The sequence below is a fragment of the Humulus lupulus genome, chromosome 6, assembly GCF_963169125.1.
Source record: "Humulus lupulus chromosome 6, drHumLupu1.1, whole genome shotgun sequence".
NCBI lineage: Eukaryota > Viridiplantae > Streptophyta > Magnoliopsida > Rosales > Cannabaceae > Humulus > Humulus lupulus.
The window spans coordinates 218,059,867-218,204,045 of NC_084798.1; the positions used below are offsets into that span (position 1 = coordinate 218,059,867).

Below are 144,179 nucleotides of genomic sequence, written 5' to 3' on the forward strand. Positions count from 1 at the left end.
ATATTGACAGTTGATAAGATAAGTAAACATACCGTTATTATCTATTCTAGTCATATCATATAGTTGACCATAGGTCAATTCAATCTCAATTCTGAGTGGTTAGTATTCTAACTGATTGTATTATTTGAGTTCTTTGACTTGTTCGTTACCAGCTTACCCTACGGACTAGCCCATACTTACATCTTGGGAACTCGGTAGTATAATTAAGTGGGAGTGTTAATCATAGATATGAACATCTATAGCTTCTGATGAAGAAGTGAAACGATGGTTTCCTTTTAGTTTGGTTCAAGGTGTTCAATGATAGAGATCTCATTTCAGTAATTAAATTAGTTTACTGAAATATCATTTACAAGGAACTAAGTGTTTTAAGGATAAAATACAATGAGGGGTAAAACGGTATTTTAGTCCTATCTCATTGTAGACCGTCTATAGAGGATTGAGTGACAATTATGGTTGTAACAATGGATAATTAATAGCGTATCTATATTTGTTATAGAGTGTTCTATGAATTCAAGAGTGCAATTCCAAGTCTATAGTGGAGTCACGAGGAATTAATAAGTTAGTAAATTTATTTGTTAGATTTATGATAACTTATTGGAGCTTGCTTTCATAGGCCCATGGTCCCCATTGTACCTTGGATAAAATCATCTAGATAGTCTCAATTAATTGATTTAATCATCAATTAGAATTATCAAAGTTGACCAGGTCAATTTTGGATAGTTTCACAGAGTTGTGTAATTTTGAGAAGAAAAGAGAAATTATGGCAGATTTATTAATTAAGATAAATTGGTATCTAAATTAATAAATAAATTTAAATCAAGGTTCAAATTATAAATAATTAATTTGATAAAGGATTTAAATAATTATTTAATTAATTAAATCAATAGAAAATAATACAGGCCTTGATTTTAAGTCCAATGGGCTTATAATCAAATGGGAAATTTCACGGGCCTATAGCCCATGATAATTTCGACCTAGGGCTTCAAAATGGCTGTTATTTTATTGATTTTTTAATTAAATTAAATGGCCTAATTGAGTCTATAAAAGGAGTGCTTATAGAGAAGTAAAATAAAAAAGGATTTTTGATAAGTCAGATTTTCTGATAGTTTTATATTCTCTCTAAACACAAGTCCTTTTCTAAGCCTCTTTGTATTTTCTCTTCTTCTCTCTATATCTATCTCATGTGTTGAGAATTGCCCACACTAGTCTAGGTGGTTCTAAGGATACTGTAATGACCCACTAATCTAGACTAATTGGACCATTATCGAAACTATACATAAAAACTTACATTTTACGAAAATACCATAATTTATTGAGTAACTTGAAAATAAGAGTTATTTACAAAAAAACGAATACTAAGAAGGATTTTGGGATCCCATTGTCTTTAAAACAATATAAGATTTAAAATAAAAGACATTACATAATAATGCGGAAAATACATGTAAAACCATAAAAAAAACATAAAAGGAGACTACATCCTCGAATCGATAACGCTCGGCCCCTTGACTCCATTCATCATCGATACACATTCTCCAAGCGTCACGAATCTTTCCGCCTCTAAACTTATTTTCCTGCACATAAACAGAAAGGAGTGAGCCTAATGCCCAGTAAGGAAAATCTAACACAAAGTCACATACATAATTTCATAAGGAAACATAAAGACTTAACATAATACATATAACATACACTTATTATAATGGCCATTATTACTTGGGGTCCCATAGACTAAACAAGCATATGCCCATGGGGTTAATGGGGTCCTACTAGCTAAGTAGGTCATATGCCCATAACCCATTTGGGGTCTTGTTAGTCATATGGGTCATATGCCCAAGCCTACATACACATATACATATCATAACACTTTTAATAACATAAACATATAGATAACATAAGCACATAACATATTAATTCTAGCCTATTTTCCTTACCAAAGTTACCGGGATAAAATGGACTGAGTTAGGACTTTTGGAACACTCCTAAAACCACAATGAACAAGGGTGAGTCTAAAGAAAGGAGATGAAATGAAAGAGAATAGGAAGACTAAACCATTAAACGAAAATATGCTTACCACCACTTAAGTGCTTAAGAACTTGGATTCCCTAACCAAAAATAAGAATAAGGTTAGGGGACTGAGTAGAAGGTTTTGAGAAAAGAAATAACATAGAATACAGAAAGGACTAGAGTTTTGGGTTTACCTCAAAGATTGCAAGATCAATCTAACATCTACCGAAATACTATAGCACTCACTTACTTCCCAAGTGTTTGATAAGCTTATGATGTTTAAGCTTATAGTTTTTCCCCAAACCAAGTGTTTACACTCTCTCACTCACTTAACACTAGCAGCCTCTGAACTTAGAGCAAATGGTGAATAATGGCTGGGTACTAGGTCCTATTTATAGAGTTTGGGAATGAAAATATCTTGATTTTACTTGAATAAAAATAATGGCTTTTTAGGTGAAAATCATTTGAATAATCGTTCAGCAGAGGCTGAAGACTCGTTCAGAAGATGCTGGACTGTTGAAGGAGTTTGAATGGCTGAAGGGAAAAGAATTCAAATGAATTTGAAAACATGCTGGTGGAGGCGATATATCGCCCCCTATAGGCGATATATCGCCTGGACCTTTGTTCCCGAGGCGACCGTGCATCGATTCGTGTTTTCCGTATCTACGTGCTGCGACATATCGCCCCCTATAGCTGCGATATATCGGCATACGCAGAATATTTAAACACGAGTTTACACATTTTTAGCTAAGTTTGAATGGACTAAACAGCCTTGACTAAGCCCTCAACGTGCTCAAAGCTGCTGACTGACCCTATACATTCAAACTTTTACCCTTATTTAATTTAATCCTCAAAAATACTTAATCCTTAATTACCATTCAAAACATGTGCTTAAAATCCTATTGGTTGATGTCTAAACCTTATAATATAATAATATATTCCTTAATATCAGACACATTAATCAAACCTTAGGTTATACTTAATATTCTTAAACTATAGGTTAAACTTAGAAAATCTATAAGTACTACTATGAGTGTCCAAATAACTCCCGGTCTGAACCAAAAATCCAAAGTAACAATGATAACACTAAACATACTATAATACTACTAAACAATTAGCTAAGTAAAGTTCTTGGACTCTACAATTCTCCCCTACTAAAAAGAATTTCGTCCTCGAAATTTACTTACCAAATAACTCCGGATACCGGCTCTGCATGTCCTCTTCCAACTCCCACGTTGCCTCGCGTTCAGAACTATTGCTCCATAGGACTTTAACTATAGGAAAGCTCTTGGACCGTAACTGCTTCATCCCCCTATCTAGGATGCTAACCGGTCGTTCCTCGTAACTTAAGTCCTTCTGGAGTGCTATGGTGTCGTACTTGAGGACGTGAGATGGGTCTGACACATACTTGCGTAACATCGAGATGTGGAAGACGTTGTGACTATCGGCTAGTGCTGGCGGTAGGGCTAGTCTATACGCAACTGGTCCCACTTTGTCCAATATCTCAAAAGGACCTAAGAATCGGGGACTGAGCTTGCCTTTCTTCCCGAACCGCCTGACACCCTTCATAGGAGATATCTTCAGGAAGACTTGATCTCCAACTTGGAACTCCACATCGCGTCTCTTGGTATCTGCATAGCTTTTCTGTCGGCTTTGAGCAGCAAGCATACGCTGTCTAATAAGCGTTACTGCTTCTTGAGCTTGTCTAACAGCTTCGGGCCCTAGAAGCTGCCTTTCTCCTACCTCGTCCCAGTGCAACGGTGATCGGCACCTTCTTCCATATAGCAACTCATAAGGTGCCATTCCGATCGTCGACTGGTAGCTGTTGTTGTACGAGAACTCGATCAGCGGTAAGTACTTGTTCCACGATCCTCCAAAGTCAAGTACACATGCGCGTAGCATATCCTCTAAAATCTGAATCGTACGCTCAGACTGCCCATCTGTCTGAGGATGGAAAGCTGTACTAAGACTTAGCTTAGTACCCATGGCTTGCTGTAAGCTTCTCCAAAATCTTGACGTAAACACTGATCCTCTATCTGATACTATCGTCTTGGGGATTCCATGCAATCGTACAATCTCTTGAATGTAGATGTCTGCATATTGGTCTGCCGTATAAGAAGTCTTAACAGGCAGAAAATGAGCCGACTTGGTTAGTCTATCTATGACTATCCAAGCAGAATCATGCTGCTTATTTGTCTTTGGCAGACCCGTCACGAAGTCCATGGCTATATCGTCCCACTTCCACTCCGGTATGCTAAGCGGTTGCAATAATCCTGCAGGCCGCTGATGCTCCGCCTTCACTTGCTGGCATACCAGACACTTAGATACATACTCCGCTATGTCCTTCTTCATCCCTGGCCACCAATAGACTGCCTTGATGTCATGAGTCATCTTGGTAGACCCTGGATGAACCGAGTATGGGGTGTTGTGCGCTTCTTCTAGGATCGTCTTCTTAATACTTTGATCGTCTGGCACGCATACCCGATCCTTATATCTCAATAAACCTTGACTGGATATTGAGAAATCTGTAGTCTTGCCTTCTCTGACTGCATCCATGTGCATTGCTAGTGAATCATCATGTCTCTGACCATTCCGTATGTCTTCTAGCATATTCGATTGGATAGACAAGTTAGCCAACTTGCCTACAACCACTTCTATTCCGGCACTGATAAGCTCCTGCTGTAGTGGCTTTTCTATTCCGGATAAGGCTGCTAAGTTCCCATAACTTTTTCGGCTAAGTGCATCGGCAACTACGTTTGCCTTCCCCGGGTGGTATAGGATTTCGCAGTCGTAATCCTTTACTAATTCCAACCACCGGCGCTGCCTCATGTTAAGCTCCTTCTGAGTAAAGAAGTATTTTAAACTTTTGTGGTCCGTATAAATCTCGCACCGTTCTCCGTAAAGATAATGGCGCCAGATTTTTAACGCAAAGACCACCGCTGCCAACTCCATATCGTGAGTTGGATAGCGTTGTTCATACTCCTTTAACTGACGTGACGCGTAGGCTATCACCTTGTCATTTTGCATCAGTACGCATCCCAATCCTAACTTTGATGCATCACAGTAGACAACGAACTTGTCGTTGGGTGTTGGGACACTAAGTACTGGTGTTGAGCAAAGCTTATCCTTAAGCAACTGGAAGCTTTCCTCACACTTATCATTCCAGTTAAACTTTTGTTGCTTCCGGGTCAGGTTGGTGAGTGGAGTGGCTATTTTAGAAAAGCCCTCTACAAACTTTCTATAGTAACCTGCTAGCCCTAAGAAGCTTCTTACTTCCGACGCGTTCTTTGGTCTAGGCCAATCTTTCACGGCCTCTACCTTCGATGGATCTACTGCAACTCCGTCTTTCGATATGATGTGCCCGAGGAACGCCACTTGTGAGAGCCAAAACTCGCATTTCTTGAACTTCGCGTAGAGTTGGTGCTCCTTCAATCGCGTCAAAATTATCCTCAAGTGTTCCTCGTGCTCCACTTCATCCTTGGAGTAAATTAAAATGTCGTCGATGAACACAACGACGAATTTATCCAAGTAGTCCTTGAAGACCCTATTCATTAAGTCCATAAACGCGGCTGGCGCGTTAGTAAGACCAAAAGACATAACCAAGAACTCGTAATGTCCATAACGAGTCCTAAAGGCTGTCTTAGGAATATCTTCCCCCTTTACCTTGAGCTGATGATACCCGGACCGTAAATCGATCTTAGAGAATACAGTCGCGCCTCGGAGTTGATCAAACAAATCATCAATCCGAGGTAGCGGGTATTTGTTCTTAATCGTTACTTTATTCAGCTCACGGTAGTCTATGCACATGCGCATACTTCCGTCCTTCTTTTTCACGAATAGTACCGGAGCTCCCCATGGTGAATGGCTTGGCCTAATGAAACCCAAGTCTAGGAGTTCTTGTAGCTGCGTCTTTAACTCCTTGAGTTCCGTAGGTGCCATCCGGTATGGTGCCTTAGAGATAGGCTCGGTGCCCGGTACTAATTCTATCGTGAAGTCTATTTCTCTAGTTGGCGGCAATCCTGGCAAGTCATCGGGGAAAACTTCTGGAAATTCTTGTATGACTCGAACATCTCCAACTTTGAGTGATGTCTCCTTCTCCACATTCGTGATGTTGGCTAAGAATGCTTGACATCCTTTCTCCATCATTCTCTGAGCTTTGAGAGATGATACTAACGGTGTGCGTAGTCCTGAAGCTTGTCCCATGAAGCACAGTTTCTGGCCGTCAGGAGTATCGAATGTCACCTTCTTGCGTCTGCAGTCGATCGTTGCGCCATGCCGTGCTAGCCAATCCATGCCTAGTATGACGTCGAAGTCTTTGATCACCAGCTCTATCAGGTCTCCTTCTAGTTCCTTGTCCTCAATCTTGATTGGTACGCCTCGTACAATTCGTGATGATAGAACTACTTTGCCCGAAGGCAACTCGGTTGCAAACCTAGTTCTAAATCTTTCACTAGGTTTGTCTAGTTTATCTATCATTCCTAACGAAATATACGAATGGGTGGCTCCCGAATCAAATAATACATGACATAATTTATTGAGGATGGAAACCTGACCTGTGACCACCTTGTTGCTAGCATCCGCCTCTCCTTGGGTTAAAGCAAAAACCCGAGCAGGAACCATCTTTTCGTCCTTCTTTCCTTCCGGCTTTTGCTGAGGACAGTCTCTTTTACGATGCCCTTCTTGACCACAGTTGAAACACTCCTTGGTGTTGGCACGGCATTCTCCGGGGTGCTTCTTCTGACATTTGGCACATGGCGGGTATTCCACGTAGCCCGACCTATTTCCCCCATTACTTGGTCGTGCCCTTTTATTGTTGTCGGCTTGCTTGTTGTCAGGATGCCTTCTCTTCTGTCCGTTACCGTTGTTGTTGGACTGACTGTTGCTGGACTGATTGTTGTTCCGACTGGCCTGAGGTTGGCTCTGCTGCCTAGGTTCCGGCTTGCTGGCATCTTCTTTGCTCACGTTGGCTTGCAACCTTTCTACTTCAATTGCCGTCTCAAGAACGTCGGCATATGAAGTGTTTCCCGGGTTTGCTAGTTTAACCCCCATCTCAATCTTCGGGCGAAGTCCTCTAACAAACTTGTTCACCCTTAGATAGTCGGTTGGAACCAACTCTGCTGCGAACTTTGCTAAGCGATCGAACTGACGAGCATATTCCGCCACTGTTAAATTCCCTTGCTTCAGATTGGTGAACTCCTCAACTCTCGTAGCAAGCACTGCTGAATTGTAGTACTTCTTGTGGAAGAGCTCCACAAATCGGGTCCACGTCATGGTGGCAGCATCGTGGGATTGCTGGACCAAGTCCCACCATATCCTGGCATCTTTCTTGAGCAAAGATGAGACGCAGGATATGCGGTCTGCATTACTAAGGTTCATGTGGGCTAGGATCGGCTCCACATTCCTTAGCCATTCTTCTGCTTCAAAGGGGTCCGTAGTCCCTTCGAAGTTCGGAGCGTGCTGCTTGCGGAACCTCTCGTACACTGGCTCCATGTGCTGAACAGGATAAGGAGCGTAGTTCGTCATAGGCCATCCCCCATACGGACCAACTTGTTGGGGTGCTGGGGCCATTGGCTGTGGCTGCGGCTGCGGCTGTGGCGGAGGCTGAGGCTGAGATTGAGCCTGTTGGCGTTGTTGCTGCAGAAGTTCCTCAACTTGCTGTCGTAGTCTGGCAATCTCTGCAGTGTTGTCAGCTGGCTGTGCCGGTGCGTTGCGGCGAGCAGTAACACGTACTCTCCTTCGGCGAACGGTAGGGACCGCATTGGTCGCTGGAACATCGTTGGAAGCGTTCCCGTTGGTGCGAGCAGATCTTCGGAGAGACATCGTAGCAGAGTTCTAACAGTTAAAAGAAACATGTTAGAACTTTTTCCTAATAGGCTCTAAGGCAAAAACTTATTCTAAAACAAACATATCTCGGACCTATTTATTATGACTTTTTATGAAAAATTATATAGGTCTTTATTTATTATTAGAGTGGGTTTCTATACTTAGAAAAACAAGTCATATTTATTTTCTAAGTGTGTTTCTAATCATCCTATATGACTTAATTCTCAGGCTCGAAACTTATCTTTGTTCCAAAGTTAACCATATTGAGGGAGGGCTGGGATCAGTAAAATCGTTCCCACTACTAAGGCCCCCTAACTCTCAACAAGGAAACCAGGTTCATTGATTCGTATCCACCCTCACCGAACTCAGTCATTATTCATTTTATTTAGTATTTATTATGATTGTGAAAAAAATTTCAAACTCACACATGATATTCAAATAGCATGTTTATTCATTTGGAAAACAATTTCACTTATTACAATCATAGCATAAAAGTAAATAAAACAAATAAAAACTACTAATCTAAAAATCGGGATCTTCTACATCCGATCCGTCATCTAACATATCATCATCTATAGCCTCATAGTCATCATTATCATGAGCATCAAAATGCCCTCTAGGAAGGTTTGTGAGAATCCTATTCTTTTGTTCCTTGGTGAATTGAAATTCAAATTTTGCGGTGAACCTAACTAAGAGGAAGTAGTATCTCATTGCTAATGGTGATTCATCCTCATCATTCATTTCTTCCCATATTTCTTCTAAGGCTGCTATTACAGGATGGAAATCTTTAAACAACCTAATCACTAATACATATTGTTCTGTTGATCTTAGCATTATTTGTTTAGCCTCTTGAAGGCCACCTATTGCTTGGTGAAACAAAAGCAACCTTCGTGTAATCCTTTCTAAGGCTCCTACGGTGTTTCTTGGCTCCCTTATTCTTTTTAAGGCCTTAATGGCTCGGATATCTTGGTAGGTTAAAGCTCCATTCATTTTTAACTGAAACATAAACACTAAAGTTGTTAGCTATACACATAGACAAAGTAACTTGTAACTTGTAACTTAAACACTTACTTGGCGGTCCGATTCGGAGCTTTGAGCATGTGTATCGAGGAGAACTTCATGCGAAGGAACCGTTTGCTCTGATACCAACTGTAATGACCCACTAATCTAGACTAATTGGACCATTATCGAAACTATACATAAAAACTTACATTTTACGAAAATACCATAATTTATTGAGTAACTTGAAAATAAGAGTTATTTACAAAAAAACGAATACTAAGAAGGATTTTGGGATCCCATTGTCTTTAAAACAATATAAGATTTAAAATAAAAGACATTACATAATAATGCGGAAAATACATGTAAAACCATAAAAAAAACATAAAAGGAGACTACATCCTCGAATCGATAACGCTCGGCCCCTTGACTCCATTCATCATCGATACACATTCTCCAAGCGTCACGAATCTTTCCGCCTCTAAACTTATTTTCCTGCACATAAACAGAAAGGAGTGAGCCTAATGCCCAGTAAGGAAAATCTAACACAAAGTCACATACATAATTTCATAAGGAAACATAAAGACTTAACATAATACATATAACATACACTTATTATAATGGCCATTATTACTTGGGGTCCCATAGACTAAACAAGCATATGCCCATGGGGTTAATGGGGTCCTACTAGCTAAGTAGGTCATATGCCCATAACCCATTTGGGGTCTTGTTAGTCATATGGGTCATATGCCCAAGCCTACATACACATATACATATCATAACACTTTTAATAACATAAACATATAGATAACATAAGCACATAACATATTAATTCTAGCCTATTTTCCTTACCAAAGTTACCGGGATAAAATGGACTGAGTTAGGACTTTTGGAACACTCCTAAAACCACAATGAACAAGGGTGAGTCTAAAGAAAGGAGATGAAATGAAAGAGAATAGGAAGACTAAACCATTAAACGAAAATATGCTTACCACCACTTAAGTGCTTAAGAACTTGGATTCCCTAACCAAAAATAAGAATAAGGTTAGGGGACTGAGTAGAAGGTTTTGAGAAAAGAAATAACATAGAATACAGAAAGGACTAGAGTTTTGGGTTTACCTCAAAGATTGCAAGATCAATCTAACATCTACCGAAATACTATAGCACTCACTTACTTCCCAAGTGTTTGATAAGCTTATGATGTTTAAGCTTATAGTTTTTCCCCAAACCAAGTGTTTACACTCTCTCACTCACTTAACACTAGCAGCCTCTGAACTTAGAGCAAATGGTGAATAATGGCTGGGTACTAGGTCCTATTTATAGAGTTTGGGAATGAAAATATCTTGATTTTACTTGAATAAAAATAATGGCTTTTTAGGTGAAAATCATTTGAATAATCGTTCAGCAGAGGCTGAAGACTCGTTCAGAAGATGCTGGACTGTTGAAGGAGTTTGAATGGCTGAAGGGAAAAGAATTCAAATGAATTTGAAAACATGCTGGTGGAGGCGATATATCGCCCCCTATAGGCGATATATCGCCTGGACCTTTGTTCCCGAGGCGACCGTGCATCGATTCGTGTTTTCCGTATCTACGTGCTGCGACATATCGCCCCCTATAGCTGCGATATATCGGCATACGCAGAATATTTAAACACGAGTTTACACATTTTTAGCTAAGTTTGAATGGACTAAACAGCCTTGACTAAGCCCTCAACGTGCTCAAAGCTGCTGACTGACCCTATACATTCAAACTTTTACCCTTATTTAATTTAATCCTCAAAAATACTTAATCCTTAATTACCATTCAAAACATGTGCTTAAAATCCTATTGGTTGATGTCTAAACCTTATAATATAATAATATATTCCTTAATATCAGACACATTAATCAAACCTTAGGTTATACTTAATATTCTTAAACTATAGGTTAAACTTAGAAAATCTATAAGTACTACTATGAGTGTCCAAATAACTCCCGGTCTGAACCAAAAATCCAAAGTAACAATGATAACACTAAACATACTATAATACTACTAAACAATTAGCTAAGTAAAGTTCTTGGACTCTACAGATACATTGGAAGATCGTGAAGAAAATAGAAGATCGGTTCAGTTTCTTGATAATACTCTGCGACAGAAAGGATACAAGAGTTAGAGAAACTGAAGGAATGACTCTTAATTCCGCTGCGTATACTGTAAGTATTCTATTTTTGTTTCTCTTTGAATTCAATTTTAGAAACATGTTTTAGGCTATCTCGTATTAATTTGTTTAATATTAGATATACATCAAAATAAATAAAGATCCTGTATAAGTTTTTTCCAACACTTGCTACTTGTTACAAACAAACAGAGCAATATTCTGGAAGATTTGGAGACACTGCGACTGCTCTCAAAGCTTGTATCTTTTTTTTTTAACGGTTTATGATTTTTATCACATTGTCCACACAAAAGCCATTTTTTTACATGTTTCTATGTTGGGTTTATTATGAAATGTTTTAGCATGTGTATTCTTCTCTGTCCTTTTTCTCTCTCTATTAAAAAAATATTATATCACATGAATAACTTGGCAACTTTCCCCCTTTACCATAGATATTTTTTGTTCTGCCTTTTGTCAATTATTCTTAGCATGTATGTTCTAATTTCTATGAAAAGGGCATGAGAGATGTATTATTAGGCAAGAGCACAAAGGCTGTTTCCACTTCTTTTGCTCTACTCCACTTTTGGTAAGTGTGAACTTAAATTAATGTGCACCATTAGCTCACTTTGCAAAATAAGAAATCATTTTTCTGTATTGGCACGTTGAAGCCTTTACGAAAATGTCAACAACTTCATTTGCCTCACAAATCTCTTAGTTAGGAAAAGTATGACATTGGGGTCTTGGTGAACCCTAAAAATTTCCAGCTGAGCCTTCTGCCATGTATACCTCACTGTGGTGTTTCTTTTGGTCTTATTTATTCAATTTTTTCCCCTATTTTTTTTTCAGTCTTTTGTACAGTATATCCATTTTACAATTTGAATGGGTTTTATTTCCATCAAATTGCTATCTAAATAAGTAGGTGGAAATATCTGTATAAGTTTATTCCTTAACTAGCTTTAGGTGCCGGAGTATTCTATGTCTCTAGATGAAGAGGGTGTTTGCAGGACTGCTTTTGAGCTGATTTTTGCTTTTGACGAGGTCATCTCTCTTGGACACAAGGAAAATGTAACTGTAGCTCAGGTTAAACAGTACTGTGAAATGGAGAGTCACGAAGAGAAGCTGCACAAACTTGTAATGCAGAGCAAGATTAATTGTAGAGTCCAAGAACTTTACTTAGCTAATTGTTTAGTAGTGTTATAGTATGTTTAGTGTTATCTTTGTTACTATGGATTTTTTTGGTGCAGACCGGGAATTATTTGGACACTCATAGTAGTACTTATAGATTTTCTAAGTTTAATCTATAGTTTAAGGATATTAAGTTTAACCTAAGGTTTGATTAATGTGACTGATATTAAGGATTATATTTATTATACTATAAGGTTTAGATATCAACCAATAGGATTTTAAGCACATGTTATGAATGGTAATTAAGGATTAAGTATTTTTTAGGATTAAATTTAATAAGGAGTAAAGTTTGAATGTTATAGGGTCAGTCAGCAGCTTTGAATACGTTGAGGGCTTAGTCAAGGCTGTTTACTCCATTCAAACTTGGCTAAAAATGTGTAATTCCGTGTTTAAATATTCAGCGAGTGCCGATATATCGCAGCTATAGGGGGCGATATGTCGCAGCATGTAGATACGGAAAACACGAAACGATGCACGGTCGCCTCGGGCATACTGGCCCAGGCAATATATCGCCTACAGGGGGCGATATATCGCCTCCTTCAGCATATGTTCAATTGTTTTTGAATTCTTTTCCTTTCAGCCATTCAAACTTCTTCATATCTTTTGAACGAGTCTTCAGCCTCTGCTGAACGATTATTCAAATGATTTTCACTTAAAAAGCCATTATTTTTATTCAAGTAAAATCAAGATACTTTCATCCCCAAACTCTATAAATAGGACCTAGTACCCAACCATTATTCACCTTTTGCTCTAAGTTCAGAAGTTGCTAGTGTTAAGTGAGTGTGAGAGTGTAAACACCTGGTTTGGGAAAACTATAAGCTTAAACATCATAAGCTTATCAAACACTTTGGGAAGTGAGTTCTATAGTATTTCGGTGGAGGTGTAGATTGGTCTTTCAAGTCTTTGAGGTAACCAAAACTCTAGTTCCTTTCTGTATTATGTTATTTTCTTTCTCATAGTCTTCTACTCAATCTCTAACCCTAATCTTCATTTTGGTTAGGGAATCTAAGTTCTTGAGCACATAAGTTCGGTAAGCATGTTTCTCAAATGGTTTAGTCTTTCCATCTCTTTCATTTCATCTCCTTTCTTTAGACTCACTCTTTCTTATGGTTTTAGGAGTGTTCCAAAAAGTCCCAACTCAGTCCATTATATCCCGGTAACTTTGGTAAGGAAAATAGGCTAGAATTAATATGTTATGTGCTTATGTTATCTATATGTCTTATGTTATTAAATGTGTTATGATATGTATGTATGTTTGTAGGCTTGGGCATATGACCCATATGACTAACAAGACCCCAAATGGATTATGGGCATATGACCTACTTAGCTAGTAGGACCCCATTAATTCCATGGGCATATGCTTGTTTAGTCTATGGGACCCCAAGTAATAATGGCCATTATAATAAGTGTATGTTATATGTATTATGTTAAGTCTTTATGTTTCGTATGAAATTATGTATATGATTAAGTGTTAGATTTTTCCTTGCTGGGCATTAGGCTCATTCCTTTCTGTTTATGTGCAGGAAATAAGCTTTAGAGGTGCAAAGATTCGTGACGCTTAGAGGATGTGTATCGATGGTGAATGGAGTCAAGGGGCCGAGCGTTATTCGATTCGAGGATGTAGTCTTGTTTATGTTTTTTCATGGTTTTAAATGTATTTTCCGCATTTTCTATGTAACTCTTTTTAGTTTTTAAGTTATTTTTGTTTTAAAGACAATGGGTACCCATATCCTACTTATTTTATGAAAGTAAACTTTGTTTTTATAAGTTACTTATTAAAATTATGGTATTTTCGCAAATGTAAGTTCTTTTAAGGATTTTATGTATAGTTTCGTTAATGGTCCAAATAGTCTAGAGTAGTGGGTCATTACAGTTGGTATCAGAGAAACGGTTCCTTTGCATGAAGTTCTCCTCGATACACACGCTCAAAGCTCCGAATCGGACCGCCAAGTAAGTGTTTAAGTTACTAGTTATGTTACTTATGTGTATAGCTAACACCTTTGGTGTTTATGTTTTCAGTTAAGAATGAACGGAGCTTTAAGAAATGAGGATATCCGAGCCATTAAGGCTTTAAAAAGAATAAGGGAGCCAAGGAACACCGTAGGAGCACTAGAAAAGATCACTCAAAGATTGATCTTGTTCCACAAAGAGATAGGTCACCTTCAAGAGTCTAAGCAAATCATGATGAGAGCTGCAGAACAATATGCCCTAGTAATTAGGCTTTTAAAAGATTTTCCTTCAGCAATTTTAACTTTAGAAGAAATATGGGAGAATATAAATAATGATGATGACTTACAAGCAGCCCTAAGATATTATTCTCTCATACTTAAGTTCACCTATGACTTAGAGTTTCAATTCACTAATGAGCAACAACATAGGATCTTCTTGAATCTTCCCCGAGGAAATTTTGAGGCTCAAGACAACGATGATTATAAGGAGATAGATGATGATATGCTAGATGAAGGATCGGATGTAGAAGATCCCGATTTTTAGAATAGCTAGTTTTTCATTGTTTGTTTTGTTTATTTCTTTATTTATGATTGTAATAAGTGAAAATTATTTTTTCCAAATTAATTTCATGTTATTTTATCATCATGTATGAGTTTGATTCTATTTTCGCAATCATAATAAGTAATAAATAAAATAAATAATGACTAAGTTCAGTGAGGGTGGATACAAATCAATGAACCAAGTTTCTTTATTGAGAGTTAGGGGGCCTTAGTAGTGGGAACGATTTTACTGATCCCAGCCCTCCCTCAATATGGTTAACTTTGGAACAAAGATAAGTTTCGAGCCTGAGAATTAAGTCATATAGGATGATTAGAAACACACCTAGAAAATAAAGATGACTTGTTTTTCTAAGTATAGAAACCCACTCTAATAATAAATAAAGACCTATATAATTTTTCATAAGAAGTCATAATAAATAGATCCGAGATATGTTTGTTTTAGAATAAGTTTTTGCCTTAGAGCCTATTAGGGTAAGTTCTAACAAGTTCTCGACTGTTAGAAATTTTGGTGAAGATGTCGCTCCGAAGATCTGCACGCACCAGCGGAAACGCCTCCAACGTTGTTCCAACGACCAATGATGCCCTCCAGTACACAGAAGAGGAGTGTGTGCTACTACTAGCCGCAACACGCCGACACCGCCAGCTGACAACACCGCGGAAATCGCTAGACGGCAACAACAAGTCGAGGAACTCTTGCCGCAACAACGTCAACAGGCGCAGACTCAGCCTCAGCCTCCGCCGCAACTGCAGCCGTAGCTACAACAAATGGCCCTAGCACCCCAACAAGTTGGTCCATATGGGGGATGGCCAGTGACGAACCACGCGCCACATCCAGTACCGAATATGGAGTCAGTGTATGAAAGGTTCCGCAAGCAGCACGCTCCAAACTTCGAAGGGACTATAGACCCCTTTGAGGCAGAAGAGTGGCTATGGAATGTGAAGCCAATTCTTATGCACATGAATCTCAGTAATGCAGACCGCATATCCTGCGTCTCGTCATTACTCAAGAAGGATTCCAGAATATGGTGGGACTTAGTTCAGCAGACTAACGATGTCACCACCATGATGTGGACAAGATTTAAGGAGCTGTTCCACAAGAAGTATTACACCTCGGCAGTCATCGCTAATGATAGAAGAATATGCTCGTCAGTTCAACAGATTAGTCAAGTTTGCACCAGAGTTGGTCCCAACCGACTTTACGAGGTTGACCAAGTTCGTCAGAGGACTTAGACCAAAGATGGAATTAAGGGTTAAGTTAGCAAACCTGGGAACCGCTACCTATGCCAATATTCTAGAGACGGCAATAGAAGTAGAAAGGATTCAGAGGAATGTTAGTGAGGAGAAGAGGGATTAAACGATGGTTCCAGACCAAAGTCTTTGCCTTGACCCAAGGAGGAACCCATGCTAGTAACAAGCATTTACAGGTCAGATCCTATCCTCGATAGTATATGTTCTAGTATCGCTTGATTGGTAGCAGTATACTCGTATATCTCGTTAGGAATGATAGAAAAACTAGACAAACCTAGTGAAAGATTTAGAACTAGGTTTGTAACTGAGTTGCCTTCGGGCAAAGTAGTTCTATCATCACGAATAGTATGAGGCGTACCGATCAAGATTGAGGACATAGAACTAGAAGGAGACCTGATAAAGCTAGTGATCAAGGACTTCGACGTAATACTAGGCATGGATCGGCTAGCACGGCATGGCACAACAATCGACTGCAAACGCAAGAAGGTGATGTTCGAAACTCCTGACGGCCAGAGACGATGCTTCATGGGACAAGCTTCAGGATTACGCACCCCGTTAGTGTCATCTCTCAAATCTCAACAAAGGATAGAGAAAGGATGTCAAGCGTTCTTAGCCAGCATCACGAACGTGGAAAGGGAGACGCCACTTAAGGATGGAGATGTTCGAGTTATACAAGAATTTCCAGAGGTATTTCCCGATGACTTGCCAGGATTGCCGCCAACTCGAGAGATAGACTTCACGATAGAATTAGTACCAGGCACCGAGCCTATCTCTAAGGCACCATACCGGATGGCACCTACGGAACTCAAGGAGTTATAGACGCAGCTACAAGAACTCCTAGACTTAGGCCAAGCCATTCACCATGGGGAGCTCCGGTACTATTCGTGAAGAAGAAGGACGGAAGTATGCGGATGTGCATAGACTATCATAAGCTGAACAAAGTAACGATTAAGAACAAGTACCCGCTACCTCGGATTGATGATTTGTTTGATCAACTCCGAGGCGCGACTGTATTTTCTAAGATCGATTTACGGTCCGAGTATCATCAGCTCAAGGTAAAGGGAGAAGATATTCCTAAGACAGCCTTTAGGACTCGTTATGGACATTACGAGTTCTTGGTTATGTCTTTTGGTCTTACTAACGCACCAGCCGCGTTTATGGACTTAATGAATAGGGTCTTCAAGGATTACTTAGATAAATTCGTCGTTGTATTCATCGACGATATCTTAGTATACTCCAAGGATGAAGTAGAGCACGAGGAACATTTGAGGATGATTTTGACGCGATTGAAGGAGCATCAACTCTACGCCAAGTTCAAGAAATGCGAATTTTGGCTTTCGCAAGTGGCGTTCCTCGGGCACATCATATCGAAAGATGGAGCTACAGTAGATCCACCAAAAGTAGAGGCCGTGAAGGATTGGCCTAGACCAAAGAACGCGTTAGAAATAAGAAGCTTCTTAGGGCTAGTGATAAACGAGTTTTAGGCTCGTTTATGGTCCTAGTTTTTAGGCTATTTTTCATTAGTTAGGACTATGTTATTTCGGAATTATGCTCGTTTGTTCTTGTTTCAGGGTGATTAACGTTAAGTGGTACAAATAATGAAAAGGAGCAAAAGTGGAATAAATTTGGGACAGAATTGCGAATTTTGATGGTTCTGTAAGTAGCGCTACAGCGCTACTAAGGGAGCGCCATAGCGCTAGGAAGCAAATTTGAAGAAGCTCGTTTCTGACTTCAGCGCTTGGACGCAGTTTTCAGGAGGTGGTTTCTGACTTTAGCGCTACAGCGCTACCATAAGAGCGCTACAGCGCTGGTGCCCAGTTTTTCCCCATTTCAGTTTCTGACTATAGCGCTATAGCGCTACAATGACAGCGCTACAGCGCTGGGTTGCGATTTTTCACCAAGTTAATCACTTCTAGATGGGCAATTGGGTCTTTTCCACTCGAGAATAAAGGGGGGTTTTAAAAGAAGCATAGTGGCGACTGAGAGGGGATTGACCTAAGGAGACGGCTGAAGGCACAGGCTAGAGGATTGCGAGCGGACTTGAAGAATTGATCACAGTTTTTCTTCTTTTCTACTTTAAATTTCTGTATTTTGGATGCTTTTAATTTCTCCTATGGTTATTATGGATTTAATCATGAACTAAACTATTAGTCTAGGGTTTTAATGGATTCTCCTGAACCTTTATTTTAAATTAATGCAAGTTTTATGATTTCAATTTTATCTTGTGATTTATTCAATTTGTTTCTAATGTTTGTGAATGATTGATCACCATTAACATGAAATATATGATTTTGATTCGAAATCTGAAAAGTGAGAATTGAATATGCTGTAATTGAATAAACATAGATTTCATATTAGGACGAGAGTACCTGTGTGGTCTGTGTAGTTTTAGGGTTGTTAATCTTAATGCCTATCTTATGTTTATTTATCACAGAGATGTAGGAAATTTGCATAAGATTGCAACTTATATATCCTAATACGAATATAAGTTATTAATGTTGACCTGCTATCACAAGAGAATAATTGAATAGTAAGATTTGTGTTAAGGAGAATTAAAGAGGATGGTTGATGAAATTAATTGCCCTAGTTTTTAATCCATTGAATTTTCGTAACGTTATTTGTTTTTCAGTTATTGAAGTTAATTTTAGACTTTTGTTTTACAATTTTAGTTAATTCTTGTGACTCAATTATTGTCAGCCAAATAGAAATAGGAATTAAGTTTGGGTACTTAGTATACAGTCCTCGTGGGAACGATCTCACTTACTCTTTATTACTTGTTACGATTACGTGCACTTGCGTATCGATTTTACACAACAGCTAGCAGGTTATTATAGAAAGTTGTAGAGGGCTTTTTCTAAGATAGCCACTCCACTCACCAACCTGACCCGGAAGCAACAAAAGTTTAACTGGAACGATAAGTGTGAAGAAAGCTTCTAGTTGCTTAAAGATAATCCTTGCTCAACACCAGTACTTAGTGTACCGACACCCGACGATAAGTTCGTTGTCTAATGCGATGCATCAAAGCTAGGATTGGGATGCGTGTTGATGCAAAAACGACGAGGCGATAGCCTACGCCTCACGTCAGTTGAAGGAGTATAAGCAACGCTATCCAACTCACGATATGGAGTTGGCAGCGGTGGTCTTTGCGTTAAAAATTTGGCGCCATTATCCTTACGGAGAACGGTGTGAGATTTATACGGACCACAGGAGTTTAAAGTACTTCTTTACTCAAAGGGAGCTTAACTTGAGGCAGCGCCGGTGGTTGGAGTTAGTAAGGGATTACGATTTCGAAATCCTATACCACCCGGAGAAGGCGAACGTAGTTTCCGATGCACTTAGTAGGAAAAGTTATGGAAATTTAGCAGCTTTAGCCGGAATAGAGAAGCCGCTACAGCAGGAGCTGATTAGTGCCAGAATAGAAGTGATTGTAGGCAAGCTGGCTAACTTGTCTATCCAATCGAATCTGTTAGAGGACATACGGATTGGTCAGAGGCATGATGACACACTAACAGCGCACATGGATGCAGTCAGAGAAGGCAAGACTACAGATTTCTCAATATCCAGTCAAGGTTTATTGAGATATAAGGATCGGGTATGCGTGTCAGACAATTAGAGTATTAAGAAGACGATCCTAGAAGAAGCGCACAATACTCCGTACTCAGTTCATCCAGGGTCTACCAAGATGACTCATGACATCAAGGCAGTCTATTGGTGGCCAGGGATGAAGAAGGACATAGCGGAGTATGTATCTAAGTGTCTGGTATGCCAGCAAGTGAAAGCGGAGCATCAGCGGCCTGCAGGATTATTGCAACCGCTTAGCATACCAGAATGGAAGTGGGACGATATAGCCATGGACTTCGTAACGGGTTTGCCAAAGACGAATAAGCAGCATGATTCCGCTTGGATAGTCATAGATAGACTAACCAAGTCGGCTCATTTTCTTCCTGTTAAGACTTCATATACGGTAGACCAACATGCATGCATCTACATCCAGGAGATTGTACGATTGCATGGAATCCCCAAGACGATAGTGTCAGATAGAGGATCAGTATTTACGTCAAGATTTTGGAGAAGCTTACAGCAAGCTATGGGTACTAAATTAAGCCTTAGTACAGCTTTCCATCCTCAGACAGATGGGAAGTCCGAGCGTACGATTCATATTTTAGAGGATATGCTACGCGCATGTGTACTTGATTTCGGAGGATCGTGGAACAAGTACTTACCACTGATCGAGTTCTCATACAACAACAGCTACCAGTCGACGATCGGAATGGCACCTTATGAGTTGCTATATGAAAGAAGGTGCCGATCACCGTTGCACTGGGACGAGGTAGGAGAAAGGCAGCTTCTAAGGCCCGAAGCTGTTAGACAAGCTCAAGAAGCAGTAACGCTTAGTAGACAGCGTGTACTGGCTGCTCAAAGCCGTCAGAAAAGATATGCGGATACCAAGCGACGCGATGTGGAATTCCAAGTTGGAGATCAAGATATCTCCTATGAAAAGTGTCAAGCGGTTCGGAAAGAAAGGCAAGCTTAGTCCCCGATTCTTAGGTCCTTTTAGATATTGGACAAAATGGGAACAGTTGCGTATAGACTAGCCCTACCGCCAGCATTAGCCGATAGTCACAACGTCTTCCACATCTCGATGTTACGCAAATATGTGTCAAACCCATCTCACGTCCTCAAGTACGATACGATAGCGCTCCAGAAAGACTTAAGTTACGAGGAACGACCGGTTAGCATCCTAGATAGAGGGATGAAGTAGTTACGGTCTAAGAGCCTTCCTTTAGTCAAAGTCCTATGGAGCAATAGTTCTGAACGCGAGGCAACGTGGGAGTTAGAGGAGGACATGCAAGGCTGGTATCCGGAGTTATGTGATAAGTAAATTTCGAGGACGAAATTATTTTTAGTAGGGGAGAATTGTAGAGTCCAAGAACTTTACTTAGCTAATTGTTTAGTAGTGTTATAGTATGTTTAGTGTTATCTTTGTTACTATGGATTTTTTTGGTGCAGACCGGGAATTATTTGGACACTCATAGTAGTACTTATAGATTTTCTAAGTTTAATCTATAGTTTAAGGATATTAAGTTTAACCTAAGGTTTGATTAATGTGACTGATATTAAGGATTATATTTATTATACTATAAGGTTTAGATATCAACCAATAGGATTTTAAGCACATGTTATGAATGGTAATTAAGGATTAAGTATTTTTTAGGATTAAATTTAATAAGGAGTAAAGTTTGAATGTTATAGGGTCAGTCAGCAGCTTTGAATACGTTGAGGGCTTAGTCAAGGCTGTTTACTCCATTCAAACTTGGCTAAAAATGTGTAATTCCGTGTTTAAATATTCAGCGAGTGCCGATATATCGCAGCTATAGGGGGCGATATGTCGCAGCACGTAGATACGGAAAACACGAAACGATGCACGGTCGCCTCGGGCATACTGGCCCAGGCAATATATCGCCTACAGGGGGCGATATATCGCCTCCTTCAGCATATGTTCAATTGTTTTTGAATTCTTTTCCTTTCAGCCATTCAAACTTCTTCATATCTTTTGAACGAGTCTTCAGCCTCTGCTGAACGATTATTCAAATGATTTTCACTTAAAAAGCCATTATTTTTATTCAAGTAAAATCAAGATACTTTCATCCCCAAACTCTATAAATAGGACCTAGTACCCAACCATTATTCACCTTTTGCTCTAAGTTCAGAAGTTGCTAGTGTTAAGTGAGTGTGAGAGTGTAAACACCTGGTTTGGGAAAACTATAAGCTTAAACATCATAAGCTTATCAAACACTTTGGGAAGTGAGTTCTATAGTATTTCGGTGGAGGTGTAGATTGGTCTTTCAAGTCTTTGAGGTAACCAAAACTCTAGTTCCTTTCTGTATTATGTTATTTTCTTTCTCATAGTCTTCTACTCAATCTCTAACCCTAATCTTCATTTTGGTTAGGGAATCTAAGTTCTTGAGCACATAAGTTCGGTAAGCATGTTTCTCAAATGGTTTAGTCTTTCCATCTCTTTCATTTCATCTCCTTTCTTTAGACTCACTCTTTCTTATGGTTTTAGGAGTGTTCCAAAAAGTCCCAACTCAGTCCATTATATCCCGGTAACTTTGGTAAGGAAAATAGGCTAGAATTAATATGTTATGTGCTTATGTTATCTATATGTCTTATGTTATTAAATGTGTTATGATATGTATGTATGTTTGTAGGCTTGGGCATATGACCCATATGACTAACAAGACCCCAAATGGATTATGGGCATATGACCTACTTAGCTAGTAGGACCCCATTAATTCCATGGGCATATGCTTGTTTAGTCTATGGGACCCCAAGTAATAATGGCCATTATAATAAGTGTATGTTATATGTATTATGTTAAGTCTTTATGTTTCGTATGAAATTATGTATATGATTAAGTGTTAGATTTTTCCTTTCTGGGCATTAGGCTCATTCCTTTCTGTTTATGTGCAGGAAATAAGCTTTAGAGGTGCAAAGATTCGTGACGCTTAGAGGATGTGTATCGATGGTGAATGGAGTCAAGGGGCCGAGCGTTATTCGATTCGAGGATGTAGTCTTGTTCATGTTTTTTTATGGTTTTAAATGTATTTTCCGCATTTTCTATGTAACTCTTTTTAGTTTTTAAGTTATTTTTGTTTTAAAGACAATGGATACCCATATCCTACTTATTTTATGAAAGTAAACTTTGTTTTTATAAGTTACTTATTAAAATTATGGTATTTTCGCAAATGTAAGTTCTTGTAAGGATTTTATGTATAGTTTCGTTAATGGTCCAAATAGTCTAGAGTAGTGGGTCATTACATTAATGAGACGAAAGATGTCATGAAACGTAAAGCTAGTGATATTGACAAAAGCAAGGTACTGTACGAGGCTTCTGAAATGGCCTATTCAGTAGTTTTATTCATTGTATAATTTCCTTAATTTGTATGTTATATCAACATTGCGCATCATCATATCGTTTGCAGATTGAAAAGAATAGGGTTGATAAGGGAGGGTTTATGTCAATGGGCTCAGGAAGAATAGAGAGCAACTTTAGTGAGATGAGCATTTCAAATACTAGTAGCGGTTTTGGGAGTGGTTCTGGTTTTGGATTGAACACTGAGATCGATCCATTTTCTATCAAGTCTAAAGGTTTGTTCATGCTCTTTAATATTGAATTTGATGTGTAATGCTGGTACTTGTTTCAACTTTACTTTCAGTTCTTTCAAAATAATTCAGCAGTACTTAATTATACTCTGTGAACTGAGTAGATCACTTAATTGATGAAGGGTGCTCCGATTCGCACAAGGAAGATAGCTAGGGACATGCTGCTTTTCTGGAAGAGAGTGGATAATGAGATGGTAACTTTCAATTTTTTTAATGGGAGTACATTGATTACAGTTAAAATATATTCTTGATTTGCCTTCAATTGTTCTAAAAAGTCATTGAAGAATTTTTCCAATGTCAAATATAAGCTGGACTTGAATTTTTTTTTTTTTTTTTTTTTTTTTGCAGGCAGAATTGAGGAAAAAGGAGGAAAGAGAAGTTGCTGAAGCCCTAAGGCGTGAGCAGGAGCTTCGAGAAGCAAAGAGGCAACAACAAAGGCTGAATTTTCTTATTCAACAAACTGAGCTTTACAGCCACTTCATGTAGAACAAGTCGAGCACTCAGCCATCTGAAACTACACTTATGGGGGATGAGGAAACCAATGAACAAGAAGAGCATATTATCTCTATTGATGCTGGGAAGGTTGAGGAAGATGATCCTGAAGAGGCTGAACTAAAGAAAGAGGCCTTGAAAGCTGCGCAAGATGAAGTTTCTAAGCAGAAAAAACTGACAAGTGCATTTGATAATGAATGTATGAAGCTGCGGCAAACTAGTGAACCTGAGGCTCCACAGGAGGTTGCAGGAGCTAGTAACATAGATCTACTCCATCCGTAAGTTTTGTTTTGATCTGTTTTTCTCAGATTTCTATTCTTGTTTAGAACAAATTAGTGGGGTAAAGTGTTTTTCTCAATTTGATATAATTTCTGTTTCTAATTTTGCAGTTCCACCATGCCAGTGACATCAACTGTTCAAACACCACTGTTGTTTAGAGGCACCCTTAAAGAATATCAGCTGAAAGGTCTTCAGTGGCTGGTCAATTGTTATGAGCAGGTTGATAAATGCAACACATATTTAAATTATACATATAATTTCTCCTTTCTGTTTTTTATTTTTCTTCTTTTTCCGACTGTTTATTTGGGAAGTTTTGTCATTTGTAGGGTTTGAATGGCATTCTTGCTGATGAGATGGGCCTTGGAAAGACCATTCAGGCTATGGAATTTTTGGCTCATCTGGCTGAAGTAATTACTCAGCTTGGTGTCTGGCTTTTCTTTGGTGTAACTTGGGATTCTAACTTTAATTTTTTAAATTTCTATTTTTAATTCAGGATAAAAATATATGGGGACCTTTTCTTGTTGTTGCTCCTGCATCTGTATTGAACAACTGGGCAGAAGAAATTACCCGCTTTTGCCTTGACTTGAAAACTCTTCCATATTGGGGTGGGCTTCAGGACTGTACAGTTCTGAGGAAAAAAATCAACCCGAAGACACTATACCGCAGGTAAGCATCTTTAGTTCTGTTGTATTTTCGAAGATCATTGGTGATTTGGTAAAAGAAGCATTTTGGCTTTCATTTGTCTTCTTGTGTCCTATTTGCATTTTAATTTCTAGTCAAGGGCTGAGATATTTTTCAATGTAATTACTTTTTCCTTCTCTTCCAGGGATGCTGGGTTTCACATTCTTATCACCAGCTATCAGCTACTTGTTTCTGATGAGAAGTACTTTAGGCGGGTGAAATGGCAATATATGGTGTTGGATGAAGCCCAAGCAATTAAAAGTTCAAACAGGTTTGATTCAAATCATTCGTGTCAGTGTACTTTGTAGTTTGTGCTAACATTTAATTGTCATAATTGCAGCCAAGCAAGATAGATGCGCAGCCTTTAGAAAAAAGGAAATTTTTTTATTTCAATGGTGCCGATTGTTTTCTCCTTATCTGATAGTCTTAAGCTTGATTTTATTGTAAATTGATGTGCTTGGTTAAAGATTAACAATAGACATTTTATTGATTTGGAAGAAGGTTTAATGAAAGAAGTTATTCCTGTGAACTGTACATTAGTGGTCATGTTGCTGAGGTGCTTGTGTCTTATCTTTATTTGGTTTACAAGCTATATAGTATATCTATCTTCCTGAATCCCTTTACTTTCTTAATGGTTGTTTTCTATTTTTAATTCTCTGTACTCATACTTTTTTGTTGTCTTGCTTGTGATTGGACAGTATAAGATGGAAGACACTGCTTAGTTTTAATTGCCGAAATAGGCTTCTGCTTACTGGCACTCCAATCCAAAATAATATGGCAAAGTTGTGGGCCTTACTACATTTCATTATGCCAACCTTATTTGATAGTCACGAACAGTTTAATGAGTGGTTTTCTAAAGGGTATGCCTAATTTTTTAAGTTTTCTGACATAACTGACAAATAGTTAATATTCCTATGCGCTATGTATTCTTATTAACTATATTTTATCACGTGCAGAATTGAGAGCCATGCAGAACATGGTGGTACTTTGAATGAGCACCAGCTTAACCGATTGGTAAGCATCTTTTATGCAACATTATTTTTATTTGAAACAAAACAGTACTACTGGTGTCTTTTTCATCAGGTCTTGTAAGTGCCATTGTGGTTTTGGACTGTCAAACAATCAAAGACACTCTAACTGGTGTCTTTTTTTTTTAATTTTTTAATGAATTTTCTAAACTAAACTAAATTTTATGAATTATTCACACTGGTTAAGAACTTTAATTCTCATTTAGAAAAAAAAATTATGTATTAAGATTATTTTCTGGGCTAAAAAAACATTCTATAGTTTGTTGTTTTGAGCATAATGAAATTTGAAATATCAAATACTTTAAAAGCTAACTGAAATTTTCTGTCAATATGATTTGTGGGTCTTAAAGAAATTCTCCTTTTGCAATCGCCATGGGAATTCTGTGTGGTCTTACGTTTATGGAGTTTTAGTCATAGTGTTTTAGTGATGATTAAGATGGTTTGGACAACATTAGAAAAGAGAGGATTGCTGATTGTCTTTCCCTTTCTCGTTCTCCATCTCAACACCAACTTTCTCTTGCATTGTGCACATGCATTGTCACACTCACACATGCGTGATAGATTTTTGTTTTGTTTTATGAACCCTTTAATGTTATGTTCATTGGTACAAATGGCTGTGATTATTCCAGGAGTTCTAATCTTTTCCAAGGTTTCAAGTGAACTTTACTATTTGGAGTTTGAACTATGAAAATCCATTAGATTTCTCCTATTTATTGTTGAATTTTTTTTTTATCAAGAAGGAAAGGAACTTCATTGAACAAAACAAGCTGTACAAACAAAGTCCTTTTTAAGGCAATTACAATGTAATTAGTGTTGGGGCTGTTGGTTTGTTTTCAGTCTCGGTTTTGTATTGTTGAAAATTTTGATTAAGCTTATTTTATAATATTTTGACATCAAATTAACTATGATTAATATGTGTATATTTTGACCTGATGGCTTTTCGAGAACAAGCTTTGAGGCTTATATTGGATTTAAGCAGTACTGTTATTACTTTGTTGGTGAGTCTCAATTTCTTTTACCTTTTGGTAGTTTGATGTTATAATTAGGATGTTCAAACTTGACTCAGGTAGTAATTCTTTAACAGACTCAAGTCTCAAATTTTTTATAGCTCAAGAGAGTTACCTCTGGTCATACCTGCAAATCATGGGAGTAAAAAATAGTGATGCACATCATGGCAAAGGTGCAAAGTTTGTTAAAGGTTAATTGAAGGGCCTTAACAATAATGAAAGGACACAGTCTTTTGAATGTGTTAATAGTTTACTTTTAAACAGATAAAAGAAACTTATTAATTTGTCCTTTTAAATTTAATCTATAGATGGAGATCAATATCTATATGCTTCATTCCATGGCCTTTTGATTATTGTGTTCCATAAAGATAGTTTGATGGTCATATGCATCAGGAATATTAGAAAGATAAATCATTACCTTGTTTTTGGTTGTGAATTATTGGGAAATTAAACTAATTGTATTTTATACATGATATCTCTAATAACTTGGCACAGTATTTTGCAGCCCCATCAAAATGCACTTATACTACATGCATTTATGGATCTCTTTTGTTCGTTTGTTCGTGTTAATCTTTTCTCAGAGAAGGTAACTGAATTTGAAATTTTATTTTTTCTCTCTCTGTCTCTCTACAAATTTTATGGATCTCTTTTGATGATGCTACAAATGTACAACCTTTTGCATGCCATGTCAAGAGATGATCGAGATTGTGATTTTTATTATCGGTAATTTTCAGGTACTAGAGGCAGTAGGTCCTATTATTTTATTATCGACAGATACAAGAAAAATTAGAAATGAAGGCTTTTTAAGCCCATATCATCCTCGATATCCAGATATTTTTACAAATTCTGCTCATCCAATGGTAGACACTTCTTCTGCGTGATTTTTAGCTGTATTATTTTCAATTGTCCCCCCACCCCCCAAAATTTCAACTGTAATTGTTAGCTAACTGCTTCATTTTATTTGCTCCTTGCAGAGAGCCCAGGATCTTGCAAATGTTACTTCTTATCGAGAATGGGTGTTATTTGGGTATCTTGTTTATCCAGATGAGCTGCTTCGTGTTACTAGCATCGATATTGCTATGGTAAACCTTAATAGATTACACTTCTTGATTGTAAAAATAAATTTGGTGATTCGTTGCTATGTTATCCTTGACATTTTTATGTATTATGTGCCTTTAAGTAGTTCTCATAGTTTTTTTAATAAAGAAACAGGGGAGATGGCACTTGATTGTAATACTTGTGATTGTTGTACATATGTAAATGCTTTTGATCTTTTATGAAATCTGTCAAAGAATTTCAAGTTTTTATTATTCTATTAAGATTTTTCTTAGCATATCTGATAATTTAATTTGGGACTTTTTCCTTGCAGGCTTATGGTTTTGAAAATTACTTCAAAATTTGAATTAAGACGATTTTGCCGCACTACTGGTGCTGTTGCTATGGTAAGTCAGCTAGCATTTAATAGTACTCAAATTTTTTGAATTTTTTCCAAAATTCTCTAACAATATTCTTATTTGTGTTACAGTTAAAGCTTAGCAACCCAGATGACCTGGGACAGTTAAAGAAACAGGGTAATTTGTTTGTTTCCACTTTTGTTTTTTTTTCCCAGTTTTTGTTTGTCTTGTTTAAAGACTGGTTGTTCTTTACAGGCCAGTCTGATTTTCTTTCTTTTTAAAAAAATCTATTTTAGGTTCTTAAACTGATTAAAAAAGGTATCGCGTTGACATCATACGCTGGAAAGCTGGTTGGGGTCATCTGGGACATGCTACTTCTGATTCTTCAATCCATAGTGCTCTTTTTCGGATTGTTTGCAGGACTTCACAAGCATTGGAGGTCTGAATACTCTGTTTCTGTTTGGTCAGAATTTTCTATTTAATTTTGTTTCTTCACTGATTTTAGCCCCTTTATATGCTTTGGACCCCTTTTATGGTTTAATGGTTGTATGTAGACTGGCTATTCCTATATTTTTGGCAATCTTTACTACATTTTACTAAGGAGTTTTAACTTATCCATGCAGGCCATACAGATTGGAGCCACTAAAGTACTGTCAATGCTGTTGATGACAGCAGATTTCTTGCCACCATATTTTTCTGCAAGCAGCTTTGGTCTAGATGATAAACAGGTATAGCGTGTTCGAGTTAATCCATTTTCTTTCTTGATCATTAATTTTTTTATTTGAACAACTGACCCATTGTTTCTCATTTAATATATTTTAATTAATACACCGTCTAGGTTGCTGATTTGAAATATTCTGTAAGCTTTATTCTACTAGAGCAATCTGAATAAAATGAAGACTTATTTGTTGCTACTGTCAATCTTTTCACTGTTGCTGCTCGTTATCAGGTGTGCTACTTTTTGACATTTGTATATGTTTTCTGGTGTCAATAAGTGTATCACTCTTAAGTAATTTTCTGTTGTTTCATTTTGGGATTTCTCATTAACTGTTTATATTGAACTTTGTGTTCTATACAGCCTGCTTTTTTTATTGTTGTATTTGCCACCAAAGAGTTTATGGACGTCCAACCAGGTAATGCTAGTGATGGGAAGCTGCCAGCAATTGAGATTTCCTCTGGGCCAGTAGAGTCTAAAAGTTCAAGCCTTGTAGATGCAGTACTTTGTTATGTTGTAAATTCTGACAGTCATATCAATAAGAATATTTTGTGTTGAAAGTAGTAACTTTTAACTATGTTGACTATTTAAGACTCCTTGAATACTTAAAGAATATTTTGTATGTTTTAAACTAATTTGTGGATTATTAATACAATGTTGAATGTTTTTACTTTTTGTTATTTGAAAATCAAGTTCATTTGATGCTAGTATATATTAGAAAACTAATTTAAATATATAAAAAAATTAAAATATAATAGAATAAATTAGTGTTATATAAATAAAATATATAACGAGAATTTAAACATATCTAAATATAACAATAATACGAAAATTGTGTTATAATATTTATTACAATAACACTTTTTATGCAAAGAATTGTGTTATGCAAACTTCATTATATAACACAAAAAATGTGTTATAGTAAAGTGTAGTATAACACAAAAAAAGTGTTATACTAAAGTGTAGTATAACACAAAAAAAGTGTTATAGTATCGACTATAAATAACATAATTCAACACTTATCTATATATTAAAATAACATAGAAATTGTGTTATCGTTGACAATACAATAACACATCTGTATAACACTGATAAAGTGTTATGTAAAGTACCCTGACCTACGATAACATAGTCTATCTTAACACATCAGAAAATGTTATCATAGGTTTTGATAACACATTTTTGGTGTTATTAAAAGCATTTTTTCTTGTAGTGTCATATGGTGTTGGCCATTACAGGTGCCTCTGTGCATTTCTCTATTAAAAGCATACGATAATAATAATAAATATTGTTTGATCTTATCATTGAAACGTAGTAGTTGGATCCCATAATGATGTGTCTAATGTCTTTGTGCTCTTGCTAGGGTAATTAAATATTGATAAACGTTCTGAAGGCTAACTTTTCTTGGCAATTTCCCATACCACTACAGCTTTTCTCTCTCTCTCTCTCTCTCTCTCTCTCTCTCTCTCTCTCTCTCTATTTTCACTCTTATATTATTTTAAGTAGTTATGCATAATAATATTAAAATATATGTATGATAAGAGAGAGAGAGACAAAGTTGGAGTGGGTGCACCTAATTTAATTTTATCATGCATATATTTTAATATTATTATATAATAAATATGTTGGATTTGGACACCAACTTGTCATGTTTAATTGTCACACATCAGCATCTTTTGTCTGTACTTTAAAATTTATTATCAAAACTCTATTTTTTTTATTTTACACCAAACTTTTACTTTATATTTTACATCAACTACTCTATTTTTATCTCTACATTATTTAAATAATATATTAAAATTATATTATTCATAAAAGAGTTATTTGGAGTTAATTGTGGTAAAGTATCTTCCGTCCATGTTTTGGTGCAATCGTGCATCAACTCTCACCGTTAAGTTTATCTATAACACGTAGGCAAATGTATCCAATTGAAATGATATTTGGCGAAAATACCCAATTTAAAAAATGTTTGCGGTGACAGTACACAATTTAAGAGAAATTTGCAATAAAAGTATCGAAGTTATATACCAATTTCATACCATGTAGGTGGATTTTACGACGAAACAGATAACTACACCAAAACATGGATGGAAAGTACTTTCACCGTAAAAAAAATAACTTGGGTACTTAAGTGTTATGAAAACAATAATTTAAATATTTTGACTGCAAATATCCCTTCATTAAAAAATAATAATTTCCTAGATTTTTCTCGTTTTTAGTGCTACTTTAAATGTTTTTTAAAAAAATTATTCTTTTTTCTTTCTCTATTTCTCTACTTTTTATTTATTTGCTACTTTTTTTCTTATTTTAATTAATAAAAAGTATTAAATATATAATAATTAAATGATGTAAAAGAAAATAAAAAAAAATCTCATGATGTAATATAAAAATGTTATGTAAAACAAATAAAGTGGGATATTTGTGAGATATTTTAAAAAATAAAATTAAGAAGCTCTAAGTGATGGAAGAAGCACAATTACATCTTTAAAATGAATCTTCATTTTACATCTAAATCTCCTAATGGAAGAGTTTTTATGGGAGTGGTTCTTCAAATTTGAAGAGTTTTTTGAAGTAAAGCTTCAGGCCAATCTAATGGTAAATACTAAATGTATTCTATAATCATATATTATAGGATAATTCTTTCCTGGGGCATAGAAAATGCTTCTACCACATGGGCGTTTTCTATATCTTGTATTTTATAAATTTATAACTAATTTTTTTTCTTGACCGTATATATTATACTTATAGCAGACATCTCACTAATTTTTAAGAAATTCCAAATAATTTATCGTGCCCAAATCAAAGTTAAAACAGTCAATTGCACATGTGACTAAGTTTTTTTTATACGTGTGCAAAACATACTAATTGAGTTCTGTTTTGGGTACTATAAATTATTCAGAATTTCTAGAAAAATTAGTGTGATACCTGCTACAACTAAAATAGACAATGTCATGAAAAAATAATTGGGTTATAATTTTTTCAAAATACCAAAAACAAAAAATGAGACTGCGGTAGAGCCATTAGAATTATCATATGTTATATACCATAAAGGCTAATTTTTTTTTCTTGGCAACTTCTTCCAACTATCTACTTAGCTTTATTTTTTCATGAGTCATATCTCTCAATCTCACTCTATTTTTTATTTGACAAGAAAGACTAATTGGACAGTATCTTTTAATTTAATAATCGTCTAAACGTGATGGACGGTTGGACCTATATACCGTCTATTCATATGATGAATTTAAAATAAGATCAATATATAATCAGTCATACAAAGAAAATATACACACAACCTCCTTATTTCCCTGCGTATTGATTTCTCATATTTTCTCACCAGAATCTGAAACCATGGCCGACTTAATGGTTGGGGGAGCTCTTCTCTTTGGTTTGTTCAATGTCATCTTTGATAGGCTTGCTTCTAAAGAGGTCATTGACTTCTTTAAAGGAAAGGAAGACATTCTCCAAAACTTGAAGACTGTGTTGCTCTCCGCTAATGTTCTACTCAACGATGCCGAGAAGAAACAACTTGGAGACAAGAATGTGAAGAAGTGGCTTGAAGATCTTAAAGAAGCAATTTATGAAGCAGACCATGTGATGGACAAGATCAACACTGAAGCCCTGCGACTCAAGATGGAGAAAGATGAATCTGAAAGCACAGCAAGTAAGTCCTTGAACTTTTTCAAAAGAATTTATAATTCATTTGAAATAGCTGTGAAATCTGAAATAGAAGGGATCACTAGTGCATTAAAGGATCTCTTAGCCCAAACAGAGTATCTTGGTTTGAAAAAAGTTGAGCTGAAAACAACATTACATAGACCACCTGCACCTTTGTTAGATGATTCTAAGGTTTATGGAAGGGAGAATGATAAAGAGGCTATTGTTAAGCTAGTATTGTGTGATGATGTTGGTGACCATAGGATTGTCCTAATTCCTATAATAGGGATGGCTGGTATTGGCAAAACTACACTTACTCAAAGTGTATATGACGATACCACTGTCCAACAACACTTTCAATTGAAAGTGTGGGTAACTATCTCCGAAGATTTTGATGTTTTGAAAATAACTAAACTTATTTTTGAGGCAATCGCTAAAACAAGTTGCGAAGCAAAGGAGCTAAATCAACTTCAAAATGAATTGAAAAATGCTTTGACAGGGAAGAAGTTTCTTTTTGTTCTAGATGATGTATGGAATGAAAATTATTTGTTGTGGGACTCTTTGAAAAGCTCTTTTCAATCTGGCGATCAAGGAAGTAAGATCATTGTGACCACGCGTAGCAAAGATATTGCTTTGATGATGAGAACGATGCATGTTCAGCCTTACGAGCTTAAAGAAATATCTTACGAAAATTGTTGGAAGTTGTTTGCAGAACACGTCTTTGATAATATAGGCTCTCCAATGAGGTACACCAAGACTTGGAAGAAATCGGAAAGCAAATTGTAAAAAAGTGCAAGGGTCTTCCTTTGGCTGTAAAATCGATGGCTGGACTTTTACGATCTATGTCCACTACTGAAGAATGGAGACATGTACTGCAAAGTGATATTTGGGAGTTGTCCGATTGCCGCGGCATAAGAACAAATAATCTTAATATGGATGGCAGAAGGTCTTTTACAACCTCAAAAAGGAAAAGGTATTGAAGATGTTGGAGAAGAGTACATGAGTGCTTTAATATCAAGATCATTTTTCCAAAGATCCAGACACTATTCTCTCTCTATGCACGATGTTATGCATGATCTAGCTATGTATGTATCAGGTCAGTGTTGTTCTATTTATGATAGTTGTAATGACTTCCACAAGCTAAATGGTAGCAAGACACGCCATCTATCATACATGAAAGACTTAAAGGATACAGTAGAATTTGACAACTTTTCTAGAGTGAAGGATTTGCGCACCTTGTTAGCTTTACCATTGCGAGATACAAATCCATGGCAGCAGACACAATTAAAGCTTGAAATTGTGCTGAAGGATGGAGGATGCTTAAGATCACTTTCTTTGTCAGCATCATGTATCACAGACTTGCCTGATTCAATTGGAAATTTAAAACATCTCAGGTATTTGGATGTGTCTCGCACGAAAGTTAAGGAATTACCTCATTCAGTTTGTGGGCTGTACAATTTGGAAACACTCTTGTTGTCGAGTTGTATAAATCTCACACAATTGCCTACCAACATGTCCAAGTTAATCAACCTGCGTCATCTTATGACAAGAGGGACTCCTCTAAAAGAGATGCCACCGAAGATTTGTAATATGATAAATCTTCAGAGGTTAAGTGATTTTGTTGTGTGTAAAAATGATGGGTCCAGGATCAAAGAGTTGGGTAAGTTGGATAATTTGCATGGACGCTTGGAGATTTCAGGACTTGAGCATGTTAGAGAAGTGCGTGATGTTTCGGAAGGCATTTTGAAGAACAAAAAGTATCTCAATAAACTCATTCTTTTATGGAACGGTGTGGCAGATAGCTCAACAAAGGAAAGAGAAGTACTTGATGCACTCCAACCACATGTAAATTTAAAGGTACTCAAAATTAGAGATTATAACGGTACAAGCTTGCCAGATTGGGTAACACATCCATCATATTGTAACTTGAAAAAAGTTGATCTACACTGTAGAAATCTTTGCTTGTCATTGTTATCATTTCGGCTGCTAAGTTCATTGATAGATTTTCGTGTTTCTTGTCTTGATATGCATGATGAATTTCGTAGTATGTCTTTGAATAAGCCCTTTCCATTCTTAGCAAGATTAGAGCTTCATGATACAGATATGTTGGATTGGTCATTTATTAATACAAGTGACCAAAGATGTGAGATTTTTCAATGTTTAAAGCAATTTGATTTAGTCAGTTGTGGGAAGCTGAGTGTGGCATTGCCTATCTGTAATTTTCCATCTTTAAAAATTATCAATATTGCATCTTGCGATGATTTGGTAACTATATTTCCAACAAGTACTCACATTGACTCTCCATATCCTTCCCTCAAAATGTTGAACACAATGCATTGCTCAAGGTTGGAAACCTTTTCAGAAATGGGATTGCCCTTTACTTTACAATTTCTACGCATCGCATCATGTGATAAGCTCATGGAAAACCGCATGAAATGGAATTTACAAAGACTCCCATCATTGAATTCCTTAGAACTCTGGCATTGTGAAGAAATGGTGGATTCATTTCCAGAGGAATGGCTGCTCCCACCATCTTTAAGAAGACTTAAGATCTTTGAATGTAATAACCTCAAAGCTCTGAACAGCAAAGGCTTCCAACACCTCACCTCCCTTCGTTAATTAGATCTTCTTTATTTGGAAAAGCTAGAGTGCTTACCAGCAGCAGGACTGCCCCAGAGTGTTACTTATTTGTCCATAGAAGGATGCAGTCTGCTAATTCCCAGGTGCAAGGAAGGAACAATGGAAGATTGGCCCAAAGTTCAACACATTCCTAACATACTAACCGAAGAAACAGAACATAATAAGGAAGACTTACGCTTCAGGTAACTTTCCTTGTCATTATTTTTGTAAATATATTTTGATTTATAGATTAATTCAAAGATTGCATTAGTAAAAATATTCTGTATATAATATTAATTAAATAATAAATATTCTGTATATATAAGTAGCTAATGAGACTAAGAATTTGGTGTTTAGCTGATTTGTTCTCAAGCCATCCACATCTCATTATTATTATTTAATACAGAGTATTTGAAACTTATGTACTTGCAATTGTAAATAAATATAAAATTTTCTTTTATTTTTTAAAAATGATTCTTTTTCACTGATTTTCTAAGCTACTATTTTCAAGAGTACTAATCAATAGATTTGCAGGGGAATTGCTTATTATCGTACGTGGATTGGTGATTGATTGGGCTTCTTTAATTTGGTTGGTATTTCTCCCTTTGCTGCTATAACAGAGTTATGACTTGTGACTGAGATTGGCTGTCGTATTGTTGTGAACATTATTGCTTGGAATCATCTTTCGTGATTTCATATGTTGGGTTTGATAAAAATTTTGTTTTTGAATTTTTTAAACACAAAAATGCAAATATTATTTGTATTTTTGTTTCTTTATTTTTTTTTTAAAAAAGTATGTTTGATAACTATTTGTGTTTTTTGTTTTTAAAAGCAAAAAATTATAAATACGTTTGGTAACTTTTATTTTTACTTTTTGTTTAACAATATAACATGAAGTGTTGATTTGAAGACGAGAAGAAAAAAAAAATGAAAAAGTAAAAAAACGGTTTGAAAAATTTTTAAAAGTGAAAAAAATTTATTTTCAAAATTTAATGAATTTTAATTAAAAAATTTTTAAATAATAAATAAAAAAAGAGCTATGAAACACTATTTTATGTTTCATTTTCAAATTTTTAATTAATTAAATAAAAAATTATTTTTTTAAGTGTTACCAAACAACTTCATAATGTTTTGTGGGTGAGAATGTGATAGTGTTGTAATCTTTATGATCATTTCATTTATTTGTATTAGAAAACTCATAGTTATGCTTTTACTGGTTTCCCTTTGATTTTCTTTCCTAATTTTCATCAAAGTCTGATAATTTATTATCCATGATGTAGGAATGACTGATAATTTCACATTATGAATGAGTTGCGAATGTTATTGTTAAGAAAATATATTATTGACGAAGTTGTTTTCCTTTTATCAATCTCACCTAATATTATCTTATCAATTTATTTTTTTTAATTTTCATAGTCTTTTTCTTGACCAAAGAAATTACATATTTATTAAGATAATTTCATGTATATTATTATGAATGGATGACAATATTATGGTCCTTGTTTTTTAGTTTTACTTTTCTTACAAGGCAATATGACAAATATTAATTTGGTTTGTAGGGTATTTGGCCAATGAGAAAGACTGTTTTTGTAATCTTTCTAAATTTGTTCATATAACCCAATCCTCATAGATGTAGCCATGCATCAGATAAAACCATATATTAGGGGTATAATATGCATACTTTTCTTTGAATGACTCATATCTACTCAAAGTTTTGCTGCCAATAAATACATTGGCATTGATCATCTATTTTTCTTATATTTTTCTATCTATATGTTCTTAGAGCAGAGAACCACATCACATAGGGACTGGTGTTGCCTTCATTGGAATCCTTCTCGACTTTGCTCTTCAGTCTTATGATGTCTTTCGCTCTTTGGTCTTTCAATTTTGCTTTTGGCGAACAGCACCAAGTCCCATTGGGGAGTCTCCTAATGGCTTGTGGAGTTTCCTTTCTTCTTCTCTTTACCAATTGGGATTATTCAACAAGGCGCAACAAACATGGTAAAGTCAAGTCCAAACTGCTAACCTGGAAAAAAAAAAACATGGGATTTCAATCTTGTATAACTTGTAAAAATGTAATAATGTGCAGCAAACCAAGGATGAATGTCAGTGTTTACAGAGTTGATCATTTGTTACATATACCTTGGGAGGCCTCTTGCTAATGTGGACCTGTGGCTATTTAATTATATCAGCATCTCACAAGCTCTCATGTTCCTGGGTGACTTCAAACTATACAGGTCCTTACATGAAGATTTGTACCAATCCATGTTCCTTGTTCAGGTCATAAAAATCTTCAAGAACTACTAGTTTGATATTTCATGTCTTTTGTTCTTTTGGTCTAATATGATATCCTTTTTATTACTCTAATTTCAGCTAGTTGGCACAAATATTGGCCAAGTTTCTACTTTTCCATGGCATATATGGTGGTTACTTTCAACCATTGATCATATCATCAACACAGAACTTGGTAATGATGTTTTCTACAATGCCTCAATTACAAGTTTGAGTTTTGAATAATCTTGACTCTAAAATTAGTTGGAAGTTTGTTGACAGTTGGAAAAAACATCAAGACTGCAGCTTGGTTTCAACTCGAAGTCTTACTACTTTGTGCATAAAAGAATGTACTGTTAATTCCCAAGTGAATAAAGATTGGCATATGATTCAATTCAACACATAGCTAAAAAACACTAACTGAATAAAGTCAGTATTAGTAGAAGTCATTATTCTTAGACAGCAGGTAAAACCTACTTTCTTTTTGCATTTCAATTTATTCAGTGAATGTATTTTGATTTCAAGATCAATTCAAAGTCAGTATTAGTAGAAGTCATTATTCTTTTGTACTGATTTGTTTTATTTTTCCTCAATACTATTTCAACTCACTGTGATACAAGTGTACATTTGCTACATCAATTTAAGAGTCCAAGTTGTTATTAATCAAATAATCAATAGCCTCTTTTATTTTAGAATAGTTAATTATTTTTACAGGTTTTCTGAATTTCTCTTTCCAATCATGCTTGAATAGATTTGCAGGAACACAGCATTGTTTATTATACAGCCAATGAGACAATGCAGACTCTCATGTTTGTGGGATATATTTATATATATAGCCTTGCTTAATTTGCTCAGTATTTCTCTCTTTAATTTGTTGCCATTATTATGACTAGTGACTGAGATTAACAGAGCGAAATCTGCAGGAAGGCAAGCAAATTACACAGAAAAGGTTCTAATAATATTTAAGATGCATGATGGTCATTTAAAGTTCACAGCTGATCAATGTCCTGAAACTGAAGCAGAAGTAAAACTGTAAAAGACAAGGATAAAGTCCCATATGCACCGCACTTGGTTGTTTGATGTATGTAAAATGCTTATGCCCTCAGTTTTCTTGATGTCTAAACCTGGGCTCGAGCATTGGCTTGGTGTGAAATGGTCAATGAGGTATCTCAAAGGTACAAGCACACATGGTAAGGTGTACAAGAAAAATGCTGGAAAGATATGGCTCGAAGGGTTTGTAGATTCTGATGTTGCTTCAAATCAAGATTCAACAAAGTCTCTCACTTTCTATGTTATTACAATAGTGGGAGCACAGTGAGTTGGAAGCCTCGTCAGTACCAAGTTATTGCCTTGTCCACATCTGAAGCTGAATTCATGGCAACTGTAGAAGCTTGTAAGGAAGTAGTGGGAGCATTGCTTAAACTTGTTGAACATTGATACAAGCTTGTTGAAGTTACTTGAGCTAAATCATCATGAGCTTTCCTTATTACTAGTCATCCAGAACACATCCAGCAAGCAGTGATTTTACCGCTGACTTTGCCTATGCACACTAACTCAGTTCATCATCTTAGTTTCAGATTAGTATTGTATTTCACATCTTTGTAGAAAGAAGATCGCTTTGAGTGTGGTTGTACAAGGGGTTCTCTGGTTTGGTTCTAAGGGTACAGAAAGAGTGAGTTTGGTGAGAGAGTTTGGTACCAATAAACCATTGAAGATCTTCAACTGTAACAAAGATTGTATTGCTGATTCTCTATATATATGTAGGTTTAAAATAAATCTTGACTTACTAATGATATTATATAAATCTTGACTTACTAATGATATTATATATCATTTTAAATTTTTTTTGAAAACAAGACAAAATAAAATTATTAAAATTAACAAAAAAATAAATTAAAGAATGACAAAAGTGTTAATTTTTTTAGTTAATCTGGTGCCTATATATATTTTTGGGTGCCTATATATATATTTTACCTTAACTAAGATTTGAAAAAAAAAAAAACGTACAATCTAAAAAAAATATATATTTATAATAAATAAAAAAATAATAAACACAATTCATATTACAAAAAAAAATTGCAAAATAACCAAAGAAAAATTTCATATAAAATTAGTAACATAAAAATAAATAAATAAGCTAAAAAATAATAATTAAATTACAAACATACCCTTCCAAATTAATAAAAGTTGAATAAGAGTAAAACTATGGCATAACCCAACTTTTATAAAAAAAAATATGGGAAAATAAACTTATAAAAGTGAAAATTCTTAAAAAACGTCATAGATTAATTTTTTTTTTTAAATCCATATTTTTGCACACTATTAAAAATCTCATATAAAATGTATTTTACTCATAAAAATATGGCATTGCCATAGATCTAGCCTTAAAAAAATTAACTTTCAAAAATCAATAACTAAAACAATTCCAAACTTAAATGTGAAAAAAGCTATGACTTAATTCCAAACTTAATTATTTATATGGGAAATAAAAAACCATATGTTGACTGTGTTTTTAGCCAACGACGTGAGAACATCAAAAACGATATAGCCTTCAAGAGAATGTAAACGACACAGACAGTTTAATAAAGAAAATAAAGAACACACAAGATTTTATAGTGGTTCAACCTCGATTGTCGGTAATAGCCTAATCCACTTATAGTTGTGATTTATGGTTCTGTACTCAAGATCAGATGGACTGAGCCAACTGAGTTTCTTCAGTACATATTGCAAAAATACAATAATTCTTTCAAGTGACAGCACTTTCTCTCTCTAGAATACTCAGACCCAAATTTCTCTCTCTAGAATACTCAGACCCAAATTTTCTCTCTCTAGAAAGAAGAAGCAGAAGAAGCCCCTCTCTCATCCCATAAGCCCTCTATTTATAGGCTTAGGGTCATACATACGGTATCCCCTAGAATCGGGATATTTTATTATATTTATTACATTTAAATTACAAAGAAACATTCAAAATTCAAAATGTAACAAACCCCCTATTTGTGGGAAGAATGAGAGATTCCCGCATATCTTGTTGAAGTTGTTTATGGGAATCTTGACTTAGTCTCCTCTAGCTAGTTGATCCACCTCCTATTGACCACCCATGCAAGTGCTGGTCGAACATGTGCATGGTGGTAGGACAAACATTTGTTGGTCGGACGTGCATGGTGGTAGGACATGCATGGTGGTAGGACATGCACTTCTCTCCTCTAACATGACACTCTTCTCTAGCATGCCATGTTTCTCCTCAGACCAAATCCTTGGGGTCTCCTAGGACCACCCTCTTGGGGTCTCCTAGGACCACTCTCTTGAGTTCTCCTCGGATGCATTCTCCTTAGCCTCCTAGGATGCACTCTCCTTAGCTCTCCTCGGACCAAGGTGCACTTGGCTTGGTTATGACATCTTTCAAGCAGTCCAAATTCTTCGTCAGTCTACCGGGTCCATTTATCACAACTCTCAGGAGTCAATGTATTTATTGATTATTAATATGTCTTTTACTGACCATGAACTGCCACTTGTCACATTTATTGTCACGTCATTGATCTCCAATTTTTGGGTATAACACCATATATTTGAAAAATTAAAATAAAAGCCATAAAAACAATTCAAAATTTCCATAAAAAAAAGTTAAAAGGCAAAAAAAAAAAAGCCATATGTAATTTCCACTTTTTTATTATTGTCTTTATATTTCTCTCCTTTTTTTTTTCTTATTTCAATTAATAAAAAATATTTAAAGATATAATATTTATATGATGTAAAAAAAATACAAATAAATTGATGTATGGTGTAATATAAAAATTAGAGGTAAAACAGAGGAATAAATGTTTTGGTGATTTATTATAAAAAAAATAGAGTATAACACCCTTGGGGTGCCAATGACCCTTTTTATCTTAAGTTTTATTTCCAATTTGAGAGAATTTATATATATATATATAGTAAAGATGATTTTGACTATTATTATTATTATGGCCACACACTTGAGACTGAGAGCGACACCGTCCCATTTGCTGAAAATCAGCAGTAAGCCTTTAAAATTCTTATTTTTAATGTGGTGTAGAATGAGGTGATCCAATAGTGTCTTAATCAAAGATAATAATATGTTAGATATAACGAAGAAAATATAATATTAATTTCCAACCTCATAAATAAGAGATAAGTGTTAATTAGGGGCCAAAGCCCAAAATTTGTTGTTAATTAGCAAAGAAAAAATAAGGCAAGGCAACAAAGGAAGAAGACAGAATCAAAAGATTTCCAACCAAAACACACTTTAGTATATTACCATACCATACCATTATATTTTAATTATTATTAAAGTCATATAAAACTTTAGTCATATTATATATTGCAAATCTTTTACTTGACGACTTTGAGAATAATGCTCTAACTGGATGTAGGTCAAATTTACCTAACCAGTATAAAAACCTTGGCGTCCATTTCTTTAGTTTAATTTTGATTTGTTGCTCGGGTACTTTGGGTTCTGTTCTTGAACACAAAGCATCCGAGCAACAAATAGTGACAAACTTCTATGATATAAATACATAATAGTGAGGTTTTCTATTTGAGATTGCTGAAATCATTGAGGGTGTATTGAATTTGATTGATATAGTGGGACTAAATCAATTAAACTCCTATCTTGTTCTTTTACTTCACTATTTTATTTGTTCTTTATTAGGCTAATGTGTTAGAGTAATTTGATGTTAATGTAGTTCTTTATTTTAATTTCTTTAATTGATAAGTATGTATAATAGTACTGAAACAATAAAGAATTTATACAGAAGTTTGTATATAGCTAAGTGTATAGAGAAAATTTATCGTCTAATATTAATATTTCATTCATTTAACCATATACTTTTTTTTCAACATTGTATTGGTGGCCTTAGCTCTGTAAATTCCTTTAGAAATAGGCTTCGGCTAATTCAAAGTCAGGAATTCAAATCCCTTAAATAATATAAAAATATGGATTTAAAGAGAGTTTTCACTAACGTAATTAAAAAAAAAAATCTCATTTTCCGTGGAGACTTTTCTCTTGGCAATTTTATGGAACCATCACACTTTAATTGGCAGAATTAATGAAAAGAAGAAAAAAAAAAATACTTCTATTGGAGTATAGTGCGTCACGTAAAATAAGTGTAAGAATATTGAGCAATTAATAATAACATAGTTAACTCTACTAATAACTCATTGATTTTTAGAATAAGTCTCATGATTCTTGTCATGATATCATGAGCCAATTCATTTGCGGGCATCCGATCCACACCAATTGAGTCAAGTCACACGAGATCTATATAATGCAAAATATTCTTGAGATTGAGATCCAAATAGTGAGCTAAACTGCATAGAATTCAATATTAGTGAGCGAAAATAGACACCATCTTCAAGGTATAAGATGGTATATTGGAGTATGGTGTAAATATAAGAATATCTGGAACTCCATTGAGTGGTGGTTGGTGTTTAGACGTAGGCTCATCATTCTTGTATCTTTAGAGAAAAGTCATGGTTTTTAGTTTAGTTCATTCACTACCATAAAAACTTATCATCTAATCTATACACGCGGGACCTTTATATAATCAGTCATACAAAGAAAATATACACACAACCTCCTTATTTCCCTGCGTATTGATTTCTTTTATTTTATCACCAGAATCTGAAACCATGGCTGACTTAGTGGGGGGAGCTCTTCTCTCTGCTTTGTTCAATGTCCTCTTTGATAGGCTTGATTCTCAAGAGGTCACTGACTTCTTTCAAGGAAAGGAAGCCATTCTCCAAAACTTGAAGACTTTGTTGCTGTCCGCTAATGTTCTACTTAACGATGCCGAGGAGAAACAACTTGGAGACAAGAATGTGAAGAAGTGGCTTGAAGATCTCAAAGAAGTAATTTATGAAGCAGACCATGTGATGGACAAGATCAACACTGAAGCCCTGCGACTCAAGATGGAGAAAGATGAATCTGAAAGCACAGCAAGTAAGTCCTTGAACTTTTTCAAAAGAATTTATAATTCATTTGAAATAGCTGTGAAATCTGAAATAGAAGGGATCACTAGTACATTAAAGAATCTCTTAGACCAAACAGAGCATCTTGGTTTGAAAAAAGTTGAGCTGAAAACAACATTACATAGACCACCTGCACCTTTGTTAGATGATTCTAAGGTTTATGGAAGGGATAATGATAAATATGCTCTTGTTAAGCGAGTATTGTGTGATGATGTTGGTGACCATAGGATTGTCGTAATTCCTATAATAGGGATGGGTGGTATTGGCAAAACTACACTTACTCAAAGTGTATATGACAATACCACTGTCCAACAACACTTTGACTTGAAAGTGTGGGTAACTATCTCCGAAGATTTTGATGTTTTGAAAATAACTAAACTTATTTTTGAGGCAATCACTGAAACAAGTTGCGAAGCAAAGGAGCTATATCAACTTCAAAATAAATTGAAAAATGCTTTGATAGGGAAGAAGTTTCTTTTTGTTCTCGATGATGTATGGAATGAAAATTATTTGTTGTGGGACTCTTTGAAAAGCTCTTTTCAATCTGGCGATCAAGGAAGTAAGATCATTGTGACCACGCGTAGCAAAGATATTGCTTTGATGATGAGGACGATGCATGTTCAGCCTTACGAGCTTAAAAAAATATCTTTCAAAAATTGTTGGAAGTTGTTTGCAGAACACGTCATTGATAATATACGCTCCAATGAGGAACATCAAGACATGAAAGAAATCGGAAAGCAAATTGTAAAAAAGTGCAAGGGTCTTCCTTTGGCTGTAAAATCGATGGCTGGACTTTTACGATCTATGTCCACTAGTGAAGAATGGAGACATGTACTGCAAAGTGATATCTGGGAGTTGTCCAATTGCCGTGACATAGGAATTGTTCCAGCTTTGTGGTTGAGCTATCGATTTCTACCTCCTCATTTGAAGCCATGTTTTTCTTTTCTCTCGATATTTCCCAAAGATTATGAATTTTGGAAAGGTGACAGAGAACGAATAATCTTAATATGGATGGCAGAAGGTCTTTTACAACCTCAAAAAGGAAAAAGGATTGAAGATGTTGGAGAAGAGTACATGAGTGCTTTAATATCAAGATCATTTTTCCAAAGATCCAGACACTATTCTCTCTCTATGCACGATCTTATGCATGATCTAGCTATGTATGTATCAGGTCAGTGTTGTTCTATTTATGATAGTTGTAATGACTTCCACAAGCTAATTGGTAGCAAGACACGCCATCTATCATACATGAAAGACTTAAAAGATACAGTAGAATTTGACAACTTTTCTAGAGTGAAGTATTTGCGCACCTTGTTAGCTTTACCATTGCGAAATAGATTTCCATGGCAAGAGACACAATTAAAGCTTGAAATTGTGCTCAAGGATGGAGGATACTTAAGATCACTTTCTTTGTCAGAATCATGTATCACAGACTTGCATGATTCAATTGGCAATTTAAAACATCTCAGGTATTTGGATGTGTCTCGCACGAAAGTTAAGGAATTACCTCATTCAGTTTGTGGGCTGTACAATTTGGAAACACTCTTGTTGTCAGGTTGTGGAAATCTCACACAATTGCCTACCAACATTTCCAAGTTAGTCAACCTGCGTCATCTTATGACAAGATGGACTCCTCTAAAAGAGATGCCACCGAAGATTTGTGATATGATAAATCTTCAGAGGTTAAGTAATTTTGTTGTGTGTAAAAATGATGGGTCCAGGATCAAAGAGTTGGGAAAGTTGGATAATTTGCATGAACGCTTGGAGATTTCAGGGCTTGAGCATGTTAGAGAAGTGAGTGATGTTTTGGAAGGCAATTTGAAGAACAAAAAGTATCTCAATGAGCTCATTCTTGATTGGAATGGTGAGGCAGATGATTCCACAAAGGAAAGAGAAGTTCTTGATGCACTCCAACCACATGTAAATTTAAAGAAACTCGTAATCAGACGTTATAACGGTACAAGCTTGCCAGATTGGGTAACACATCCATCATATTGTAACTTGAAAAAAGTTAAGCTACAGTGCACAAATCTTTGCTTGTCGTTGTTATCATTTCGGCGGCTAAGTTCACTGATAGATTTTCGTGTTTTTGGTGTTTCCTGTCTTGATAAGCATGATGAATTTCGTAGTATTTCTTTGAATAAGCCCTTTCCATTCTTAGCAATATTATGGCTTGATCATATAGATATGCTGGATTGGTCATTTATTAATACAAGTGACGAAAGATGTGAGATTTTTCAATGTTTAAAGCAATTTGATTTAGTCAGCTGTGGGAAGCTGAGTGTGGCGCTACCTATGTGTAATTTTCCATCTTTAGAATATATCAATATTTCATCTTGCGATGAATTGGTAACTATATTTCCAACAAGTACTCACATTGACTCTCCATATCCTTCCCTCAACTTGTTGAACACAATGCATTGCTCAAGGTTGGAAACTTTTTCAGAAATGGGATTGCCTTTTACTTTACAACGTCTACGCATCGCATCATGCGATAAGCTCATGGAAAACCGCATGAAATGGAATTTACAAGGACTCCCATCATTGATTTCCTTAGAACTCTGGCATTGTGGAGAAGTGGTGGATTCATTTCCAGAGGAATGGCTGCTCCCACCATCTTTAAGAAGTCTTAAGATCTTTGAATGTAATAACCTCAAAGCTCTTAACAGCAAAGGCTTTCAACACCTCACCTCCCTTCGTCAATTAGATCTTCTTTATTTGGAAAAGTGTAATGACCCACTAATCTAGACTAATTGGACCATTATCGAAACTATACATAAAACTTACATTTTTACGAAAATACCATAATTTATTGAGTAACTTGAAAAATAAGAGTTATTTACAAATAAACAGAATACTAAGAAGGATTTTGGGATCCCATTGTCTTTAAAACAAAACAAGATTTAAAATAAAATACATTTCATAATAATGCGGAAAATACACATAAAAACCATAAAAACATAAAAGGAGACTATATCCTCGAATCGAATAACGCTCGGCCCCTTGACTCCATTCCTCATCGATACACATTCTCCAAGCGTCACGAATCTTTCCGCCTCTAAACTTATTTTCCTGCACATAAACAGAAAGGAGTGAGCCTAATGCCCAGTAAGGAAAATCTAACACAAAGTCACATACATAATTTCATAAGAAAACATAAAGACTTAACATAATACATATAACATACACTTATTATAATGGCCATTATTACTTGGGGTCCCATAGACTAAACAAGCATATGCCCATGGGGTTAATGGGGTCCTACTAGCTAAGTAGGTCATATGCCCATAACCCATTTGGGGTCTTGTTAGTCATATGGGTCATATGCCCAAGCCTACATACACATATACATATCATAACACTTTTAATAACATAAACATATAGATAACATAAGCACATAACATATTAATTCTAGCCTATTTTCCTTACCAAAGTTACCGGGATAAAATGGACTGAGTTAGGACTTTTGGAACACTCCTAAAACCACAATGAACAAGGGTGAGTCTAAAGAAAGGAGATGAAATGAAAGAGAATAGGAAGACTAAACCATTAAACGAAAATATGCTTACCACCACTTAAGTGCTTAAGAACTTGGATTCCCTAACCAAAAATAAGAATAAGGTTAGGGGACTGAGTAGAAGGTTTTGAGAAAAGAAATAACATAGAATACAGAAAGGACTAGAGTTTTGGGTTTACCTCAAAGATTGCAAGATCAATCTAACCTCCACCGAAATACTATAGAACTCACTTCCCAAGTGTTTGATAAGCTTATGATGTTTAAGCTTATAGTTTTTCCCCAAACCAAGTGTTTACACTCTCACACTCACTTAACACTAGCAGCCTCTGAACTTAGAGCAAATGGTGAATAATGGCTGGGTACTAGGTCCTATTTATAGAGTTTGGGAATGAAAATATCTTGATTTTACTTGAATAAAAATAATGGCTTTTTAGGTGAAAATCATTTGAATAATCGTTCAGCAGAGGCTGAAGACTCGTTCAGAAGATGCTGGACTGTTGAAGGAGTTTGAATGGCTGAAGGGAAAAGAATTCAAATGTATTTGAATTCATGCTGGTGGAGGCGATATATCGCCCCCTATAGGCGATATATCGCCTGGACCTTTGTTCCCGAGGCGACCGTGCATCGATTCGTGTTTTCCGTATCTACGTGCTGCGACATATCGCCCCCTATAGCTGCGATATATCGGCATACGCTGAATATTTAAACACGAATTTACACATTTTTAGCTGAGTTTGAATGGAGTAAACAGCCTTGACTAAGCCCTCAACGTGCTCAAAGCTGCTGACTGACCCTATACATTCAAACTTTTACCCTTATTTAATTTAATCCTCAAAAATACTAAATCCTTAATTACCATTCAAAACATGTGCTTAAAATCCTATTGGTTGATGTCTAAACCTTATAATATAATAATATATTCCTTAATATCAGACACATTAATCAAACCTTAGGTTATACTTAATATTCTTAAACTATAGGTTAAACTTAGAAAATCTATAAGTACTACTATGAGTGTCCAAATAACTCCCGGTCTGAACCAAAAATCCAAAGTAACAATGATAACACTAAACATACTATAATACTACTAAACAATTAGCTAAGTAAAGTTCTTGGACTCTACAATTCTCCCCTACTAAAAAGAATTTCGTCCTCGAAATTTACTTACCAAATAACTCCGGATACCGGCTCTGCATGTCCTCTTCCAACTCCCACGTTGCCTCGCGTTCAGAACTATTGCTCCATAGGACTTTAACTATAGGAAAGCTCTTGGACCGTAACTGCTTCATCCCCCTATCTAGGATGCTAATCGGTCGTTCCTCGTAACTTAAGTCCTTCTGGAGTGCTATGGTGTCGTACTTGAGGACGTGAGATGGGTCTGACACATACTTGCGTAACATCGAGATGTGGAAGACGTTGTGACTATCGGCTAGTGCTGGCGGTAGGGCTAGTCTATACGCAACTGGTCCCACTTTGTCCAATATCTCAAAAGGACCTAAGAATCGGGGACTGAGCTTGCCTTTCTTCCCGAACCGCTTGACACCCTTCATAGGAGATATCTTCAGGAAGACTTGATCTCCAACTTGGAACTCCACATCGCGTCGCTTGGTATCCGCATAGCTCTTCTGTCGGCTTTGAGCAGCAAGCATACGCTGTCTAATAAGCGTTACTGCTTCTTGTGCTTGTCTAACAGCTTCGGGCCCTAGAAGCTGCCTTTCTCCTACCTCGTCCCAGTGCAACGGTGATCGACACCTTCTTCCATATAGCAACTCATAAGGTGCCATCTCGATCGTCGACTGGTAGCTGTTGTTGTACGAGAACTCGATCAGCGGCAAGTACTTGTTCCACGATCCTCCGAAGTCAAGTACACATGCGCGTAGCATATCCTCTAAAATCTGAATCGTACGCTCTGACTGCCCATCTGTCTGAGGATGGAAAGCTGTACTAAGACTTAACTTAGTACCCATGGCTTGCTGTAAGCTTCTCCAAAATCTTGACGTAAACACTGATCCTCTATCTGATACTATCGTCTTGGGGATTCCATGCAATCGTACAATCTCTTGGATGTAGATGTCTGCATATTGGTCTGCCGTATAAGAAGTCTTAACAGGCAGAAAATGAGCCGACTTGGTTAGTCTATCTATGACTATCCAAGCAGAATCATGCTGCTTATTTGTCTTTGGCAGACCCGTCACGAAGTCCATGGCTATATCGTCCCACTTCCACTCCGGTATGCTAAGCGGTTGCAATAATCCTGCAGGTCGCTGATGCTCCGCCTTCACTTGCTGGCATACCAGACACTTAGATACATACTCTGCTATGTCCTTCTTCATCCCTGGCCACCAATAGACTGCCTTGATGTCATGAGTCATCTTGGTAGACCCTGGATGAACTGAGTACGGAGTACTGTGCGCTTCTTCTAGGATCGTCTTCTTAATACTCTGATCGTCTGGCACGCATACTCGATCCTTATATCTCAATAAACCTTGACTGGATATTGAGAAATCTGTAGTCTTGCCTTCTCGGACTGCATTCATGTGCGTTGCTAGTGAATCATCATGTCTCTGACCATTCCGTATGTCTTCTAGCAGATTCGATTGGATAGACAAGTTAGCCAGCTTGCCTACAACCACTTCTATTCCGGCACTGATAAGCTCCTGCTGTAGTGGCTTTTCTATTCCGGATAAGGCTGCTAAGTTCCCATAACTTTTTCGGCTAAGTGCATCGGCAACTACGTTTGCCTTCCCCGGGTGGTATAGGATTTCGCAGTCGTAATCCTTTACTAATTCCAACCACCGGCGCTGCCTCATGTTAAGCTCCTTCTGAGTAAAGAAGTATTTTAAACTTTTGTGGTCCGTATAAATCTCGCACCGTTCTCCGTAAAGATAATGGCGCCAGATTTTTAACGCAAAGACCACCGCTGCCAACTCCATATCGTGAGTTGGATAGCGTTGTTCATACTCCTTTAACTGACGTGACGCGTAGGCTATCACCTTGTCATTTTGCATCAGTACGCATCCCAATCCTAACTTTGATGCATCACAGTAGACAACGAACTTGTCGTTGGGTGTTGGGACACTAAGTACTGGTGTTGAGCAAAGCTTATCCTTAAGCAACTGGAAGCTTTCCTCACACTTATCATTCCAGTTAAACTTTTGTTGCTTCCGGGTCAGGTTGGTGAGTGGAGTGGCTATTTTAGAAAAGCCCTCTACAAACTTTCTATAGTAACTTGCTAGCCCTAAGAAGCTTCTTACTTCCGACGCGTTCTTTGGTCTAGGCCAATCTTTCACGGCCTCTACCTTCGATGGATCTACTGCAACTCCGTCTTTCGATATGATGTGCCCGAGGAACGCCACTTGTGAGAGCCAAAACTCGCATTTCTTGAACTTCGCGTAGAGTTGGTGCTCCTTCAATCGCGTCAAAATTATCCTCAAGTGTTCCTCGTGCTCCACTTCATCCTTGGAGTAAATTAAAATGTCGTCGATGAACACAACGACGAATTTATCCAAGTAGTCCTTGAAGACCCTATTCATTAAGTCCATAAACGCGGCTGGCGCGTTAGTAAGACCAAAAGACATAACCAAGAACTCGTAATGTCCATAACGAGTCCTAAAGGCTGTCTTAGGAATATCTTCCCCCTTTACCTTGAGCTGATGATACCCGGACCGTAAATCGATCTTAGAGAATACAGTCGCGCCTCGGAGTTGATCAAACAAATCATCAATCCGAGGTAGCGGGTATTTGTTCTTAATCGTTACTTTATTCAGCTCACGGTAGTCTATGCACATGCGCATACTTCCGTCCTTTTTTTTCACGAATAGTACCGGAGCTCCCCATGGTGAATGGCTTGGCCTAATGAAACCCAAGTCTAGGAGTTCTTGTAGCTGCGTCTTTAACTCCTTGAGTTCCGTAGGTGCCATCCGGTATGGTGCCTTAGAGATAGGCTCGGTGCCCGGTACTAATTCTATCGTGAAGTCTATTTCTCTAGTTGGCGGCAATCCTGGCAAGTCATCGGGGAAAACTTCTGGAAATTCTTGTATGACTCGAACATCTCCAACTTTGAGTGATGTCTCCTTCTCCACATTCGTGATGTTGGCTAAGAATGCTTGACATCCTTTCTCCATCATTCTCTGAGCTTTGAGAGATGATACTAACGGTGTGCGTAGTCCTGAAGCTTGTCCCATGAAGCACAGTTTCTGGCCGTCAGGAGTATCGAATGTCACCTTCTTGCGTCTGCAGTCGATCGTTGCGCCATGCCGTGCTAGCCAATCCATGCCTAGTATGACGTCGAAGTCTTTGATCACCAGCTCTATCAGGTCTCCTTCTAGTTCCTTGTCCTTAATCTTGATTGGTACGCCTCGTACAATTCGTGATGATAGAACTACTTTGCCCGAAGGCAACTCGGTTGCAAACCTAGTTCTAAATCTTTCACTAGGTTTGTCTAGTTTATCTATCATTCCTAACGAAATATACGAATGGGTGGCTCCCGAATCAAATAATACATGACATAATTTATTGAGGATGGAAACCTGACCTGTGACCACCTTGTTGCTAGCATCCGCCTCTCCTTGGGTTAAAGCAAAAACCCGAGCAGGAACCATCTTTTCGTCCTTCTTTCCTTCCGGCTTTTGCTGAGGACAGTCTCTTTTACGATGCCCTTCTTGACCACAGTTGAAACACTCCTTGGTGTTGGCACGACATTCTCCGGGGTGCTTCTTCTGACATTTGGCACATGGCGGGTATTCCACGTAGCCCGACCTATTTCCCCCATTACTTGGTCGTGCCCTTTTATTGTTGTCGGCTTGCTTGTTGTCAGGATGCCTTCTCTTCTGTCCGTTACCGTTGTTGCTGGACTGATTGTTGTTCCGACTGGCCTGAGGTTGGCTCTGCTGCCTAGGTTCCGGCTTGCTGGCTTCTTCTTTGCTCACGTTGGCTTGCAACCTTTCTACTTCAATTGCCGTCTCAAGAACGTCGGCATATGAAGTGTTTCCCGGGTTTGCTAGCTTCACCCCCATCTCAATCTTTGGTCGGAGTCCTCTCACGAATTTGTTCACCCTCAGATAATCGGTCGGAACTAACTCTGCCGCGAACTTGGCTAAGCGATCAAACTGACGAGCATATTCCGCCACTGTTAAGTTCCCTTGCTTCAGATTGGTGAACTCCTCAACTCTCGTAGCAAGCACTGCTGAATTGTAGTACTTCTTGTGGAAGAGCTCCACAAATCGGGTCCACGTCATAGTGGCAGCATCGTGGGATTGCTGGACCAAATCCCACCATATCCTGGCATCTTTCTTGAGTAAAGATGAGACGCAGGATATGCGGTCAGCATTATTGAGGTTCATGTGGGCTAGGATCGGCTCCACATTCCTTAGCCATTCTTCTGCTTCAAAGGGGTCCGTAGTCCCTTCGAAGTTCGGAGCGTGCTGCTTGCGGAACCTCTCGTACACTGGCTCCATATGCTGTACAGGATAAGGAGCGTAGTTCGTCATAGGCCATCCCCCATACGGACCAACTTGTTGGGGTGCTGGGGCCATTGGCTGTGGCTGCGGCTGCGGCTGTGGCTGTGGCGGAGGCTGAGGCTGAGATTGAGCCTGTTGGCGTTGTTGCTGCAGAAGTTCCTCAACTTGCTGTCGCAGTCTGGCAATCTCTGCAGTGTTGTCAGCTGGCTGTGCCGGCGCATTGCGGCGAGCAGTAACACGCACTCTCCTTCGGCGAACGGTAGGGACCGCATTGGTCGCTGGAACATCGTTGGAAGCGTTCCCGTTGGTGCGAGCAGATCTTCGGAGAGACATCGTAGCAGAGTTCTAACAGTTAAAAGAAACATGTTAGAACTTTTTTCCTAATAGGCTCTAAGGCAAAAACTTATTCTAAAACAAACATATCTCGGACCTATTTATTATGACTTTTTATGAAAAATTATATAGGTCTTTATTTATTATTAGAGTGGGTTTCTATACTTAGAAAAACAAGTCATCTTTATTTTCTAAGTGTGTTTCTAATAATCCTATATGACTTAATTCTCAGGCTCGAAACTTACCTTTGTTCCAAAGTTAACCATATTGAGGGAGGGCTGGGATCAGTAAAATCGTTCCCACTACTAAGGCCCCCTAACTCTCAACAAGGAAACCAGGTTCATTGATTCGTATCCACCCTCACCGAACTCAGTCATTATTCATTTTATTTAGTATTTATTATGATTGTGAAAAAAATTCAAACTCACACATGATATTCAAATAGCATGTTTATTCATTTGGAAAACAATTTCACTTATTACAATCATAACATAAAAGTAAATAAAACAAATAAAAACTACTAATCTAAAAATCGGGATCTTCTACATCTGATCCGTCATCTAACATATCATCATCTATAGCCTCATAGTCATCATTATCATGAGCATCAAAATGCCCTCTAGGAAGGTTTGTGAGAATCCTATTCTTTTGCTCCTTGGTGAATTGAAATTCAAATTTTGCGGTGAACCTAACTAAGAGGAAGTAGTATCTCATTGCTAATGGTGATTCATCCTCATCATTCATTTCTTCCCATATTTCTTCTAAGGCTGCTATTACAGGATGGAAATCTTTAAACAACCTAATCACTAATACATATTGTTCCGTTGATCTTAGCATTATTTGTTTAGCCTCTTGAAGGCCACCTATTGCTTGGTGAAACAAAAGCAACCTTCGTGTAATCCTTTCTAAGGCTCCTATGGTGTTTCTTGGCTCCCTTATTCTTTTTAAGGCCTTAATGGCTCGGATATCTTGGTAGGTTAAAGCTCCATTCATTTTTAACTGAAACATAAACACTAAAGTTGTTAGCTATACACATAGACAAAGTAACTTGTAACTTGTAACTTAAACACTTACTTGGCGGTCCGATTCGGAGCTTTGAGCATGTGTATCGAGGAGAACTTCATGCGAAGGAACCGTTTGCTCTGATACCAACTGTAATGACCCACTAATCTAGACTAATTGGACCATTATCGAAACTATACATAAAACTTACATTTTTACGAAAATACCATAATTTATTGAGTAACTTGAAAAATAAGAGTTATTTACAAATAAACAGAATACTAAGAAGGATTTTGGGATCCCATTGTCTTTAAAACAAAACAAGATTTAAAATAAAATACATTTCATAATAATGCGGAAAATACACATAAAAACCATAAAAACATAAAAGGAGACTATATCCTCGAATCGAATAACGCTCGGCCCCTTGACTCCATTCCTCATCGATACACATTCTCCAAGCGTCACGAATCTTTCCGCCTCTAAACTTATTTTCCTGCACATAAACAGAAAGGAGTGAGCCTAATGCCCAGTAAGGAAAATCTAACACAAAGTCACATACATAATTTCATAAGAAAACATAAAGACTTAACATAATACATATAACATACACTTATTATAATGGCCATTATTACTTGGGGTCCCATAGACTAAACAAGCATATGCCCATGGGGTTAATGGGGTCCTACTAGCTAAGTAGGTCATATGCCCATAACCCATTTGGGGTCTTGTTAGTCATATGGGTCATATGCCCAAGCCTACATACACATATACATATCATAACACTTTTAATAACATAAACATATAGATAACATAAGCACATAACATATTAATTCTAGCCTATTTTCCTTACCAAAGTTACCGGGATAAAATGGACTGAGTTAGGACTTTTGGAACACTCCTAAAACCACAATGAACAAGGGTGAGTCTAAAGAAAGGAGATGAAATGAAAGAGAATAGGAAGACTAAACCATTAAACGAAAATATGCTTACCACCACTTAAGTGCTTAAGAACTTGGATTCCCTAACCAAAAATAAGAATAAGGTTAGGGGACTGAGTAGAAGGTTTTGAGAAAAGAAATAACATAGAATACAGAAAGGACTAGAGTTTTGGGTTTACCTCAAAGATTGCAAGATCAATCTAACCTCCACCGAAATACTATAGAACTCACTTCCCAAGTGTTTGATAAGCTTATGATGTTTAAGCTTATAGTTTTTCCCCAAACCAAGTGTTTACACTCTCACACTCACTTAACACTAGCAGCCTCTGAACTTAGAGCAAATGGTGAATAATGGCTGGGTACTAGGTCCTATTTATAGAGTTTGGGAATGAAAATATCTTGATTTTACTTGAATAAAAATAATGGCTTTTTAGGTGAAAATCATTTGAATAATCGTTCAGCAGAGGCTGAAGACTCGTTCAGAAGATGCTGGACTGTTGAAGGAGTTTGAATGGCTGAAGGGAAAAGAATTCAAATGTATTTGAATTCATGCTGGTGGAGGCGATATATCGCCCCCTATAGGCGATATATCGCCTGGACCTTTGTTCCCGAGGCGACCGTGCATCGATTCGTGTTTTCCGTATCTACGTGCTGCGACATATCGCCCCCTATAGCTGCGATATATCGGCATACGCTGAATATTTAAACACGAATTTACACATTTTTAGCTGAGTTTGAATGGAGTAAACAGCCTTGACTAAGCCCTCAACGTGCTCAAAGCTGCTGACTGACCCTATACATTAAAACTTTTACCCTTATTTAATTTAATCCTCAAAAATACTAAATCCTTAATTACCATTCAAAACATGTGCTTAAAATCCTATTGGTTGATGTCTAAACCTTATAATATAATAATATATTCCTTAATATCAGACACATTAATCAAACCTTAGGTTATACTTAATATTCTTAAACTATAGGTTAAACTTAGAAAATCTATAAGTACTACTATGAGTGTCCAAATAACTCCCGGTCTGAACCAAAAATCCAAAGTAACAATGATAACACTAAACATACTATAATACTACTAAACAATTAGCTAAGTAAAGTTCTTGGACTCTACAAAAAGCTAGAGTGCTTACCAGCAGCAGGACTGCCCCAGAGTGTTACTTATTTGTCCATAGAAGGATGCAGTCTGCTAATTCCCAGGTGCAAGGAAGGAACAGGGGAAGATTGGCCCAAAGTTCAACACATTCCTAACATACGAACTGAAGAAACAGAATTTAATAAGAGACAAGTAGGCGGCAGGTAACTTTCCTTGTCATTATTTTTGTAAATATATTTTGATTTATAGATTAATTCAAAGATTGCATTAGTAAAAATATTCTGTATATAATATTAATTAAATAATAAATATTGTGTATATATAAGTAGCTAATGAGACTAAGAATTTGGTGTTTAGCTTATTTGTTCTCAAACCATCCACGTCTCATTATTATTATTTAATACAGAGTATTTGAAACTTATGTACTTGCAATTGTACAAATAAATATAAAACTTTCTTTTATTTTTTAAAATTATTCTTTTTCGCTGATTTTCTGAGTTTCTATTTTCAAGGTACTAATCAATAGATTTGCAGGGGAATTGGTTTTTATGGTCCGAGGATTGGTGATATTGATGATTGATTGGGCTTCTTTAATCTGGTTGGTACTCCCTTTGCTGCTACTATAACAGAGTTATGACTTGTGACTGAGATTGCCTGATGTATTGTTGTGAACATTATTGCTTGGAATCATCTTTCTTAATTTCATAATGTTTTGTGGGTGAGAATGTGATAGTGCTGTAATCTTTATGATCATTTCATTTACTTGTATTAGAAAACCCATAGTTTAAATGTGTAAGTGTTTCCAAAATTTTCTTTTAGAGATGTAATAATATTCTAAAGTTTTCTAATGACAATATTATGTCTGTTGATGCAGAGATGGCACCTCTTTAAATGATAATTTCACATTATGCATGAGATGAGAATGTTATATATGGTTCTTAACATAATATTATTGTTACGAAAATACATTATAGACGAAGGTGTTTTCCGTTTATTGATCTCCCCTAATATTATCCTATCAAGTTCTTTGATTAATTTTCATAAAGTCTTTTTCTTGACCAAAAAAATTACAGATTTTTTAAGATAGTTTCATATATATTATTATGAATGAGATGACAATATTATGATCCTTGTTCCTTAGTTTTACTTTTCTTATAAGGCAATATTATGACAAATATTTCTTTTTGGTTTGTAGAGTATTTGGCCAATGAGAAAGACTGTTTTTGTAATCTTTCTAAATTTCTATGTATAAACCAATCCTCATAGATGTAGCCATGCATCAGATAAAACCATATAAAAGGGGTATAATATGCATACTTTTCTTTGAATGACTCATATCTACTCAAAGTTTTGCTGCTACTAAATACATTTGCATTGATCATCTATTTTTCTTATATTTTTCTATCTATATGTTCTTAGAGCAGAGAACCACATCACATAGGGACTGGTGTTGCCTTCATTGGAATCCTTCTCGACTTTGCTCTTCAGTCTTATGATGTCTTTCGCTCTTTGGTCTTTCAATTTTGCTTTTGGCGAACTGCACCAACTCCCATTGGGGAGTCTCCTAATGGCTTGTGGAGTTTCCTTTCTTCTTCTCTTTACCAATTGGGATTATTCAATAAGGCACAACAAACATGGTAAAGTCAAGTCCAAACTGTTAACTTGGACAAAAAACATGGGATTTTGATCCTGTTTAACTTGTAAAAATTTATTAATGTGCAGCAATCCAAGGTTGAATGTCAGTGTTTACAGAGTTCATCATTTAATTATATCAGCATCTCAGAAGCTCTCATGCTCCTGGGTGACTTCAAACTATGTAGGTCCCTACATGAAGATTTGTACCAAATCCATGTTCCTTATTCAGGTCATAAAAATCTTCAAGAACAACTTGTTTGATATTTCATGTCTTTTGTTCTTTTGGTCTAATATGATATCCTTTTTATTACTCTAATTTAAGCTAGTTGGCACAATTATTGGTCCAGTTCCTACTTTTCCATGGCATATATGGTGGTTACTTTCAACCATTGATCATGTCATCAACACAGAATTTGGTAATGATGTTTTCTACTTTTCCTACAAGTTTGAGTACTGAATCTTGACTTTAAAATTTGTTGGAAGTTTGTTGACAGTTGGAAAAAACATCAAGACTGCAGCTTGGTTTCAACTCGAAGTCTTACTGTTAATTCCCAAGTGCAAGGAAGAACACAGGGAAAGATTGGCATATTATTCAATTCAACACATAGCTAAAAAACACTAACTGAATAAAGTCATGTCTCTCTTAGACAGCAGGTAAAACGTACTTTCTTTTTGCATTTCAAGATCAATTCAAAGTCAGTATTAGTAGAAGTCATTATTCTTTTGTGCAAATTTGTTTTATTTTTCCTCAATACTATTTCAACTCACTGTGATACAGGTGTACATTTGCTACATCAATTTAAGAGTCCAAGTTGCTATTAATCAAATAATCAATAGCCTCTTTTATTTTAGAAAAGTTAATTATTTTTACTGGTTTTCTGAATTTATTTTTCCAATCATGCTGATGAATAGATTTGCAGGAACACATGATTGTTTATTACACGGGTGGGGATCGAGTTATGAATTTCATCGAGTCTCAATGATTTCAGCCAATGAGACAATGCAGACTCTCAACTTTGTGGGATATATTTATATATATTGCCTTGTTTAATTTGGTTAGTATTTCTCTCTTTAATTTGTTGCCATTATGTATCATTATTATGTTACAGAAAATTGTTGTTATGACTTGTGACTGAGATTAACAGATCGAAATCTGCAGGAAGGCAAGCAAATTACACAGAAAAGGTTCTAAGAATATTCAACATGCCAAGAGTGTTACAGTTCCCTTAGCTGGTCATTTTAAGTTCACAGCTGATTAATGTCCTGAAACTGAAGCAGAAGTAAAACTGTAAAAGACAAGGATAAAGTCCCATATGCACCGCACTTGGTTGTTTGATGTATGTAAAATGCTTATGCCCTCAGTTTTCTTGATGTCTAATCCTGGGCTCGAGCATTGGCTTGGTGTGAAATGGTCAATGAGGTATCTCAAAGGTACAAGCACACATGGTAAGGTGTACAAGAAAAATGCTGGAAAGATATGGCTCGAAGGGTTTGTAGATTCTGATTTTGCTTCAAATCAAGATTCAAGAAAGTCCCTCATTTTCTATGTTGTTACAATAGTGGGAGCACAGTGAGTTGGAAGTCTCATCAGCAACAAATCATTGCTTTTTCCACGTCTGAAGCTGAATTCATGGCGACTGTAGAAGCTTGTAAGGAAGTAGTGGGAGTATTGCTTAAACTTGTTGAACATTGATACAAGCTTGTTGAAGTTCTTGAGCTAAATCATCATGAGCTTTCCTTATTACTAGTCCTCCAGAACACATCCAGCAAGCAGTGTTTTTACCACTCTGGCTTTGCCTATGCACGCTAACTCAGTTCATCAAGTTTGTTTCAGATGAGTATTGTATTTCACATCTTTGTAGAAAGAAGATCACTTTGAGAGTTTTGAGAGCTTTGAGTGTGGTTGTACAAGGGGTTCTCGGGTTTGGTTCTAAGGGTACAGAAAGAGTGAGTTTGGTGAGAGAGTTGGTACCAAGAAACCATTGAATATCTTCAACTGTAACAAAGATTGTATTGCTGATTCTCTATATATATGTAGGTTTAAAATAAATCTTGACTTACTAATGAGTCATGAGTTATTGGTTTAATGTGTTATTCTCAATATCCATATTTTAAAAATACATATAAATAATATGTATTTTAAATATTTAAATAAAATAAAAATTTTAACAAAAAAATATAGAAACTTGTTAAAATAGCAGTTTTCTTTTCTAAAATATTATATATTATTTTAAATTTTTTTTAAAACAAGATAAAATAAAATTATTAAAATTGACCAAAAAATAAATTAAAGAATGACAAAAGTATTAATTTTTTTTTTAAATTATCTTTTTAGTTAATGTGGTGCCTATATATATTTTTGGGTGCCTATATATATTATATATATATATATATATATATATATATTACCTTAACAAAGATTTGAAAGAAGAAACGCTAAATCTAAAAAAAAGGAAATAATATTTATAATAAATAAAAATAATAATAAACACCATTCATATTAAAAAGAAATTGCAAAACAACCAAAGAAAAATTTCATATAAAATTAGTAATATAAAAAAAATAAGCTAAAAAAATGATAATCAAATTACAAACATACCGCCTTCTAAATTAATAAAACTTGAATAAGATTAAAACTATGGCATAAATCAATTTTTATAAAAAAAAAATATGGGAAAATAAAACCATAAAAGTGAAATTTTTTAAAAAAAGTCATAGATTAATTTTTTTTTTTTTAAACCATATTTTTGCACACTCTATAAAAGATCTCATATAAAATGTAATTTACTTATAAAAATATGGCATTGCCATAGATCTAGCTTTAAAAAATTAACTTTCAAAAATCAATAACTAATATAGATTTTTCAAAAAGCCATTAAATAATAATACAACTTAAATGTGAAAAAAGCTATGACTTAATTTCAAACTTAATTATTTATATGGGAAATAAAAAAACCATATATTTGAAAAATTAAAATAAAAGCCATAAAAACAAGGGGTTTTTTCATCTATACGGATATAGAAAATTCTTTATTCATTTATACGGTTTTTTAAAAAATGTTTCATTTATATATAATTCTTAAGTTTTTATTTCTAGAATACGGTCTTAACTTTATTCTTTAGTTTTTTGGAGGCTTTATTTGGTTTTCTCAACCTAAATTTACATGTTTTCCAACTTTGATAATGAGTCATGTCCTTTTTCATATTTTTCTCTATCATTCGTCTAAATTAATCACCCATCACAACTAGTAATGATCAGTGAATTAGACATTTTACTTTAATAACTTTATATATATATATACATATATAAAATTATATGTATATTTAAATTTTTAAAACAATTAATGAAATACTATTTTTTTTACCATGATGGAATCACATATGTTCAATGCTTTCTTGTGACCTTTCTTCATTTGAAAGCCAAAAAAATTTGATTTACATCATAATGTACCAATATGTGTTGTAATTTGCATATGATATTTTGAAGTTGCTTTAGTTGCAAATGAAGATTTTTTTATGTTGCTTTAGTTTCAAATTAGATTGCTTAAGTCATTGAAATTTGTATATGAATTTTTTTAAGTTACTTTTGGTTGCATTGGATTTCATAATGATGATTAATTTACAATATGAGGTTGCTATAGCTGCTTAACATGATAAAATTTGCATGAGTTTTTAAGATGCTATCGATTAAAATGGATTGCATAAGGTTGCATAAGAATGATTAATTTACATAATGAGATTTATATATAGTTGCTTAACATGCTGAAATATATAAATTAATTTTTATAAGTTGTTTTAGGTTGCATAGCAAGTTGTAATTTGCATTTGAGGTTGCATAAGGTATTTTGAGTTGCATTAGATTGCATTTGAGATTGTAACGGGTTTCTTTAAGTTGCATTGGGCTTGCATTTGAGGTTGCACTTGGTTAAATTTTAATAATTTATTTTGCAAACTTGGGTTACATTTGAATATGCATTGGGTTGCATTGGGGTAGGTTACGCTTGCATTAGTTTCAATGAGCGTGTATATAAGGTTGCAGATGGTTGCATTGGGCGTGTATGTAAGATTCCATTTGAAATTGCATGTGGGTTACTTTAGGTTGCATTAAGAATTGCATTTAGTTGCATTCGGTTGCATAGAGGTAACTCAAGCTTTCTATGTGTTGTTTTAGGTTGCATGTGGTTGTATTTGTAATTCATATGGATAACTCACAGTAGGAGTTGCAATGAGTTGCAGTGGGTTGCACTTGGACTAGCCATGCATTGCTTTAGGTAGCATGTGGTTGCATTCGTAATTCATTTGGATAACTCATATTAGGAGTTGTAGTTAGTTGCAGTGGGTTGCAGTTGGACTATCCATGTGTTTCTCTCGGTTGCATGTGGTTGCATTCGTAATTCATAAGAATAACTCACATTAGGATTTGCATTGGGTTGCACTTGGACTAGCCTTATGTTGGTTTAGGTTGCATGTGGTTGCATTCGTAATTCATATGGATAACTCATATTAGGAGTTGTAGTGAGTTGCAGTTGGTTGCACTTGGACTAGTCATGTGTTGCTATCAATTGCATGTGGTTGCGTTCGTAATTCATAAGGATAACTCACATTAGGAGTTGCAGTGGGTTGCACTTGGACTAGCCATGCATTGCTTTAGGTTGCATGTGATTGCATTCATAATTCATATGGATAACTCATATTAGGAGTTCATATTAGGAGTTGCAGTGGGTTGCACTTGGACTAGCCATGTGTTGCTTTCAATTGCATATGGTTGCATTTGTAATTCATATGGATAACTCACATTAGGAGTTGCATTGGGTTGCACTTGGACTAGCCTTATGTTGGTTTAGGTTGCATGTGGTTACATTCGTAATTCATATGGATAACTCATATTAGGAGTTGCAGTGGGTTGCAGTTGGTTGCACTTGGACTAGCCATGTGTTGCTCTCGGTTGCATGTGGTTGCATTCGTAATTCATAAGGATAACTCACATTAGGAGTTGCAGTGGGTTGTACTTGGACTATCCATGCATTGCTTTAGGTTGCATGTGGTTGCATTCGTAATTCAAATGGATAGCTCATATTAGGAGTTCATATTAGGAGTTGCAGTGGATTGCACTTGGACTAGCCATGTGTTGCTTTCAGTTGCATATGGTTGCATTTGTAATTCATATGGATAACTCACATTAGAAGTTGCATTGGGTTGCACTTGGACTAGCCATGTGTTGCTCTCGGTTGCGTGTGGTTGCATTCGTAATTCATAAGGATAACTCACATTAGGAGTTGCATTGGGTTGCACTTGGACTAGCCTTATGTTGGTTTAGGTTGCATGTGGTTGCATTCGTAATTCATATAGATAACTCACATTAAGAGTTGCAGTGGGTTGCAATGAGTTGCAGTGAGAGAGTAAAGTGATTCAAAAGTACAGATACACAGAAAAGAATAACATTTGAATCTCTAACTTGCTTAAGATATTTGATCAATTAACAAATAAGAATAACATTTGAATCTCTAGCTTGCTTAAGATATTTGATCAATTAACAAATAAGAATAACATTTGAATCTCTAACTTGCCCCTCAAAAGAACACTTTCCTAATCACCCTTGCCCCTGTGGGCTAAAATATATTAGTATTATATAGCTAGCTATTTATATATATATATATAATTTATATACATTAATGTTAATAAATAGATGGAAAACATGAGTACATAGATCAATGAAAAAGAGTTATTAGAGTATGCGATTGGACATGAAAACACAAGTCAGAACCACCTAATTCCATAAATCAATATTTAATTTGGGCATAGACCTCACACCGATATTACATATTAAAATCAGAAATCAATGACAAAATGTTTGGAGAAAAGATACTTCTAATAAATAAATAAAAGTGTCATTTCCGAAAATTCCCCACCAAATCCTTGAAAACCAAATCATCAGAATATTCTTATAACAATAAGAATTAAAATGAAAGACCAGTAGCAGCATTTACAGAGATGGGAGAACCATCGTCTGGTTTTGTCAAAAAACAGAGGAGAATAACAACTTTGAGAGAGGTTTTGGTGAGTGGAGCAAACGGTGAAATAAAATTTGGTTCTAAGTTTGTGGGGAATTGGAATACAAAAAACCAACAAATGGGTCTCTAAAATTCATTCCAGCACAGGTCCTCCACAATAAGGACAGGGTACTCTATCTCCCTTTTTTCCCTTGACATTTTCTTGCAAATTAAACACTTGCAAACCTCCCATTTTCTCTCTTTGCATCATTTACTACTACTACACATAGAAAACAAGTTGGAGCTCCTTTTATACTACTACACATAGAAAACAAGTTGGAGTTTTCACATTATTACAATTTGGCAAATCAGTTGCAAATTCATTGCAGAAGAATATATATATATATGTATCGTTTATTTAATATGCTTTAACCAGAATTTGTCATTGGAAATTTACACGAAATTTGCAAGACAGAAAGGCAGAAAAAAAGGCTTATTGATATTGCCGTCGAGCTCCTCGAGCTTGCGCCGCCGAGCCGGAGAGGACTAAAAGACGAGCGTAGACTTGGAGGCTGTCGAGCTCCTTGAGCTTGCGCTGCCGAGAGGAAGAGGAGTAAGAGACGAAAGGCTTCGACAAAATGAGAGTGAGAAGAGAGGAGGTGGAGACACGGAGGTGAAGAGAGGCGGCTGTAGTCTCTTGACACGGAGGTGCAGAACTCTCCAAGCTGAATAACGTTAAGGGTTAGGGAAGGGTAATTTAGACCGTATAATTGCATAAATAAAATTATAACAATGAAAGGAAATAAAAAATGATGTAAAAATGAAAAAAAAAATAGTAACAAACCGTATATTGGGTAATTTCCCTAAAAACAATTCAAAATTTCCATAAAAAAGTTAAAAGGCAAAAAAAAAAAAAACCCATATGTAATTTCCACTTTTTTATTCTTGTCTTTATCTTTCTCTCCTTTTTTTTCTTATTTCAATTAAAAAATATATTTAAAGATATAATATTTATATGATGTAAAGAAAATATAAATAAATTGATATATGGTATAATATAAAAATTAGAGGTAAAACAGAAGAAAGTATGTTTTGGTGATTTATTATAAAAAAAAATAGAGTATAACACATCTGGGTACCAATGACCAATTTGATAGAATTTATATATATATATATATATATATATATAGTAAAGATGATTTTGACTATTATTATTATTATGGCCACACACTTGAGCTTGAGAGCGACAGCGTCCCATTTGCTGAAAATCAGCAGTAAGCCTTTAAAATTCTTACTTTTAATGTGGTGTAGAATGAGGTGATCCAACAGTGTCTTAATCAAAAATAATAATATGTTAGATATAACGAAGAAAATACAATATTAATTTCTAACCTCATAAATAAGAGATAAGTGTTAATTAGAGGCCAAAGATTCCCAACCCACAAAATTTGTTGTTAATTAGCAGAGAAAAGATAAGGCAAAGCAACAAACAAGAAGATAAAATCAAAAGAATTCCAACCAAAACACACTTTACAATCAAAAGTCATATAAAACTTTATAATTTGTGCTAGATTCCTCTTCAAAAGTCAAAAGTCTATTTTAATTTCGTATAATTTTGACCAAAGATTTCAAAGAGAAACTAGGTGAAGGAGGGTTTGGCACTGTGTATAAAGGACAACTTTCTAGTGGTCCCTTTGTTGCAGTCAAAATGTTGGGAAAATCCAAGATTAACAATGATCAAGATTTCATTAATGAAGTTGCTACAATAGGAAGAATTCCCCATGTCAACATTGTAAGATTAATTGGGTTTTGTGTTGATGGTACATGGCAGGCTCTTATATACAAATTCATGTCTAATGAATCTCTAGACAAGTACATTTTTTCACAAGAGACTATGAATAATATAGTCTCCTTGAGTTTTACCCAAGTATTATTTGAGATCTCACTTGGAATAGCTCATGGTATTGAGTACCTTCATCGAGGATGTGGTATGCGTATTCTTCATTTTGATATTAAGCCTCACAACATTCTATTGGACGAAAATTTTATCCCAAAAGTTTCTGATTTTGGGCTAGCAAGATCATGTTCGTTGGATAATAGTTTAGTATCTTTAACTGTTGCAAAAGGAACCATGGGATACATTGCTCCAGAATTGTTCTATAAAAATATTGGAAGAGTATCGAACAAATCAGATGTGTACAGTTTTGGAATGTTGTTAATGGAAATGGAAAATCGAAGAAAAAATGTGAATAGACATACAGAAAAGTCAAGCGACATTTATGTTCCCTTATTGATACACAAGCAACTGAACGAAGGAAAGAATGTAAAAATAGATGACGAACATGTCAGTGAAGAAGAATCAGAGACAATAAAAAAGATGGCCATAGTTGCATTGTGGTGTATACAACTAAGGCCTTGTGATCACCCTACAATGAGCCAAGTCATAGAAATGCTTGAAAGTAACATCGAATGCCTACAAGTACCCCCAAATCTTCATCTATATCCTCAAGAGCAAAAGAGCAAGACATCTTTCTCATTAACATTGTCTAGAGAGGATTCTACAGATGTCAGCAATTATTAGATTAAGATAATTATCAAATTTGTGAGCTTGTACATAAATTTTGTTAAATGATAACTATCAATTTAATTGAAATATAATGTTATTTTCTTCCTTCTCAATTTCTGTAAAGTTTAGTATGAACTTGGTCTGCATATATGTTTTGAGGAAATATAGAACAAATCTCTGTGCTTTCCTAGATGGAAACTTCTCACTATATCAGACTTCGTAAACATATGGCAAATCAAACCACAAAGACAATCACTCACTCACTAACTCACTCTGTTTCATAAAGATTATTGCTTATTTTGATGAGTGGTTTCGGGCACGCAAACACTAGGGGTTGCTTTATGCCATTAAAATAGAGATTGTAGCACTACATTATGATAAATAATGGAACATTTTACACATGAAATAACCACTGATTTGATTACACAGATTCATCGTGTCTTTCATCATGCATAAGGTTTTACTTTCATTTTAATTTAGTTTTTTTTTTTTTTTTTTTTTGAAAAAATGTATTTTAATGAGTTTAGTTTGTGGAGAATTTCATGTCACCTCATCCGTATTTTTCTCCATACACTATTTCCTCCAAGCTTAGCGTTCTTTCACTCTCTGTTTTGAAGGAGTGGGTTGGGGAGCCAACGACCGTGGTGGGTGCCTGAGATGAAATATCTATATGATAACGCAAAATATAATCCCACATTATTTGGAAACAAAATAATTCCCCTTTCTCCCTTCTATAAATTCAACACTCATCTTTTTAAACACAGGCTAGTCTAAGAGTTAGCTAAGTTATATAAAAATGCATATTGTAGGATGATATGCTTGAATATAAATGTTAAAGTATTAAAGTAGACATGAATAAAAATTTATATTAAGATGCAAAATTGTAGACTTGAATATCAATAGAAGAAGAAGGAGGAGGAAAGAAATAATCTAAGCACTCGGCAATGTCTTAGTCGGCATCGTTATGGGGAGTGGTCATCGTGATCGTCATTCTTGTCTCGTCAAGCTATTCCTTTATGGTAACACAAACAATCATATATAAATTTAGCTATATATCTCTTCTTTAACTTATGTATAATAATTTTAACCGTTTTTAATATTAATTTTAATCTATAAGAATATTCTTATATTTAATAATATTTTGTAAACATTTATACTTAAATTAAATGAATAATTAAAAAAATTAAGATATAATATTTTAAAGATATTTTAAATAATTAAATAAATTAAAATATTATATTTTTTAAATATTTTATAATGATAATTACTTTAAAATAATATATAATTAAACAAATTAAAATATGATAGTTTTGAGATATTTTATCATGATAATTATTTAAAAATAATAAAATCATACATTTTATAACTTAAAAAAATTAATTAAACTTAAACCCACCCACTTATTATAATAATATCATATAAAACATATAATATAATCTATTGTGAATTAGTAATAAATTGATTTTTTTCTGTATATATTTAAAAGAAAACACACTTATATCTCAAATGTAATTAAATGTCAAATATTAATTGTATCTATTTGTAACTATTCTTATAATAATCCTCTCCCCCCTCATGGTTTTTTCAATATTTTTGTGGTGTTGTTGATGTTTCTATGTATCTCTTACTTGTTGCTTTTAGTGATTAATTTTGATGTTATGCATATGGTAACTTCTTTGGGTTGGGAGAGACTTGTCTTTTTTTTTTTTTATCCACACTCTTTGGTCTTGCTGGTAAGGATAGTGTGAGTTTTTTTTTTTATTCTTGAGTAGCTTATGCTTCTTTCGGAGTGAGAGATTGTAGCAAAAGACCGTTTTGGTTTGTCTTTGCTTTTCACTACCGAGATCATTATTTATCTCTTTGGTGTAAGGTTAGAGATTTCTTCTTCTTGTTTTCCTGGCTTTTTCTAAATTTGTTTTGACCAAAAGTTTTTATATCTCTATAGTATTTTACAAGAATTCAAATTGTCTCAAATAATCACATATTAAACAATAGTTGACATAAATAGTCTATAAGAAATAACTTGAAGAATATGAGTTTTGTATTCTTTTAAGAGTATGGATTACTGCGTATTTATTTTCCTCAATTTAAGCTTATATTATGATGATTCATTTTGTCCAATTGAGTCTTGCCCTGATGTCCTAGTTTTTGAGATAGTGTATAAATGGACAGATTTTAATATAAAGGCTAAATGCACTTGAAATGTTTGTTGCATTGTTTCATACAACCAAGAAAGTATGTATTAGATACGGGAACATAGTGTGGAAATTTGTTCTTACTTTAGAGCTTCTGAGATGGTTGAACATAGATGGTTGTTCAAGGTTGGAGTCATTTTCGGAAATGGGATTACCCTTTTCTTTAAAAAGTCTACGTATCATATCATGTAATATGCTCATGGAAAATCGCATGAAATGGAATTTACAAAGACTCCCATCGTTGATTGAGTTATTTCTTAAGAATTATGGAGGAGCGGTGGATTCATTTCCAGAAGAATGGTTGCTCCCACCTTCTTTAACTCATCTTTGGATCCGTGGATTTGATAAGCTTACAGCTCTGAACGGCAAAGGTTTTCACCACCTCACCTCACTTCGACAATTGGAACTTTATTCCTTGAAAAAGCTAGAGTGCTTGCCAGCAGAAGGACTGCCCCAGACTCTTACTGTTTTGAGTATATTTGGTTGTCCTCTGTTAAAGCCCAGGTGCAAGGAAGGAACAAGGGAAGATTGGCCCAAGATTCAACACATACCTAACTTAAACACAGATCACTGGTACGCCACGTAGCCTTTTCTTTTTTTTTCAATTTATTTCAATAAATATATTTTGATTTATAAATTGACTCAAAGTATGTTTTTGTAAAAGTTATTATTCTTTTGTACAATTTTGTTTATTTTTCCTCAATACTATTTCAACTCACTGTGATGCTGATGCAAGTTTATATGCAATACATATCAATTTGATAGTCTAATATGTTATTAATCAACTAATAAATATTTTGAATTATATAAGGAGTTAGTTAAATTAAGAATTTGGTATTTTTCAATTCAATATCTTGTTTTTTTTTATTCTTTTGTCTAGATAGATGGTCTTCACTTGTCACTAGTTTAGCTGATTTGTTTTTAAGTCGTCCAGATGTCATTATGAAAATGATTTCTTTTTTGTTTGTAGAATTATGATGTTTGTAATCTATCTCCTTTGTTTTATATATAAACAAATTCTTGTAAATGTAGCCATGTAATTAGATTAGAGAAATTTTGATATTTATACATATTATGGGTTCATATATATCGAGGTGGGCATATATAAATACCTATATTGGAAAAAATAATGCAAAAGTTTATGATCAATTTTGGCTTTTTACAAGTGTTAATAAACCTATTAATTTGGTTTAATGTGAGACAATGTTTCTTTCTACATATAATTATATTATCTGGGGTATTGGTTATTTCTAACTTGCCTTTGTAGGTCTCTTGATTATTTCATCATCAAACATTGCATTTTTTTACCTTTAAATTTCTTGTTCTACAATGCTTAAGTGTGCTGTTTTTTAATATAATTTTTTCTCTCGTCTTTATAGGCATTTCTACAATACATGAGGTGAGGAGTTGTCGCTGTGTTTTTCAACTTCTTTATCTCTTGATGATGTTGGTGTCACCCTTCAATCTTCTTTGGCCCAATTTGGTGGGGTTTAGATGCTGATGATCATTGCCCTTTGGCCAAGTGTCCCATTGCTTCTGGGACTGCTATAGAACAATATCATGTTTTCTGATAGATTTGGTCTTTACTCAAAACTGTTATGTTAGCTGGAAGTTTGTTGACAAGATGACATGTTGATTTTGTTTCTATTTGGCCAATCATCTTTTCAACTTGAAGTCTCTCATTGGTCATAAGGGTCTATAAATATTCTAAGGCTGATGTTTAGAGTAACTTGATGTGGATGTTTGAATCATCTGTGATGTGAATGTTTGAATCATCTGTTTTGTATTTACTGTGTGAAAAGACAAATCTTCTTGTATTTCAAGTGTAATAGTTGTGTACTATTTGTTGTTTTTGTATTTGGTTCTTTGTTTTTGTTATGTGGGAGTTGTTTTTTCCTTTTATTTTGCTTGTTACTATGGTATTCCTCCGCCATAAGTGAGATTTTTCAATAAATTTGAGAAGAGGTCACTCGTGGACAAGTGATCTTCTTCTCTTCCTAAAAAAATGTGCTCTTTAATAAGATTGGTGAAAACATTGAGGGTGTATTGAATTAAATTAAATTAATATAGTGGGGTAATTGAGGACCTCAATTGTCTCTGCCTTGAACAAGCTCCTGTGTTGCTATAAAAGGGTTGTCCTGTTTTCTGAATTCTGATGTTGCAAGACATGGTATTTCAGGTTTTACAGTTAATTTAGTTAGCTAGTGTTATGTTCTCAGAATACATTATTTGATTATTTGATGCTATTTTTGTTGGTGATGATTGTTATTATTAATTTGATCTATGAATTTATGATGCTTCATACTGAAGATTTTAAGAAAAGAGAACAAAATCTTGGCTGAGAAAACAAACACTAGAAAAGCAACAAAATTAAAAATATGCCAAATTTGAATTAAAAGATGCCAGACAGAATATTTGCAGCAGCAGAGATAACAGCTCCGGTTATGGCACATTGGACTACTTGCTCGTGTGACGACTCCTCCACCATGAGCGCCAGCGCCACCGCCACCCCAGTCAGTGTAGACACTGCACTATTTTTCTGCACCAAAACTAATAAACATTAATTCAATATTCTAAGTAGTAACTATTCATTCAATCACTAGTACCATGTATAATCATTTTATAATTTGTGACCTGAAATTGAATACACTCCAGCAGCCAGTCCTGCCATGCCTGCCACCAAACCAACATATACAAAAGCAAGAATACAAATTCAAGTAATTAAAAACATTGATCTAATAATGAAGCTACTTTCACCTGACAAGAGACAATTAATTATTAATACATATTATATCAGTTTAGATTATAAGAATGGATATATATGTACAGAACTTCTGTTAGTTTCACCTGAAAAGCTCAGAGTTACATAATCATTATTATTATTATTATTATTATTATTGTATCTATCAGTGTTGATAAGTCTAGAGTCTTAGTATTGGGATTGATATTAAGTTTACATAGGTATCTCAAAACTCTAATTAACATAAAAATAAAAAGTTTTAAAGAAAAGTTGCCCAATTAATTAATAAAGATAGATATATCATCTGAACGTGTAGGACCCCATAATAACGTCCAATAAACATAGCACTTCTCTTATACTTCCACTACTCCTTTTTGTTCTAAGCTTCCTTACCATACAGTTCTCTCTTTCTTAATCTTCTCTCTCTTCAAGACCTTACAAACTTGTCTAAGTTACGTTTGCCCAATCTAGTAACACATGTGATTGATGAAGGAGCTTATGATGGGGAGTCACTGTGTTTTAAAGCTGGGAGTTTCTTGATGCTCAGAGATCTCATTATATCAACATTGGAGAACTTAAGAAGGGTGATAGTGGAAGACAAAGCATTGTCTCATCTCGAATTTATGCTTTTCAAGGGTTGCAAATTACTCAAGGAAATACCATGAGGAATTGAACGCCTAAGAAACCTCCTGTTAAGAATCAATGTCAACCCAAAAAGTCCAAATGTCCAAGCCCAAAGGTAAATAAAAACTCAATCCATTTTATCTAAAGCCAAGACAATGGAAGCTTCTCAACAAATGTGGAAGGAAGATATTTTTAAGAGAAAATTGTAGAAGGATGTAGAAAGTAGATTTTTTAGGAGAAGTGTGTAGAATGTAGTAATAATGTATGGCTAGGATTATTTCTCAATTTAATATTTGTATGGTGTAGATTGCATGGTGAGGACTATAAATACCCTCCCTTGCATTTGGGTTAGGCATCCTCAAAAAATAAGTCTTTGTATTCTTAGTGTGGTGTTTTGAGTGTAAGTTGTGAGCTTCCTATTGAGTGTCTATTTCTCTTCAAATTGTGAGTGGTCTTTGGAAAGTGTTGTAGTGTCGTTTATTGTGGTATAATACAAGTAATTTGTTTACTTGTTTGGGTCCAATATTAGTAAGTTTAGAGTTGTGTACTCTAAATTTTACTCAACACCTCCAACAACTTCAATTGGTAGATATGGCTGTAGAGTTGACAACAACTATATATCGTGGAAGTCAACATGATAACTACTCAAAAGTGATGCACATTCCAAATGTTTTCATCGGCCAATGGAGTCGATTTTGAGATATCCGAATCTGTCTTTCTTGAGACTCACCTTAGAAAATGTGATAAAATCTGTTCAGAATGGTGGATAAGATTGGAAGACACGTTTGGTATCTGAAGATGCAGAAGAGGAACAGTTGATGATGAGATTCTGCAATGTCAAATATCAAGTGTAGACATATGTTGTAATGAACTCTTTTGAGTTCTGATATTTCTTTGAGCTGACAATACCCAGATGGACTTTCTTTGTATTAGGAATGCTATTTATGTTTGTATTAGTTATTCTTATACACAGTTAGCTTCTTTTACTGTTATTTTCTTTTCTTGTAATTAGCTTAGGTTAGTTAATTTGTTAGTTGTTAGGCTCTTACCTTTCTTGATTCTGTTCCCTCATTTGTAATCAACAATTTCAGATCAATACAATTTCATTTTGTTCTTCCATTTTCCTACGCAATACTTTGGTTTGTGTTAAGGTAAAATATTTGACCTTACTTATGTTACATGCAATTCTAGTCTTTTTTTGTTTTTTTTTTTTTTTTCATATATAATAAATATATTGATATTTCAAGTAAACAGATTTTGCTCTGGTTAAAACAGAGAGCATATATAACATAATAGTGTATCAAGGCAGTAACAGTCATGGTCAATAAACAAATTAAGATAAAATTTTGCATCATAAACTTACCTTATTGCAGTCCTCTTTTCCTTCTAGTTTCTCACCTGAAATTAAACCTCAATTGAATGAAACAAAACAACAGAATATCTTAACACAAAGGCTATAGAAGCCTCTTTGAGAAGGTCCAGGGATGTTGATATTGATGGTGTATCTAGCTCTAGTACTGGAGAATTCAACAAAAGTGGACTGACTGAATATTGAATATTGAAAGGAGCAACTATGCCATTGTAGATGAGATATTGTTCAGGTAAAACATGTGCATTGCTTCTCTGAAAGTGGTATTTTGAGACCATTTCTTACTCAACTGAAAGAGAAGCATAATGTTTTCTAAGCTAAGAAAAAACAAGTAGGAAGGCAGGCATACATATAGGCTCCTTACAAGCATCCATGAGAGCTCGGCTAAGGTGCTGCTGAACGATGTGAAGGGGTGGCTTGATGATCTGAAACAAGTACTGTATGCTGACCACGTGATGGACAAGCTCAGTACTCATGACTTGAAACGTTTCAACTTTATATTTATTCCTTTTACAAGCCACAAGCTTTCTGTTATTAAATACCTTAATTATATCAACTGTAAAGATTTGCTTTACAATTTCTTTTCCTAGTTTTTGCCTTGTTCATCAAAAAAGAACAAGCTGTCCCTTAGCACTGTGGACTATGGTTTTTTATTATTTAAAGATAATCTTAAATATTCTATTAGATTCCACATGAACAAGCTGGGTTATCTGTTTTTTTTTTCAAAAAAGAAAAAAGAAATAATTAGAACAAGCTGTGTATACTATACTACTAAATTATTAGAGTTGGTTACTTAGACCAAGTCCAACCTTTAAATCCATTTTGATGTTAAATCAATACCAAAATAATGAAATTTTAGCACTATTCTTTTTTCCATTCTAATCATAACACCAAAATTTACACCAGATATATATATTCTACATTATTATATTAATTTGTCTTATAAATAAAATAATATACATATATAAAAAAACAAAACAATGTCCACCATAATTCACATCATAATGCTGTCATAATGTGCAGTTTTTATTTGTTTATATTTTAATATACACTGAAACACTCCTAAAAGGATTTTCTTGGCAACTTCTTGGAACCATTGGTTCATCAATCACTATGGTGGCATTATTCAAAAGAAAATATATTTTTTTATTAAAGAAAAGTCATCGTGTAGAAACAGAAGGCATCCAATGTAATAATGTCCAATGAATCAATTATTGGATCACTACTTCTTTTTGTTCTAACCTTTACACTAGTTCTCTCTCTCTCTCTCTCTCTCTCTCTCTCTCTCTCTCTTTCAAGAACAGAAACCATGGCTCACTTAATGGTTGGGGGAGCTCTTCTCTCTGGTTTCATCAATGTCCTCTTTGATAGGCTTGCTTCTCAAGAGGTACTTGACTTCTTTGGTGGAGACAAACTCAATCAAAAGTTGCTAAAAAGGCTGAAGACTGTGTTGCTATCAGCTAATGCGCTGCTGGACGATGCCGAGGAGAAGCAGCTTGGAGACAACAACGTGAAGAATTGGCTTGATGAGCTCAAAGAAGTACTGTATGAAGCAGATCACGTGATGGACAAGATCAGCACTGAAGCTCTGCGACTCAAAATGGAGGAAGATGAACTCGAAAGCACAGCAAGTAAGCCCTTCAACTTTGTCTCTAATAATCCATTTGAAATAAGTGCTGTGAAATCTGAAATAGAAGAGATCCTTGATACTCTAAAGGATCTTTTAGAACAGACAGAATACCTTGGTTTGAAAAAAGTTGACCAGAAAACAACATTACATAGAACACATGCCCCTTTGCTAGATGATTCACAAGTTTATGGAAGGGAGGGTGACAAAGAGGCTATTCTTAAGTTATTGTTGTGTGATGATGATGCTGGCCCTAGGATCTCAGTTATTCCTATAGTAGGGATGGGTGGCATTGGCAAAACTACTCTTGCTCAGAACGTATATTACGATACCACTGTCCAAGAACACTTTGCCTTGAAAGCATGGGTAACTGTATCCGACGATTTTGATGTTGTCAAAATAACAAAGATTATTTTGGGGGCTATTACTAAAACAAGACCTGATACTGAGGAGCTACATCAACTTCAAAAAGACTTGAAGGATTCTTTGGCAGGAAAGAAATTTCTTTTTGTTCACGATGATGTGTGGAACGAAAAATACGAGTTGTGGGATCTTTTGAAAAGCTCTTTTCAATCTGGCGCACAAGGAAGCAAGATTATTGTCACCACACGTAATGGAGATGTCGCGTTGAAGATGAAGACAAGGAATGTTCAAACTTATGAGCTTAAGAACATGTCTGATGATGAATGTTGGAAGTTATTTGCAGAGCATGCCTTTGATAATGTAGGCTCTAATGAGGTGGTATTGTCTGAGTTGCAAGAAATTGGAAGACAAATTGTTAAGAAATGCAAGGGCCTTCCTTTAGCTGTAAAATCGATGGCTGGTCTTTTACGATCTACGACAACTCCTGACGAGTGGAGGCATGTACTACAAAGTGATGTGTGGGAGTTACCAAACTGTTGCGACATTGGAATTGTTCCAGCATTGTGGTTAAGCTACCGATTTCTGCCTCCTTATTTAAAGCCATGTTTTTCTTATCTTTCGATATTTCCCAAAGATTATGAATTTGGTGATGTTGATAGAGAAAAACTAATCTTAATATGGATGGCAGAAGGTCTTTTGAAATCTCAACCTGGAAAAAAAATTGAAGATGTTGGAGAAGAGTACTTGAATGCTTTAATAGCAAGATCATTTTTTCAAAGAAACACAAGGAATCCTTCTCTTTCTATGCACGATCTTATGCATGATCTAGCTATGTATGTATCAGGTCAGTGTTGTTTTATTTATGATAGTTGTAAAGACTTGCACAAACTTAGTAGCAAGACTCGCCATTTATCATACATGAAAGACTTAAGAGATGCAATAGAATTTGATAATTTACCTAGAGCGAAGTATTTGCGTAGCTTGTTGGCTTTACCATTATCAAATATATATGCACTCTCTAATATAAGATTAACACTTCAAATGGTGCTAAGAGATGGAGAATGCTTAAGAGCACTTTCTTTTTCTGACTCTAATATCACAGAATTGCCTTCTTCGATTGAGAATTTAAAGTATCTCAGGTATTTGGATGTATCTCACATGAACATTCAGGAGTTACCTGTTTCAATTTGTGTGTTGTACAATTTGGAAACACTGATATTGTCACATTGTAGCAAATTCACACTGTTGCCTACCAACATTTCTAGGCTAATCAACCTGCGTCATCTTATGATAAGAGGAACACATTTAAAAGAGATGCCACCAAGGATTTTCAATATGATCAATCTTCAGACATTAAGTGATTTTGTTTTGTGTGAAAATGGTGGGTCCAGGATCAAAGAGTTGGGTAAGTTGGAGAATTTGCATGGAAGCTTGCAAATTTCAGGCCTTGGATATGTGAAGGAAGTGAGTGATGTTTTGGAAGGCAACTTGAAGAACAAAAGGAATCTCACTGAGCTTATTTTAAGATGGAATGGTGAAGCAATTGATTCCATAAAGGAAAGAGAAGTACTTAAGGCATTCCAACCACATGAAAATTTGAAGAAACTCGAAATACTCGATTATAACGGCACAAACTTACTAGATTGGGTAACACATCCATCCTACTCTAATTTGGAAAAACTTCATCTAGACTGTAAAAATTGTTGCTTGTCGTTGTTATCATTTCGGCTACGAAATTCACTAAGACATCTTCATATTTCATGTCTTGATATGCATGATGAATTTTGTGGTATTTCTTTGAACAACTCATTTCCACTCTTAGAATATTTAAAGCTTGAAGGAATAACTACATTGGATTGGTCGTTTAACAATACAAATCATGGCCAAAAGTGTGAGATTTTTCCTTGTTTGAAGCAATTTTATTTAAGCAGGTGTGGGAAGATAAATGTGGCATTACCTATTGGCAATTTTCCATCTTTGGAAGATATCGTCATTTGGACATGTGGTGAATTGGTGACTATATTTCCATCGAGTACTCATATTGACGTTGCATATCCCTCCCTTAAATTGTTGACCATATTTGGTTGTTCAAGGTTGGAGTCATTTTCGAAAATGGGAATACCCCATACTTTAAAACGTCTAGAAATTATATCATGTGATATGCTCATAAAAAATCGCATGAAATGGAATTTACAAAGACTCACATCGTTGACGGAGTTAAATCTTTGGGGATATGGAGGAGTAGATTCATTTCCAGAAGAATGGTTGCTCCCACCTTCTTTAACTCATCTTCGGATCCATGCATTTGGTAAGCTTACAGCTCTAAACGGCAAAGGTTTTCACCACCTCACTTCACTTCGACGATTGGAACTTCATTTCTTGGAAAAGCTAGAGTGTTTGCCAGTAGAAGGACTGCCCCACACTCTTACTGTTTTGACTATATCAGGTTGTCCTCTGTTAGAGCCCAGGTGCAAGGAAGGAACAGGGGAAGATTGGCCCAAGATTCAACACATACCTAACATATGAATTACATGAAAGGCCTAGGTACGCCACGTAGTCTTTTCTTTTTTTTCAATTTATTTCAGTAAATATATTTTGATTTATAGGTTAACTCAAAGTCTGTTTTAGTAAAAGTCATTATTATTTTGTACAAATTTGTTTATTTTTCCTCAATACTATTTCAACTCACTGTGATGCTAATGCAGAATTATATTTGCAATTTATAACAATTTGATAGTCTAACATGTTATCAATCGACTAATAAATATTTTGTATTATATAAGGAGTTAGTTAAATTAAGAATTTGGTGTTTTTCAATTTAATATCTTGTTTTTTTTATTCTTTTGTCTAGATAGCTGGTCTCCACTTGTCACTAGTTTAGTTGATTTGTTTTTAAGTCATCCAGATGTCATTATGAAAATGATTTATTTTTGGTGTGTAGAATTATGATGTTTGTAATCTATCTCCTTTGTTTTATATATAAACTAATTCTCGTAAATGTCGCCATGCAATTAGATAAAGAGAAATTTGGGTATTTATCCATATTGTGGGTTCATATATATCGAGGTGAGCATATATAAATACCTCTATTGGAAAAAATACTGCAAAGTTTATGATCAATTTTGGCTTTGAACAAGTGTTAATAAAACTATTAAATTGGTTTAATGTGAGACAATATATATTATATTATCTGGGGTATTGGTTATTTCCAACTTGCCTTTGTAGGCCTCTTGATTACTGCATCAAATATTGCATTTTTTACCTTTAAATGTCTTGTTCTACAATGCTTAAGTATGATGTTTTTTAATATAGTTTTTTCTCTTGTCTTTATAGGTTTTAACCACAATCTAATGATATGAGGAGCTGTCGCTGTCTTTTTCAAGTTCTTTATCTTTTGATGATGTTGGTGTCACCCTTCAATCTTCTTTGACCCAACTTGGTGGTGTTTAGATGTTGATGATCATTGCCCTTTGGCCAAGTGTCCCACTGCTCCTGGGGTTGCAATACATTTGGTCTTTACTCAAGCCCTTATGTTAGCTGGAAGTTTGTTTCTGATTGACCATTCCTCTTTTCAACTTGAAGTCTCTCATTGGTCATAAGGGTCTATAAATATTCTTAGACTGATGTTTAGAGTAACTTGATGTGTTGATGTTTGAGTCATCTGATTTGTATTTATTGCGTGAAAAGCCTATAGTGTGTGCTTGGACAAATCACCTTGTATTTGCATTTTATGTTTTTGGTTTTCTGTGTGGTTTCCCTTTGTTTTTCTTGTGTGAGATATGTTTGTTTTTTTCCTTATGCATTTTTCTCTTTGTCTTGCTTGTTACTACGGTATTCCTCCAGCATAAGTGAGGATTTTCAATAAATTTGGGAGGAAGTCACTCGTGGACAAGTGATTTTCTTCTTTTCTTAAAAAAAAAGGTTGCTATTTAATAAGATTGGTGAAAACATTGAGGGTGTCTTGAATTTGATTAATATTGTGGACTGACAAGTCGATAAAAGAATAGCCAAATGATCATCCAATTGAATTCCATGCCTCTTCATGTATGACTCAATCCATAGATCAAATTCCAGATACCCAAGCTATGAACAAGCAGCTTTGACACCAGTCAAAGTCATCCCATCTGGTTGAATGTTGATATCAGTTTAATCATATGATTAAACAGCTCAAGGGCCTTCTTTGGTTGGTTGTTTTGTTCATAGCATTAAACGCAAGAAGTTCTTTGTTGTTCATCTGATCAAAGAGTAGACGAGATCTCCATGTTTCGAATACCCAGAAATCATGGTAATCCAAGGAACATTATTTCTTATAGGTGTTGCATCAATATTTGCTTCGTGCTAACTCCATGCTCCCACAATTCACATAACCACTTAACACAGCATTCCAAGAAGCCAAATTTCTCTCAGGCATCTGTTTAAACAAAAAAATCGCCTGATCCATACCTCCTATTCTTGCATAACCCGAGATCATCGAATTCCCTGAATCAGCATCCTTATTAGGAATCTCAACAAACACCCTTTGAGCCTTTTCCAAATTCCCAAACTTCAAATACCCAGATCATCAAACACTTTTCGTGCACACTCCATATCACCCATTTTTGAGTAAAAATCAAGAACAGCAGTCTCCACATAAACAGAGCCATAAAACCCAGTTTTATAAACATGAGAATGAACCGAATAACCACCCTATCTATATCCAATCTTGGCACAAGCTTTCAAAGAAGAAGACATGGCCAAAGAGCTTTGACAGAGAAGAACCTAACAGATGGGCAAATATTTAATACTTTAAAGGGAAAATATTTTTTTGGCTCAATGTAATTTAAATAGTACACCAGTTACAGCTTAATCATTAAAGTAAGTCTTTGTGTATAATACTAGTTTGGATTTTATAGTGAGATATAACATTAGCTTTTGTAATTGGATTGAAAAGGGATTCAAAGAGAGAGAGCCTTGGGAGCACAAGAGAGAGGGTGTACTGAATGTGAGAAACAGAGAAGCTTTGATCTCAAACTGCTTGAAGAATTGTAAAAGCTATTGTTCTAAGTGGATTGATGAGGATGACGCTCAAACTGGAAGTAGGCAGTGGGCACTGCTATGGCTGAACCATTATAAATTTTTGGTGTTCCTTGTGTTTGATTTTATTTTTCTTGTCAAGTTTGGTTCATTTCAGTTCTATACTTGTTGTTTTGTTGCTGTTTTTCTAACCTTGTCTGCAGAGATTTTGAGTCTTGTATATTACAACAAAGAGCATTATCTTGTTACAAATTGAAACCATAATCAATTGGAAGCTAAAATGCAGTACACGATATGACCAGATTCCAATTTTAGCTAAAAGAACAACCAGCAAAGGGAAAAAAGAAAAACAGAAATTTAAATAGTACACCATGTATTCAGTTTGTAGACAATAAGATAAGTTGTTATTAAAAACACTAACCTCAGAAGTTACCAGCTTGAATCTCTCTGTCACACATTTCTTCGAACACCACATAGGCTTGAGAAATATTGTATTTTCTGTATACTCAATTTCTTGCAATCATCCATCTTCATAAACCTCATCACTTGAAAAAGCATCAATGCCTCGTCCAATTGAACAATAACAAAAGTCGGACAACCAACCTGAATAATGACTTTGAATGAATGTGTCGGATTCTTATGGCCTCTTCATTTTCCTTCGTCCGATTGTACCGCAGATTCCATTAAGTTTAATTCAATTTTTCAACTTAAATCAAAGAATTTATCTTCCTCAATGAGCTTACTCCCATTCCAATAGAGAGTCTCAATCATTTTATTTCAAACTATCTGGAAGTGCCATGAGTGCTGACGAGTGTGGAAAAAAGCAACATTAATGGAGGATGAAGATACAATTCAAAGACCTCACTCCCTCCACCTTGGTCTCGATCTCGGCTCAGTCTCTCAATCTCATCCACCACACGGCGTCGTTTCCCACCTCCCTTCCTCACTCGGTCGCCGACCAGTTCACGAATTGGGTTAGCTCAGCTACATTAGCTTTCACCAGGTGCGGTTTGGGTTTGGGTTTGGGTTTGGGTTTGATTTAACTTGGAAATCTTGGATTTTGGCTATCTGGGCACCTGTTTTATTGGCTATAAAATAGAAAATCAGTCATCTTTGTTACAAAAAAAGTGACTTTCTTTTGTTACCCTTATAAGTGTCGATACTGCTATATATGTATATACACATCTGTTTTGATTAACTTTGAATAAGGATCTATGCTTGCTACATATGATTGAAGAGGATTAGAGTTTTGGTGGAGAAGCTTTCTGAATCGTCCAAAGTTGGTGGAGGAATAATTGGTGATATTAACACTTGCATTGATAGAATTCCATTGATAGAGAATTCTGATGATAATGGAGTGGATATTGATAATCAGAAAATTAAACCTCAATTGAATAAAACAGCAGAATATCTTAACACATTAGATGCCTCTTTCAGAAGGTCCAGGGATGTTGACATTGATGGCATATCTACCTCCAGCACTAGATAATTCAACATAAATGAACTGAATATTGTGAAAGGAGAAGCTTTGGATATTGGAAGGGAGGACAGAGCTCCGCTCACTCGGCTTCTGATCAGATCTTAGCTTCTTCTAAGGTATGTTTGTGTAGAATTAAGAATGCTTGGATAGTCAATGTGGATGGTTTAGACTGATGATTTCCTTGGAGGAGGTGACTGCAGAGTCTGCAGAATTAGAGCATCTCCTTGAAGAGTTGGACTTGTCAAGGGCGGCTGCGACCATGGTAATTGATGACCAGCACTCTCTTGAATTTTCGAGGTAAGATGTACTTGGCCAAGGCATGTGGCATGACTGCAGAGTCTAAAAGGAGTCATCTTAAAGAGTTGAACTCTCAATGGTAAGATGTCAATGTTAAATCACTTGGCTTAGTTCTGTGTACTTGGCCAAGGCATGTGGCATGACTGCAGAGTCTAAAAGGAATCATCTTAAAGAGTTGAACTCTCAATGGTAAGATGTCAATGTTAAATTACTTGACTTAGTTCTGTGTACTTGGCCAAGGCATGTGGCTATAGATTTGGTTTCAAACTATTTATGACTTGACTTATTTTGGTCCCAGCATTATGAATGAATGTAATTTGGATATATCAACACATAAGTGATCTTTTACAGGAAAGTTCTCAAAATCCCTTTGGAAGAGGAAAGTCTTCAAGATTCTCTTTATGAAAATACCCCAGAAACCAAGGAAAATCTTCAAAAGCTGAGGGGATTGAACAAGAAATAAAGACCATATCATCCGAAATTCAAAAGAGGTAAGAAATTCCTGCAATATGAACATAGTGATGATGTAGACAAACTACAGTCTGATCTTGATGCAATTAGGAACACTTGAGATTAAAGTGGTGTAATCATTTTGTAGAAACAAGTATAAATTGTTCATCCAAGTTTAGGGTGATCACAATGAAAGAGCACCTTCTTTTGTTCCTTTTTACAAGCCACAAGCACTCTCTCTTATAGCATACCATAATCCAATAACAGTAGAGATTTGGTTTACAATTTCTACTCTAGTCTTTGCCTTCTTCATCTCTTTGGAACCATTTAGAGCAATGGACTACATATTCAAATAATTTCATTTTTCTTTATATAGAAAATACAAAGACCTTAATTCAAATCTCATTCTCATTCTAATAACGCATATCAGCAAAGGGATATATAATCATTTCTTTATATAGAATTAAACAATATTGTTAAAGGAAGGGAATCATTTCATATAATAATAATAATAATAGTCAAATTTATCTTCACTATAAAATGGTCAACAACAACAACGTACCTAACCTGTCATCTTATATCAACAAATGATACAAATATACAAAAGTGTATTATTTTCTGTCTGTGTTTATATTTATTTATGAAAAGCATTGTAAACTTTTCTTGGCAACTTCTTGGAACCATCACCAATGGTGGCCATTATTTAAAAGAGAAAAAATTATCGTGCTAATTAGGTAAATGTCTTTGTCAGAATATTAAATTTAAACACCATATCAAATATTACCACTACTCTTTTTGTTCTAACCTTCTTTGCCATAGGCTAATTCTATCTTTCTTCATTTTCTCTTTCCCTCAAGAACAGAAACCATGGCTGACTTAATGGTGGGGGGAGCTCTTCTCTCTGGTTTCATCAATGTCCTCTTTGACAGGCTTGCTTCTCAAGAGGTCCTTGACTTCTTTCGTGGGGACAAACTCAATCTTAAGCTGCTCAAAAGCTTGAAGACTGTGTTGCTATCAGCTAATGCCCTGCTGGACGATGCCGAGGAGAAGCAGCTTGGAGACAACAACGTCAAGAATTGGCTTGATGAGCTTAAAGAAGTATTGTATGAAGCAGATCACGTGATGGACAAGATCAGTACTGAAGCTCTGCGACTCAAGATGGAGGAAGATGAACTCGAAAGCACAGCAAGTAAGGCCTTCAACTTTGTCTCTAATAATCCATTTGAAATAAGTGCTGTGAAATCTGAAATAGAAGAGATCCTTGATACTCTAAAGGATCTTTTAGAACAGACAGAATACCTTGGTTTGAAAAAAGTTGACCAGAAAACAACATTACATAGAACACATGCCCCTTTGCTAGATGATTCACAAGTTTATGGAAGAGAGGGTGATAAAGAGGCTATTCTTAAGCTTTTGTTGTGTGATGATGATGCTGGTCCTAAGATCTCAGTTATTCCTATAGTAGGGATGGGTGGCATTGGCAAAACTACTCTTGCTCAAAGCGTATTTTACAATACCACGGTCCAAGAACACTTTTCCTTAAAAGCATGGGTAACTGTATCCGACAATTTTGATGTTGTCAAAATAACAAAGATTATTTTGGAGAAGATCACTGGAAAAGAAAATAAAGCAAATGAGCTACATCAACTTCAAATAGACTTGAAGGATGCTTTGGCAGGGAAGAAATTTCTTTTTGTTCACGATGATGTGTGGAACGAAAAATATGAGTTGTGGGATCTTTTGAAAAGCTCTTTTCATTCTGGCGCACAAGGAAGCAAGATTATTGTGACCACACGTAATGGAGATGTCGCACTGAAGATGAAGACGGGGAATGTTCAAACTTATGAGCTTAAACACATGTCTGATGATGAATGTTGGAAGTTATTTGCAGAGCATGCCTTTGATAATGTAGGCTCTAATGAGGTGGTATTGTCCGAGTTGCAAGAAATTGGAAGACAAATTGTTAAGAAGTGCAAGGGCCTTCCTTTAGCTGTAAAATCGATGGCTGGTCTTTTACGATCTACGTCAACTCCTGACGAGTGGAGGCATGTACTACAAAGTGACGTGTGGGAATTACCAAATTGTTGCGACATCGGAATTGTTCCAGCACTGTGGTTGAGCTACAGATTTCTGCCTCCTTATTTAAAGCCATGTTTTTCTTATCTTTCGATATTTCCCAAAGATTATGAATTTTATGATGTTGATAGAGAAGAACTAATCTTAATATGGATGGCAGAAGGTCTTTTGAAATCTCAACCTGGAAGAAGAATTGAAGATGTTGGAGAAGAGTACTTGAATGCTTTAATAGCAAGATCATTTTTTCAAAAAAACACAAGGCATCATTCTCTTTCTATGCACGATCTTATGCATGATCTAGCTATGTATGTATCAGGTCAGTGTTGTTCTATTTATGATAGTTGTAAAGACTTGCACAAACTTAGTAGCAAGACTCGCCATCTATCATACATGAAAAATTTAAAAGATACAGTAAAATTTGACAACTTTTCTAGAGTGAAGTATTTGCGAACCTTGTTAGCTTTACCATTGCGAAATACATATCAATCGCAGATGACACAATTAAAGCTTGAAATTGTGCTGAAGGATGGAGGATGCTTAAGATCACTTTCTTTGTTAGAATCACTTATCACAGACTTGCCTGATTCAATTGGCAATTTAAAACATCTCAGGTATTTGGATGTGTCTTGGACGAAAGTTACGGAATTACCTCATTCAGTTTGTGGGTTGTACAATTTGGAAACACTCTTGTTGTCGAGTTGTATAAATCTCACACAATTGCCTACCAACATTTCCAAGTTAATCAACTTGCGTCATCTTGTGACAAGATGGACTCCTCTAAAAGAGATGCCACCGAAGATTTGTAATATGATAAATCTTCAGAGGTTAAGTAATTTTGTTCTGTGTAAAAATGATGGGTCCAGGATCAAAGAGTTGGGTAAGTTGGATAATTTGCATGGACGCTTGGAGATTTCAGGGCTTGAGCATCTTAGAGAAGTGAGTGATGTTTTGGAAGGCAATTTGAAGAACAAAAAGTATCTCAATGAGCTCATTCTTTCATGGAATGGTGAGGCAGATAGCTCAACAAAGGAAAGAGAAGTTCTTGATGCACTCCAACCACATGTAAATTTAAAGGAACTCGAAATCAGAGGTTATAAAGGTACAAGCTTGTCAGATTGGGTAACACATCCATCATATTGTAACTTGAAAAAAGTTGATCTACACTGCAGAAATCTTTGCTTGTCATTGTTATCATTTCGGCGGCTAAGTTCACTAATAGATTTTCGTGTTTTTGGTGTTTCCTATCTTGATATGCATGATGAATTTCGTAGTATTTCTTTGAATAAGCCCTTTCCATTCTTAGCAAGATTAGAGCTTCATGATACAGATATGTTGGATTGGTCATTTATTAATACAAGTGACCAAAGATGTGAGATTTTTCAATGTTTAAAGCAATTTGATTTAAAAAGTTGTGGGAAGCTGAGTGTGGCATTACCTATCTGTAATTTTCCATCTTTAGAATTTATCAATATTTCATCTTGCGATGAATTGGTAACTATATTACCAACAATTACTCACATTGACTCTGCATATCCTTCCCTCAAAAAGTTGGACACAATGAATTGCTCAAGGTTGGAAACCTTTTCAGAAATGGGATTACCCTTTACTTTACAATGTCTACGCATCAATTCATGTGATAAGCTCATGGAAAACCGCATGAAATGGAATTTACAAAAACTCCCATCATTGGATACCTTAGAACTTTGGCATTGTGGAGAAGTGGTGGATTCATTTCCAGAGGAATGGCTGCTCCCACCATCTTTAAGAAGTCTTGAGATCTTTGATTGTTATAACCCCAAAGCTCTAAACAACAAAGGCTTCCAACACCTCACCTCCCTTCGTCGTTTAGGTCTTTTTCATTTGAAAAAGCTAGAGTGCTTACCAGCAGCAGGACTGCCCCAGAGTGTTACTTATTTGAACATAAAAGGATGCAGTCTACTAATTCCCAGGTGCAAGGAAGGAACAGGGGAAGATTGGCCCAAAGTTCAACACATTCCTAACATAGTAACCGACTCAGGCATCTGGTAACTTTCCTTGTCTCCTCTACTCGATCTACTTTTTGTTTTCCTTACATTTATTTTTGTAAATATATTTTGATTTATAGATTAATTCAAAGATTGCATTGGTAAAAGTCATTATTAATTCTTTCGTACAAATTCGTTTATTTTCTTATCATTACTATTTCAACTCAATGCAGGTTTATATCTGTTTGCTTAGATCAATTACAGAATCTAACATAATATTAATTTAATAATAAATATTCCGTATATAAAAGTAGCTAATGAGACTAAGAATTTGGTGTTTAGCTGATTTGTTCTCAAGCCATCCACGTCTCATTATTATTATATCATACAGAGTATTTGAAACTTATGTACTTGCAATTGTACAAATAAATATAAAACTTTCTTTTATTTTTTAAAAATTATTCTTTTTCATTGATTTTCTGAGTTTCTATTTTCAAGAGTACTAATCAATAGATTTTCAGGGTATTCTTTCCTTTTGGTGCGATTGTTGATTTATATGAATGGGCTTCTTTAATTTGGTTGGTATTTCTCCCTTTGCTGCTACTATAACAGAGTTATGACTTGTGACTGAGATTGGCTGTTGTATTGTTGTGAACATTATTGCTTGGAATCATCTTTCTTGATTTTTATTTTTGTTTCTTTATTTTTAAAAAATAAAAATGTATTTGATAACTATTTATGTTTTTTGTTTTTATAAACAAAAAATAATAAATACATTTGATAACTTTTAAAGAAAAGTAAAAAACGATTTGAAAATTTTTTAAAAGTGAAAATTTTTTATTTTCAAAATTTAATGAATTTTAATTAAAAATTTTAAAAATAATAAATAAAAATAGAGTTACCAAACAACTCCATAATGTTTTGTGGGTGAGAATGTAATAGTGTTGTAATCCTTATGATCATTTCATTTATTTGTATTAGAAAACACATAGTTATGCTTTAAACGTATATTACTATATAATAAGTTGACAAAGGAGTATTCCTTTTACTGGTTTCCCTTTGATTTTCTTTCCTAATTTTCATCAAAGTCTGAAAATTTATTATCCATGATGTAGGAATGACTAATAATTTCACATTATGAATGAGTTGCAAATATTATTGTCAAGAAAATATATTATTGACGAAGTTGTTTTCCATTTATGGATCTCACCTAATATTATCTTATCAATTTATTTTTTTAATTTTCATAGTCTTTTTCTTGACCAAAGAAATTACATATTTATTAAGAAAAATATTGACGAACAGCACCAACTCCCATTGGGGAGTCTCCTAATGGCTTGTGGAGTTTCCTTTCTTCTTCTCTTTTTCAATTGGATTATTCCACAAGGCACAACAAACATGGTAAATTCAAGTTCAAACTATTAATCTGAAGAAAAAAAACATGGGATTTTGATCTTGTATAACTTGTAAAAATGTAATAATGCGCAGCAAACCAAGGATGAATGTCAGTGTTTACAGAGTTGATCACTTGTTACATATACCTTGGGAGGCCTCTTGCTAATGTGGACCTGTGGCTATTTAATTATATCAGCATCTCACAAGCTCTCATATTCCTGGGTGACTTCAAACTATACAGGTCCTTACATGAAGATTTGTACCAATCATGTTCCTTGTTCAGGTCATAAAAATCTTCAAGAACAACTTGTTTGATATTTCATGTCTTTTGTTCTTTTGGTCTAATATGATATCCTTTTTATTACTCTAATTTCAGCTAGTTGGCACAATTATTGGTCCAGTTCCTACTTTTCCATGGCATATATGGTGGTTACTTTCAACCATTGATCATGTCATCAACACAGAACTTGGTAATGATGTTTTCTACAATGCCTCAATCACAAGTTTGAGTATTGAATCTTGACTTTAAAACAGTTGGAAGTTTTGTTGACAGTTGGAAAAAACATCAAGACTGCAGCTTGGTTTCAACTCGAAGTCTTACTACTTTGTGCATAAAAGAATGTACTGTTAATTCCCAAGTGCAAGGAAGAAACTGGGAAAGATTGGCATATGATTCAATTCAACACATAGCTAAAAAAAACTAACTGAATAAAGTCATGTCTCTCTTAGACAGCAGGTAAAACCTACTTTCTTTTTGCATTTCAATTTATTTCAGTGAATGTATTTTGATTTCAAGATCAATTCAAAGTCAGTATTAGTAGAAGTCATTATTCTTTTGTACAGATTTGTTTTATTTTTCCTCAATACTATTTCAACTCACTGTGATACAGGTGTATATTTGCTACATCAATTTAAGAGTCCACGTTGTTATTAATCAAATAATCAATAGCCTCTTTTATTTTAGAAAAGTTAATTATTTTTACTGGTTTTCTGAGTTTCTTTTCCCAAGCATGCTGATGAATAGATTTGCAGGAACACAGCATTGTTTATTATACAGGTGGGGATCGAGTTATGAATTTCATCGAGTCTCAATGATTTCAGCCAATGAGACAATGCAGACTCTTAAATTATTGTTATGACTTGTGACTGAGATTAACAGAGCGAAATCTGCAGGAAGGCAAGCAAATTACACAGAAAAGGTTCTAAGAATATTCAAGATGCCAAGAGTGTTACAGTTCCCTTGGCTGATCAATGTCCTGAAGTAAAACGGTAAAAGACAAGGATAAAGTCCCATATGCACCGCACTTGGTTGTTTGATGTATGTAAAATGGTTATGCCCTCAGTTTTCTTGATGTCTAATTCTGGGCTCGAGCATTGGCTTGGTGTGAAATGGTCAATGAGGTATCTCAAAGGTACAAGCACACATGGTAAGGTGTACAAGAAAAATGCTGGAAAGATATGGCTCGAAGGGTTTGTAGATTCTGATTTTGCTTCAAATCAAGATTCAAGAAAGTCTCTCACTTTCTATGTTGTTACAATAGTGGGGGCACATTGAGTTGGAAGCCTCATCAGCACCAAGTTATTGCCTTCTCCACGTCTGATGCTGAATTCATGGCAACTGTAGAAGCTTTTAAGGAAGTAGTGGGAGCATTGCTTAAACTAGTTGAACATTGATACAAGCTTGTTGAAGTTATTTGAACTAAATCATCATGAGCTTTCCTTATTACTAGTCCTCCAAAACACATCCAGCAAGCAGTTCATCATCTTAGTTTCAGATTAGTATTGTATTTCACATCTGTGTAGAAAGAAGATCATTTTGAGAGTTTTGAGAGCCTTGAGTGTGGTTGTACAAGGGGTTCTCGGGTTTGGTTCCAAGGGTACAGAAAGAGTGAGTTTGGTGAGAGTTTGGTACCAAGAAACCATTGAAGATCTTCAACTGTAACAAAGATTGTATTGCTGATTCTCTATAGCGGATTGCTCACGATGATGCTCAAACTGGATGTAGGTCAAATTGGCCGAACCAGTATAAACCTTGGCGTCCATTTCTTTACTGTATTTTCTTTACTTTAATTTCGATTTGTTGCTCGGATACTTTGTGTTCTGTTCTTGAACCTGTGGCCATCTATATCAGCATGTCACAAACTTCTCTGATATAAATACATAATAGTGAGGTTTTCTATTTGAGATTGCTGAAATCATTGAGGGTGTATTGAATTTGATTGATATAGTGGGACTGAATCAAGTAAAATCCTCTCTTGTTCTTTTACTACACTATTTTATTTGTTCTTTATCAGGCTAATGTGTTGTGTTAGAGTAATTTGATGTTAATGTAGTTCTTTATTTTAATTTCTTTAATATGTATTTTGTCAGAATAATTTCTTTAATTGATAAGTATGTATAATAGTACTGAAACAATAAAGAATTTATACAGAAGTTTGGATACAGCCAAGTGTATAGTGAAATTTTATCGTCCAATATTAATATTTGATGCATTTAACCTTATACTTTTTTTTTTCAATGTTGTATTGGTGGCCTTAGCTCTGTAAATTCCATAAGAAATAGGCTTGTGTTAATTCAAAGTCAGGAATTCAAACCCCTTAAATAATATAAAAATATGGATTTAAAGAAAGTTTTCACTAAGGTAATTAAAAAAAAGTCTCATTTTCCGTTGAGACTTTTCTCTTGGCAATTTCATGGAACCTTCACACTCTAATTGACAGTATTATTGAAAAGAAGAAGAGATTATCTTTTATTGGAGTAAGGTGTGCCAAGTAGAATAAGTGTAAGAATATTAAGTCATTAATAAGAATATCTTTTATTTTTATTTTTTTGTATTTCAGTATATCCATTTTGATCTTCTTCTCTTCCTAAAAAAAATGAGCTCTTTAATAGAATTGGTGAAAACATTGAGAGTGTATTGAATTAAATTAAATTAATATAGTGGGGTAATTGAGGACCTCAATTGTCTCTGCCTTGAACAAGCTCCTGTGTTGCTATAAAAGGGTTGTCCTGTTTTCTGAATTCTGATGTAGCAAGACATGGTATTTCAGGTTTTACAGTTAATTTAGTTAGCAAATGTTATGTTCTCAGAATACATTATTTGATTATTTGATGCTATTTTTGTTGGTGATGATTGTTATTATTAATTTGATCTATGAATTTATGATGCTTCATAATGAAGATTTTAAGAAAAGAGAACAAAATCTTGGCTGAGAAAACAAACACTAGAAAAGCAACAAAACTAAAAATTTGCCAAATTTGAATTAAAAGATGCCAGATAGAATATTTGCAGCAGCAGAGATAACAGCTCCGGTTATGGCACATTGGGCTACATGCTCGTGTGACGACTCCTCCACCATGAGCGCCATCGCCACCCCCACCAAAACTAATAAACATTAATTCAATATTCTAAGTAGTAAGTATTCATTCAATCACTAGTACCATGTATAATCATTTTATAATTTGTGACCTGAAATTGAATACACTCCAGCAGCCAGTCCTGCCATGCCTGCCACCAAACCAACATATACAAAAGCAAGAATACAAATTCAAGTAATTAAAAACATTGATCTAATAATGAAGCTGCTTTCACCTGACAAGAGACAATTAATTATTAATACATATTATATCAGTTTACATTATAAGAGTGGATATATATGTACAGAACTTCTGTAAGTTTCTCAGGCTGTAACTTGAAGCAATTCCTAGCTGCAATCTCCCCAAGCTCAACTAAGCCAGGATCCCTGACATGAGGCTGCATTGGCATAGTCTTTATCAACTCATGAGCTTCTTCCAATAGTCCTCCCTTGCCTAAAAGATCAACCATATATATGATCCCATAATGATTGACAGAAGGCAATAGCCATTCGTCCTTCATGGAGTTGAAACACCTGTGGCCTTCTTCAACTAAGCCAGCCTGATTATAAGCAGACAAGAGGCCCTTGTATGTGACTAAATTTGGGCAAATATGGGCGTTTTTCATCTCTTCAAACAACTTGATCGCGTCAATTGCCTTGCCATTGCACCACAGCCCGATATCATTGCAGAATAAGCAACCAAATCAAATCATTTTGCTTTTCAAATCAGTAAAGAAAAACGAACAAGACAAACAAAGAAGAAGAACATGAAGATCAACAATGGAGGAGTATCAAGAACTTGGCTATCTGGGCACCTGTTAGTTGGTCTAGAAATAGAAAATCAGTCTACTTTGTTAGAAAAAATGTGACTTTCTTTTCTTACCCTTATATAAATATATTTATATTGCATATTATGTGATTAACTTTGTATAGGTTTATCAGCAAGTCTGTTTTGATTAACTTTGAAATCTTGGATTTTTGTTATCTTGGCAGCTGTTTGTTTGGTTAGAAAATTGAGAATTAGTCTACTTTAGGGGAGAAAAAAAAAGTGACACACTTCTAAGAGTCTATACTTGCTATGTATGTGCTATATATATGTGTGTGTATGTGTATGTTATTCATAGTCAGTTTCTTTATCCATCTAAAGAGGATTTGTGTAAGTTGATTAGATTTTTGCTTGGATAGTCAAAGTGGATGATTTAGATTGAAAAAACCCAAAGTCAAGACAAAGTTTCCTTGGAGGAAGAGTTGGAATTGTTAGAGGCAGCAGTGGATATGGCATTTGATGACCAGCACTCTGTTGAATTTTCGAGGAGAAGATAGAGTCTAAAAGGAATCATCTTAAAGAGTTGAACTCTCAATGGGAAGATGTCACTGTTAAATGCTTAGCTTTTCATGATAAGTAAGCTCATATCTGTGTAATTGGCAAAGACATGTCTCTTGTTATTATGCAGAAAGGATGAACTCTCTGAACTTTCCAAAGTGGCATCAAGGAAATCTTAAAAGAAAGTGACTACTTAGAGAAATGCTTTCAATAGCCCTTGTTAAACATTGTGGTTTTAACTCTCTCTCAATATTCAATGCTAACTTCATCCATGAATCTGATTTATGTTCAAGCCACTGGTATTTGTTTGTAGCTCATAGAATAAAGAAGGAAAAAACATTAAAGGAAACTAAAGAATCACCAATTCACAAGCTCTCTCTTAATTAGGAGACTTTAATCTATCAACTGTCAGAGATTTGGTTTACAAAATCTACTCTTGTTTTTTCCATCTCCATCAATTGGAGCCATTCACAACAATTGATTACATACTAAAATAGTTTCATTTTTGTTTTAATATAGAAAATGCAAAGACCCCAATTCAACTCTCATTTTAATAATACATAATATATATTCAGGGAAACATTTGATATAATATTCCATACAATATATATATATATATATTCAGGGAAACATTTGATATAATATTCGAAATTCAATCAACTATTTTTTTTAGGAGTCTTTTTGCATTTCAATTTATTTCAGTGAATGTATTTTGATTTCAAGATCAATTCAAAGTCAGTATTAGTAGAAGTCATCATTCTGTTGTACAGATTTGTTTTTTTTTCCTCACTACCATTTCAACTCAGTGTGATACAGGTGTACATTTGCTATATCAATTTAAGAGTCTAAGTTGTTATCATTCTTTTTATTTTAGAAATGTTATTTATTTTTACTGAATAGATTTGCAGGAAAACAACATGGTTTATCATATGGTTATGCCATCAGTTTTTCAGTAGATATATGTCTAATCCTGGGCTCGAGCATTGGCTTGGTGTGAAATGGTTGATGAGGTATCTCAAAGGTACAAGCACACATGGTTAGGTATACAAGAAAAATGCCAACTTCATATGGTGTTGGCCATTACAGGTGCCTCTGTGCATTTCTCTATTAAAAGCATACGATAATAATAATTAACATTGTTTGTTCTTATCATTGAAACGTAGTAGTTGGATCCCATAATAATGTGTCTAATGTCTTTGTGCTCTTGCTAGGGTAATTAAATATTGATAAACGTTCTGAAGGCTAACTTTTCTTGGCAATTTCCTGTAACCATATTGTATCTACATTAATCATATTCTATTCTCATACCACTACAGCTTTTGTCTCTCTCTCTCTATTTTCACTCTTATATTATTTTAAGTAGTTATGCATAATAATATTAAAATATATGTATGATAAGAGAGAGACAAAGTTGGAGTGGGTGCACCTAATTTAATTTTATCATACATATATTTTAATATTATTATATAATAAATATGTTGGATTTGGACACCAACTTGTCATGTTTAATTGTCACACATCAGCATCAGTATCGGGGAGGAGACGGCTTCTACTACCTTTCGAGCTATCCGAAGGAGAAGAAGATGTACCATGTTATAGCAGCAATGGAAAATTAAATAGAGAAAGAAAATGTTTCCTATTTAGTGTACAAACTATATTCACCTCATTGGCTGCTAACACTTTATATATTGGAAATAATTGGTTTTCATTAGATTTTTTTTTTATTGTTTTCTAATACTGTTAATTTTAAAATCATCTAAATAAGATAAATATATTAAAAATAATAAAGTTATCTAAAGTCATCTAAATAAGGTAAATAGATTAAAAAAATAATAAAGTTATCTAAATAAGGTAAATAAATTGAAAATAAAAATAATAATAGATAAGAAATACTAATTTTGCATCACGTATTTTAAAATTTCATATTAAAGTATTTAAATTATTCTATCAATTAAGTTTTAAAAATTATAACCAAAAGATATTTATCTATTTAAATTTATTTATTTTTCTTTCTTTTATTAATTATTTATTTTGTCACACTTAATAGATTTTGTTTAACCAAACATATATATGTAATAGTGGCATGAAACATAAATATACATATTTCTCATTTTGTCCTTTAATTTTTTAATGAGAAATTACTTATTTTCATTGTTCTAGCCATTAATAGAATAATACATATTTATATATAAATTTTGTACTTTTTAAGTTAATTTTAATTAGATAATTAAAATTTGATCAAATGAACTTTTTAAATTAATATTTATTAGAATTTAGAATTTAAATTAATATTTGATAAATCAATTTTAAATTCATACTTTTAATTTAGAAATTCTTAATATTTTATTATATTGAATATTTTTTCTAAAAGAAAATTAGAAATAAAAGTATTTAGTTTAAAAAATAAAATTACCATATATAATATATAAATTAAAATATAAAAAATACCAAAATTTAAATTATTATGAGCACTAAATTCAAAACTAATAAACAACATCAAATAATTTACTTTAAATCTATAATGCATCATATTTTTATATATAAAAAATGTGTATCTAACTGATTTTTGATTTAACGATATTTTTAATTAAAACTTATGATATTATTGATTTCTTTTAAGACTATAGACAATGTTTGGTTTATTTTTTTTAAATATATTTGTATAATATATAACATTATTTGCTTATATAAATTAAAATGATAGTTAAAAATATAATAATTTTTATGTAAAACTAAATAAACGATTGCTTATACCGAGTATATATATATATATATAGAAAATAGAAAGACCCCAATTAAACAATATTCCATACAAAAAAAAAATGTTGAAGGAAGGGAATCATTTGATATAATAATAATAATATTCACAAGTATTAATTCTTAAAATATAAAGTTGTCCAATATGAAATAATTGGATACAAATATACAAAAATGGTTACTAATTAACCAAATCAAGTGATCTGATGTCTTATTTTCGGTTCTGTGTGTGTTTTTATTATTTTATTTATTTTTTAATAGTTAATAAAAGCTTTATCGGTTAGTGCTTTATTGATTTAATATGGAAACCATGATAGACTCACTGAAACACTCCTAAAATAAAAAGCAGTTCTTGGCAACTTCTTGGAACCATCTGTCCATCACTATGGTGGCATTATTCAAAAGAAATCTTTTTTTTTTTAAGGAAAAGGGACATCAAACGTAATAATGTCCAAATTATTGGATCACTTTTTCTTGGCAACTTCTTGGAACCATCACTATGGTGGCATCAAACGTAATAATGTCCAATGAATTATTGGATCACTTTTTCTTCCAAAACAAAAACATAAACACTTCTCTTATACTTCCACTACTCCTTTTTCTTCTAACCTTCTTTACCATACACTACTTCTTTCTCGCTCTCTCTCTCTCTCTCATCTCTCTCTCTCTCTCTCTCTCAAGAACAGAAACCATGGCTGACTTAATGGTGGGGGGAGCTCTTCTCTCTGGTTTCATCAATGTCATCTTTGATAGGCTTGCTTCTCAAGAGGTACTTGACTTCTTTCGTGGAGACAAACTCAATCAAAAGCTGCTCAAAAGGCTGAAGACTGTGTTGCTATCAGCTAATGCGCTGCTGAACGATGCCGAGGAGAAGCAGCTTGGAGACAGCAACGTGAAGAATTGGCTTGATGAGCTTAAAGAAGTACTGTATGAAGCAGATCACGTGATGGACAAGATCAGCACTGAAGCTCTGCGACTCAAGATGGAGGAAGATGAACTCGAAAGCACAGCAAGTAAGCCCTCCCACTCTGTCTTTAAGAAACCATTTGAAATAAGTGCTGTGAAATCTGAAATCGAAGAGATCCTTGATACTCTAAAGGATCTTTTAGAACAGACAGAGTACCTTGGTTTGAAAAAAGTAGAGCTGAAAACAACATTACATAGACCACCTGCACCTTTGTTAGATGATTCTAAGGTTTATGGAAGGGAGAATGATAAAGAGGCTATTGTTAAGCTAGTATTGTGTGATGATGTTGGTGACCATAGGATTGTCCTAATTCCTATAATAGGGATGCCTGGTATTGGCAAAACTACACTTACTCAAAGTGTATATGACGACACCACTGTCCAACAACACTTTGACTTGAAAGTGTGGGTAACTATCTCCGAAGATTTTGATGTTTTGAAAATAACTAAACTTATTTTTGAGGCAATCACTAAAACAAGATGCGAAGCAAAGGAGCTATATCAACTTCAAAATGAATTGAAAAATGCTTTGATAGGGAAGAAGTTTCTTTTTGTTCTCGATGATGTATGGAATGAAAATTATTTGTTGTGGGACTCTTTGAAAAGCTCTTTTCAATCTGGCAATCAAGGAAGTAAGATCATTGTGACCACGCGTAACGAAGATATTGCTTTGATGATGAGGACGATGCATGTTCAGCCTTACGAGCTTAAAGAAATATCTTACGAAAATTGTTGGAAGTTGTTTGCAGAACACGTCTTTGGTACTATAGGCTCCAATGAGGTACATCAAGACTTGGAAGAAATCGGAAAGCAAATTGTAAAAAAGTGCAAGGGTCTTCCTTTGGCTGTAAAATCGATGGCTGGACTTTTACGATCTATGTCCACTAGCGAAGAATGGAGACATGTACTGCAAAGTGATGTATGGGAGTTGCCCAATTGTCTCAAACTAGGAATTGTTCCAGCATTGTGGTTGAGCTATCGATTTCTGCCTCCTTATTTGAAACCATGTTTTTCTTATCTCTCGTTATTTCCCAAGGATTATGAATTTCAGAAAGATGACAGAGAACAAATAATCTTAATATGGATGGCAGAAGGTCTTTTACAACCTCAAAAAGGAAAAAGGATTGAAGATGTTGGAGAAGAGTACATGAGTGCTTTAATAGCAAGATCATTTTTTCAAAGAAACACATGGGATCGTTCTCTTTCTATGCACGATCTTATGCATGATCTAGCTATGTATGTATCAGGTCAGTGTTGTTCTATTTATGATAGTTGTAATGACTTCCACAAGCTAAATGGTAGCAAGACACGCCATCTATCATACATGAAAGACTTAAAAGATACAATAGAATTTGACAACTTTTCTAGAGTGAAGTATTTGCACACCTTGTTAGTTTTACCATTGCGATATACATATCCATCGCAGGAGACACAATTAAAGCTTGAAATTGTGCTGAAGGATGGAGGATGCTTAAGATCACTTTCTTTGTCAGAATCATGTATCACAGACTTGCCTGATTCAATTGGCAATTTAAAACATCTCAGGTATTTGAATTTGTCTTGGACAAAAGTTAAGGAATTACCTCATTCAATTTGTGGATTGTATAATTTGGAAACACTCTTGTTGTCAAGTTGTGGAAACCTCACACAATTGCCTGCCAACATTTCCAAGTTAGTCAACCTGCGTCATCTTATGACAAGATGGACTCCTCTAAAAGAGATGCCACCGAAGATTTGTAATATGATAAATCTTCAGACGTTAAGTAATTTTTTTCTGTGTAAAAATGATGGGTCCAGGATCAAAGAGTTGGGCAAGTTGGATAATTTGCATGAACGCTTGGAGATTTCAGGGCTTGAATATGTTAGAGAAGTGAGTGATGTTTTGGAAGGCAATTTGAAGAACAAAAAGTATCTCAATGAGCTCGTTCTTTCATGGAACGGTGTGGCAGATAGCTCGACAAAGGAAAGAGAAGTTCTTGACGCACTCCAACCACATGTAAATTTAAAGAAACTCGTAATTAGAGGTTATAACGGTACATGCTTGCCAGATTGGGTAACAGATCCATCATATTGTAACTTGAAAAAAGTTGATCTACACTGCAGAAATCTTTGCTTGTCATTGTTATCATTTCGGCTGCTAAGTTCATTGATACATTTTCGTGTTTCCTGTCTTGATATGCATGATGAATTTCGTAGTATTCCTTTGAATAAGCCCTTTCCATTCTTAGCAAGATTAGAGCTTGATGGTACTGATATGTTGGATTGGTCATTTATTAATACAAGTGATCAAAGATGTGAGATTTTTCAATGTTTAAAGCAATTTGATTTAAAGCGTTGTGGGAAGCTGAGTGTGGCGCTACCTATGTGTAATTTTCCATCTTTAGAATATATCAATGTTGCATCTTGCGATGAATTGGTAACTATATTTCCAACAAGTACTCACATTGACTCTGCATATCCTTCCCTGGACTTGTTGAACACAATGCATTGCTCAAGGTTGGAAACCTTTTCAGAAATGGGATTGCCCTTTACTTTACAACGTCTACGCATCGCATCATGTGATAAGCTCATGGAAAACCGCATGAAATGGAATTTACAAAGACTCCCATCATTGAATTCCTTAGAACTCTGGCATTGTGGAGAAATGGTGGATTCATTACCAGAGGAATGGCTGCTCCCACCATCTTTAAGATATCTTAAGATCTTTGAATGTAATAACCTCAAAGCTCTGAACAGCAAAGGCTTCCAACACGTCACCTCCCTTCATCGTTTAGAACTTCTTTATTTGGAAAAGCTAGAGTGCTTACCAGCAGCAGGACTGCCGCAGAGTGTTACTTATTTGTCCATAGAAGGATGCAGTCTGCTAATTCCCAGGTGCAAGGAAGGAACAGGGGAAGATTGGCCCAAAGTTCAACACATTCCTAACATACTAACCGAAGAAACAGAACATAATAAGGAAAACTTAGGCGGCAGGTAACTTTCCTTGTCATTATTTTTGTAAATGTATTTTGATTTATAGATTAATTCAAAGATTGCAATAGTAAAAATATTCTGTATATAATATTAATTAAATAATAAATATTCTGTATATATAAGTAGCTAATGAGACTAAGAATTTGGTGTTTAGCTGATTTGTTCTCAAGCCATCCACGTCTCATTATTATTATTATTTAATACAGAGTATTTGAAACTTATGTACTTGCAATTGTACAAATAAATATAAAACTTTCTTTGATTTTTTAAAATTATTCTTTTTTGCTGATTTTTTGAGTTTCTATTTTCAAAAGTACTAATCAATAGATTTGCAGGTACACTGTTACTTATTTTGCTAGGATTGATGATTATGATGATTGATTGGGCTTCTTTAATTTGGTTGGTATTTCTCCCTTTGCTGCTACTATAACAGAGTTATGACTTGTGACTGAGATTGGCTGTTGTATTGTTGTGAACATTATTGCTTAGAATCATCTTTCTTAATTTCATAATGTTTTGTGGGTGAGAATGTGATAGTGTTGTAATCTTTATGATCATGTGATAGTTTAATTCCCAAGTGCAAGGAAGAAACAGGGAAAGATTGGCATATGATTCAATTCAACACATAGCTAAAATACACTAACTGAATAAAGTCATGTCTCTCTTAGACAGCAGGTAAAACCTACTTTCTTTTTGCATTTAAATTTGTTTGAGTGAATGTATTTTGATTTCAAGATCAATTCAAAGTCAGTATTAGTAGAAGTCATTATTCTTTTGTATAGTTTGTTTTGTTTTTCCTCAATACTATTTCAACTCACTGTGATACAGTTGTACATTTGCTACATCAATTAAGAGTCCAAGTTGTTATTAATCAAATATTCAATCGCCTCTTTTATTTTAAAAAAGTTAATTATTTTTACTGGTTTTCTGAATTTCTTTTTCCAAGCATGCTGATGAATAGATTTGCAGGAACACAGCATTGTTTATTATACTGGTGGGGATCGAGTTATGAATTTCATCGAGTCTCAATGATTTCAGCCAATGAGACAATGCAGACTCTCAACTTTGTGGGATATATTTATATATATAGCCTTGTTTAATTTGGTCAGTATTTCTCTCTTTAATTTGTTGCCATTGTGTATCATTATTATGTTACAGAAAATTGTTGTTATGACTTGTGACTGAGATTAACAGAGCGAAATCTGCAGGAAGGCAAGCAAATTACACAGAAAAGGTTCTATGAATATTCAAGATGCATGATGCCAAGAGTGTTACAGTTCCCTTAGCTGATCAATGTCCTGAAACTGAAGCAGAAGTAAAACTGTAAAAGACGAGGATAAAGTCCCATATGCACCGCACTTGGTTGTTTGATGTATGTAAAATGCCTATGCCCTCAGTTTTCTTGATGTCTAAACCTGGGCTCGAGCATTGGCTTGGTGTGAAATGGTCAATGAGGTATCTCAAAGGTACAAGCACACATGGTAAGGTGTACAAGAAAAATGCTGGAAAGATATGGCTCGAAGGGTTTGTAGATTCTGATTTTGCTTCAAATCAAGATTCAAGAAAGTCCCTCATTTTCTATGTTGTTACAATAGTGGGAGCACAGTAAGTTGGAAGTCTCATCAGCAACAAATCATTGCTTTGTCCACGTCTGAAGCTGAATTCATGGCGACTGTAGAAGCTTGTAAGGAAGTAGTGAGAGCATTGCTTAAACTTGTTGAACATTGATACAGGCTTGTTGAAGTTACTTGAGCTAAATCATCATGAGCTTTCCTTATTACTACTCCTCCAGAACACATCCAGCAAGCAGTGTTTTTACCGCTGGCTTTGCCTATGCACGCTAACTCAGTTCACCAAGTTAGTTTCAGATTAGTATTGTATTTCACATCTTTGTAGAAAGAAGATCACTTTGAGAGTTTTGAGAGCTTTGAGTGTGGTTGTACAAGGGGTTCTCGGGTTTGGTTCTAAGGGTACAGAAAGAGTGAGTTTGGTACCAAGAAACCATTGAAGATCTTCAACTGTAACAAAGATTGTATTGCTGATTCTCTATAGTGGATTGCTCATGATGATGCTCAAACTGGATGTAGGTCAAATTGGCCGAACCAGTATAAACCTTGGCGTCCATTTCTTTACTTTAATTTTGATTTGTTGCTCGGATACTTTGGGTTCTGTTCTTGAACACAAAGTATCCGAGCAACAAATAGTGACAAACTTCTCTGATATAAATACATAATAGTGAGGTTTTCTATTTGAGATTGCTGAAATCATTGAGGGTGTATTGAATTTGATTGATATAGTGGGACTGAATCAATTAAACTCCTCTCATGTTCTTTTACTGCACTATTTTATTTGTTCTTTATTAGGCTAATGTGTTAGAGTAATTTGATGTTAATGTAGTTCTTTACTTTAATTTCTTTAATTGATAAGTATGTATAATAGTACTGAAACAATAAAGAAATTACACAGAAATTTGTATACAGCTAAGTGTATAGTGAAATTTTATCGTCTAATATTAATATTTGATGCATTTAACCATGTACTTTTTTTTCAATGTTTTATTGGTGGCCTTAGCTCTGTAAATTCCATAAGAAATAGGCTTGTGTTAATTCAAAGTCAGGAACTCAAACCCCTTAAAAAATATAAAAATATGAATTTAAAGAAAGTTTTCACTAACGTAATTAAAAGAAAGTCTCATTTTCCATTTAGACTTTTCTCTTGGCAATTTCATGGAACCATCACACTAATTGGCGGTATTGTTGAAAAGAAGAAGAAAAAAAAAGTATCTTTTATTGGAAAAGCTTTCTTAAGATCTCTATCTTTAGTAACCTTAAAGCTCTAAATGGCAAAGGTTTTCACCACATCGCCTCACTTCAACGTTTGGAACTTCGTTTATTGGAAAAGATAGAGTGCTTACCAGAGCCCCAGACTCTTACTACTTTGTGCATAGAAGGATGTAGTCTGTTAATTCCTCAGATTCAACACATACCTAATAGATAACTTTCCATGTCTCTACTCTATGCAACTACTTTTTTTTTCAATTTATTTCAGTAAATATATTTTGACTTCAGAAATTCAAAGTCTCTAATAGTGAAAGTCATTACTCTTTTGTACAATTTTTTTTTCAATACTATTTCAACTATCACTCTGGTGCAGGCATTATATACATTTGCTATATCAATTTAAGAGTCTAACATGTTATTAATCGAATTATAACTTGTTAAATTGTATTAGTTTAGGGCTAAATATGTGTCTACTGTGGCCATTTAGACCTTTGGCATATATCAGAAGCTCACATGTTCCTTGGTGACTTCAAATTAAAGATCCCTCTCAAATCCATGTTCATTCTTCAAGTCATAACAATTATCAAGAACAACTAGTTTGATCTTTCGTGTCATCTTTTTTTATTTGGTCTAATATGATATCCACTTTATTACTCTATTTGCAGCTAGTTGCCACAGTTATTTGTTCAAGTGTCTACTTTTCCAAGGCATAAATGGTGGTTACTTTCAACCATTGATCAAAAGTGTGTATTGAATCTTGACTCGAAACCGCTATGTTAGTTTGAAGTTTTATGACAGTTGGAAAAAAACATAAAGATTGCTGCTTGATTTCGTTTCTAATTGGTCAACCCTCTTTTCAAATAGAAGTCTCTCATTGGTCATAGGGGCAACGAGCAAAATATCCCCAAAACAACCATTAATTAGATAAATGTCTCAGTTTTAAAAAAAATTAACAAACGGCCCAATACAACAAATTAGTATAACGAAATTCTATTTTTACCATTACTCTCTTTAATCTCTTTAGCCTTAGGTAAACCATAATATTCACTTGGAGCTTGGTGCAAAATGATAACTTAGGGTAATCAATAATATAAAATGGTTATTTCTCTACAATTTTAAAAATAAGTACATTAGCTTCCTCATGTCATTATTTTGGGTCATTTACTATAATTTCTCTTGGTCGTAATCAGGGCCGGCCCTAGGCTAAAAGCGGACTAGACCACGCCTAGGGCCCCCTTAGCCCAAGAGCCCATTTTTTAAAATTTATTTTAAAAATACTGTAAATTTTTAGAAAGTTTTTACAAAAAGAGCCCCTAATCTCCAATTTTTCCTAGGGCCTAAAATTCTTCAGCGTCGGAATAAGGGTCTATATGTGTTCTTAGGCTAGTGTTTGAGTGATCTATTTTGTGTTTAGTGTGTGTGAAAAGCATTTTTTGAGCTAATAGAAATCTTCTTGTTTTTTAAGTGTAAAAGTTGTGTGTAGTATTAGTATAGTGAGGTGTGTGCTCTTTGAGATTGGTGAAAAGATTGAGGATTTTGTTGTATTTGATTGATATAATATATTGTCTCATGTTGTAAGTTTATGCTCTCATACCACATAATTTGATTGCTTTGATGATATTTTTGTTGGTTTGCATGACGTTCTTTTTGGTTAGTCTAGAAATATATAAATAAATAAAGAGAAATTTGTGAAAATTGGTGATTTTACACCCTAGCCTACTTTAGATAATCTTTTGCAAAATGGTATCTGTCTAAAATTCGATCAGTTGTCTAAATTTTCGACTAGCTGTAAATAATTATTAAAACTAGACTAGAGTACAAAATTACTTTAAGAAATAGGGTCATTTGACAAAATGATCTATTTTTTAAAGTCATTTTGCATTCTAGCCTATTTTTAATAATTTTGTGCAAAATGGCATCTCATAATTTAGTCATTTAGTTGAAAAACTCAAACAGTCGAAAATTTTAGATAGCTAGTCGAAAAATTTAGACAACTGCTTGAATTTTAGACAGATGTCATTTTGCAAAAAACTATTAAAAGTAGGCCAGAGAGCAAAATCATTTAAAAAAAATGTTATTTTCACCCATTTCTCAACAAAAATATGACATTTTTCCAAGGGACCATAAATAAATATATCTTTATATATAATAAATGTATATGAAATGGTAATTGTTGTGTTTAACATAATATTTTAAAAAAAAATCTGTTAGGTTTAAACAGATATGATTAATTAACTGTTAAAATGTTTAGTTGTGACTTTACAACTTGATAGCTCTTCAAAAACTTTAAAGCAAAATATAACTAATTAATAAATCATAACAATAATAATAATAGATATTATATAAGGGGAACGGTTCAAAATATAACAAATAATATATCAGTTTCAAAATATCATGTCAGTTATTTGATCTTATTTATAGAACACATATTTAATTTATTAAGATAATTTTTAAAATATCTGTTAGTTTTAATAGAAATATATAATTAACGGTTAAAAATTAATAAGTTGTGACTCTTAACAACGTGGTAGCTCATCAACCAAATATAATTAATTAATAAATAATATAAAATTTAATTTGTTAATAACTTAATATATATAGAGAGAGATAATGTTTCATGATATAACAAATAATACATTGGTTTCAAAAGTTTCATCAAATAATTTTTTTCAAAATCCTATGAAATGATTATATTTTCTCATTATTTTAACTAGAATTTATGTATATTTTTCTAGCAATATATATGTTCTCAACAATAATTCCTATACTCCTTTAAAAAAACAATAATTACTATACAAATCATGTACACCAACAAAGGATTCGGTACTTTTTAATTTTCTGTTGACATTTCTTTAATTAATTATTTTGTGATAGTTAATTATTTTATATTTTATCATATAAATATTTACAACTCTAAATATTACGATATTTACAAATTATGTATTTAAGTTATTTAATAGATATTTTATTTTTACAAAAAATTTATAATATATATTTTACTGATTATAAGTTTTTTGAATTCAAACGGTATTGCAATATTTCATATTTTTTATGGTAATTATTAAGTTAGTTATTGCAAGATATTTATATTTATTTTCATAATAATTTGAAAATTTTGTTTGAAATATAAATTTTATTTGTTTGTATTATGTATGTATATGTTTTAATTTGAAAATTATTTTTTATACTAGCTAATAATATTTACTATTGGGTGTAATCAATTTGGATTGCTTAAATGGAATTCAGTTTATTAATTGTAAAAAGCTCCATTAGCTTCTTCTTGTGGTGTTAGAATAAAAGATATTCTTACTATTAGTAGCAAGGTCAGCAATGTTAAATTTTGTTATTGCTACCCAAACTCAATTCTACATGTTATTATGACTGATGTTTAGCCTTCAATTATCCTCTTATTAAAAAAAAAGTATATAAAAAATAAAAAGGTGAAGTGCAACACATGCCTTGCATGTGATTGTTCCCTAGTATAAATATATATATATATATATATATATTTATATATATTAATAGGATACTTCTAAGATATGCATCGGTGCATACTTTTTGTGTTTCTGGCTCGTGATTATGACCTTGTTTATTGTAGTTTACATAACTTTTGTGTTTCTGGCTCCTGATTATGACCGTGTTAATGACAATTATTTAGAGCATCCTACAAATTTTTAAGAAATTTCAAATAATTTACAGTTTCGAAAATTTGTTTCAAACAAGTTATTGCACGTGTAACTAATTTTTTTTATGTAAGTGGAAAACAACATATTTGAATATAGTTTTCAGCATAAATTATTCGAAAATTCTTAAAAATTTGCACAGTATGATCATAAAAAAAAATCGCGCCAAAAATTATTCACGAGTCGGAAAACACAAAAAGTATGCACCATAAAATTATCCTAATACTTGTATATCTTGATTTAAGGTGGAGTCCCATCTTCTCATAACCACAAAGCCTAATTGTGACAAAAATGCACTAGCCTAGGTCTGTATTTTTCACCAATTTGAACTCAAAGCCCTAATTGTTTCAAAAAGATGTAAGCAATTGATGTTAGTTGTTTCAATTTGGTTTAACTAACAAAACTTGTAGATTTGGTATTGCAATATTTGCTTTCATACTCCAAAAACCAAATGCTAGAACGTAGCTTCAAACTCTTATTGAAAATGATAAAACTATGTTTCATTTACTTACCACTCTTACAGATTTTTTACCTAGAATATTAGTAAACAAAACACAAAAATACTTGAGCTTGAATTCAAATTCTACCAGCTATGAAATTACTTCAAATGCTTTAAAGAATCAGACACTATTTGAGTTTTTAACAGATAAAAAAAAAATTCAAGCTGGGAGACCACTGAAAAGATGGTATGCATCTCGAAGCAAACATTTCCCAGAATGAGTCAATCAACTTGATGACTAGTCAAGCCTTTGTAGAGCCTTAAATCCATTGTGAACAACTCGGTAAAGCATGCATGAATCCCAGATACTTTCAACGATAGTCGAGTGACAAAAAATGCTAACATGGCCAAATTACTTGAAGAGCTCTGGGTTTAGCCAATCTCTGGAAATTATACACATAAATTTTGATCAGAAAGGTACACTTCCAAACCTGGCATAATAAGATAACACATACTTACATAAGGAAGAAAAGAAACAATGGCATGGCACTTACTTGCTAATGTCATCAAGGTGGTCATCAAAATCTACCACCTCTTGCCATTTTTCAGTTGAAATATAATCCAATAGGACCACATTTGCTGATGGCTCTTTTGTTGTCAAAAGGTAGCCTCCATCTGATCCAACAAGCTTCCAATTCTTTGATGCATCTTTTGCATAAAGCTGGAGATTTAGGAAACAGTAAACAAAACTTTGTCTGATGAAAAAAAAAAAGCTAAGCTCTACGCCTAACATACAATATTGGGGACGAGAAAACTATAGCAATTGCTACGTAGGTACTCAAGAGAGACTCGAACCTCAGATTTGTAAGAGCAAATAAAGCCTGACTATTTGAGCTACCGTCTTTATAGAAAATAAAGACTCAAGAAATAACTTAACTATTGGAAACTTGACAATAGTTTATTAAAAAGGTGCTTAAAATTTTCAAAGCAATTTGCACTAAGATTTCCAAGGCTTAGCTCAAGAACCAACCACTTGTCTAATTTGTTTTGGTATTACCACACACACAGGACTCAAAGTAACAAAAGAAAATCTTTACAAGTACATTCTTGCCTCTCATTTTGGGCAATTATCAATAACTTTTTTACTTCAGCAAATGTATACATAACAATTTATTGACCAGTGAAACAATACAATGTATATATCACTCCCATTTTAAAAAACATTCCAAACAAAACCATTAAGATACTGAACAGAAGCATTTGGAAAATCCTTGCACATAGTTCCTCACCAATAGCACACATGACTGAGTTGTTCATTAGCTCAAAGATAATACTAATGCACAAGGGTAACATCAAAATAGGCCATGAGTAGCAATGAGAAAGCTAAACTACATCTCAAAGTTAGAAAGTAGAATTAGAATAGATTAAGTGTTTGAGCAAAAATATAAAAGAATGAATGAGTTGATCATTTCTCAATGATAAATTAGGAGAAAACAAATTAGACACAAAGTTGTAATTTTTTTTTTCTTAATCTTAATGTACATGAAGATGGATTGCTGGATTGGAGAAAATTATACCAAATATTTCAATGGAACTAAGTTATCCCAGAATTAGATTGTTGGGTGAATTAATTAAACTGTTGGAATAATTTTTTCAATAGCAGATAAAACTTATCAAATCCAATTGAATCATACTTCCAAACATGACCATAATATAATAACATAATGTAACAAGTACAAAAGAGACTTCAAAAGCTTTATAAAGAAACCCCAAACAGGAAACAACAATGGTACCAACCTGCATCACAGGACTCCGATCCTTAGACTTTTCCAAAGAAGCAAGCTTTTTATTATCTAACTACAAAATCACCACAAAAAAGGGCAAACAGAAAAAAGTGAAACAAAATTAAACCAAAACCCATTAAAGCCCTAACAAGAGAATTACATTGATTAAAAAAAATTGATTATGTACCAAAAGAATAGGTGCTTGAGGAAAGTAACGAGAGATATGATCACCAATATTCTTAGCTACACCACCAAGCTCGAAATCATCGAACCTCTCATTGGCGTGAAAATACCCAACAACGCCCACTCCCTTTGCAGCATAATACTCTTCTATCTGACCCAATTCAATTAACCACACATATAAGCAAAATTGAAGCGAAAGCTTAGATCTTGACGAGAGGAAGAGAGCTTACCAGAATAAGAGAGATCTCAAGCTGAGGGAGGAGACCGATATGGGAGTGGAAGAGTGGGACTGAGTCGGTGATCTCAACAACGTCGTCGTTTCCGGGAGAGACACGGCCGAGAAGGACAGCGTTGACGGCGGATGCCTTGTGCTTTAGGGCATGGAGAACTAGCTTTATGTAGGCATTCTGAGCGATCTCGTACTTCAACTCGCCACCCATGACTCACTGATTCCGAGCTTTGGCTGAATCGCTGAGTAGAGAAAGAGAGAGAGAGAGAGCTGAGAAACGCAGTGAGTCCACCAAAGTTTGAGTTTTTTTCTTCTGTAGATTTGGGAAGAAAGAATCTTTGGTTGAAGATACCAAACGTCGTCGTTTTCTTTGTTTCGCCTCCATTTTATGTGTCGTTTTGTCAAATTACGTATTTGCCCTCGTTAGTTGATTTTATTGCGTTTTACTTTAAATTTTTAGTGAATATATAGATATGTTAGTTACTGCTGCTGCCACAAAAATAAATACTGGTATTTTAAAATATGATGATAAAATTATAAAAATCTAAACAGATTTATTGATTTTGGTTGTTTTGTTAGGTAGGTACATGAAATTTCAAAAAACAAAATAAATTATTAATTTTATATTTTATAAGAAAAATATCTGAATTACTGTTATTATTACGTTTTGTTATGTTTAGTTATTTAAATATTCTGAAATACACATAACTATACTAAATAACAACTAGATATTAGCTATATATATATATATATATACATAGGAGAGATTATTTGGTTATGAGACTCACAAAACAAAAAATGATGAAGTTCCTTTCAATTTTCTGCTTATCGTTGTTGATATTTTTTACTAAAGAAACTTTTCAAGCATGCCCTACATCGTGTGAAGACTTGGTACCATGCCTTGAACAAATATTCGACCAAAATTCTCTTACATCAGAATGTTGCACCACCATTCTTAATATAGCCAACTGCTCTAATAGAATCCAATCCGCAACCTGGTTTCCTAACCTTCAAAACAAATGTCAAAACCTTACTACTCCATCGCCTCCTCCCACTACTCCATCGCCTCCTCCCACGGTGGTGTCTCCAGCACCATCAGTGTCTATGCCTCCACCATCTCCAACTCCTCTACCATCTTCTTATGCTCCAACGCCATCGCCTTCCACATTGGTATCTCCAACACCATCTGTGTCTCCACCATCTTTTGATGCTCCAACTCCATCACCTCCTCCCACAGTGGTGCCTCCACCATCTAATGCTCCAGCCCCATCGGCGTATGTGCCTCCACCATCACCTGAGCCAGTGTCTCCAGCACCATCAGTGTCTGTACCTCCACCATCTTCCAATGCTCCAACTCCATTACCTCCCACGGTGGTGTCTCCAACACCATCGGCGTCTATACCTCCACCATCGTCTAATGCTCCAGCACCATCAGTGTCTGTTCCTCCACCATCACCTGAGCCAGTGTCTCCAGCACCATCAGTGTCTGTACCTCCACCATCTTCCAATGCTCCAACTCCATTACCTCCCACGGTGGTGTCTCCAACACCATCGGTGTCTATGCCTCCACCATCGTCCAATGCTCCGGCACCATCAGTGTCTCCTCCACCATCTTTTGATGCTCCAACTCCATCACCTCCACCCTCTTCCAATGCTCCAGCACCATCGGTGTCTCCTCCACCATCCTTTGATGCTCCAACTCCATCACCTCCACCCGCTTCCAATGCTCCAGCACCATCGGTGTCTGTTCCTCTACCATCACCTGAGCCAGTGACTCCTGCACCATCGGTGTCTGTTCCTCCACCATCTTCCAATGCTCCAACTCCATTGCCTCCCACGGTGGTGTCTCCAACACCACCATCAATGCCTCCACCATCGTCTGATGCTCCGGCACCATCGATGTCTCCTCCACCATCTTCTGATGCTCCAACTCCATCGCCTCCCACAGTGGTGTCTCCAGCACCATCCATGTCAGTGTCTCTACCACCATCGTCTGATGCCCCAACACCATCGATTCTTGTGCCTCCACCATCATCTGAGCCTAAGCCTCCATCAACATCATTTGAGCCTCCAGCACCATCGCCGTCAATGTCTGTGCCTCCACCATCTTCCGATGCTCCAACTCCATCGCCTCCCACAGTGGTGTCTCCAGCACCATCATTGTCTATGCCTCCACCATCATCCAAGCCTCCATCTGTGCCTCCACCATCGCCTCCAACAGAGCCAACTCCATCACCCCCATCGGTGCCTGTGTCTTCACCTGATGCACCAGCCCCATCGCCTCCTCCACCATATCACCGAGTTGGCTCGCCTCTTGCACCAAAAGCTCCACCATCTCCTATTGTTTGTATTTCGGCAATCCGTGAAGCGAGAATAATTTGTCTTCCAGAAATTATATCTGGATATGTCAACAGAAAAATTCAAATCGGCCAAGATTGTTGTAACGCGATTAACAAACTCAATCAACTTTGTTTCAATCATCCTAGGCGTCCATTTGGTTTCGGATATCCATTTTTAGTTAGAAAATATTGTGCACAGCACTATTAGATGTTTATTTATTTTTTTCATTATTAGTTTAGATTTTCATTATTTTAGTTTGTTGGTTAATTTTTGTTTCTAAATTTTATTCGTTCGGTACATTTTTTAGTTATTATTATTATTTATTTCTTTTTGGAAGAATCTTTTCTAATTTTTTTGTTTTATTATTTTAGATATGCTTTGAGGTTTCAATTTGTAAGCCACGAATTCAATTATGAAGTTGTTTGATCTCGATGAGTCCAAGGAACCATGTCTATCCAACTTAATTGAACCATATTTAAAAGAAAATTAATAAATATATACTTTTTATATAATTAAATTAGTCTTGAAATCATGGTAGACGAATGCAAAAATAACCTTTTTTTTTGTTGTTGGAGGCAAAATATTAAAGTTACCATATTACTATTTGTTAATTTTTTAGAGAATAATTATGATATTTAATATATCTTCATTTTTTTGTCCAAAAAAAAAAACGAATCGTATTTTGTTAAGCAATAGATTTGGCCTCTCCCAATCTTCTTCTTCCATTCCACTTCATCCATCTAAAAATCCCTTTTTGCCAAATATAGTACTTAACAGAAGTCAGTTCAAATTCTAATGAGATCAATTTTATGGAGATTCAAGGTCAAGAATTAAGTGAAAAAAGTTAGGCAGTCACAAATAGTGTCCACAAATATTACTTGTTTGGTAAGAAGAACATTACAAAATAAATTTGCTAAATGAAAACCATTATTTTTCTATGAGTGCTTGTAGATTCATTTTTAGCTAATAAACTTGTTATTACAACCAATTAATTGACATTAATAGATTTAGAACTTTGCAGAAGTGAACCACTACCAATAATCCCTGCATGAACAAGAACCATCTTTGAAACAATGGAACCTATTCCGATCACGCACAACAATCTCTCTATTCCCAATAGTTGAGATCAGTTTGAAAGCCTCATGACAGTCCTCACAAACTCGAAGATTCTTCATTATCCGAATCGGTGTTCTAGCCGGCGTGCTTATTAACCCGAACACCACAGCTAGTTTCTCACTATGTCTGTACAAAAACCTCTCCTTTTCAGCTTCTTCAATGTCAAGCAACACAACAGAAGTATTAGGTACATACCCCATCAGCTTCATTTTCTCAACTAGTCTGTCCCATGTTTCGAATATCTTCGTAGCTTGAGGATGGCTCTCATCCCCGGCTACAAATTCGTGGACTGTTCCATCCACTGTGATTGAACTCGCCCCCGGCGTCTTCTTCACCCCTCTGTCTCTCATCAATTTCCTCACTCGTGCAGCGTCTTCCCACCGCTCTGCTTCTGCATAGATGTTTGATAAAACCACATAGTATCCATCATTGAGAGGATCCAATTCAGAAAGGTGTTTAATTGCTTCTTCGGCTAATTCAATGTTCTTGTGAACTTTGCAACCACCAAGGAGAGCTCCCCACACAACTCCATTCGGTTTTATAGGCATGTTCTTGATAAACTCGTGCGCCTCTTGAAGCAGCCCTGCTCGGCTTAGAAGATCCACTAATGAACCATAATGCTCAATCTTGGGAACTATGCCATAATCTCTAGTCATGCTTGTAAAGAATTTTCGACCTTCTTCTACCAATCCCATGTGACTACAAGCATGCAAGAGGCCTAAAAAGGTCACCCAATTCGGCTTCACGCCAACTCGAATCATCTTAGAGAAAAGTTTCAAAGCTTCTTCAGCTTTACCGTGCATAGCAAGACCCTGGATCATGGCTGACCATGACACAACTGTTCGTTCTTTCATCTCGTTGAAAACTCCTTGGGCTTCCTCCAAGCAACCACATTTGATGAACATGTCAATGAGAGTATTCGAGACACGGACGTTTCTTCCAAACCCACTTCGAGTTGAGTATTCATGAATCCTCCTGCCCAAATGCAAGTCGCCCAAATCAGCACAAGCAGAAAGAACAGCAACTACAGTCACCTCGTTTGGTTTCAAGCCAGCTTTCTCCAACTCCAAGAACAAACGAATAGCCTCCTTGGGCTTCCCACACTGAACACAGCCAGCAATCATCAAAGTCCAGGACCTCAAATTCCTCTCAGGCATCTGTGAAAACAAACCACAAGCTCCCTCAATATCATCTCTCTTAATCAACTGAGTTATCATTATATTCCACGTTACAACATCTCTGTCAGACATTTTATCGAACAGCAACCACGCATCAGCCATTTCTCCACACGAAGCATACAAATGAACAATCGTGTTCTGCAGAAACAAATTCGAACTCAACCCAAGTTTCTCCACATACCCATGAACAATTCTACCATTCCCAACGTCCAACAAACGCAGACACGCCTTGAGAACAAAAGAAAGAGTGAAACTGTCTGGAAAAACACCAAACTTTCGAAGCTGGTAAAAGAGCAAAACCGCGTCGTTTGGACAATCGCCTTCGGCTAAAGCTTTCAAGCACGAGTTCCACAGGTAGATTTCTGGCTTCTCTACTCGTTCGAAGATTGTCTGAGCGTAAGAGAAACTGGGGGTGAGAGCAGAGACTGAGGCAACCCGGGTGAGAGGGAGGAGTGTGAGAGGAAGACGGGTTTTGATGAGGTGGGCGTGGAGTTGTTTGAGCTCAAATGGTAAGTTAAAGCTTTGAAGAAGACGATGATGTTGCTCGGTGGGTAAGCGGTGGTTGTTGTTGTTGTCGTTGTCGTTCCCATGGTGAAGTGGGAGGCGAAGAGAAGAAGAGCGAAGCATAGTTCTTCACTCGCTCCCCCGTGACTCACTGAGTCCGACATGTAATTGAATCGCTGAGCAAAGAAAGAATGAGATGAGAGAGTGGATCAAATCAATCACTTCTCATCCGTTTAGTGCTAACAGTTTGCTCGTACCAAACGATGTCGTTTTAGTTTCAAGAAATTATCTAAAGATTTTCCAATTCTTTTTTTGTTTTTGAATAAAGAAAAAAAAATGACTCATCCAATTATTTATATTTTCTTGCTAAGTTTATGAATCATGATATTAGTCGGAATATACCATTTTGTTTTTTAATTAAATTGTGGCACAAATTAGTTTTTTTTTTTTTTTGAGAAATGGTAAATTAGTTATTAGAATTTTTTTTTTTTTTTTAACAAATGGAAAGCCAAAAAATATATGCTTTAGTTTAATTGGATGATGACAACTTGTGCTGATTAATTTAAGAAAAATTAGAATAATAATAAGATTCCAACATTATAAACAGAAACAAAATTCTTCTTTTGTACTGTTATAAAAAAGTTTTAATTCATACTTTAAAAAATTATTTAAACTTTATTTGATATAAAGAAAAATGAATTTAGAATTAGCATTAAATTCCTCTAAAGAGATACCTTTCTTAAAATATATTGAAACTAATAGGATATGATTTATTTACTTCCCATTGAAACAATTGATTTGCCAAACAAAATCTTAACTGATACATTATATAATTTACAAAATTAAGCAAAATAATTAGAGGGATTTTCCTCATTGGTAGGTAACAAATAAATCAACTTTATTTGATCATACAATAGTTTTTTCAAACATTTAGGTACAAAGTGATTAGAAAAAAAAAAAGGGAACTTTGAATGTGACTAATTGCTAATAATTAACATTTAAAAAAAAACTAAAAAGTGAATTCCACTCCAACAATGAACCATATCCACAAGGGAGAAAATATACAATATTAAAAGGAAAATACAAACTTCCAAAAAAAAAAAAAAGGAAAGATGCACGACTGAAGTGAGAATTTGGCTTTGTGAGACTCACCTGTATTAGTGTGGTACACACCACAGGTGACCATAGCAACATTTGCAAGCAAGTCAAAACTAAAAACAATTGATAACTAGTAGTGTAAATGCAGCCATAGGCAAAAGAGAATTTCACCAAAGAGGAAAAGGAGTTCAAAGCTATTAATAATCTAAATGTAATGTAACAAACAAGGAGAAGGAGATTTAAAACCTCCACAAGGCTATTTGGTAAGTCAAATGGAATGGAGTTCTCCCAATTAAAAACACTTGAACAGCCACTTACCACCAAAAAGAAATATACGAGGCACTTGATGTCACACACTATGCATTTTGACAATTCTAAACAAAACACTTCTATCTAGTACTTGTATTAGATAGAAACATAGGTACGAGAACCAACCGAGTAATTGCCTCGCCTGTAGACTATAAAATCTAGTTCGGCCAAGACCTATACGACAAACTAAACTTAAATGGTCTTGTGATAAAACATATTCTTAGTCACAAAATAAGAAAACTCTACCTGCATCAAAACTAAAGTCCTGCAAGCTGTACAACTATGCGAAAAATCAAACATTCTAGAACAAACTTACGTAGATTGTATCGAAAATACCATAGAAAGATACTATAATCTGTAAACACGCTATATTCAAAATAAACTAAATGAGACAAGCACTAGCTTGAAGCAATCTACAAAATATGTCTAAGCCATACAATAGAAGATTGTCTAATAAAAACTCTTCTGATAGTTCAAGCTCTGGCCAATCGCGATTTATAGGGGGACCTCTAGCATCTGTAAGCAAGTGCCTATTGGTGCGCAAGGAAGAAAACTAGAGGAACCTGTGTCAATACTTCTATGGCAAAGCTTACTGACTAGTGGCCCTTCAAATCTACCTTGCATATGGGTGGTACCGACTACTGCCATTATAGCCTCCTCTCCCATATAGCCCACCTGCTCCACCATAACTAGCACCAGGGCCAGACTCATAACCACCACCATAGCCCGAACTTCCATAACCTCCTCCATAGCCTTCACCACCTCGACCATATCCACCTAAACTGCTCGCACCATAACCCCCACCAAAACCGCCACCATAGGGTCCAAATCGACTAGTATAACCAAAGGAAGATTCACCTCGGTAGCCACCTAAGCTACTGCTGCCAAAGCTTCCATAACCCCCACCAAACTCGCCACTACCACTACCATAACCGTATCCTCCACCAAGCCTGCCCCCAAGACCCCCCGACGTCCTATAGGGACCAGGCCCATAACTCCCATCAAACCCACCATAAGGACTGCCAAATCCACTGTAGCCATCATTGAAAGAACGAGCCCTAGAATTGCTACCAAATGCAGGAGCAGGTGGTGGATTAGAGGCTTTCTTTGGTTCAGCTTTCTTGATCTCCACCTACAACAAAGCAACTTAGTTAACCTAGGTCCTGTCGCAATAAAACTATGATGGGAGCCCTGTCCTGGTATAACCTATACCTGTAACAACCTCCATCTAAAATTAGAAAAACAAAGCACTAAAGTAGTCTCTATTATTAAACATCTACAAATTAAAAATAAATTTTCTTTGCTAAGAATATCATTAATAAGATTAGCGAATGCAACAAATGCACGCTCAATATGGACATGGAGTCTGTCTACATGCTGGTTGCTTGGAAACCATCCAAACAAGCTCACCTGGGTACCAGACATATCAATCATATTTCCCTTGGACAATATTTCATCTACAACTTCTTCACTGTCAAAAATTATAAATCCAAAGCCTCTAGAACGATTGGTTTCATGATCACGAATAATTTGGTGTTCCACGACTTTCCCATACTTTGAGAAGAAAGTTTTGAGCTCATCTGACAATTCAAAAAAGTAATCACCAATCAGTGAAAAAAAAAAAAGGACTCCCCTAAATGAAACTGATTGGAAGAAAACGGAGGACATGCTCTACATGAAATTTCCCTAAAGCTGACCACCTCACAAAAAAAAAACAGTGAAAACAAAGCAATAAAATATAAAATCCTCACCTTCAGACACTGTTGAGGGAATCCCACCAACAAAGATCTTCTTAGTTTTAAAGTCCTTTGATTGACCTTGGCCTTTAGGGATAGTTCTTTTGATCTCAACCTGCTCACAGATCATCAAATATTTGTAATGTGGATAAGTACACAAGGCGTGATGATTGATGTTCCCATTAAAGATTAGATCTTTGTGCCTTGCCTACTATTACTGGGATGTTTATAAAATCAGTAGAGAAAATACAAATATACCAAAAACATTTACCTGTTTCCCATTGATGACATGGGTGTCCTCAATAACCTTATCAACAACTGCAGGATCAGCATAAGTAATAAAACCAAAACCTCTAGGCTGACCCGTGAAGCGATCTTTCATTATCACAGAGTCCACTACCTCTCCATACTTTCCAAAGTGCTTGTTGAACGTAGCTAGACCCATTAAAAAAATTAATAAGAAACAAGACTCCCAACTCAATACAAACCTAATTGAAAATATAGGTCCAAAACTCGATTCAATCTATCTACCAAAAAAAAAAAAAAACTTTCTTTTCTATATCCACATTTTACTGATCATACCTCTCAAAAACAAAAATAAATTCATAAAAATAAAATAAAAACATATACTTCAAGACTAACCGTAATTGGTATCTTTGGCCAATCCTCCAATGAAAATCTTGCTGCAATTTCCATAGAAAATATCAACAATCAGCGTGTGCAAAACAAATAACAGCTTAAAACACTCATGCATGTTTCAATGACGATTCAAATTAAACTTTGTTGATAAAGATCTAAAATTGTCGAAAACAAAATTGAGTAGATAAAAATTAGTGAAGGATGATAAAAAAAAAAATTGAACAAAAAGTACAAACCCAGGACTAGCGCCGTCGCCTGTATGTGGATTATCGCTCTTCGATTTCGAGCCCATGTTATCAAAGTCGAGAATTTCGTCGAAAAGGTTGGGAAATCGGAATTTTAGGGATTTGCAGAGAAAGATGAGAAGGGATTAGGGTTTTAGAGACGAATGACGGTGGTGGGGTGGAGAATTATATAGTAATAAATAAGTAAAATATTTAATTAATTGTATTTGTGAAATGACGAATATGCCACTACCGAGAAAAAAAAAGAAAGAAACATATCCCGGTCTGATTTGTCATTAAGATTTTTAACTTATTAACCAAGTTAAATAATTTTTTTTAGTTAAAACCAATAATATTTACACGCAGTGAAATAATTTCTACTCAGCCGTACATTTCGACTAATTGCCACGTGTGATAAAAAAAAGTATTAATTGGGAAATTTGAATTTTTATTGTTAACTAGGGGCTTCTAAGTAAAAAAATTAATTTTTTTTTACAATACCCAAAATATTCTTCTCATAATTTTTCTCATCCACTTCTTCTTCTCTTTTTACTTTCTCTACCTCAACTCATTCATCTCAACTCTCTCTCTAGAAAAAAAAATCATGGGTAAGAGAAAATATAAGAGAATTCAATGTAATGACAAATATTTCTCACTTAGGACACTAAAATATTACATTTCGAATAGATCTGGGCATAATTTTTAGGTTATTTTACGATTTTTTCAGATCTGAACTTTGAAATCTGCAGAAAATCGATGCGGTTCGATAATGCTCGATGCCAACTCGATCGGCTTCAAAATCAAGATTTTCATAAAAAAATCGATGTTGCTCGATCGAAGTTCGATGGTGCTCGATGCGATTCTTGCAAGATATGCAATTTTTCACTCAGATGTCTGTTTAGGTGATTTTTTTTTTATTTTGGGTATTTTTTTCAAGATCTACATGTTTGAAATGTGTATATACATATTTGGGAAATGTAAATCTTGAAAAAAAATGCAAAACATACCTTATGTTCAATATATGTTTTGGTATGTTTTCAAGTTCTAAACTTTGAAAATGTGTATGTGAACATTTAAAACGTGTAGATTTAAAAAAAAATACCCAAAATAAAAAAAAAATCACCCCAAACGAACACCCAAGTGAAAAATTGTGTATCTTGCAAGAATCGCATCGAGCACCATCGAGCAACGTCAATTATTTCATGAAAATCTTTATTTTGAAGGCCCCATCGAACACCATCGGGCATGATTTTTGAGTTATTTTTCAGATCTTAAACATTGAAATTTGTAGAAAATTGACTTTGCTCGATGGTACTCGATACCAGCTCTATAGGGCCTTCAAAATTAAGATTTTCATGAAAAAATCGATGTTGCTCGATGGTTGGATGGTGGTTCGATGCAATTATTGTAAGTGACATAATTTTTCACTCGGCTGTCCATTTGTGTGATTTTTTTTTTTTTTTGGTATTTTTTTTAGATCTACACATTTTAGATGTTCACATACACATTTTCAAAGTTTAAAACTTTAAAACATACCAAAACATATCTTGAACATGAGGTATGTTTTACATTTTGCGTTTTTTTCAAGATTTACATTTCTCAAATGTGTAGATCTTGAAAAAATACTAAAAAAAATCACCTCAAACGAACACCCGAGTGAAAATTACGTATCTTGCAAGAATCATATCGAGCATCATCGAACTACCATCGATTTTTTCATGAAAATCTTGATTTTAATGGCCCCATCAAGCTAGCATCGAATCACGTCAATTTTCTGCAGTTTTCAAAGTTTCAAATCTGATAAAAATCGCAAAAAAAAATCCAAAAATCATGCTCAAATCTGTTCGAAATGCAGTATTTTATTGTCATAAGTGAGGAATACTTGTCATTACATTGAGTTCTCTTATAGTTTACCTTGCCCATGATTTTTTTTTCTAGAGAGAGAGAGGGGGAAGAAAGAAGAGGAAGTGGATAAGAAAAATTATAGGAGGGGTATTTTGGGTATTGTCAACAGATTTTGCATTTTTTTTAAATGATTAGAAGGCCTAGTATTTTTTTTTTATTTAAGACACCTCATTAAGCATAAAACTCAGATTTCCCTATCAATTTGTATTAAATAATATATATATGAATAATAATTTTGTTATAGGTATTTGTTACACCCAAATTTCGAGATAAGAGGTCATGACCCCGAAAACTGGATTCGTCAGGTGTGAGCTCGAAATGTACGAAAACATCATATGGTCCAGCCGTAAAACCTCTGAAGTAAAACAACGACCTCGAGGATGTGTAACCTCGAATATTCTCTGAGCTCGCGACGGGCAATAACATGACACTTGAATATATTTTTTACCGATTGTCCTCAGGCGAGGTAGTTCGAGCTCGGGAAGTGCAAGCCCGGGTGTGACAGCCTCGACAGTACCTACCTATCCCGAGCGTAGCGTGAAGTTGGGTGACAAGTTCGTGATTGACCCATAAGTCTTGACAGACTCAATGTTGATCGGTGATCTCGAAGACCTGATGAATCACCTGGGATAGCCCATTACGTGTGATCATATTTATTGTTGTGTAATCCCAATATTTAAGGGAAGTCATTTAATCTGTTATCCGTTCCCGATCTTCATGGGACATTTCCGTGTAAATAGGAGATAATGCATTTAATATCATTATTTCAATTGATATACATAATATCTTCCCAAAATATGTGGGAATGAATTCTGCAACCTTCTCTATAAATAGAGAAGGAATCAACACTTGTAAAGGACCGATTTCTGATTTCTAGAGAAAGCTCTGGGTAATTCGTCTCTGAAGAATTTCCAAAAAACTCCAAGTCTTAATAACATATACTCGTGGACTAGGCAGAATTAACTACTGAACCACGTAAAAATTCTCTCGTTTCTCTTCATCATTCATTTGCTTCATTGTTTAATTGCTCTACGATTTAAGTTGACGAAAAACGGCATCAACAGTATCATTTGGCAAAATTACCTATTTTTTGAAGTCATTTTACATTCTGACCTAGTTTTGTTAATTTTTTGCAAAATGACATCTGACACTCTAGACAGCTGGTCGAAAAATTCAGACAACTGGTATAAATTTTAGACAGATGTCATTTTACAAATAATTATCAAAACTAGGTCATAATACAAAATGACTTGAAAAAAATAGTTTATTTTCACCAATTACTCTTTTGTTATATTATATGAGGTAACTCTCCTGTAGTTCTCCTAAAAATAGGATTATTGGTACATATTTTTGTGTTTTTGTCACTTGTATAGTTATAATTATATATTTTTTTATTTGACGGTATAGACTGTAGTTATACCAGGCATTCCTCCAATTTTAAAAAAAAAATTAAATAATTTATGGTATCGAAATCAATATTAAAATACTTTATTACATAGGTGTATAAAAAAAATAGGCACACATGCAACATAAATATTTTAACCTTGTTTCCAAAATATTAAATTATTCAGAATTTCTAAAAAATTAGTTGGATTTCTTCTATAACTATAATGTATACACTCATATATAAAAAAAAAATTGGATAGCTAACTATCCAAATATCGAAAATACAAAATGGTATATTTCTAGTTTTGAATATTGATATATGGCATCATATAGTGTCCAGCCCCACATAATGTGGCAAATTACAATTGGTAAAATTTTAAATTAGATTTCATATTAGGTTTTAAATTCAAATATATACCATTGATATTAAATTGCACCTATTACATTTTGGTGGTGTCAAATAGCAATATTTTTTATGTTATTGATATAGCAAGAAGCCAAAAAGATATTTTTGAAGTCGAATATGCCTATGAACTTGACAAAATACTCATTCCAATAATACCACCCCTTCGAGGGTGGCCAAAAAATGTTGTCAAAGTCGCGCCTTATACAACTTTGACCGACACGTGCAAATCAACAATCAATAATAGGAATAGTTCAATATTTGAAGCCCTAATCACTAAGCAAGAACTTCATTCAATGTTTGAATACAAATCTTGATAATCAAAGAAACATGTTCATAATATGAATGTCAATCTTGAATATAAAGAACTAAATGATTGATTGATGATAAGATGAACCTAAATACATTTAATCATCAATACTAACAATAAAAACAAAATAGAATGACAAAATACAAGATTAGGGTTAGAGAGATACAACATTTATATTGAGCAACTTGAGGAACTTCTAAGGCTTATACACAATAAGAATATTGTTGTCCAAAATCTATATTCCAAGTCTTCTCTTATTACCTGAAGCTTCAACCAAATATAATGAAATTTGAGATTTAACAATCCTTGAAACTCATGCAAGTCAAGCAATGCTTGATGAGTTTCTTGGAGAAAACTAGTAATCTTGATAGCTATAAAAAGAGAGGATTTTAGAGAGAGAGACAGGTGATTGATCAATTCACCAATTAACTCATATGAATCCCTTAAATAGTATATGACCCTCATTAGACTCAACTAATGAGATTAGAGCATTTAAATTCAAGTTTTGGAGCTATTTTATGTAACTATGCAGACTTTTCGTAACCACCCAGGTGATACATCGCCTGGTCCGTCTCAGCCTAAGGTTTCAAGCTTTTGGCAACGCGTCATGTAACACCTTCCTAATCCATGACCGTTACACTATGTATTAAAATTTGTGCTCAACTCGCTAAACGAGTCATTTGGACTTAAATATTTAGGTATTAAAATTTTTGGTCAAAAGTCAACAATTCCATTAAAAGAGTATGAGTTCGACACATGGGATCCCAAAAGAGTTCATACACCAAGCCAGTTACAAAATAATTACGGGGTTGGCCTAAGCAGAAAAATACAGGGTTCAACCCTAGTTCCAACAGATATCCTCGATCGTGGCGGTCGAGCAGGCCGCATATGTACACCTCGCCTCTGAAGCTCTCCAACTCATGGTTGGGTCGATTTTTTCTTTCCTTTACCTGCACCACGTAACACCCGTGAGCCAAGGCATAGCAAGAAAACATAAGCATGCTTATAAGTAGTAAATCAACAGATCACATAATCATAATTAGCATGCCTAGCAGTAATAACACTACTCATGGCATGCATTCAATCCAGATAAGTGACCATAAAGCCACATCGGGGCCCATTGTCCTATTCCCTGTATAACCAGCCTTATGGTTGGCCAAGCTTACCTGACGCTTTATATTTCAGGCGGCAATAGGGTTGTTCAAGTGTATATCACGCTTCCGAGTAGGCCTAACCTTATCGGTTTGCATTCAACACACTATTGCTGCCCTCAATACATAAGTCGAGCCTTTCAATCGTATATATAACAAATAAACCCTTGACTATTAAGCCGAGCCTTTAATGTAACACCTCAACTCCAGGGATCGTTACAGTGTGCCTTATAGACAGTGCTAAACTCGTTAATCGAGTCATTTGGCCAAAATCGTGTAACTAAGTATGATTAGCGGTTTAGGAATTAAAAATTTTGGTTAAGATGTAACGTTTCATTAGAACGTTTACTGTATACATTGGGATCCCAAAAATATAATTTTAGAGTCTACTACAAGAAAATATTTACAATAGGCCGATCTAAGCGGCAAAACAGAGTTTAACCCTAGTTCCTTTTTCAACCCTCGGCCGTGGCGGTCGAGCAGCCGCATATGTACACATCGTCACCTAAGCTCTCCAGCTCAAGGATGGTCCAACTTTCTTTTGCCTTTACCTGCACCACATAGCACCCGTGAGCCGAAGCCCAGCAAGAATATTAATATGCTCGTGAACAGTAATAACATGTCATCAAATCATAAGGCACACGCCTAGCAAATATAGCCCTAATCAAGCAGGCGAATGAGTTCACGTACTGTTATGTATAACACATCAACCAATGATCATAATAATCATCAAAGGCTTTTAGCCCAAAATAGAAGAGTGACAGTTGTAATAGTCACTAAGGTGGGTTCCGTTCCCAATAGCCATGTGACGATAGGGTCGCCGGGGCTTTATAGATAAGTGAACCTTTCACTAGCTTAAACAGGATAGGTGCATGATGACTAGTCACCAACATAACCTTCCTGATGACCATAGAGTCGTAACCATGGAGTATTGCTCCCTAGCCATGTGACAAACTGTCACCTAGGCCTTTGGCCCTGGCTCTGAGTAGCTAGCTTAGACTAGTCAAGCGCTTATAAGATTCATCGATCTTAGGGTCGTTCCAGCATGAATGCCTTAGGGTCATTCAACGCTGATATCGATTAGATCTAATCTTCATTCGGCCCTGCGTTCAGGATGCTATGTCGTTCTCGGCTATTAGGTCTGTGATACTCGACCAGTGCCGACCCTGACTAGTCAGTGCCATACACAAGTAAGCAATGCCACCAAACATATATCATATATCCAATATCCGAATACAGGGCATTCAGCATGCTTGCTTAACAATTACTAGCACAATTAGGATCATGCATAAACACAGAGGCTCAAGCTCTAAACAATATCATATTCAGTATACATAGCATGTCCTAATCACATGTTTCTTGTGCATCACATGCATCACATTTAGACATCCAACATGCATCAAGTATAACCATGCATGTCACATATACACAGGGTGCAGTTTTCTTACCTCTGGTTCGAGCGAGAATTAGAACAAGAACGACCCTTAAGAACGATCGATCCTTAATCCTTTAGCGGTCACCTCAATCTCAGCAACACACCCTCTTTAATGGTGGAGCATAACCCTAGCTTGTCACTGCTTGGTTCCTTGGCTTGGTTCCTCAAAAATAGCTTGAAAATTAAAGGAGAAATGGAGGAGAAAACCATCAGGAGAGAAGGAGAAAGGAGACTCTGTTTTTGGTAAGCTTCTACAGCCTTAATGGCTAATATACATCCTTAAGGGTGAAAAGACCTAAATGCCCTCAAGTCTAAAATAAAACCTTAACAGCCACCAAGGGCAAAATCGTCCTTTCGCATCTATTTCGTTAATTATAATTAACACCCTCTAATTCCCATTATTCTCAATATTCCCAAACACCAATAATTCCTATCCCGTTATCCTATAATTCCCGGCAACGCTCTAATCATTAAAATTACCCCGAGACTCACCCCGAGCCCTGAACTTAAACCCGTTATGACCAAACCAAACACTTGCATTTCATGATCGTCTCCTGCCGAAAAGCTCGAACAAATCCACATATAATGTGATACCATTCATAACTCACCCACATGCACGGAAATACACAATCACGCCCTCAACGGGCCAAATTACCATAATGCCCTTATAATTAAAAAAACACCCATATGCATGCATTTATCATCATATAATAATATAATTCACATAAACATGCTTACGATCATTTAATAACATAATAAATCAATTATGGCCCTCCCGGCCTTTTAATCAAGGTCATAAACCTTATTAGGAAATTTGGGGCATTACATTTAATCAGATACAATAGATCATAGAACAGCGCTCGACTTATAAGTCGAGCTTTTCAATCAAATATAACATATATACATTCATCATATAGTACAGATATGCACAGGACATTCAAACATGTTTAATAAAACATACTAAGCATGGTTATAACCATATTCGATAACCGAGTTAAGCCCTAATCATAGACCGGGTGCAATTTTCTTACCTCAAGTCCTTAATAAGACACGTATAACGACCTTGAGCGCGATCCTTTCCTCCCGAGCCTAACGGTATACCCTAGTCACAACCAAAACAAGGTACAACTATCAAGAAACTAATCTATAAAGGCTTCCGGGACCTTGAATTCTATGAAACCAGGTAGTAAAATGATTCCCGAGCCTTTAGGTTTGGGTCCCCACAACCCAAAACACAATTTTTGAATTTTTCCCATTTTGAGTTGCGACGCCCCCCACTAAGGGCCACAATGCTCAACTAGGTAGAGAGTCCCGAGCTCAAAACCACAAGGCACGCATCACGACACAACCTGCCTAGCGCCGCAGTGCCAAGGCGGTTCAAGGCACCTCCCTGCCTCACTGAGTTCATGAGGGTCGTAGTGGCCTAAGAATAGAGCAGCGGTGCAACCCCGCGAACCCATATTTTCTTGCGATTTCAGAAATCGCAATCTTCCCAAAACATAGTTTTACTCAAAATTGACCATGAAAATAGTCTCAACATCTCATAAACATAAAAACCAACTTCATAATTCAATCAAAACATCGTTTAAACTCAAAATTCAATCAACTTAAAAAAAAAATCTAAAAACCAAAACTAAAACTCTTCAACTTGAATTTACCTCTGCTATGAACGATTTCTCAACTGAATACTAAGCTTAACAGCTTCCAAGCCCAACTATGGCTTCAATTCCCTCCAAGACTTGCCTCAATACCCAAGGATTAAGAGCTTTCTTAAAAAATTCAAAGCACTTAGAGAAAGAGTGAGAGAGAACGTGAGAGGGGAGAGAAAGAGATAATTTCCAACTTTTGAGTTAATAAACTCAGTCAATAATCATATATTCAAGTGGTCCAAATGACAAAAATACCCCCCCCCCCCATCATACCACTCTCTCCTCAATGCCCCTCAAGGGCAAAAACGTCTTTTTTAGTATCTAATCATGCATTACTCATAATTCCCAGATAATTCTGCCAAGCCCGAAATATCACTATTTTTCCCAAATACGACTCATACTCCAATGAGTCCCAGTAACTCACCAAATTACCAAAATACTCATTAACTCATCCTGAGCTGGGTATTAATCCTCGTTGTGACTAAACCACTTTCTTTCTCAAAATGATCGACTCCTGCCGAATATCTCAAATATATCCAAATAATAATGTGGTCTCAATCATATAATCACAATTATATCTTCAGCGGGTCAAAATTACAAACATGTCCCTTTAAATAAAAGTGGGCATGTTTCACACATTTAATACACTTAAATATGCATAATCATTCATATCATAATATAACTCATGAAATTCAGACAATCACATAAATATCCAACTAATTCACATATTAACATATAATAATCAAATAATGCCCTCATGCCCCCCTAATCAAGGCACTAAGCCTTATTAGGAACTTTGGGACGTTACAACTATCCCCTCATTATAGAAATTTCGCCCTCGAAATTTACCTGAACAGTTCGGGATACTAATCCCGTATATCTGACTCTAATTCTCAGGTCGCTTCCTCGACCTTGTTGTTCCTCCATAATACCTCAACCAAAGGTTTGGTTTTGTTCCTCAATACTTTGTCATTCCTAGCCAAGAGCTGAATTGGTTGCTCCACATAGGACAAACCTGTCTGTAGCTCCAAATCCTCACAACTCAACCCATGAGTTATATCTAACACATATTTTCGAAGCATCGAAATATGGAATACATTATGAACCCTTGATAGGGATGGTGTAGTAACCGAGATTACCTTTCTCTTATACCTCTTTATTTATGTGATTATAAGTTGTCTTTATTTTATAGAATAGTGTACGCCCTGAATATCCGCACGTACTTTGTCGAGATAGGAAAGGTCTGTAACCGACTTGCCACGTGTCCACTGTTCATTTGAAGCTGTTTGGTACGAACCCCTAAACAAATAGCTCGAGCTGATGGATGGTTTAGCTGCTCAACACTTGGAGCCATCGTGTCGACATAGTATAGCAGGCACGAGCTAGCACCACATTAAGCTCGTGCCACATCAGAAGCCTGACGTACCACCGGATCTTTATAAAGTCAGCCACGCAATATAAACGTGCATATACCAAACATCACGTGTTTGTTCTATTCCCGAATTCTCAGATACGCAATATAAACGTGCATAAGCAGACATCCCACACCTAATTTGGGCCATGCGGCCCATTACCCATCTGTACCTATTGATTAGACCACACTTCACTGTAAGGGTTAAGAATTAATCCTTGGTGTCACATGAATGACATGATGGGTGAAGAGGTCACGGGATGACCCCAGCACTTACCCAGGGATCATTCCCCTATAAATACCAAGACTCTGGGAAGGGTTAGGGGTTGAATTCTTCTTGTAAAGCAAATACTTTGTAAGAAATAGTAAGAATATATCAATAATATTGACTAGTGGACTTGGGGGATTTCAACCTCCGAACCACCTAAAAAAGGAGTGACCATATTTCTTTACAATTAGTTTCCATATTCTCGATTATTATCATTCTCATATTACGGTTTATCAATCAGTACTAATCCATCCTATTTGTTCATATAATTTACTGTTGGCAAAAAACCGCATCAACAGTTTGGTGTTTTCATTGAGAGTGTTTAGATTAGTGCTATTACGAAAACTTGATCATGGTGGTTACTCGTTCGAGGCATGGTAACGAGGCGGATCAGCATGATGGGCAGGAGGCCCACCATGCCGCCATATCCAACGAACCAAACCCAGAGGTCCAGCAGCGATCGGGAAAGCAGCCGATGGGCCATGACGACACTGGAAGTTCGGCGCCCTTACCACCAAATCTGAACCCAGGTTACCTGACGGCGATAGAAATGGAGAACGTGCAGTTGAGGAGTCATCTAACCAAAGCGAATAAGCAAATCGAGGAGTTCTTGGCCCGGCTACCCCGTAACGCCCTGGTTACCCCATAACAGTTACGATGAACCGAAAATTTGACCCGCTACCCGAGTCCTTTGGTTAAAAACGTGCTCTAAGTGTGATTAACAGGTTAAGGTGGAAAACCAATCAAAAGGAAATGATATATTTTATTAAGTACATAAAATTGTTCATGGGCCCATAAAAACGTTTACAAGTTATTTACAACTCAAAATGGTCATTACTGTTTCAAATTTACAAACCCGCCGACCTAAGCGGCAAAAATAGGGTAAACCCCCTAGTTCCTCTGAGAACTCCTTGGCCGTGGTGGTCAAGCGGCCGCATATGTACACATCACCACCTAAGCTCTCCACTCAAGGCTGGGTGAGCTTTTCTTTCCCTTTACCTGCACCACATAGCACCCATGAGCCAAGGCCCAGCAAGAAAACACAATATAGCATGATATAATATCAACAATGATCATAATAATCATTCAGGACTTTCAGTCCAAAGAAAGTAAGTGATAGTCACAAAAGTCACCAAGATGGGAACAACTCCCTTTAGCCATGTGACGATAGGGTCACCGAGGCTTAACAGATAAGTGAACCTTTCACTAGCATAAACAAGATAGGTGCTTGGTGACTAGTCACCAACATAACCTTCCTCAGGACCATAGAGTCATAACCCTGGAACATCGTTCCCTAGCCATGTGACAAATAGTCACCTGGGCCTTAAGCCCTAGCTCTGAGTAACTAGCTTAGACTAGTTAAACACTTATAAGTTTCATTGACCTTAGGGTCTGTCCAGCATTAATGCCTTAGAGTCATTCAGTGCTGATATCGATTAGATCTAATCTTCACTCGACCCTGCGTTCAGGACGCTTATGCCGTTCTGACTCTTAGGTCAGTGATACGCGACCAATGTCGTCCCTGACTAATCAGTGCCATACACAATAAACAACATCCACTAGCATTTAATATGCAGTCATTGTCCACATTTATCAACCAACATGCCTCAACAATAATCATGCATGTCATATACGTAGGGTGCAGTTTTCTTACCTCAAGTTCGAGCGAGAATTAATATAAGAACGACCCTTGAGAACGACCTGTCTTTTTGTCCCTTAGCGGTTACCTGGTCATAACCAATTATGGGATTCCATCAATAAAATGAATAACAAAGGTTCCCAAACCAAAACCTAGCCTCCGAGACATCGAATCCTACTAAACCGGGTAGTAGGATCGATCCCGAGGCTTAAGGCTAGAATCCCCAAGCCAAAAACTCATTTCTGGCCAAAATGCCACTAAGGGTCGCGGCCCTCCCTAGCCATGCCATGGCCCGCCCCTCAAACAGAGGCAGCCTCCCTCAGCACCCAGCATGAGCTGCGGCCCTCCTTGGCCATGCCGCGGCCCAACCTATACTTCAGCCAAAACACTGGTTTTCCTCCCTTGCGATTTTCCTTGAAACCAACCCTCCAAACCAAACCCAAACACCACCCAAACATCCAATACAACCCCTAAACTTGATCTACATCACACCCTCATCAAAACCCAAGTTAAACACCAACCAAAACTTCCATTAATTCCAACCTTCCACATCAAAACAAAAAGTTGAAAACTAAAACTAAAACAGAGTAAACCAGGGAACTAGTGGCTAGAAACTTACCTCAAACTCAGATTGTGATGCTCTTCAATGGTAGAACACTCTCCCAAACTCCCAAGACTTACTTCCTAAGCCTGAATCCTCAACAATGGCTCAAAAATCACAAAGAAAATGGAGGAGAAAAAGGTACGGGTAAGCTCTTGAAATTACTCTATTTCTCTTCATGTCTACAGCCATAAATGGCTTATATCTATCCTAGGGGTGAAAAGACCAAAATACCCTAGGTCAATTAAGGGTTTCTAAAGGCTTCCAAGGGCAAAGTTGTCCTTTCCAACCTATTTCGTTAATCATAATTAACACCCTCCAATTCCCGCTATTCTCAAATACCAATAATTCATATCCCGTTACCCTTATACTCCCGGCAACGTTCTAATCACCAAAACACCCCGAGACTCACCCCGAGCACCGAACTTAAACCTGTTATGACTAGACCGCTAATCAATATTCCAAGATCATATCATGCCGAATAGCTCGAACAAACCCACATTATAATGTGGTCTCAACAATATATCACCGACATGCATACAAATATACAATTATGCCCTCAACGGCCAAATTACCAAAACACCCTAATAATCAAATGTGGACCCACATGCATGCATATAACATCATATTATAATATAATTCACATAAACATGCATATATTCATTTAATGGCATAATTAAACAGTTATGGCCCTCCCAACCTACTAATCCAGCCATTAAACCGCATTAGGGATTTTCGAGGCATTAGATACCCCCTCTTGCAACCGACGTTAACGTCGGAAAGAGGCAAAGCAGAACTCACAAGTCCCGCAGGGATAGTCAGCCCAGACCCAGTCGGTCGGTTAGAACCTCGACCCTGAGTTTTGCACCCATGTCACACTATAACCAGGAAACTATGTTTGAGGAGTTTCCCAGGGCCCATCAGCAAGTCAATCGGTCAGTCAGAACTTCAACTCCAAGTTTGGCTCCACCGTCAAACGCACCCAGGAGAGCTCGTGGCAACTCGCGGAGGAGGTCCGGGGAAAGCTCACGCAGACAACCTACTCCGGCCAGCCCTCCCGTGCCGCGGTCAGATCGCCGGGCGCAGGAGGCTGGAGGCAGTGGGATAAAGCGACCGCGAGCTAGTTTGATTCGGCCAGACGGGACAAGGATTGCTTCACCAGTTAGGCATCCCCCTTCACCGATAAGATACCCGTCCCCTCCTCGTCCTGCTTGAGATATTCCTGCACGCGGGAACAGCAGAAAGAATCCTCCTCCCGCCGTTCCTGCCCATCACCCGCAAGAGCGCAGAAATGTCCTGGATCCTCACCCCTGGCAGCAGGCTCTAAGCTTTTCCAATGGGAGCTATTGGACCGAGAGCCACTGAAGTGGCAGATCCGGTGGAGATCTGCGCAATCATCTAAGTTCGACGCAAAGCCCTCAGGTCGCCTCGAGGACCGACCTTCGAGATCGCCTCAACTCGCAAAGGGGGGATCCGACCAGAAATGAAAGTCATACTCACCGAGAGGATGGTCCTTCCGAAATACGTGACAATGAGAATATTCCACCAAATCAAGCTCAAGCTTGTAGGGATAATAACCCGCCTAAACCCTACAATGGAACGGGAGCTGTTGAACAACCCCAGAACAACAAGGGGATCAAGGACCAGACCCTCGAAAGGTTAGCTCAGATGGAGGATCTAATGAAGAAGCTCTTATCAGAAAAGGGCAAAGACGAATATGACTCGGGAGACGAGCTCGAGCTCTTTGCCCCTAACATCGTACCCACGGCATACCCGCCGGGTTTCTGGATGCCCCATCTATCTAAATTCGATGGGGATGGGGACCCGTCAGATCACTTGGGGATGTTCAATACCCTGATGATGGCCCATAAAATCGACCCCGAGCTGAGATGCCTGATATTCCCTTCGAATTTGATCGGGCCAGCAAGGCAGTGGTTCAAGTAGTGTAAGAAACAGTCGATCAGCTTGTGGAAGAATTTCCCTGCCAATTTCAAGAGGGCATTCTGAGCCTCTCAAGCGGCTCGCATCAAAGCAGACACCCTGGTGAACGTGAAGCAACAGCCCGGGGAACCCTTAAAAGCTTATCTAAGCAGGTTCGCAAACGTTGCGGCCCCAGCTAGGGACGCGAATGATAGTTCCAAACTCATGGCTATGAGAACTGGAATCCTTGTTGGGGGCGGGCTGTGGAAAGAAATCCAGAGGAGAGGTGTCAGCATTGTGGATGAATTCTTGAACAAGGCCCAGGAATGGATAAACTTGGAGGAAGCGCGAGCATCAGTCGCGAGAACCAGCTAGATCCTTGACCAGCCCGTTGGAGCGGAAATGGACGTCGTGAAAATGACTCAGACCGTTGCCCAGAATAACCAAGGAGGTGGAGGCAAAAGAAAGGGGAACGACAAGGGCGGCCAGCACGGTCCAAAGAAGAACAAGTCCGTGGAAAAGTTCAAGTCGGTCTACGCGGTTTATACCGAACTCACAAACATTAGGGAGCACATTTTCCTAGCAAATTTTGCCCGCCTTCCCTGGAAAAAGCCAGAGCCCTTGAAAAATCAGAAGACCAAGAGAGACCCCTCCAAATTCGGTTGATTCCACAACGACATCGGGCACAACACAGATGATTGTAGGCATTTGAAGGACAAGATCGAGACACTCATCAGAGCCAAACCTCTAGCTCAGTATGCCCAGAATCGAGTCCTTACCAGTTAGCAAGCTCCGGAGGCTCCCATAAACCAGCCCGAGGCCCGGGTGAGTCAGGATACCCCTCCTCCCATAATAGGGGGAGAGATAACCACCATCTTCGGAGGCCCTCATCTGGCGGGCACGAGCAGAGGTGCCCAGAAAAGGTACATCAATGAACTAAGGTCTCATAACGGAGTTGAGTTTATCCCGGAGCAGCATCTACCTAAACAGCAGCGATTGGAAAGGCAACCAATCAATTTTACCGAAGAGGACGCTAGTCATGTCTAGTTCCCACACAACGATCCTCTAGTCATAACTGCCCAGCTCGCCAATCAGAGAGTTAGGAGAATAATAGTTGATAATGGGAGTTCGGTGAACCTGCTGTTCCGGTCCACGCTAGAAAAAATGGGGTTATCCGTAGCTGAGCTGAAGGCCACCTCCGTGATGTTGTATGGGTTTTCTGGCGAAGGGTCGGCAGCGATAGGAACGATCGAATTAGTAATAACCTTGGGTGAGGGACCATGAACTGTTTCCAAACTCCTCAAGTTTGTGGTCATCGATTGTCCCGCCGTGTAAAATTCAATTTTGGGTCGGCCTATGTTGATGACATTCAAAGCCATAACTTTTGTACGCCACCTTGTAGTTAAATTCCCCTCCTCTATGGGAAAATGTACAGTTTGAGGCGATCAGATCGCTGCCAGGGAATGCTATAGCATTTCCATGAAGGGAAAGTCACAACCTGGGCAGCAGACGATGGCCATTCAGGGCGAGAACGAGGAATCTCAGGAAGTAAGATCTGATCCTAGGATAGAAAAACCTCAGAAAGTCGATGGTGTAGGTACCACCTTGAGTGATGATATCGACCCAAGAATAGGCGAAGATAGATCCGAGCACCAGGCCATCTAAGAGCTCGAAGAGGTGAACATCGATCCTAAAGACCCTTCGAGGGTGGTTAGGCTCGGGAAAAACCTTAGTAATGAGAGAAAGGCAGAGCTGCTGAAATTTCTACAAGAAAATCTGGACGTGTTCGCCTGGTCTCATGAAGACATGATAGGAATCAGCCCAATCGTCATCATGCATACCCTTAACTTGGATAAGAACATGCCTGCGAAGTCTCAGAAACAGAGGTGCCTTGGCATGACCCGAGTTGCGGCCCTAGAAGAGGAAGTAGCTCGACTTTTAAAATGCGGCTTTATTCGCGAGGCAAAATACCCGATCTGGGTCACCAATCCTGTTTTGGTCCCGAAGCCCAACAGAAGGTGGCGAACCTGCATCGACTTTTTTGATTTGAATAAAGCATGCCCCAAAGATTGCTTCCCCTTGCCGAGAATTGACCAATTGGTGGATGCCACTGCGGGGCACGAGCTCATGTCCTTCATGGATGTGTACTTGGGTTATAACCAAATCGCTATGAATCCTGCGGACCAAGAGCATACTAGCTTCATGACTCCAACCAACGTTTATTATTATAAGGTCATGCCCTTCGGGGTGAAGAATGCGGGAGCTACATATCAGAGATTGGTCAATAGAATGTTCGCTAATCAGATCGGAAAAAACATGGAAATGTATGTTGACGACATGTTGGTCAAGTCAAAAGCTGTCGATAACCATGTTCCCGATCTGAAGGAATGTTTTGAGATCTTGAGGAAGTATGGTATGAGGCTGAATCCCCAAAAGTGTACATTCGAGGTGGCATCAGGAAAATTTCTAGGGTTCATAGTCAACAATAGAGGGATAGAGGCGAACCCCGACAAAATTAGATCACTGATCAAGATGGCGCCGCCCAGGTCGCGAAAGGATGTCCAAAGTCTAACAGGAAGAATGGCATCCCTTAATCGATTTATTTCTAAGTCAACCAACAAATGTTTGCCATTCTACAACCTGCTCCAAGGGAATAAAAAATTTGAATGGACCGAGGAATGCGAGCGAGCCTTCCTTGATCTAAAAGCACATTTAGCCGAGCCGCTAGTGTTGTCCAAACCGACAGTAGGAGAGCCTCTTTTTCTTTACTTATATGTTACGGAAGATGCCGCTAGTGTTGTGCTAGTCCGAGAAGAGAGTCGTGTTCAAAAGTTAGTTTATTACTGTAGCTACCCAAATTCACTAATAAGGCTTAAGGGCCTTGATTAGTGTGCCAGGAGGGCATTACTGGAATAATTGTGATTTAATGAGTAATTATATGTTTAATGAAGCTTATTTGATAATTGATTATATTATATGATGTGATATAAATGTTTGAGATATATGCGAGAACCACATTATGATGTGGATAAATCTACAGCCGGCGACTCGAGGCGATCCTAGGGCTAGATAGTGGGAAAAGTCACAACGGGGTATTATAAATGATTTTGGGCAAGTCAGGGGTATTCTAGGTATCAGGTAGTGATTTGGACTATCGGGTGATGGAAATAAATAATTGGAGATATATTTGAGGTTAGGATGTCTAGGCGGGAATATTGGGGGATTTTATCATTTTGGCCTCGGGGATGGTTTCGGTACCCCGAGCCTTGGGATTAACTTAATGGATAAGTTAGACTTAAGGAAGTCTTTGGAAGAAAACACAAACCGACTAAGTATACTTCTCTCAGCTCACTTACACGCTCAAAGGAAACCAAGGAGAGAAAAACACAGAAAAATCAAAGGGGAAACAAGCTGGATTCTGTGATTTGAGGTGAGGCACTGAAGGTCTAGCTCAGGGATTTATCAAGCACTAGAACAGGATTAAGGTAAACATTCAACTCTGTTTTCTGTGGCTGAAATATGAGTTTAAATTGGGTTTTAGTTAAGTGCTGAAACAAGTTAAGTTGTGATGTTCTAAGGCAGAATTAAGAAGGGAACTTGGGGAGTTAGCTTGGCCACAGCTTGGTGAATCGATTCTACAGCTGAGGTAAGGTTTAAATTATAGTTTGGTGGTTGAATTTGGGGGTTATCATGGCTGGTTTTAAGTTCTTTGGGTTTGAAATTTCAGAAGTTGGAATTGGGGGTTTTGGTGAGTCTTAGGTTGGATTTCTTGTTGGATGGCGTTGCTTTAATCATTTTAATGTTGTTGTTATTAATTGGTTTTGGTTTGGGGGTTTTGGGATAGTTTTAGGTGAGGTTTGGAGGTTGAAAATGGTGTTTTTTCTGGGTTCGAAGGGTCGGGCCGCGACATGGTTCTTGGAGAGCCGCGGCCCTTCAAGGGGTGTTGCATGCTGAGAAAGAAGGGCGGGCCGCGGCATGGTCCAAGAAATGCCGCGGCCCTGACCTGTTTTTGTGTCTTGGGTGGCTCTGTTTGGGGGCCATGCCGCAGCATGTGTGGCCTATGCCGCGGCGCTTAAGGGATTTTGGGATTCTGGGATTTTAGGCTTGGGAATTTAACCTAGGGTGCTCGGGGTTGAGTCTTTTACCATATTGGGTGAAGTTCAATGTTCCGAGTACTAGAACTTGGCTTGGAAGCTCATTTAAGGTTGTTAACGGTGTCTTTCTTCATGGTTGTGACTAGGTGTTAAGCTAGGGCTCGAGGATCGGATCGTGCTCAAAGAGTATCGCCCGTAACTAACCCATTTGAAAGCTAAAGGTAAGAACACTGCACCCGAATGTATGATTGTGATGGGACTAAGTGCTCCCGAGAATTGTTTTGTGTCATCGTTGGTATTATGCCAAGGGACACGTGTAAGCGGTCTAAGAGTACCGTACATGAATTTAGCGCATGGGACGCGAATTGGCCACTGGGAGCCAGAAACGAAAGGATAACAAAGGGAGCAGCTTGTGAGCGCTAGCCCTGGTTATCGTTTGTGCAATGTGTTATATGAGCTGAAATGCTTAGAATATGAAATATTTGACTATTGATATGCTTGAGTTTATGTGATGTTGTATGAGAAATTGACTTGACAGCTAAATGTGCATGCTATATTATTGTTGTGTGTTCTTGCTGGGCCTTGGCTCACGGGTGCTACGTGGTGCAGGTAAAGGCAAGAGCAAGCTGGACCAGGCCTGAGGTGGAGAGCTCCGAAGTGAAATGTACATAGCCAGCTGTTCGATCACCATGATCGAGGAGTGTGTCAGGACAGAGATCACCTAACTGCTCATTTTGCCTTAGTATGGCTGTTAATGTATATAAACTTTGTAACTTTTGTAAACGGCTTTTAAACTGTCATTTTTGGGATCCCATGTACATAAACAATGTTTAGTAATGGAAATGTATCTTTTGAGACCAAAATGTTTTTAACCCTAGTTCCTCTACTGTTTCAATAACACGTTTTACTTTAATGACTTGATTAGTGAGTCTGGCACTTTATAAACACACAGTGTAGCGGCTTGGCTATCCAGGGCGTTACAACTTGGTATCAGAGCGTCCTAGGTTTATGGGTCCTGAAGACTGGCTGGGTATGTACATTCGCTGCGGGAGACAAGCTCAACTCAGGGTTTGGTAACTTATATGTATGATTAAGTGTTTAAATGATTTGAGTGAGATATGAATGTTGATATATGTCTGATGAATAGGGAGCATGAGATTCTGATAGGGCCTGGCCCTTGACTATTGCATGATGTTATTGAGGCATGCTTATTAGCATTGCTGTGCTTGTGGATGAATATTTGAATGAATTGCTATACGTGTTTGCTTGTGAATGATTGGAGTTTCGGTGGTGGATTATGGAGAGATTATCACCCTGTCATCTTAGCCTAATTGCCGAGTCGTTGTTTGCAGATTGACTTGAATAGATATGCGTTCAAGGAAATCCACACGACAAGCCGGCAGGTCTGGGGCTAGAGAGGATGATCAGGGCCCAACCCCTCCGCCAGTCCCTGAGAACTGGCAACAGTTAATGGCAGAAATGCAAGCTAGGCTTCAGAGCCAAGATGAGTTTATCAGAATGCTGCAGCAGGCTCCATCTGGGAGTGTTGCCCCAGCTGGGCCACCGGCGCTGGTACCTGTGGTACAGCCTGTTGATGTTGGTAATAAAATGGAACCGTTGCATGAGCGGTTCAGGAAGCAGCAGCCCCCGATCTTTGAGGGTGGGCCAGATCCACTAAAAGCTGAGCAGTGGATGACCTTGATTACCACCACACTTGATTTTATGAAAGTAGAAGGACATGATAGGGTGGCCTGCGCCACTTTTATGTTGAGAGAGGATGCCCTAATCTAGTGGGAGGTGGTATCGCAGACCAGAAATGTTGCCACGATGACTTGGGAAGAGTTTAAAGATTTGTTTAACCAGAAGTACTATAACATTGCCATCAGGGCAGCAAAGGTGAATGAGTTTATGGGCCTCGTTCAGGGCAATATGACTGTTACGGAGTATGCCTTGAAATTTGATAGACTTGCAAAGTTTGCACCGGATCTTGTGCCTACCGATGCGGCCAGGCTAGACAGATTTGTTAGAGGATTGAATGTTATGGTAGCTCGGGATGTCAGGATTACCATAGTCCCTGGGGTGACTACCTATGCCCAGGCTGTGGAAAGGGCTTTGACTGTTGAGGAAGCAGAGAATAGGATTTGGAGAGATAATGCAGCAAGAAGGGAGGGTCGTAGACCGGTGCCTCCGTATTCTGGTTCTAGTAGAGGTGGAAGTGTTAGTGATTTGAAGAGAAAGACTCCTGAAGCCCCAATTGCTCCTAGGTTTGATAGAGGAGGTCGGGGTATTCAGGGTGGCCGACGGGGAGGCGGTGAATCGGGGAGGACTTACCCAGAATGCCCGAGGTGCAGGAGACGCCATTTGGGCGAGTGTCAGGCTAAGGCCTGTTATGTATGCGGGGTGGTGGGACACCTCAGAAAAGATTGCCCAACAGTGAAGAAGGGCGAGGCAGGAAAAGTGGACAGCTTGACTTCAGCTCGAGTGTTCACTTTGACGCAGGCAGAGGCCGAGGCTAGTCCCTCGGTAGTGACAGGTCAGCTTTCTAGTGCTGGCACTTCCTTTACTGTTTTGATTGATTCTGGTGCTACACATTCATTTGTATCTGATAGGGTGATTGATAGATTGTGTAGACCTAGTGAGTTTAGTACCTCAGGGTTTGGGACTATATTGCCTACGGGAGAGCTGGTGGTGTCTAGGAGATGGGTTAGGGCATTGCCAGTGCTAGTTGATGGCAGAGAGTTGTCGGTAGACTTGATTGAGTTGAATATGGAGGATTTTGACATGATCTTAGGCATGGACTGGCTGGTTAGATATGGAGCTACCATTGATTGTAGAAAGAAAATGGTGACTTTTGAGCCAGAGGGTGAGGATCCCTTCGTTTTTGTGGGAGCGGTGCGAGGACCCCGCGTACCCAGGATATCTACGTTGAGAGCCAGAGATTTGTTACAGGGTGGATGTTTAGGCTTCTTGGCTAGTGTGGTGGATACCACCAAAGTTTCATCAATTGGACCGGAGGAGACCAGACTGGTTTGTGAGTTCTTGGATGTGTTCCCTGAGGATTTGCCTGGGTTGCCGCCGCGTAGAGAGATTGAATTTGTTATTGAATTGGCACCGGGGACAGAGCCAGTGTCGAGGGCACCATACAGGATGGCACCAGCGGAATTGAAAGAGTTAAAGATACAACTGCAGGAACTTCTGGATATAGGGTTCATCAGACCTAGCTACTCACCATGGGGTGCTCCAGTTTTATTTGTTAAAAAGAAGGACGGGACTCTGAGAATGTGTATTGATTATCGGGAGTTGAACAAGTTAACTATTAAGAATAAGTATCCCCTACCGAGGATTGATGACTTGTTTGATCAGCTGCAGGGTAAGATGGTGTTCTCAAAGATTGATCTTCGATCTGGTTATCACCAGCTGAGGATCAAGGATGAGGACATACCTAAGACGGCCTTTCGGACGCGGTACGGGCACTATGAGTTCTTGGTCATGTCTTTTGGTTTGACCAATGCCCCAGCAGCCTTTATGGACTTAATGAACAGAGTATTCAAGGATTTTCTAGATCAGTTTGTTATAGTGTTCATTGATGACATCCTGGTGTATTCTAGTTAAGAGACAGAGCATGAGTTTCATCTTCGTTTGGTTCTTCAGAGGTTGAGGGAGCATCAGCTATATGCTAAGTTTAAGAAGTGCGAGTTTTGGTTACCTGAAGTGACATTCCTTGGACACATTGTAGGTGCGGATGGGATTAAAGTAGATCTGTCTAAGATAGAGGCAGTTAGGGATTGGCCGAGGCCAAGGAACGCCTCAGAGGTGCGGAGTTTTCTTGGTTTGGCAGGCTACTACAGGCGGTTTGTAGAGGGCTTCTCGAAGATAGCAGCACCGATGACAGAATTGACAAGAAAGAATTTAAAGTTCATTTGGTCAGACAAGTGTGAGGGTAGCTTCCAGGAGTTGAAACGACGACTTATTACTGCACCAGTGTTGAGTTTGCCCTCAGGGGAAGGGAAGTTTGTTGTTTATTGTGATGCATCGAGGTTGGGTTTAGGCTGTGTGCTGATGCAGAATGAGAAGGTAATAGCTTATGCATCACGACAGCTGAAGGAGTACGAGCAGCGGTATCCTACTCATGACCTAGAGCTGGCAGCAGTGGTCTTTGCATTGAAGATTTGGCGGCATTATCTTTATGGGGAGAAGTGCGAGGTGTATACTGACCATAAGAGCCTGAAATATTTCTTTACACAAAAGGACCTGAATATGAGACAGAGGCGTTGGCTGGAGTTGGTGAAGGATTATGATTGTGATATTCTTTATCATCCAGGAAAAGCCAATGTGGTGGCTGATGCATTGAGCCGCAGAGGTCCAGGTCAGTTGTACAGCTCTGTTCAGATCTCAAGGGAGTTAGCAGATGAGATGGTTAGAGCGGGAATAGAATTGGTTGTGGGCCGATTGGCTAATATTACTCTACAGTCGACCCTGCTAGAGCGGATCAGAGAGCGGCAGTTGACAGACGCTCAGTTACAGAGGGTTAGAGAGGATGTTTTAGCAGGAATAGCTAAGGACTATTCTGTTTCAGAGGTTGGTTTATTACGGTATCAGGGACGAGTTTGTGTTCCAGCTGACGAGGGGATCAGACGAGAGATACTAGATGAGTCTCATACGACGCCGTACTCACTTCATCCGGGTACCACAAAGATGTATCAGGATCTACGGACTTTGTATTGGTGGCCCGGGATGAAGAGGGATGTGGTTGAGTACGTTGCTAGATGCCTAACCTGTCAACAGGTGAAAGCTGAGCATCAGCGACCAGCAGGGTTGCTTCAGCCTTTGGGTATTCCTGAGTGGAAATGGGAGGATATTACTATGGATTTCGTAGGAGGTCTACCCAGAACGGTAGGGTTTCATGACTCAATATGGGTGATAGTGGATAGATACACCAAGTCAGCCCATTTTCTTCCAGTGAGGTCAACTTTTACTGTGGATCAGTACGGTGAGTTGTATGTGAAAGAGATTGTACGTCTCCACGGGGTTCCTAAGTCTATTGTGTCAGATCGAGATCCTATCTTCACTTCCAAGTTTTGGGGAGGTTTGCAGAAAGCTTTAGGAACTCAGTTGAAGTTCAGTACAGCCTTTCATCCTCAGACTGATGGACAGTCTGAGAGGACGATCCAAGTACTGGAGGATATGCTCAGAGCTTGTGTGATTGATTTTGAGGGTTCGTGGAGTAAGTACCTTCCGTTGATTGAGTTCTCATACAATAATAGTTATCAGTCAACGATTGGAGTGGCTCCCTATGAGATGTTGTATGGGAGAAAGTGTAGATCACCTGTCCATTGGGATGAAATGGGTGAGAGGAGATACTTGGGACCAGATATGGTCCAGAAGACAGGTGAGGCCATAGAGAAGATCCGAGCTAGGATGCTCGCATCTCAGAGTAGGCAGAAAAGCTATGCTGATCCTAGGCGTAGAGACGTGGAGTTTCAGGTTGGTGATCACGTCTTTCTTCGAGTTTCACCTCTGCGAGGGGTGAGGAGGTTTGGTAAGAAGGGCAAGTTAAGCCCTAGATTCATTGGACCATTCGAGATCCTGGAAAGGATTGGTCAGGTGGCTTACAGGTTAGCCTTGCCACCATCGTTGTCAGGAGTTCATAACGTATTCCATGTCTCCATGCTTCGGAAATATGTCTCAGATGTGACTCATGTTTTGAGGCATGAAGATTTGGAGTTACAGGCAGATTTGGCTTATGATGAGAAACCAGTTCAGGTCTTGGACCGGAAAGACAAGGTGTTGCGAAATAAGACGATACCTCTAGTTAAGGTGCTGTGGAGAAACAGCAAGGTCGAGGAGGCGACCTGGGAGCTTGAGACAGCTATGCGGGAACAGTATCCGGAGTTGTTCAGGTAAATTTCGAGGACGAAATTCTCATTAGGAGGGGATAGTTGTAACGACCCAAATTCACTAATAAGGCTTAAGGGCCTTGATTAGTGTGCCAGGAGGGCATTACTGGAATAATTGTGATTTAATGAGTAATTATATGTTTAATGAAGCTTATTTGATAATTGATTATATTATATGATGTGATATAAATGTTTGAGATATATGCGAGAACCACATTATGATGTGGATAAATCTACAGCCGGCGACTCGAGGCGATCCTAGGGCTAGATAGTGGGAAAAGTCACAACGGGGTATTATAAATGATTTTGGGCAAGTCAGGGGTATTCTAGGTATCAGGTAGTGATTTGGACTATCGGGTGATGGAAATAAATAATTGGAGATATATTTGAGGTTAGGATGTCTAGGCGGGAATATTGGGGGATTTTATCATTTTGGCCTCGGGGATGGTTTCGGTACCCCGAGCCTTGGGATTAACTTAATGGATAAGTTAGACTTAAGGAAGTCTTTGGAAGAAAACACAAACCGACTAAGTATACTTCTCTCAGCTCACTTACACGCTCAAAGGAAACCAAGGAGAGAAAAACACAGAAAAATCAAAGGGGAAACAAGCTGGATTCTGTGATTTGAGGTGAGGCACTGAAGGTCTAGCTCAGGGATTTATCAAGCACTAGAACAGGATTAAGGTAAACATTCAACTCTGTTTTCTGTGGCTGAAATATGAGTTTAAATTGGGTTTTAGTTAAGTGCTGAAACAAGTTAAGTTGTGATGTTCTAAGGCAGAATTAAGAAGGGAACTTGGGGAGTTAGCTTGGCCACAGCTTGGTGAATCGATTCTACAGCTGAGGTAAGGTTTAAATTATAGTTTGGTGGTTGAATTTGGGGGTTATCATGGCTGGTTTAAGTTCTTTGGGTTTGAAATTTCAGAAGTTGGAATTGGGGGTTTTGGTGAGTCTTAGGTTGGATTTCTTGTTGGATGGCGTTGCTTTAATCATTTTAATGTTGTTGTTATTAATTGGTTTTGGTTTGGGGGTTTTGGGATAGTTTTAGGTGAGGTTTGGAGGTTGAAAATGGTGTTTTTTCTGGGTTCGAAGGGTCGGGCCGCGACATGGTTCTTGGAGAGCCGCGGCCCTTCAAGGGGTGTTGCATGCTGAGAAAGAAGGGCGGGTCGCGGCATGGTCCAAGCAATGCTGCGGCCCTTACCTGTTTTTGTGTCTTGGGTGGCTCTGTTTGGGGGCCATGCCGCGGCATGGGTGGCCTATGCCGCGGCGCTTAAGGGATTTTGGGATTCTGGGATTCTAGGCTTGGGAATTTAACCTAGGGTGCTCGGGGTTGAGTCTTTTACCATATTGGGTGAAGTTCAATGTTCCGAGTACTAGAACTTGGCTTGGAAGCTCATTTAAGGTTGTTAACGGTGTCTTTCTTCATGGTTGTGACTAGGTGTTAAGCTAGGGCTCGAGGATCGGATCGTGCTCAAAGAGTATCGCCCGTAACTAACCCATTTGAAAGCTAAAGGTAAGAACACTGCACCCGAATGTATGATTGTGATGGGACTAAGTGCTCCCGAGAATTGTTTTGTGTCATCGTTGGTATTATGCCAAGGGACACGTGTAAGCGGTCTAAGAGTACCGTACATGAATTTAGCGCATGGGACGCGAATTGGCCACTGGGAGCCAGAAACGAAAGGATAACAAAGGAAGCAGCTTGTGAGCGCTAGCCCTGGTTATCGTTTGTGCAATGTGTTATATGAGCTGAAATGCTTAGAATATGAAATATTTGACTATTGATATGCTTGAGTTTATGTGATGCTGTATGAGAAATTGACTTGACAGCTAAATGTGCATGCTATATTATTGTTGTGTGTTCTTGCTGGGCCTTGGCTCACGGGTGCTACGTGGTGCAGGTAAAGGCAAGAGCAAGCTGGACCAGGCTTGAGGTGGAGAGCTCCGAAGTGAAATGTACATAGCCAGCTGTTCGATCACCATGATCGAGGAGTGTGTTAGGACAGAGATTACCTAACTGCTCATTTTGCCTTAGTATGGCTGTTAATGTATATAAACTTTGTAACTTTTGTAAACGGCTTTTAAACTGTCATTTTTGGGATCCCATGTACATAAACAATGTTTAGTAATGGAAATGTATCTTTTGAGACCAAAATGTTTTTAACCCTAGTTCCTCTACTGTTTCAATAACACGTTTTACTTTAATGACTTGATTAGTGAGTCTGGCACTTTATAAACACACAGTGTAGCGGTCTTGGCTATCCAGGGCGTTACAATTACATTAGCAAAAGACTTCTCAGAGCTGAATCACGATACCCTTTAATGGAAAATGTAACGCCCTAAACTCCAGGGACCGTTACGGTGTGCCTTGTAAACAGTGCTAAACTCGCTAATCGAGTCATTTGGCCAAAATCGTGTAACTAAGTATGATTAGCGGTTTAGGGATTAAAATTTTTGGATAAGATGCAACGTTTCATTAGAACATTTAATATATATGCTGGGATCCCAAAATTATAATTTCAGAGTCTATTACAAGAAAATATTTACAACAGGCTGTCCTACGCGGCAAAACAGGGTTTTACCCTAGTTCCCCTTTAAACCTCGGCCGTGGCGGACGAGCAGCTGCATATGTACATCTCATCACCTAAGCTCTCCAACTCAAGGATGGTCCAGCTTTCTTTTGCCTTTACCTGCACCACATAGCACCCGTGAGCCGAAGCCCAGCAAGAAAACACAATATAACATGATATAATATCAATAGTGATTGAATTAATTATTCAGGACCAACAGTCCAAGCAAATAGGTGACTATCACAAAAGTCATAAATGTGGGGACAACACCCTTTAGCCATGTGATGATAGGATCACCAGGGCTTAACAAATAAGTGAGCATCTCGCTAGCTTTAACAGGATAGGTGCATGGTGATTAGTCACCAACATAACCTTCCTCCTGACTCTAGAGTCATAACTGTGGAACATCGTTCCCTAGCCATGTGACAAACAGTCACCGGGGCCATATGCCTTGGCTCTGAATAACTGGTATTAGACCAGACAAGCTCTTATAAGTTCATTGACCTTAGGGTTGGTCCAGCGTTAATACCCCATATGAGTCATTCAACGCTGATATCGATTAGATCTAATCTTCATTTGGCTCGGCGTT

The 144,179-nt window shown here is 36.4% G+C and overlaps 12 protein-coding genes, 3 long non-coding RNA genes and 1 pseudogene across 30 annotated transcripts; 12 read left to right on the top strand and 4 right to left on the bottom strand.

The window, feature by feature from the left end:
* The first annotated feature begins 11,144 nt into the window (after positions 1-11,144).
* On the top strand, positions 11,145-12,098 carry LOC133784512 (uncharacterized). Its single transcript, XR_009871378.1, has 2 exons — positions 11,145-11,218; positions 11,918-12,098. It is a non-coding gene; the product is annotated as an uncharacterized LOC133784512 (long non-coding RNA).
* Positions 12,099-22,977: 10,879 nt separating this feature from the next.
* On the top strand, positions 22,978-25,670 carry LOC133784513 (uncharacterized). Its single transcript, XR_009871379.1, has 7 exons — positions 22,978-23,052; positions 23,190-23,837; positions 23,949-24,057; positions 24,165-24,504; positions 24,665-24,790; positions 25,218-25,379; positions 25,476-25,670. It is a non-coding gene; the product is annotated as an uncharacterized LOC133784513 (long non-coding RNA).
* Positions 25,671-28,099: 2,429 nt separating this feature from the next.
* On the top strand, positions 28,100-29,292 carry LOC133784514 (uncharacterized). 2 transcript variants are annotated; one of them, XR_009871380.1, is made up of 4 exons: positions 28,100-28,387; positions 28,572-28,676; positions 28,787-28,897; positions 29,027-29,192. XR_009871380.1 is itself a non-coding variant. In XM_062223828.1 (2 exons), the coding sequence occupies exons 1-2, from the start codon at positions 28,566-28,568 to the stop codon at positions 29,219-29,221; spliced, it is 306 nt and encodes a 101-aa protein (XP_062079812.1). In that variant the 5' UTR covers positions 28,462-28,565; the 3' UTR covers positions 29,222-29,292. The 2 variants fall into 2 exon arrangements, 1 of the variants encoding a protein (XP_062079812.1); XM_062223828.1 differs by lacking the exons at positions 28,100-28,387; positions 28,787-28,897 and having other exon boundaries at positions 28,462-28,676; positions 29,027-29,292.
* A 2,719-nt stretch (positions 29,293-32,011) lies between these two features.
* LOC133786077 (putative disease resistance RPP13-like protein 1) lies at positions 32,012-33,297 on the top strand (annotated as a pseudogene).
* Positions 33,298-33,316: 19 nt separating this feature from the next.
* LOC133786078 (putative disease resistance protein At3g14460) lies at positions 33,317-34,936 on the top strand. Its single transcript, XM_062225292.1, has one exon. The coding sequence runs from the start codon at positions 33,317-33,319 to the stop codon at positions 34,934-34,936; it is 1,620 nt and encodes a 539-aa protein (XP_062081276.1).
* A 561-nt stretch (positions 34,937-35,497) lies between these two features.
* Positions 35,498-37,568, top strand: LOC133784515 (uncharacterized). The gene is made up of 4 exons (XR_009871381.1): positions 35,498-35,525; positions 36,720-36,937; positions 37,026-37,216; positions 37,310-37,568. It is a non-coding gene; the product is annotated as an uncharacterized LOC133784515 (long non-coding RNA).
* Positions 37,569-42,815: 5,247 nt separating this feature from the next.
* Positions 42,816-45,948, top strand: LOC133783342 (putative disease resistance RPP13-like protein 1). The gene has a single exon (XM_062222955.1). The coding sequence runs from the start codon at positions 42,854-42,856 to the stop codon at positions 45,938-45,940; it is 3,087 nt and encodes a 1,028-aa protein (XP_062078939.1). The 5' UTR covers positions 42,816-42,853; the 3' UTR covers positions 45,941-45,948.
* A 9,214-nt stretch (positions 45,949-55,162) lies between these two features.
* Positions 55,163-89,604, top strand: LOC133783339 (putative disease resistance RPP13-like protein 1). 14 transcript variants are annotated; one of them, XR_009870861.1, is made up of 8 exons: positions 55,410-55,752; positions 56,084-56,147; positions 56,969-57,186; positions 57,272-57,413; positions 57,532-57,600; positions 57,679-57,838; positions 58,105-58,239; positions 58,344-59,271. XR_009870861.1 is itself a non-coding variant. In XM_062222951.1 (8 exons), the coding sequence occupies exons 2-4, from the start codon at positions 82,766-82,768 to the stop codon at positions 87,269-87,271; spliced, it is 3,318 nt and encodes a 1,105-aa protein (XP_062078935.1). In that variant the 5' UTR covers positions 80,766-81,939; positions 82,761-82,765; the 3' UTR covers positions 87,272-87,339; positions 87,427-87,616; positions 87,710-87,803; positions 87,868-88,069; positions 88,366-89,604. The 14 variants fall into 14 exon arrangements, 5 of the variants coding, with proteins under 5 accessions (XP_062078935.1, XP_062078936.1, XP_062078937.1 ...); XR_009870862.1 differs by having other exon boundaries at positions 57,696-57,838; XM_062222951.1 differs by lacking the exons at positions 55,410-55,752; positions 56,084-56,147; positions 56,969-57,186; ... (3 more) ...; positions 58,105-58,239; positions 58,344-59,271 and adding exons at positions 80,766-81,939; positions 82,761-85,998; positions 86,460-86,516; ... (3 more) ...; positions 87,868-88,069; positions 88,366-89,604.
* Positions 68,020-69,792, top strand: LOC133783343 (putative disease resistance protein RGA3). Its single transcript, XM_062222957.1, has 2 exons — positions 68,020-68,508; positions 69,315-69,792. Exons 1-2 carry the CDS (start codon positions 68,081-68,083, stop codon positions 69,331-69,333), a joined length of 447 nt encoding a protein of 148 aa, XP_062078941.1. The 5' UTR covers positions 68,020-68,080; the 3' UTR covers positions 69,334-69,792.
* On the bottom strand, positions 70,204-80,719 carry LOC133783344 (outer envelope pore protein 16-2, chloroplastic-like). The gene is made up of 3 exons (XM_062222958.1): positions 80,093-80,719; positions 70,570-70,608; positions 70,204-70,474 (listed from the first exon to the last, which is right to left on the bottom strand). Exons 1-3 carry the CDS (start codon positions 80,144-80,146, stop codon positions 70,328-70,330), a joined length of 240 nt encoding a protein of 79 aa, XP_062078942.1. The 5' UTR covers positions 80,147-80,719; the 3' UTR covers positions 70,204-70,327.
* LOC133783341 (putative disease resistance RPP13-like protein 1) lies at positions 73,817-77,748 on the top strand. Its single transcript, XM_062222954.1, has one exon. The coding sequence runs from the start codon at positions 73,864-73,866 to the stop codon at positions 77,182-77,184; it is 3,321 nt and encodes a 1,106-aa protein (XP_062078938.1). The 5' UTR covers positions 73,817-73,863; the 3' UTR covers positions 77,185-77,748.
* A 5,607-nt stretch (positions 89,605-95,211) lies between the features above and the next one.
* Positions 95,212-101,184, top strand: LOC133783345 (putative disease resistance RPP13-like protein 1). Of its 2 annotated transcripts, XM_062222960.1 has the most exons (5): positions 95,212-98,709; positions 99,045-99,108; positions 99,275-99,384; positions 99,679-99,813; positions 99,918-101,184. In XM_062222960.1, exons 1-2 carry the CDS (start codon positions 95,270-95,272, stop codon positions 99,088-99,090), a joined length of 3,486 nt encoding a protein of 1,161 aa, XP_062078944.1. In that variant the 5' UTR covers positions 95,212-95,269; the 3' UTR covers positions 99,091-99,108; positions 99,275-99,384; positions 99,679-99,813; positions 99,918-101,184. The 2 variants fall into 2 exon arrangements, with proteins under 2 accessions (XP_062078944.1, XP_062078943.1); XM_062222959.1 differs by having other exon boundaries at positions 99,045-99,384.
* A 4,440-nt stretch (positions 101,185-105,624) lies between these two features.
* LOC133783346 (ER membrane protein complex subunit 8/9 homolog) lies at positions 105,625-108,138 on the bottom strand. Its single transcript, XM_062222961.1, has 5 exons — positions 107,809-108,138; positions 107,583-107,729; positions 107,409-107,468; positions 106,166-106,332; positions 105,625-106,054 (listed from the first exon to the last, which is right to left on the bottom strand). The coding sequence occupies exons 1-5, from the start codon at positions 108,016-108,018 to the stop codon at positions 106,024-106,026; spliced, it is 615 nt and encodes a 204-aa protein (XP_062078945.1). The 5' UTR covers positions 108,019-108,138; the 3' UTR covers positions 105,625-106,023.
* Positions 108,139-108,605: 467 nt separating this feature from the next.
* On the top strand, positions 108,606-110,354 carry LOC133786079 (vegetative cell wall protein gp1-like). The gene has a single exon (XM_062225293.1). The coding sequence runs from the start codon at positions 108,606-108,608 to the stop codon at positions 110,352-110,354; it is 1,749 nt and encodes a 582-aa protein (XP_062081277.1).
* Positions 110,355-110,977: 623 nt separating this feature from the next.
* LOC133783347 (pentatricopeptide repeat-containing protein At4g21065-like) lies at positions 110,978-113,381 on the bottom strand. The gene has a single exon (XM_062222962.1). It carries the CDS (start codon positions 113,066-113,068, stop codon positions 111,179-111,181), a length of 1,890 nt encoding a protein of 629 aa, XP_062078946.1. The 5' UTR covers positions 113,069-113,381; the 3' UTR covers positions 110,978-111,178.
* A 1,270-nt stretch (positions 113,382-114,651) lies between these two features.
* On the bottom strand, positions 114,652-117,125 carry LOC133783348 (heterogeneous nuclear ribonucleoprotein 1). The gene is made up of 6 exons (XM_062222963.1): positions 116,964-117,125; positions 116,731-116,771; positions 116,360-116,523; positions 116,104-116,203; positions 115,763-115,932; positions 114,652-115,484 (listed from the first exon to the last, which is right to left on the bottom strand). Exons 1-6 carry the CDS (start codon positions 117,017-117,019, stop codon positions 114,966-114,968), a joined length of 1,050 nt encoding a protein of 349 aa, XP_062078947.1. The 5' UTR covers positions 117,020-117,125; the 3' UTR covers positions 114,652-114,965.
* Between the last annotated feature and the right edge of the window lie 27,054 nt (positions 117,126-144,179).

Excerpts from the sequence above, each read along its gene's own strand:
- LOC133783345 (XM_062222959.1), top strand. The coding sequence starts at position 95,270 with ATGGTGGCATCAAACGTAATAATGTCCAATGAATTATTGGATCACTTT. Across the intron at positions 98,710-99,044 it reads AAGGAAAACTTAGGCGGCAG|GTACACTGTTACTTATTTTG; the intron begins GTAACTTTCCTT and ends ATAGATTTGCAG.
- LOC133783342 (XM_062222955.1), top strand. The coding sequence starts at position 42,854 with ATGGCTGACTTAGTGGGGGGAGCTCTTCTCTCTGCTTTGTTCAATGTC.
- LOC133783339 (XM_062222949.1), top strand. The coding sequence starts at position 82,766 with ATGGCTGACTTAATGGTGGGGGGAGCTCTTCTCTCTGGTTTCATCAAT. Across the intron at positions 85,999-86,459 it reads GTAACCGACTCAGGCATCTG|GGTATTCTTTCCTTTTGGTG; the intron begins GTAACTTTCCTT and ends ATAGATTTTCAG.
- LOC133783341 (XM_062222954.1), top strand. The coding sequence starts at position 73,864 with ATGTCCAATGAATCAATTATTGGATCACTACTTCTTTTTGTTCTAACC.
- LOC133783343 (XM_062222957.1), top strand. The coding sequence starts at position 68,081 with ATGGGATTACCCTTTTCTTTAAAAAGTCTACGTATCATATCATGTAAT.
- LOC133786078 (XM_062225292.1), top strand. The coding sequence starts at position 33,317 with ATGAGTGCTTTAATATCAAGATCATTTTTCCAAAGATCCAGACACTAT.
- LOC133783348 (XM_062222963.1), bottom strand. The coding sequence starts at position 117,019 with ATGGGCTCGAAATCGAAGAGCGATAATCCACATACAGGCGACGGCGCT. Across the intron at positions 116,204-116,359 it reads ATGTCATCAATGGGAAACAG|GTTGAGATCAAAAGAACTAT; the intron begins GTAAATGTTTTT and ends ATCTGTGAGCAG. Across the intron at positions 115,933-116,103 it reads TCCCTCAACAGTGTCTGAAG|ATGAGCTCAAAACTTTCTTC; the intron begins GTGAGGATTTTA and ends TTGAATTGTCAG.
- LOC133786079 (XM_062225293.1), top strand. The coding sequence starts at position 108,606 with ATGATGAAGTTCCTTTCAATTTTCTGCTTATCGTTGTTGATATTTTTT.
- LOC133784514 (XM_062223828.1), top strand. The coding sequence starts at position 28,566 with ATGCAGGCCATACAGATTGGAGCCACTAAAGTACTGTCAATGCTGTTG. Across the intron at positions 28,677-29,026 it reads TTGGTCTAGATGATAAACAG|CCTGCTTTTTTTATTGTTGT; the intron begins GTATAGCGTGTT and ends TGTTCTATACAG.
- LOC133783344 (XM_062222958.1), bottom strand. The coding sequence starts at position 80,146 with ATGTGGTGTTCGAAGAAATGTGTGACAGAGAGATTCAAGCTGGTAACT. Across the intron at positions 70,609-80,092 it reads TCAAGCTGGTAACTTCTGAG|GCATGGCAGGACTGGCTGCT; the intron begins GTTAGTGTTTTT and ends GTTTGGTGGCAG. Across the intron at positions 70,475-70,569 it reads TGGAGTGTATTCAATTTCAG|AAAAATAGTGCAGTGTCTAC; the intron begins GTCACAAATTAT and ends GTTTTGGTGCAG.
- LOC133783346 (XM_062222961.1), bottom strand. The coding sequence starts at position 108,018 with ATGGGTGGCGAGTTGAAGTACGAGATCGCTCAGAATGCCTACATAAAG. Across the intron at positions 107,469-107,582 it reads CTCAAGCACCTATTCTTTTG|TTAGATAATAAAAAGCTTGC; the intron begins GTACATAATCAA and ends GTGATTTTGTAG. Across the intron at positions 106,333-107,408 it reads ATCGGAGTCCTGTGATGCAG|CTTTATGCAAAAGATGCATC; the intron begins GTTGGTACCATT and ends CTAAATCTCCAG.
- LOC133783347 (XM_062222962.1), bottom strand. The coding sequence starts at position 113,068 with ATGCTTCGCTCTTCTTCTCTTCGCCTCCCACTTCACCATGGGAACGAC.